This window comes from Erythrolamprus reginae, chromosome 1, assembly GCF_031021105.1.
Source record: "Erythrolamprus reginae isolate rEryReg1 chromosome 1, rEryReg1.hap1, whole genome shotgun sequence".
NCBI classification, from domain to species: Eukaryota; Metazoa; Chordata; class Lepidosauria; order Squamata; family Dipsadidae; genus Erythrolamprus; species Erythrolamprus reginae.
Genome location: NC_091950.1, coordinates 145,036,136 through 145,174,019, shown reverse-complemented (window position 1 = coordinate 145,174,019; position 137,884 = coordinate 145,036,136). Strand labels below are relative to the sequence as shown.

General features: G+C 42.7%; 4 protein-coding genes and 1 long non-coding RNA gene across 10 annotated transcripts; 3 read left to right on the top strand and 2 right to left on the bottom strand.

Annotated features, from left to right (window-relative positions):
• Window positions 1-5,388: 5,388 nt before the first annotated feature.
• On the top strand, window positions 5,389-26,909 carry CORO1B (coronin 1B). Its single transcript, XM_070727996.1, has 11 exons — window positions 5,389-5,562; window positions 9,699-9,901; window positions 10,754-10,876; window positions 11,945-12,074; window positions 12,190-12,371; window positions 15,164-15,283; window positions 17,020-17,124; window positions 18,619-18,764; window positions 19,601-19,658; window positions 21,680-21,961; window positions 26,020-26,909. The coding sequence occupies exons 2-11, from the start codon at window positions 9,701-9,703 to the stop codon at window positions 26,146-26,148; spliced, it is 1,476 nt and encodes a 491-aa protein (XP_070584097.1). The 5' UTR covers window positions 5,389-5,562; window positions 9,699-9,700; the 3' UTR covers window positions 26,149-26,909.
• Window positions 26,910-27,930: 1,021 nt separating this feature from the next.
• Window positions 27,931-31,507, top strand: LOC139153859 (uncharacterized). The gene is made up of 3 exons (XR_011556890.1): window positions 27,931-28,196; window positions 29,427-29,539; window positions 31,469-31,507. It is a non-coding gene; the product is annotated as an uncharacterized lncRNA (long non-coding RNA).
• A 6,275-nt stretch (window positions 31,508-37,782) lies between these two features.
• On the top strand, window positions 37,783-52,177 carry PTPRCAP (protein tyrosine phosphatase receptor type C associated protein). Its single transcript, XM_070728231.1, has 2 exons — window positions 37,783-37,875; window positions 51,302-52,177. Exons 1-2 carry the CDS (start codon window positions 37,834-37,836, stop codon window positions 51,866-51,868), a joined length of 609 nt encoding a protein of 202 aa, XP_070584332.1. The 5' UTR covers window positions 37,783-37,833; the 3' UTR covers window positions 51,869-52,177.
• On the bottom strand, window positions 48,926-75,811 carry RPS6KB2 (ribosomal protein S6 kinase B2). 2 transcript variants are annotated; one of them, XM_070728012.1, is made up of 15 exons: window positions 75,411-75,803; window positions 75,131-75,165; window positions 73,004-73,127; window positions 71,608-71,676; window positions 71,377-71,524; window positions 71,165-71,222; window positions 67,916-68,016; window positions 67,714-67,804; window positions 67,510-67,600; window positions 66,426-66,533; window positions 63,453-63,515; window positions 61,799-61,876; window positions 57,084-57,191; window positions 55,282-55,394; window positions 48,926-53,244 (listed from the first exon to the last, which is right to left on the bottom strand). In XM_070728012.1, exons 1-15 carry the CDS (start codon window positions 75,483-75,485, stop codon window positions 53,079-53,081), a joined length of 1,428 nt encoding a protein of 475 aa, XP_070584113.1. In that variant the 5' UTR covers window positions 75,486-75,803; the 3' UTR covers window positions 48,926-53,078. The 2 variants fall into 2 exon arrangements, with proteins under 2 accessions (XP_070584113.1, XP_070584121.1); XM_070728020.1 differs by lacking the exons at window positions 48,926-53,244; window positions 55,282-55,394; window positions 57,084-57,191 and adding an exon at window positions 59,545-59,609 and having other exon boundaries at window positions 75,411-75,811.
• Window positions 75,812-80,304: 4,493 nt separating this feature from the next.
• CARNS1 (carnosine synthase 1) lies at window positions 80,305-113,123 on the bottom strand. 5 transcript variants are annotated; one of them, XM_070727932.1, is made up of 12 exons: window positions 112,958-113,123; window positions 109,882-110,014; window positions 105,686-105,756; window positions 101,881-101,900; window positions 101,232-101,484; window positions 98,513-98,602; window positions 93,380-93,867; window positions 92,069-92,270; window positions 90,194-90,285; window positions 89,382-89,613; window positions 86,012-86,283; window positions 80,305-84,200 (listed from the first exon to the last, which is right to left on the bottom strand). In XM_070727932.1, the coding sequence occupies exons 4-12, from the start codon at window positions 101,881-101,883 to the stop codon at window positions 82,968-82,970; spliced, it is 2,865 nt and encodes a 954-aa protein (XP_070584033.1). In that variant the 5' UTR covers window positions 101,884-101,900; window positions 105,686-105,756; window positions 109,882-110,014; window positions 112,958-113,123; the 3' UTR covers window positions 80,305-82,967. The 5 variants fall into 5 exon arrangements, with proteins under 5 accessions (XP_070584033.1, XP_070584049.1, XP_070584041.1 ...); XM_070727948.1 differs by lacking the exon at window positions 105,686-105,756; XM_070727940.1 differs by lacking the exon at window positions 109,882-110,014.
• Between the last annotated feature and the right edge of the window lie 24,761 nt (window positions 113,124-137,884).

Below are 137,884 nucleotides of genomic sequence, written 5' to 3'. Positions count from 1 at the left end.
CCAGTGTGTTTACCAGAGGAATTGGAAAGTGAGAGTGAGGGAGTGTTAGGGCCTGGGGGACCTCCAGAGACTGCAGAACTCCCAGCTGTGGTAATATTTAAGTCAGATGAGGAGGGGGATATTGTGGATCCAATATTAGACGCGAGGGTAAGAAGAATGCAAGGGAGACAAGAATATCTCCAGCAACAAAGAGCTAGGCATTGAATACTTCTATGCACAGCTTGTCATCACTGATTGTATAAAAGGGAGGATTATGGGAAACCTTGGTACAGAAGGTCAATGTCTCTATAACTAGTAGCCAAAGAGGCTCTCTAATATCTTTCTGCAGTCCTGAAATCCTGGTTTTTGAAGGCATTTGTGAGTACCTGTCAATGCCGAAAACGAATGAATTTATTACCTTATGTGGACGCTGATTATTAACTGTGCTGATAACAGTGGACTTTTGGCAGTTGGACTGGCATTCTTATGATTTAATTGCTGTTTCTTTATAAATAGACAAATATGGATTGTGACTTTGCTTTCCAGTCTCTATTGGGGATTAATTACTGATAATTAACCGGACCTGACAGAACACCTCCCCCTCCAGGGGAACCACCATTCCTACCTTACTCTGGGTCCAGCTAGATATTGTATTTGCCAATTCTCTCAGCTACTCAAAAGTTCTGCTACCGGTTCTCTGAACTACTCAAAATTTCTACTGCCAGTTCTCCAGAATCTTTCAGAGCTTGCTGGATTTCACCTCTGCATCCAGTGTATAATTGTGGTTTGTAAAGACTTCTTTCCTCCTTTCTAGTCACTTTGGCATCAAAAGGATTTATCATAACGCGTACAAAATTTACTCAGAGGTAAACATAGATAAGTTCTGGGAAGCTATTCCTGGTACATAACAACTTGCATGAACACATGCATTTTTGCATGCTAGGGAAGATTTTTAAAGAATGTTTTGTATTTTTATGATTAACCAAGATAGCCTTCATATTGTTTATCTTAACATAGGAAACACTTTTTAGCTAAAGCCTGGAAAATCTCTGTTCTTCTTAATGATTTCAAAGGCTGAAGTTTAAGGGAATTGTATGTTAATAAAACAACTTCAAGGGAAGGAGGATAGGTATTTATAGTTGTATGTGTCAATTAATTTCCATCAAGATGTCTATGTAATTAATAGCAACTGTTTCATGAGTGCCGTTATAGATATTACTATTCTTACTTTATTTTTTAGTTTTCTCACCAGCTTACATCATCTCTCTCCTACAACCACTGATCCACTTACATGTGGAGTTGCAACATACAATTAATCACACTTCACGCCAAATAACATTATATGCAATGATAAACTGGTATAGTCTTTAAAAGTTGCAAAACTATGCCTGCGGCAGATTTTGACTGCTTTATGAACTCAGACACTTGTTTATAAATAATAGTTAGCAACATACAATATTGTATCAATTCAGCTACTTGTTACTTAGTCAATAAAGTATGGTTAAACAAACCATCAATTAATTACAAGTGTAGCAGATTACTAGGTGGATAGTGGAACTCAATTGAGTTAAGTGGCTTTGCTTCTGTGTTGTGCAGTTTTGTTCTTCCCACCACCCACCCTCCTATCCCCCATCTCTTTAAAGAAACTTAGTGATTGCTGAATGCTAGTCTAAGAGGACTAAAATAATTATCAGGTAAAAGCAATAATGAATCTATGTTTGCCTGGATGATGACATTCAAGTAAAGCCAAATGCATCATTGCTGTGTGCTGAAGATCATGATGCATTTAAAGCAAGAAATATACATTTTTAATTACTGTCCTTTAGATGGTGAGGACCGGTAACTCTTCAGATTTGCCGTAATAACATTCTTGGCAGATGTAATCCACAATATTAATGTCAAAGGCATCAAGAGTTTGCTAATAATTATCACTTTCCAAATTTCTTTCCATTGAGGATAGCTCTTAATCACATGGCAAGATTTTTTACAAATATTATATTGATTTCTACATTCATTAAAGCAAGTTCGTGCCACCGTTTTTTTAAATGCACACTTCTGATCCATTTGTACAATTTGACATAATGCTGTTTACTCCAATTTAGGAGATTATGGATTAAAGATTTAAGGGATTACAGTTTGTATATACTTGTGGATTGGCCTATGCAAGGATGCAGTTTAATGGAACAGTCAAAATATTTAAGATGGAAGTTACATAGTTTTTACTTTAAGGATCTTATAGGTATACATATGTCCATTTAATTTTATGCTACAATTATGTAGAATAAATTTATTGTGAGCTGCCTAAATTCCAGCCAGGAAACATCATATAACGTAGTGCATGGTTGTTAAGTGAATCTGGCTTCCCCATTGACTTTGCTTGTTGGAAGGTTGCAAAAGGTGATCATGTGATCCTGCAACTGTCATAAGTATGAGTCAGTTGCCAAGCCCCTGAATTCTAATCAGGTGACCAGGGGGATACTGTAAGGGTCATAGCCAGCGGTGGGCTATGAGCTGAAACGCTAAATTGTGCTCACCTCCGCGGCTCATAAGTTCTTGCGAGACCAGAGCAATTTTGCTGCTGCATCTGTGGAGGTAGCAAAATTGCGCCCGTATTTCAGTGAGGGTTTACCTGCGGCTCCATGAGTGATTTTCCTACCTTCACAGATGAAGCAACAAAACCGTGCTGGTCCCGCAAGAACTTACGAGCCATGGTGGCGAGCGCAATTTAGCGTTCTGGCTCATAGCCCATCGCTGGTCATAGCTGTGAAAAAAGGTCGTAAATCACTTTTTTCAGTGCCATTGTAATTTTGAATGATCACTAAATAAACTGTTGTAAGTTGAGGATTACCTGTACATTGAAACTATGTTTAGATACTTTTATTTTTTACTTGTTTGTCAAACATGTACAAGATAGCAGGTATAAGTATATACATAAACATAAGCAAAGTAAGTACAGAAAAATGAGGACAATAGGACAGTAAAACAGGGATGGTAGACACAATGGTGTGCTTATACATGCCTTTTACAGACCTCTTAAGAATGGGGTGAGGTCGACAATAGACAGTCTAAGATTAAAGATTTTGGCGTTTGGAGAAGAAACCATGGAGTTGGGTAGTGAATTCCAGGCATTGATCACTCTGTTGCTGAAGTCGTATTTTCTGCAGTCGAGTTTGCAGTGGTTTACATTAAGTTTGTATCTATTGTGTGGTCATGTAATATTGTGGTTGAAGCTGAAGTAGTCATTGACAGTTAGGACATTGTGGCAGATGATTTTATGAACTACATTTAGATCAGTTTGAAGGTCACGTAGTTCTAAGTTATCTAAGCCCAAGATTTCAAGTCTGGTGGCATAAGGTATTCTGCTGCGAGCGGAGGATTCTTCTCATGAAATATCTCTGGAGTCTCTCAGTTAATGTCCGATATACAGTGCAGGTTCCAGACAGGTGAGCTGTATTCGAGAATTGGTCTAGTGAATGTTTTGCATGTTCTAGTGTAATATTGCCAGAGAAGAAGCTACACAAGATTACATTAACAACTCTTAGTGTCTTTTTGGCAATGTTGTTAAAGTGGGCTTTGGCACTTAGATCATGAGTACTCCCAGATTTCTAACAAGTTTTTTAAGGAAAAACTTTTGTACAACAGTGGAACAATTTATCTGTTGCCAACATCACTGGGTAGGGCTGATTAGAAAATTGACTGTTCCCACAGGACTAAAAGTACTTTTATTGAACTTGGCTATATATAGAGAACCTTGCAAGTCTGATTGTACAGTACTTCTCTATTATTATTTGGTGAATCAGGGAGGCATCTGAGCTGTTTATGAATGTACAGTACTCTAATCTTGTTGCTCTGGACTTTAAAATATATCTCAGCCTTTTTGCCTAGGTAATTGTTGCATATCTTTGACAAGGTCATTTTCCCTATTTTCTATGCCTGTGAAGGTTTTGAGGTTTTTTTACCTCTGGAAATTAAGAACATGGACGACCACCTGTCATGGTTGGTTTAGCTGATTTACTTCTAGCCCCTTCCAACTCTTCTTACTATTCTAATTATTCACTATCTCGACCCCTCCCTGCTTGACAATCGATTGTCATAAGAGCCAGTGTGGCGCAGTTGTTAGAGTGTAGCACTGCAGGATACTTCAGCTAACTGCTAGCTGTAGTTCAGCAGTTAAATCTCCCCACCGGCTCCAGGTTGACTCAGCCTGCCATCCTTCCTAGGTGGGTAAAATGAGGACCTAGTTTGTTGGGGGCAATATGCTGACTCTGTAAACCGCTTAGAGAGGGCTGTAAAAGCACTATGAAGGTATGTAAGTCTAAATGCTATTGCTATTCATTCACACCAGCCTTTTTCAAAATCGGCAGCTTTGAAATCGTGGTGGACTTCAACTCCCAAGAATTCCCTAGCCCTGCAGGGAAATCCCAGCAGTTGGATTCCACCCATCTTTAAAAAGTTGCCAAATTTGAAAGGCATTGATTTATACCCCCTAAGAGCAGTTGTCTGTAAATCCCAGCCCAGCGGAAGCAATCCACTTGAAAGAGCTGAAAGCCAGACTCTAGACTTGCACTTGCAGACCCCAAATGAGAGAAGCGCACCGCCCAGGATGCTGTTTAATAATAAGGCTGCAGATGCACGCCTGCCTGCCTGCCTCCCAGTGAAAGAGGGAAAGCTGCCCTCCTCCTCTTCTTCCTCCTCCTACTCCCACCCACATTCCAAGCTTTTATTTCTTTCCTAATGGGTCTGCACGCATTATTTGCTTTTACATTGATTCCTATGGGAAAAATTGCTTCTTAAGAACGTTTCTACTGTCTGTCTGTCTATCTATCTCATCCACCGACCCATCTATCTGATTGCTTGATTGATAAGCCGCCCAACTCCTTTCGGACTCTGGGCGGCGTACAACAACTTAAAACAATATTTAAAAAAAAACAATTTAAAACCCCTAAAAAAGACCACCCATATCCTCTTATTTGCTGGGGTTGCAAGAACTAAGTGCTGCTTAGGGGCAAACGGGAAGGAGGAAAGGAGGCGCTTCCTCTTCTTCGAAAGGGAGTTCCCACGACCGCCTTTGAATCCCGGCTGCCAGCTTGAACGTACCCTGGGTACGCCAAGGATGGCCCGGCATTCCCAGCCGCGGTCTTCGAATCGTCAGGTCGAGACAAGCGGGGCCGATCCCTTCCCCGAGCGAGATTGCGGCGGGTGTTCCAAGCAAGGAGCGGTCGCTCGGTTGCTTACTCTTCTCGTCGGGCAGGGCGTCTGTTGTATCCTCGACGTGCGATCACCCCAAGTCCTTCACTTACGACCGCGCCTGACTACTAAATTAGCATACTTTGGCCGCCACAGCTCCCCCCACTCACCCCCACCCGTTTTCGTGCTTTTTAGGCCGCTCCTCCTGCCGCAAAGCAGGTATAAAAATAAATAAAAAACCCCGGTGCTTCCTCCGCCTCCAAGCCGCCTGGGTCATTTCCTGTAAGGCAACCGAGAGGCCGGCCCACTCCGGGCCTTTGCGTCCCTCCCTTTGCTTGCACCGCCCTGGGCTGTGCGCAAGGGAGAGACTTGCTCCGGTTCCGTTCCTCCGAGCCGGTGAGTGGAGGTGGGCGACCGCTGACGGAGATGGTGGGTGGGGGTGTTTGTAGACGGGAGGCGGGAGCGGAGGACGAGCTTCCCCCCCCTCAAGGCCGGAATACAAGCTGCCCCAAATCACTCCCTCCGTGTCCCCCCCTCCCGCCTCCGGACTGGGGCAGCGACACCGCCTCAGTTTTTCCCGCCCCCCCCCTCCATCCCCCCGCCTCCGGTGCTCGGGAACCGAAGGTGGCGGCGGCCATCCTGGGGAATTCAACCGCTTCCAGATTGAACTTAGCTTGAAACGTCGAGGGGCGGTGGCCGCCGCGCTTGGAAAAAGCGCGGCTTCCCCCTCAGCTTGGTCGCGCCGGTTGCCAGGAAATGGGAAAAAGCGGGCGGAGGACCCCCCTCCCCCTTTGCTGTTTGCGAGGCTGGGTCTCTGAGGCGTTGAGGATGGAAACCTCCCTCCGGGTTGCTCTCTTTCTACCTCTGCCCCCCCTCCGCCCACCCCGCTAAATTTTGCTGGGGTTGCAAGAAAAGTTTTTGCTTTGCTTAGATTCCCCCCCTTCCTCCTTTGGTCCAACTGGAGTCTTCCTTTTGGGTCATTCTTTGTCAAGTGGACCAGGTGTCCCCACTCCACCACCTTCAATTTCAAGGAAACTTTGCACATAATATTCCTTTCGGTATAAAACTGAGGTGTGCAATATTTTAGGTCCATATCTGGAACCTTCCTAGGAAAGGAGGGAAAGGTGGAGAATCCTAAAGGGAAAGTGAGGGAAGGAAGGGTACAGAGAGAAAAAGAGAGAGGAAGACCCATCTCTGCCGATAGGCTTGGGGCCACTAAGTCTAATATCTAGCCCAGGCCAATGAATGAATTTATATGTATTATTGGGTGAATGTGAGCGATTGGTGTGCAAAATTTTAGGTCCATATCATAAAATTTTGCATGCCTCAGTATTATACCATAAGGCAGTGTTTCCCAACCTTGGCAACCTGAAGATATCTGGACTTCAACTCCCAGAATTCCCCAGCCAGCATTTGCTGGCTGGGGAATTCTGGGAGTTGAAGTCCAGATATCTTCAAGTTGCCAAGGTTGGGAAACACTGCCATAAGGAATATATGTACAAAGTTTCATTGAAATTGATGGTGGTCGAGTAGGGACACCTGGTCCACTTGACAAAGAATGACCCTTTTGCATTTTTCGCCTCTTGTGCATCCAGTTGTTCCATTGGAGTTACTACCACAGAGTCCCAGTTGACTCTGATTTGCAGGAAAACACTTTATTTATATTATTTTATTAATTAGGCTTCTATGCTGCCCTTTTCCTCAGACTCAGGGCAGCTCACAACAAGAATAGATACAAAACATACAGACATCTAAGTCTAAAATCATTCTGAAACTCCAATTTCTTAAAACCAGTCGTTCACATTCACCCAGTTATATATATAAATTCATTCATCGGCCTGGGCTAGATATTAGAGGCCCCAAGCCTGTTGGCAAAGATGGGTCTTCCTCTCTCTTTTTCTCTCTGTACCCCTCCTTCCCCCACCTACCCTTTAGGATTCTCCATCTTTCCCCCCTTTACTAGGAAGGTTGCAGATTCTACGTTGCCTGCTAATGTGGGTTTGGTTTTGTGTGTCTGTATGCATGCCTGCTCCTGGTGACTGCCTGGACAAGTCTCTGCAGTATTGCTTATCAACATTTTCAGGTGTGGCTTGTCTTGCCTTCTCTTTAGGGCTGAGAATCACCTGGATGGCTTCAGGACTGTGGCAAGACTTAGAATTTAACATCTCCCAGTTAGCTTCTAGCCTGGTGTCTTTAGCAGCATCACAAAAGTGCCTCTCATACTGTTATTAGATGGGGTGAATTTTATATCCCCTCAAAATTCTCCAGGTTGTGCACGAGAATTTATGAGATTCTCTTTAATCCACCTGATCTGTTAGGCATTTCTAAACGACTTCGGTTCTGCCTCTTGGTTGCCATGAAAATAAGGGGTGGGGGGATTCCTCTTGATGAACAGAATGAAAAGCGGGTGCATCCCACTGAGTAATGCTAGCTCACCTCCCCAGAAATCGTTCGGTGCATGCTGAAATTAGACTGAATAATTGAATGGATTGTATTGCTGTTGTTGTTGGAACTTCATTTACTCCCCTCTATTCTGAAAGAGTTCTGTTTGAAGTTTGGCTTGATTTTATTTTTATGTACACTGAGAGCATATGCACCAAAGAAATCCCTTTGTGCCCAATCCCACTTGGCCAATAAAGAATTATATTCTATCCTATCCTATTCCATTCTATTCTACCCTATTCTGTTCTATTCTATTCTATTCTACCCCACCCTATCCTATCCCATCCCATCCCATTCTACCCTATTCTGTTCTGTTCTACTCTACCCTATCCTATTCCATTCCATTCTACCCTACCCTACCCTACCCTATTCTGTTCTATTCTATTCTATTCTACTCTACCCTACCCTATCCCATCCCATCCCATTCTCCCCTATTCTGTTCTGTTCTATTCTACCCTACCCTATCCTATTCCATTCCATTCTACCCTACCCTATTCTGTTCTATTCTATTCTACCCCACCCTACCCTAGCCTATCCTATCACATCCCATCCCATTCTACCCTATTCTGTTCTATTCTATTCTATTCTACTCTACTCTACCCTATCCTATCCAATTCCATTCCATTCTACCCTATTCTGTTCTGTTCTGTTCTATTCTACTCTACTCTACTCTACCCTACCCCATCCTATCCTATTCCATTCTACCCTATTCTGTTCTATTCTACTCTACCCTACCCTATCCAATTCCATTCCATTCCATTCTACCCTACTCTGTTCTGTTCTACTCTACACTACCCTACCCTACCCTATCCTATCCTACCCTATTTCTGACTTTGATCAGATCTGGTGTTAGGGGCAACCTCCCAGTTTGCTTTCTGTATTTTATCGATTTAAAGATTAGGGCTTCATACTGGTGCAAGTTAATCCACTCCTGTCTTTCATCTCTAGTTGTTAGTCGTGTCCGACCCATCACGACCCCATGGACAGGATTCCTCCAGGCCTTCCTGCCCTCTACCATCCAGCCACCTCACTCTCTGTCGTCCCCTTCTTCTTCTTTTGCGTCTCTAGTTAGAAGGCACCAGATGGGCTTTTCTGGTGAGCTTTCCCCACATTAGATCTTACTCTGCCTTAATGCCATCTGATTATTCTAGTTCTGCTTTACAGGTAGTCCTTGACTTACAATCATTTGCGAAGTGACCATTTGAAATCACAATGGCACTGAAAAAGCGACTTAGAACAGGTCCTTGCTCTTAACAACCGTTGCAACAGGCCCGTAGTCACCGGATCAAAATTTGGATGCTTGGCAACTGGCATGTATTTATGATGTTTGCATGGTCCCAGATTCATGTAATTACCATTTGCAATGTTTCCATCTGGCTTCTGACAAGCAAAATCAATGGTGGGGGAGAGCCAGATTTGCTCATTGACAGCACGATTCACTTAATAACTGCAGTGATTCACTTAATAATTACAGTACAGCAAAAAGAAAAAGTCTTAAAATCAGGCATAGCTCACTTAAAGAATTGATTTGCTTAACAACAGAAGTTCAGAAGTCTGATCTGAATTGTGGTAATAAGTCAAGAACTACCTGTATTTAGTTTCTGATGTTTTATCATGCCTCTCTTTTAAAGATGGGGACAATGTGGAACTACTTTCTATTTTAGTTTTGTCAAACGAACAGGATAATTAAGTCTGGTGTAATTTTAAGGAGATGCTTATGCTCTGGATCAGAGGTGTCAAACTATCGGCCCACGGGCCGGATGCGTTACACACAAGCCACGCCCAGCTCTGCGAGTGGGAAGACATCGAAAAACAGGACAGCGGATTTGATACCCATGCTCTGGATGAAACTGAGAATGAAACCAGTGGCTCCTTCTTCCTTCTTCTGCAGTTCTCCTCTTCATTAGGAGCACCGTTGGCCTGGCCCAGGCTCCTTAAGAGTCAGATATTGGCTGATAACCTAACGACTGGTTTTATTGGCAGAGATGCTCTTGAAGCTGAAAGACATCCAACTAGGCAGCAGTGATAAGTCAATGCCTGGTGTTCTACCTGCGCCCTTTCTCTGACTTTTTTGCTCTGTCTTTTTCCAGTCATGTCCTTTCGTAAGGTGGTGCGTCAGAGCAAATTCCGCCACGTCTTTGGGCAGCCTGTCAAGAATGACCAGTGCTATGATGACATCCGGGTTTCGCGAGTCACCTGGGACAGCACCTTTTGTGCTGTCAACCAAAAGTTCGTGGCTGTGATTGTCGAGGCCAGTGGAGGCGGGGCCTTTATGGTGCTCCCGCTGCAAAAGGTGAAGGATGGGCTCAAGGTGGAAAAAGGAAGGGGTGGGGGGAGGAGGGGAAGCAGAAAACTGTTATTAAAATGACTGTTGTCTCTATGTTTCTCGCATCTTTGCATTAATGGAGCCACCTTTTATAAAACAACTGGGGGTGGAAGAGATGGATTATTATTATTATTATTATTATTATTATTATTATTATTATTATTATTATTATTTAGATTTGTAGGCCGCCCCTCTCCTCAGACTCGGGGCGGCTCACAGCAATAATAAAAACAATGTATAACAAATCTAATAATTAAAAGTCACTAAAAATCCCTTATTAAAAAGCAAAACATACACACAAACATACTATGCATAGGCCTGGGGGGAAAGGAATATCTCACTTCCCCCATGCCTGACGACAGAGGTGGGTTTTAAGGAGTTTACGAAAGGCAAGGAGGATGGGGGCAATTCTGATCTCTGGGGGGATCTGGTTCCAGAGGGTCGGGGCCGCCACAGAGAAGGCTCTTCCCCTGGGTCCCACCAAAAGACATTGTTTCGTCGACGGGACCCGGAGAAGGCCAACTCTGTGGGACCTAACCGGTCGCTGGGATTCGTGCGGCAGAAGGCGGTCCTGGAGATATTCTGGCCCGATGCCATGAAGAGCTTTATAGGTCATAACCAACACTTCGAATTGTGACCCGAAACTGATCGGCAACCAATGCAGACTGCGGAGTGTTGGCGTGACATGGGCATATCTGGGGAAGCCCATTATAGGAGAGACTTGATATGAGAGACAGAGAATGGGACTCCAGCTTGCAGCAAGATTGTGAGAGACCTGAACTGTATGTCAACTCTTATCTCCTTTATTTCTCCCCCCAGACAGGGCGCATTGATAAGTCTTACCCTACCGTGTGTGGGCACACTGGACCGGTTTTGGACATTGACTGGTGTCCACATAATGATGAGATCATTGCCAGTGGCTCTGAGGATTGCACTGTTATGGTGAGAGGGAAATGGGGAAAGTGTGTATATGGGTGTGTGAGTGCAAAGTGGTCTCTTCAGTGGCCGTGCCTCCGCATGTATTGTAAAACTGAGGCAATTGCAATCAATCTTGTATGTGAGAAGTTTTCCTCACAGCTGGGGAGCTATGGGCGATGTGAAGGAATCGAAGAACAGGATTTCTAGCAGTGGGGAAGAAGGCAGAACCCAGTGTTCCATACCCTTCTTATTTCTGCAGAGGCAGAATAAATTATGCAAAGTTAAGCATACTGGAATATTTCCCTCAGATAAAACAGGCCTGGCAGTCTTTTGCTGGCAGAGCTACAGTTCTTTATTTGACGGAGGTTGAAAGCGGCAGTGTGGGTGGAGCCATATTATATCTAGAGCAGGGTGTAATTTAGGGGAGGTTTTTTTCCTTTGCTTTTACAATGTGAGGTGCTGTTCTTAAGCTTTATGTAATAGGAGGTGGATAATACTATGCAGGGCATGATGGTGAGGACAGGGTTTTCCAAGATGAATTCCCACTGATGTTGGATGCTGTTAGGGAGAAGGGAAGGTTATGCTTGAGGGGTAATATTGATGGCATAGAATAGTGGTGGTGAACCTATGGCACGGGTGCCACAGGTGGCATGTGGGGCCATATTTGCTGGCACGTGAGCTGTTGCCTTAGCTCAGTTCCAACGTGCATGTGTGTGCTGGTCAGCAGATTTTTGTTTCGAACAGAACACTCTGGGAGGGCATTTTTGGCTTCCAGAGAGCCTCCAGGGGGCTGGGGGAGGGTGTTTTTACCCTCCCCCGGGTCCAGGGAAACCTTTGGAGCTTGGGGAGGGCGAAACACGAGTCTACTGGGCCCACCAGAAGTTGGGAAACAGGTTGCTTCCAGCCTCCAGAGGGCCTCCAGGTGGTGTGGGAAGCTGTTTTTGCCTTCCCCAGGCACACTTGCATATGTGTGATAGCGCATACCCATGCCTTTTCAGCACCTGAGGAAAAAAAAGTTTGCCACCACTGGCATAGAGTGAAGCACCTGTGAGCACTGTGCCATTGTATTGCACCATTTGTTGTTCTCTTCAGGTATGGCAGATCCCAGAGAGTGGCCTCACGGTGCCTCTGACCGAACCAGTGGTGGTTCTGGAAGGACACTCAAAACGTGTGGGCATCATCACATGGCATCCGACCGCTCGCAATATCCTTCTGAGTGCAGGTACTGCCAGCCAAGGGGGCAGCAAAGTTTCTGCTGCAAGCAGCATGATATTGAAAAAATGTAGCTGTCTGAAAAAGCACACAATAAACCATCTAGTTGTTCCTTTCTATTCCAGGCTGCGATAACGTGGTTATTGTGTGGAATGTGGGCACCGCAGAAGAGCTTTACTACCTTGACAATCTGCATCCTGACATCATTTATAACGTCAGCTGGAACCGGGATGGCAGTCTGTTCTGTTCAGCTTGTAAGGACAAAAGTGTGCGCATCATTGATCCACGCCGCAGGCAGGTTATAGCTGTAAGTCTCTTTGAGTTCTTGGATACATCGTCCCGTTCATGAAGGTAGCGCATGATTATGAGAGTTCCATCAGTGTCACGGTCAGTTTTGTGGCATTGTGACCAGCCATTCTGATCTTGGCAATTCGAAGGGAATATTTTTAATATTTTTTGAGTGTTAAGATAGATTCCTCATTTTTTTGATCTGCACCACCTTTTTATCTGTCTGTCTGTCTGTCTGTCTGTCTATCTATCTATCTATTATTTCAATTTCTTGGCCACCCTTCTCCGAAAACTCAGGGCGACTTACAACATAGGAATAAATACAAAAACACCACATAGTACAAATTGAAATTAAAATGGAACAATTAAAAATCTAAAATCCACTAGACATACTAAAATAACAACCCTAAAAACCCATGTGTAAGAACCATTCACTCCCATTCATACATATCACAGTCATAATGTGGGCTGGAGCAGAGTGTTCAACAGCCCCAAGCCTGCCGTTGTTGAAACTGTGTCTTCAACAACTTCAACGTTCTATGTTGTAGCTTGGTTATTCAACCATATCTGAACTAATTTGTACTGTCCTTGGTTTGCAGTAAGGTGACTGCAGATCCGCAGAATTATGAAACTATTTATTATGTTTATTGGTATAAAATGACACATTGGTGGGTATTCGGAGCAGTATACTGCCATGTTCATTTTGATGCATGACAGGATTTACCTTGTTTTTAGTTTTCCTTAGAGGTCTGTGTTTGCAGAACTATAATCCTACCACGGGAGCTGAAAAAATGCAATGTGGAATGTGCTTGAGGCAGAGGTGCTCTCTTAAGGCAAATGGAAATTTTGCAACTGCTACAGTCCAATTTTGTAACTTTGTTTTCAGCAGACTAAATGATGCCTGGGTGCAAAAAAAAAAAAAAATTAAATGAAACTGTCAGTAAGAAATCTGGACAGTGTCACCAGTCCTAGGCTGAATACATGTTACAACAGTACAGTGTTCCCTTGGGATGCGTTCCAAGACCGCCCGCGAAAGTTGAATATCTGCGAAGTAGAGATTCGGAAGTAAATACACTATTTTTGGCTATGAACAGTATCCCAAGCCTTCGCTTAACACTTTAAACCCATTCCCTTAGCAACCATTTAGATTATTACTCACCATGTTTATTTATTAAAGTTTATTAAAAAAATGTTTTTTAAAGGCAGATGAAAGTTTGGCAATGACATGACGTCATCGGGCGGGAAAAACCATGGTATAGGGGGGGAAACCGCGAAGTATTTTTTAATTAATATTTTTGAAAAACTGTGGTATAGACGTTCCGCGACGTTCAAACCCGCGAAAATCGAGGGAACACTGTATTAGCAAAACACATAGGTGGCAGAAAGGTACAAGGACTGTACACTGAATTAAGCTGGAGAACAATAATGGAGCCCTCCAGGGATTTAGGATCAAGGCCAAGAGCTGGATGACTGCAGTGCCTCTCACACCAGTTAGTTGAGGGGATGGGAAGTGCAGAAATATCCTCCAGTCTGGGAAAGCAGCTTTTTCTTCATGCCAAGAGGTCTTTAAATGGTCCATTCCCTAGGAATTGATGGCCTCTACCAAGGTGTGCCTTTTAAGATGACCATTTTTAGCCAGTCTTGCCTACCTGTCTTTTGGAAAAGTTTCATTGGTGATGGTGGTGATGTTTGAGAGCCAAGTCAAAATTGCTTTTGCTCAATTTCTCTTGAAGTATCGATGTGCAACTCCTGTTACTATTAATAAGCAAATACAAACTTTGGGGAAGAGGAAGGGCCTTTGTTTACACCCCCCATCCCATCCAATATGAGTCAAAGAAGAAATAGATTGAAGGTCCCACTTTCACTATAATGAACTCAGTCTACCTTCTTATGAACATTTACTTATGTTTTAGTTTTCCTGATGCTTGTTAGAGATTATGTATCTTCTTCTCTGTAAGGTTATGGAAGGATACATCAATGTCAAAAATAATCTTTTATTTGAAAAACAAATTTAATATAGAATTCAACATGGAAAAGATTCCTGGATTATAATACCACATACGGTCTTGTAACATGTCTGGAATTTGAATTTCTTCTATCAAGGTTTCAACATATAAGGATGGTCCTTTTGTAGATTAGGGACAAATTATTGTGCAGTAATCTCTCATCCTGATCTATAATAATTGTCAATAATTGCATATTATTTAGGTTGTCCTAAACTGATATATTTTAATATTTTGAACTAAATATTACCTTGAAATTGTGATTTAATTTTATGCTTGTAACTCTACTATCTTTTGCTTGTCTTTCTGTTTTTCTTCTGGATTGTGTTTCTAAATATTTAGAGAGCAAGAAAGAGATGTTAAAAATATTGATTGAGTCAAATTATATTTTTTAGATGTCAGCAAGGGGGTTTAGTAATTGCTGGCTTGATTAATTTTGAAGCGAGAAGAGTGGCAGAAGAAGCTTCCTTTTCCCACAGAGTGCCAAGGTTTTAACATCCTGGGTCCTTTGCTCAGAAGCAAATTAAAAATGAGGCCTTTGCTGTTCTTCTCGTCACAAAACCTTACTGGCCTCCCAGCTTAATCTAGCCTGTTTCTAGGGACAAAATGTAAAGCTGGGGCAGAACTGAAGAAATTATGCTTAAATACCTGCAACTACCTGTGTCTTTGGATTGAGTTTAAATCTTGAGCTTAGTCTGGATTCAGTTTGAGAGATATCTGAGCAGAGCTGGCAAAGGGAGAATTTATATTGTCTATGGTGGAAGGTGCCTGCTTTCTCTAACCTGACCCTTTCCCTATTACTCACCAGGAAAGGGAGAAAGCCCATGAAGGAGCACGGCCAATGAGAGCCATTTTCCTGGCTGATGGGAAGATCTTTACCACCGGCTTCAGCCGTATGAGCGAAAGACAGCTGGCTCTTTGGGACCCAGTGAGTGGGAAGGCAGATGGATCGGGGAGCATTTGGGTGGGGAGGAAGACTCCGATAAACGAGATACCCTTATCAGTTCCAAGAGCCTGAGCAACAGGCTCCTCTCCCCTTCCCATTCTGAGCATTGCTTTTAAGTTTTGTTCTGCAAGAGAAACCCCCCTCCTCCCCCTGATTATATCTTGAAAAAGGAAATAAACAGAATCCTGCCCCATCTTCTACAATCATATCACTGCCCCGCACCATCCCCACAATGTGAAGGTAGCATCCAAGGAAGGATAAAGATTCTACTACAACTTAAAACCCTGGATGAAAAGATTCTCCCTCTCAAGCAATTCCCAACAGAATTCAGCAGTGATGGCGAACCTATGACACGCGTGGCACAGAGGGCACACAGAGCCACTTCTGAGGGAACACGAGGCGTTGCCCTATGTCAGCTCCAGTGCGCATGACCGTGCTGGCCAACTGATTTTCGGATTCATTTTTGGCTGTTTTCGCTCTCCCCATAGCAAAAATAGCTCAGTGGGCCAAGCGGAAGTTCACTTGTGTGCCCATCCGAGTCCTCAGAGAGGGATGGCATACAAATCTAAATAATAATAATAATAATAATAATAATAATAATAATAATAATAAGTGCTTGGGAAGCGCCCAACTGGTGATGAAATACGAAATCCAGCATAGTGATCTCATTTGCTGTGTTGTATTGACATAATAATAATAGTTGTTGTTGTTTTTATTATTATTATTATTATTAATGTCAATACAACTCAGCAAACGATATCACTATGCTGGATTTCGTATTTCATCACCAGTCGGGCGCTTCCCAAGCACCTAAGACTGCGTGATGTAGCGGCGAATTATGTTTGCCGATCCCAGTAAAGCGGCCTTTTGCGATTGACAGATGGAGATTTTGTCAATTCCGATGGTTTTCAAATGTCCGCTGAGATCCTTTGGCACTGCGCCCAGTGTGCCAAGCACCACTGGGACCACTTTCATTGGCTCATGCCAGAGTCGTTGCAGCTCGATTTTTAGATCTTCGTATTTCACTAATTTCTTACCTCTTCAGCTTTGAATAGTTGCAGCAGGCCTCCCACACCTCGGCCCATTTCTTCTGCAGTTGGGAAGGCTTTCCTGAAGGCCTCTGCAGCCAATAACAGAGCTCCAGATCGATCCAAAGCTCTGTTATTGGCTAGAGAGGTCTTCAGGAAAGCCTTCCCAACTGCAGAAGAAATGGGCTAAAGTTTGCGAGGAGGCCTAGTTACAATTATCTGAAGGTAAATAGTAGGGCATTTCTGAACTTCTAGTTGGCTCATTGGCCCATTTTTTGCCATTCCACAGGCTTCAGGAGGCTTTCTTGAACCGCAGGGAAAGCGAAAAACAGCCCAATGGGCCTACTGGAAGTCCAGAAGCTCCAGTGAGGCCTGTGCCCGTGTGTGGCGGAGGGGGGGGACTTGGGGTGGTATGTGTGCACACGCAGGGCATTGCATTATCGATGTGGGCATGCAGACGTGTTATCACACACGTGCACTCTTCTGGCACCTGAGCCGAAAAAGGTTCGCCATCACTGGGTATACAGTAGTCATCCCAAACCAGCCTGGAGTTCACCTCTCTTATTCCCAACCAGTAAGGCAGTAGGCAGCAACTAAATCAAACTTCACACAAAAGGGGCTGTCATGGAAGTAGCCATCTGAAAGAGGTTATAATATGCCTTTGTGCTTTCTTGTTTCTGTCGATTTCAGGAAAATCTTGAAGAACCTATGGCATTGCAGGAACTGGATTCAAGCAATGGGACCCTTCTACCCTTCTACGATCCTGACACCAGCGTTATCTACGTCTGTGGCAAAGTAGGCTTTCTTACATTGTTTGTATATAAATGTGTATGCATGATGGTGCCTGGTTGAGATAGCATATCCCTTCCATTAATAATAATAATAATAATAATAATAATAATAATAATAATAATAATAATAATAATAATAATAATATATTAGATTTGTATGCAGCCCCTCTCTGAAGACTCGGGGTGGCTCATTATATTTTATGTGTTATCTTCACAGATAGCACAATTCTTAAATTAATTGGTATAGACCAGTGGTTCTCAGCCTGGGGATCGGGACCCCTTTGTGGGATCAAACGACCATTTCACAGAGGTCGCCTAAGACCATAGGAAAAGACAAATTTCCCATGGTGTTAGGAACTAAAGCTTCTATTCTGGCGCCTTGGAACATAATTTTATAATCCGACCAATCAGGCGTTTACAGTGGGGGCGTCTCTCTGACCTTCCTGCCAATCAGCTTAAAGCTCTGTTGGGAGAATTGGCGTTAGACTTATGGTTGGGGGTCACCACAACATGAGGAACTGTATTAAGGGGTCGCGGCATTAGAAAGGTTGAGAACTACTGGTATAGACTTTCCTAACATAGTAAATGGGATCCTGCTGAGGAGTTAATACAGGGATGTCAACTGGCAGCCCGCAGGCTGGATGCATCATGTGCATGCCACATCCACCCCAGCTCTGCAAAGGGAAAAAATGTCACGAAATGTCACGTTGAGGGCAAAATGACACTGCAAGTTTGACACCCATGATCTAATAGTTTCCCTTCCTATTGTAGCTTGTCTTATAATTCAGTATTGATATTGCAAAGTAATAAGACTCTCCAGCTATTACTAAATAAAATTACCCCAGTATTTTTGTGTTCTACATCTCTGACACCTGGGGATTCTGGGTGTAACTCTTCTCAGTTGAATTACATCAGCAATTGACCACATTGTCTAGGAATGAAAGGAAGTGACTCTTTTGACTGGAGGGCAACCCTTATGTTGAAGACATCCAGTCAAAGCCCACAGGCAAAACCAGGCCACATTTTGGTGTTTTCAAATAATCAGAAGTCAGGTCTACCTCTTTTCCCTTAGGGCAGGGGTAGGCAAAGTTGGCTCTTTTATGATATGTGGACTTCAACTCCCAGAATTCCTGAGTTAGAATGATTGACTCAGGAATTTTGGGAGTTGAAGTCCACAGGGCATAGAAGAGCCAACTTTGCCTACCCCTGCCATAAGGGATAGTATCAGTGAGTAGATGATCAAACTCTTTCATATTTTGCTAGGCAGAGTACACCCACGTAACTGCAGATTATTAAACAGTGTAATAGGGTGGAATATATGGATGTAATAGGCTGTGATAGTCTCACATATATGGGACTTCACCTCAGATATTTTATGGGTCAGGGGTAACTTTCTCTCTGATAATTTAGAATTCTGGTTTTCTAATGTATTTTTCTGCCATCCAAAGAGTGACAATTCTGTCGTGGTATATTTTGCTATTTTTTCTTGCCCTCTCAGGGAGATTCTAGCATCCGGTATTTTGAGATCACAGCAGAGGCACCGTACATCCACTTCCTGAACACATTTACTAGCAAAGAACCACAACGGGGCATGGGCTGGATGCCCAAGCGAGGTCTGGATGTCAACAAGTGTGAGATTGCCAGGTAATCAGATTAAGTTTATTTATTACTTGCATTTATATGCCGCTCACTCTGAAAAGGACTCAGAGCGGCTAACAACAAATACAATAACAATAAAAATATAGCATTAAGATCCATAGTACAATTAAAAAAACAATAATATCCTAAAAAACATACATACTTGCAGTCAATCCTAATTCCAGGCCTGCTGGAAAAGCCAGGTTTTAACGGCTTTCTGGAAGACCGGTAGGGTGGAGATAGTGTGGATCTCTGGGGGCAGTTGATTCCAAAGGGTCGGAGCCACCACAGAGAAGGCTCTTCCCACCGACATTGTTTGGCAGACGGGACCTGGAGAAGGTCGACTTTGTAGTCCCTTATGAGGGAGGAGGCGGTTAATAGGCAGGTATAGAGGTGAATGGCAAGAAAGCAGATAGGTAACAATGAAAAGACACTGAAGAAACTGATGGAACGATGGGATATGGTGAGAGGTTATATGACAAGTAGAATTTGTGATCTAGCCATAAAGAATAAATTAGAATCACTCTTTGATATGTAAATAAAATGCAGATCCTAGCTTAGAAGAATGTTAAAGATGTTTGTACAGACCCTCCAATTGGTGGTGGGGTATGTATGTTGTTAGGTGGTGGGTGCACCTTCACAGGGCACTGTTTTATGTTGTATGATGTGTAGTCTGTGTGTGTAACATTTAAAAAAACCAATAAAAATATATTTTAATGGGGAAAAAAATAATATAAAAAAAAGAAAGCAGATAGGTAGTTGAAGTGTGGCATGTCTTGTTCTCATAGTTTTTAAAGCTCCAGGCTGATTAACTCTATTGCCCCTTCCTTCTGTTTATATAGATTTTACAAACTCCATGAGCGCAAGTGTGAACCCATTATTATGACAGTGCCAAGGAAGGTGGGTATTTCATAAGGAGACATTAGCCTGCTTTTCATTACGAGGGATACCTGGTTCATCTTCCTTCCCTGCTTTTCATCAGCAGGCAGGCAAGGAGTCGCAGTTTAGCATTCGACCTAACGTTAGAATTAAAATCCAATGCTAAAATCCTAATGTGAAAGAAAGAAGATTCTGCCACTGAAGTGCTCTGTTAGCATCTTGTTGGGAAGTGCGCTAGTACTGTGTCTCCGCGTAAGACAAAGCAGCCTACAAATTCTTAGATTCTGGCAGCAGTGCTTTTCTTAAGGCAAATTGGACAACTTATAAAATGTCAAGAATCATTTGGCTGCCTTTTTTTCGCTCAGATCTTGACTTCTGTCACTCTGCATTGATTTGTAATTGTGTTGATTTAATAATACTAGCCAGTGATATAGTATGTTAATGAATGTGGTTCGGTTCCCATTATATCTGCAAGAGCCCTGGTGGCGCAGTGGTTAGAATGCAGTACTGCAGGCTACTTCTGCTGACTGCCGGCTGACTGCAATTTGGCAGTTCAAATCTCAGTAGGCTCAAGGTTGACTCAGCCTTCCATCCTTCCAAAGTCAGTAAAATGAGGACCCAGATTGTTGGGAGCAGTATGCCGTCTCTGTCACCGCTTAGAGAGAGCTGTAAAGCACTATATAAGTCTAAGTGCTATTGCTACTGCTATATCTCATTTTTACAAAGCTCAACAAGGTAGGCCAGTTCCAATCTTATTTAAACCACAAGTCTCTTAGACATCTTGCAAATTAAAAGTTACAACTGTGCTAAGATTTAAACTGGGGTCTTTTAACTCACAGTTTAGAACAACTATATAGTATCCTACTACTTGACAAGATTTATCTCAATTGCTATTTCATACTCTCTGTTTAAAACATTCCTGGAAGTTGAGAGCGAGGGTATTTTTTCCAAAACACACATCTGTTTTCATTCATATTTTTCATCTCTGGAGTGATACGATTCTGAGAAACATGTCTAAAGTTACCTGGCCACCTTTGACCTGAGTGTGACAATGTCTTTTCCTTTCAATCACACACCTCCTTTACCATGAAGTGCAACATTCTGCTCTGAATGTGATTTCAAAATGTTCCAGTAGAATTTATCTTTATTCTGAAATGTAAAGAAAAATGTTAAAACAGAATCAGAATGGATCCGTTCAAAGCTTATTTTCCTTGACTGCCTATGGTGAAGGGATTGATTCTAGAGACCGTTCCCTCTACTATTATGTAGGCTGTGCAACAATACAACGTGTGTGGGTTTATATGAAATGGTTTTCATTTAGAAGCAGATCCATAAACTCGGTGAAATTAAGACGCTCAATTGTGTGCCAGCAGTGTCTCAGATTGGCTTTTTGTGATTTCTCAGGTAGAATGAGCATTCTTAATACCACAATATGAAACAGTATTCACATTTTGAGCTCCATATATGTGTGAAACATTTAGTACAGTGATGGCGAACCTATGGCATGGGTGCCACAGGTGGCACGCGGAGCCATATCTGTTGGCACCCAAGCCATTGCCCTAGCTCAGCTCCAACGTGCATGTGTGTGCCGGCCAGCTGATTTTTGGCTTGTTCTGGGAGGGCATTTTTGGCTTCCAGAGAGCCTCCGGGGGATGGGAGAGCGTGTTTTTACCTTCCCCTGGCTCCAGGGAAGTCTTTGGAGCCTGGGGAGGGCAAAACATGAGCCTACTGAACCCACCAGAAGTTGGGAAACAGGCCATTTCTGGCCTCCAGAGGTCTTCAGGGGGACGGAGGAAGCTGTTTTCGCCCTTCTTAGACATTGAATTATGGATGGGGGCACTCGCACATGCGCGCTAGCACCCACCCACACTCTTTTGGCACCCGGGGAAAAAAAGGTTCGCCATCACTGGTTTAGTATGTCTCAGCCACAGTCTCCTCCTCTGTGTTCATTCTCAGCTAAATATACCCTGGAAACTCAACTTGGGACTGTTCCAGTGCGCTCTGCCAATGTCATGAAAGCTAACGCTGGCCTCTCTTTGCAGTCAGATCTGTTCCAAGATGACTTATACCCAGACACAGCTGGGCCAGAAGCTGCCATGGAAGCAGAGGACTGGATGGCAGGGAAGACAGCGCCCCCCATCCTAATCTCGCTGCGTGAAGCCTATGTGCCCACCAAACAGCGGGATCTCAAGGTTAACCGAAGAAGCTTGATGCCTGAGAGTCGCCCCACGGCTCCCTCCAACACTGGGCTGAGTGCCACACCCTCTAGTGCCATGTCTCCAGCTGCTCTTACATCTGGTCTTAGTGTTACTGCTGCTAGTGGGGTAGGTATTGTGCTGTTGCTTGTGGCAGGTGGGGATTCCAGACAGGACCGCATCCTGCCACATATCTCAGTTAAGTCCCATAAGGTTGGCCTTCTCGGTGTTCCTTCAGCCAGACAGTGTTGTCTGGCGGGACTGTGTGGGAGGGCCTTCTCTGTGGTGGCTCCAGCTCTGTGGAACCAACTTCCCTCTGAGATCCACATGATCCCCAACTTCTTGGCTTTCCAGAAGGCTGTAAAAACATGGCTTTTCCAGCAGGCCTGTAGCTGGTGAATGGTTCCATCTTATCCCGGCCACATGAATGAACGTTTATTGTTTTTAATTGTTCTTTTTATATTGTTGAATGGATGTATGTTTGTCAATTAAGGGTTTTATCATTGTTTTTATAGTTTTATACTGCTGTTTTTATTGTTTATGTTGCTGTTAGCCGCTCAGAGTCCGTATGGAGTTGGGCGGCATACAAGTCACAGTAATACATAATAAATAAATAAATAATAAATTCCGAGGAAGAGGGGCTGGATGGGGTGGATTGGAATTTCCCACACAGGATTGCATGGAATTGAGTTGAGGAGAGCAGAAGTTGTTGAAGGAAGAACCAAACAATGGATGGATTGATGGATGGATGATAATAGCAGGGTGTCCAGCAAACCTGGAAAACAGGGAAATCAGGAAATTATCAGGGAATTTGTGAAAAACATGGAATAAATCAAAAGAAAAAACCCAAACTGTATTAAAATGTTTAAAAGTCAGGGAAAAATCATGTAAAATAAAATGAATTGCGCTGCCTGACAGAGTCAAGCAAAAATGAGCATAACTCTGGCAACAACTTGCTTCCTCAGCTACTGATATAGCATTGCTTCCAACTGTACGGATTCAGCTCCAGTGATCTTAGAAGCCGATGTCTTAGAAGAACTTGAACGATTAAAGATAAATAAGGCAATGGGTCCAGATGGCATCCACCCCAGAGTTCTTAAAGAACTCAGATCTGTCATTACTACCCCCCTGACTGATTTGTTTAACCAATCCTTGTTAACAGGAGAAGTTCCTGAGGATTGGAGAATCGCCAGTGTTGTGCCTATTCACAAGAAGGGCAGTAGAGAAGAAGCTGGTAACTACAGGCCAGTTAGCTTGACATCAGTTGTAGTTAAAATGATGGAGACTCTACTGAAAAAGAGGATAAATCAGCACCTAAAAAACAATAACTTATTGGACCCAAATCAGCATGGCTTTACTGAAGGCAAATCATGTCAGACTAATCTCATTGATTTCTTTGACTATGTCACAAAGGTGTTGGATGAAGGTGGTGCCGTGGATATTGCCTACCTGGACTTCAGCAAAGCCTTTGATACGGTTCCACATAAAGAGCTGATAGATAAATTAGTGAAGATTGGACTTAATCCCTGGATAGTTCAATGGATTTGCAGCTGGCTGAAGCGTAGACATCAGAGAGTTATTGTTAATGGCGAGTATTCTGAGCAGAGTCAGGTTACAAGCGGTGTGCCACAAGGGTCTGTTTTGGGTCCTATTCTTTTTAATATATTTGTGAGTGACATAGGGGAAGGTTTGGTAGGGAAGGTTTGCCTATTTGCCGATGACTCTAAAGTGTGCAATAGGGTTGATATTCCTGGAGGCGTCTGTAATATGGTAAATGATTTAGCTTTACTAGATAAATGGTCTAAGCAATGGAAACTGCAGTTTAATGTTTCCAAATGTAAAATAATGCACTTGGGGAAAAGGAATCCTCAATCTGAGTATTGTATTGGCAGTTCTGTGTTGGCAAATACTTCAAAAGAAAAGGATTTAGGGGTAGTGATTTCTGACAGTCTCAAAATGGGTGAACAGTGCAGTCAGGCGGTAGGGAAAGCAAGTAGAATGCTTGGCTGCATAGCTAGAGGTATAACAAGCAGGAAGAGGGAGATTATGATCCCACTATATAGAATGCTGGTGAGACCACATTTGGAATACTGTGTTCAGTTCTGGAGACCTCACCTACAAAAAGATATTGACAAAATTGAACGGGTCCAAAGACGGGCTACAAGAATGGTGGAAGGTCTTAAGCATAAAACGTATCAGGAAAGACTGAATGAACTCAATCTGTATAGTCTGGAGGACAGAAGGAAAAGGGGGGACATGATCGAAACATTTAAATATATTAAAGGGTTAAATAAGGTCCAGGAGGGAAGTGTTTTTAATAGGAAAGTGAACACAAGAACAAGGGGACACAATCTGAAGTTAGTTGGGGGAAAGATCAAAAGCAACATGAGAAAATATTATTTTACTGAAAGAGTAGTAGATCCTTGGAACAAACTTCCAGCAGACGTGGTAGATAAATCCACAGTAACTGAATTTAAACATGCCTGGGATAAACATATATCCATCCTAAGATAAAATACAGAAAATAGTATAAGGGCAGACTAGATGGACCATGAGGTCTTTTTCTGCCGTCAGACTTCTATGTTTCTATGTTTCTCCATGGCTTAGCCATTTGGTATGACGTCATCTAAAACTGCGCTTTAACTAGATCGCAAGTTACAGGGAGATGTCAGGGAAATATCAGGGAATTTCAAAATGCCTTCCCCCTGGACACCTTGTGATGGATGGATGGATGGATGGATGGATGGATGGATGGATGGATAGATAGATAGATAGATAGATAGATAGATAGATAGATAGATAGATAGATAGATAGATAGAGATAGTAGAGACTGACAGACAGATGAGGCTTTGTTATAATCATAGACCAAAACCAACCATAAGGATGCAAGAATAGACTTGTAAGTTGTTATACAGTAGCACTGACTGCTTTATCTTGGAACTTTCTGCCCTCCCTACATGCAGAAAAGCAAACTTCTGGCTCTTCACAGCTTTGAGAAGTATCAGCAGTTTAAGAAAAGCTAACAGGGTTCTTGAGTTAAAACAGTGCTTCCCAATTATTTTATGTTACGCCTCCCAGGAAGACGTAAACATTTTGTGCATCCCCAACTCTCCAATCTGGGCGCTAATGGAATTTTAGTGTTAATATTTATTATTTTACTTATTATGAGCTGCAAGCAAACTATTGGCTGGAGAAGGCTGTTCTACCCACTTACCTGGGAGTAACTCATACTGAACTCAGTGGACCCTGTTTTAAGTTAGGCAGGCATAGGCTACCATGCTTAGGGCCCTTTTTTGACATAGGGCCAGGCCAGCTTAACCAGCCGATATTTTAGGGTTGCCAGCCTGGCCCATAAGTACTGCCTCTGCCACTATCATACTATCACAGCGAATAGTGTGGAAGGAGGCTTTAGGGTGCCGTTCAAAGCTTTCACCCAGCTGCAGAGTATGCTCCTCCTTATGTAGCAGCAGGTTCACCACGCTGTTCATGGCTACTGCGGCACCTGCCAAGAACAAGAATCCATGCAGCTGCCCCGTCCTTCCTGGCCTTCTCTTCCGGGCTCAAAGCAGTGTACAATTGGGAAAACACTCCCTGTCCGGGGAAATCAATCAAGAGGGACCATGCAGGTTCCCCAGGGATCAAACGCGCACCCGTGGCATCACTCCACGCCCCCCCCCCCACGGGTCCCCGCCCCACTATTTGAGAAGCACCGGGTTAGAATCTGAGCCTGCACAGATCTCCTTGCTGCTCAAAATAATGACACTTTAATTTTTTGTAACCAACCTTGCAAAAACCAGGCTCTTGGAAACATTGATGTAGCCAAGTATATTGAGCCTGCTGGCTGGACAATTCTAGGAGTTAAAGTCCTTACATCTTAAAAACCACCAAAGTTGAGAAACCCTGCTGTAGAAGATTTCTTTATTTGGAGCCATAACAGTGATCGTCTTCCTTATTGTGACTCCCATATGATCAGGATAGGGTTGTGCGAATGTGATGATCAGGCTTGGAAATGTGGGTCAGATTTGCTTTTCCTTCACCAGATAAGATTGCATCCTATATTTGCTGTCTGTTCCAGAAATGAGTGAGTGGCTGGTTTGAGCTTGAGCCATTAGAATTCTCGGGATCTTAATGGGCAAAAAGATGGAGATGTAATAATGAATGGACAACTTTTTCCCCCCATTTGCAGGAAGGGAGGCAGCTCACCGAAGAGGTGTTGCGCGAAGTGGCGTCCCTGCGGGCGCTTGTGGCTGCACAGGGAGAACGCATCGCACGGCTAGAGTTGCAGCTGAGCCGCATTGAGAATGGTGATGTCTAGTGGGCCTTGCCTTCCCCCACCCCCACCCAAGAGAGCCTGACCAACATGGAGGATCTCACTCCCTTTTCCCTCCCATTGATCTGCCAGTAACCCCTTCACATTGCCGCCTCCTGCCCTGTGGGGCGAGACAGGGGCTTGCCCTCTCTTGCTGCTACTGGGGATGTTTCTTGGGCTTTGTCTCGGACCAAATCTCCTCTTCCTCTCATTTCTGCACCCCGTATTATCCAAGGGGCCACATGCCTAGTGCCCTAACCATTGCTCCTTTGCCTTATTCTGGTCAGGGGCCTATTTCCTTTCCCATTCCCACGGATGGGGCCAGCCTAGATATCACCCAGGGAGATTGGGGCTGTCTGACAGCTTGGCCTGGCCTGCCAGTACCCTCCCACTGAGAATAAAGCTGAGGTTCCCTTATGAGTCTCTCATGGCAAGCATGTATGTGCAGCGGGGCGGGGAAGCTTATTGTGGAAGCCTTGGCCACCTGTGAGTCAGTGCCGGTGTGGGATGCCTTTTCTCAGATAGGACCACTGAAATCCCATTGAGGAGTTTTCTGTTTCCTTGTCTGAACTTTTTGCAATGAGAACATGGAGAGATGCCCAGTAGGGCCAGGCTGTGAAAGGAGCCTGCCTTCTGGTCACAGTCCTCAGCCTACTGTCTCCTCTTTCTGTCTTCCAAAACACAGTGAGGATGGAACAGGGGAAATGAAACTGTTCGGGGTTGATATCTATATTTTCATTCCAAATAAAATTCTTTATAGAACCAGAGCTCTGTGCAGCTTATTATTGTGGGCGTCTCTGATTTGGAAGTGACTTCAAGGTGAGTGCAGAATCTTTTCCAGAATGTCAGCTGGCATTCTTCAGACTACTGATGGAAATTTCCTCCAGGCTCCAATAACCTGGGAGGGGGACGGACATAATTGTATCATGCTGTAATCCCCGTTATAAGCGTGGCTAGAAATTCCTAAAGAAACCAAGTGCCTTCCACCACCTCCCATAAAGAGGTGGGCCTGCTTTCTTCAGTCATAGAATATTCTGCTTGGAATCTATACGGGCCATCTATGTGCCCCATGTTGAATGCACAATGAATTCAAAATAGGAGAATGCAATAAACACCTACGTTTTTAAACCTTCGTTTTGCACACACCAAAATTATTTAGTCATCTTTTGAAACTGCATTTTCAGAACATCCGAAAACATTTAAGCCTTTTCCATTGGCTGCATTTTTGGGGGCGGGGAGTGATAATGTAGGCTTTTATTCTTGTTTATTCAAAGTGGCTTAATAAATGTTCAGCTCCTTTTCAATGAAATTTGAGAACACTTCATGTGGGTGTATTCCAGGCAAAAGGACAAAAAATCTCTAATCTGTTAAAATAACAGAGTCAATACTAACATCCACCCCATTTTCAAGTAATTTCCAGTGCACATGAATGCCGCTGTGGGCTCTAATTATTACTATCTCTTTATTTGCATTTTAAAGCATTTAGGGCTTCTCTCTAGGGCTGGCCAAGAACCAGCTTTTCATGTAGAATGATTTGTTCCCTAGCTCCCTTTTGCAGCTTGTATCCCATGATTGTCAGAGGTGTATGGTAACTACTTTGGAGATAAATGTTTAGTAGGACGTTCTGTTCCCTTTTAAGGGAAAGCTAGCTTCCAAAAGATCAAGGTAGATGGTTATGTATTGAGGAAGACTTGATTAAAGTACAGGTAGTCCTCAACTTATATCAGTTCATTTAGTGACCTGCCTTGAAAAATGACCATTTTTCACATGAACATTACAGCATTCTCATGGTCACATGATCAAAATTCAGACACTTGGCAACTGACTCAATAGTTGCCGTGTGGTCATGTGATCACCTCTTGCAACCTTCTGACAAGCAGAGTAGATGGGAAAGCCAGATACACTTAACAGCTGTGTTACTAATTAACAACTGTGGCAAGACATGTCATAAAAGGGCAAAACCCACTTAACAACTGTCTGGCTTAGCAGTAGAAAGTTTGAGCTCGTGGTTGTAAATTGAGGGCTACCAGTAGAAGACCCAGGAGGGACCTTGGGTAAATTGAGAATTTTTTTCCAAATATTATTATTTATCTTTTTCTCTAATCAAGCTAGTCAATATGGCCATATCAGCAAGTTCTATCAACTTAATTGCAAGTATTGCCAGATACTTTTCCAGCTTTATGCATACAGTGATATTGCTATGGTTTTCTATACAAAACCGGTTCTATAACTTTTCCACTGCTACAAAATTTGATCTCTTGTCTTCTTTCCGACAAAGTGTTCCAGGACATCTCATGGAACATTTCAATACTTGCCTCTATATCCTCATCCCGTTTGAAGAAAAAAAAATGATAAGGCTTTAATAATCCTTTCTCTACTGTAATACCTTCACCAGAATCCTCTGGAATTGCTCTGAATAGAATCTCAATTCCAGTAATACCAGATTATTTAATTCTCTTTCTGTCTCTCTTTTTATAACTTCAGTTCTAATCTCCAGAATTTCCACTTTCTCATTAATTTGTTTTATATCTCCAGTGATTTCTCCATCTTAACTTTTTCTTTCATCTCTTCTTTCACTTTTTCACCTTTTATACATTCTTTTTTCAAAAGATGTCCATTTAATATTGATTTGGATTTATTGTCTAATTTTGTAAACATTTTCTGAAGCAAGTCTGGTGTAATTCCTCTCGGCATGTTGCTCTAGCACTTTTCTGGTGGGTCTTATTGTTATGTTATAATGTAAAAGTGTTTCAAATACAAGGGAATGAATAAAAGGCAAGTTTCCCTCTTCTTTTTTTCTGTTTTGTCTTTCTGTGCCCTTAATACTTTGTCTCATATGGCACGCGGCAGTCAGTCACCATCACATTGTGGCTCCTATTATCTTTATATTTTGTTTTATAAAATACATTGTCTGAACTCTTTAATAGTTAATAACTATTATATAACTAGGAGAAGGAGAGAGGGAAATGGAGGGGAGAAGGGAAGGGAGGGAAGGAGAAGGAAAGAAACAAAGAAATGGACCGTCGTCATAAACTCGTAAAATTGGGTCAGGACAGGAGTGGATCGCCTGAACCAATAGTGATTTACTGGTGACATCATAATGGTGTCACAGATCCAGTTTGATTGGTGCTGGTCCGTGGGTACCGGTACCGGCATCTTTTTTTCAGAATTTTTTTCAGAATTTTTTACTATTTGGAAGTTTTTCCTCTGCTGCTGCTTGAAAAAGTGCCCTCCGATCTGCCTCCGGGCTTATACTCCCCTTTATTCCTTTGCCCAAAGCACAGCTGATCAGCTCCACAGCTGTGTTTCGGGCTGATTATAACTACTGAGCATGCATGGAAACAGAATTGCATGAGGGGACAGGTGTGAAACGTCACGATGCAAACCGGTGCCAAAGGTAAGTGGAACCCACCCCCTGAATTAGTTGAAATATGCTGTATATGAGAAAGAAAAGCAAATGGGTAATTTTTTTTGACAGTTATATAATTCATGCCAACATAGAAGATAATATATTTGTTTATATGTTACTGCATATTTGTTTATATGTGTATGTGTGTGATTATAATGATTATTATGATGATGTTCATATGTTAACACCTGGGGACACTTAGAGAGCACGCTGCTCAATATAGAAAAGAAATATATGATATAAAACAATAAAAATAGTTTAAAAATAATTTACAAATAACATTCTTGCAAACGTCTATTCTGTTTTGTATTAAATTCCAAATTGTTCTAAAGCACTTTTACCAAAAATCCATTTTTTAAAAAAATACTGTCCCCTTTATCACCTTTAAACTTTGTTGTATTCAATCCTTGTTAAGCCTTTTGTTAAAAGTTCAAATCCTTTGAAGCTTTCCCTCCTCCTTTCCTCCCCCTTTTCTAATCCAGAAAGAATGTTGATTTACCAAGTCGATTTCAATTATCCTACTGCTCGGAAAATCTCTCCTTAGCTGTAAATAAATTGCATCTTAAAGTGGTTAAGAAAGTACAGCTTTTGTGAACTTTGTGCCCAAATAGGCTGCATTATGGCTGTGAGCTTGATTGAAGTTTCTCAACTCATAGCTACTGGATTCATGAGTTAATTGCAAAAATTTCAGTTTCTACGGTCTTCTTGTCCAGAGCAGTTGTCCTGGTTGCAATGGGCAATCTCATATCCTCTTTTTTTCTAGAGGAACTATGCTCTATGACCAGAATTTACCATCTAGCCACTGATCACTGATGCAATACCACAGTGATGGCTAACCCAGTGTTTCCCAACCTTGGCAACTTGAAGATATCTGGACTTCAACTCCCAGAATTCCCCAGCCAGCATTCGCTGGCTGGGGAATTCTGGGAGTTGAAGTCCAAATATCTTCAAGTTGCCAAGGTTGGGAAACACTGGGCTAACCAATGGCACGTGTGTCACAGGTGGCACACAGAACAGTATCTGCCGGCACGCAATCTGTTGCCCTAGTTTAGCTCCAGCATGCTTGTGCATGCTGGCCAGCTGATTTTTGGCTCCCGCAGAGGTTCTGGGAGGGTATTTTAGGTATGCAGAGGGCCTCCGGGGGGGGGGGGGGGGGCGGAAAGCCTCGAGCCTCATGAGGGTGAAAAATAGGCCTATCTGGCCCACCAGAAGTCAGGAAATGGCACATTTCCAGCTTCCAGAGAGCCTCTTTGGGGTTGGAGGAGGCCGTCCAAGAGAAAAAAGATTCACTATCACTGCAATACCACCGCCAGTCTTTCAGGGACATCTAGTCCGCCATAGATTCTCCCCCAGAAACAGAGAGAGTAATGAATTAAAGTGGCTGTTTTGCAAATCTTGTGCCTGCCAATAGAGCTTTCCTAAGTGATGTCAAAGGGACTATACAAATAATTTTAGGTGACTGCACTGAGTCATACATTGTGCCCACATTATTCAAAGAAATGGGTGGTGGCTCAGCAGCGATTATACTGACATAAAGCAAAACTTGATTTTGGCACCTTTTTAATTTCCAAAACAATGTCTTAAAAAAATTCCTAACTACCCTCCCTTCTGAAAAATGACAAGCCCGCCTATCCCATGTTACTGTCCTGAACAGGTATGCAGCCTCTAGTCACCAAAACATGGCACTATATATTCTATTCTATAGGATGATACTTTAAAAATGTCTACTTTAGGTTCTTATCTTTTGCCAGAAAATGACCAGATTATTTTTTATTTCCATAAGCAATACCAGGTGATGCTGGTAGGTATAACAACATGGGCTAGGGATATAAGAAAAACTTATTAGCATTCCTGTATATCACACATATGTTCTGTGTCTCTTTTCTCTTAACATCTACGTGAAACAACTGAGAGTAGACATCTGACAATGTGATGACATCACTACCTGACTGATGGCAGCCCTTAAAAGGCAATCTGGCTCCTGAGAGACAGCAGAAGTCTTGATGATTCAACATCATAGTCAATGAGTTAGTAGGCATGTGCTAGCAAGCAGTTTTGATCAGGAAGTTGAACAAGAAGAATTGGTGACATGGACAGTTGTGCTATACCATAGTCCCCACACTGATGGTCTGAATTCACAGCCTGAGATGTACAGTGGAACCATTGTTATTCTTTAATGACCTGCTAGTAGCTGCAATTTATGGATCTTGCAGACATCTGTGGTCTTTCTGGAGAAGTGAATCTGGTCCCCACAGGCCCTGTGAAAGAGAGTTGCTCACAAATGCTTTCTTGGCATATGTGTCCTTCACATTAAAAGGAAAAGGTTGCTGGAGTAATATTAGAGCATTAGAGACTGAGAGCAGGGCGAGGGTAGCAATCTAACTTTGCTTTCTGCTAAATCAATGCTTTGTGCTAAGCAGCATAATCCACAGCAATCGTTTTGCAAATAGTACAGATCTGCAAAATAGCATGGCTTGCTTCCAGAATTTGTTTTCTTCCTGGAATGTGCTGACCTGAGCATTCCAAAAGCAGCTCATCCATTTTAAAAAGTAAATTTAGCAGAACAAGGAATGTTTATGGTGGCCCAGAGATAGAAAGTCCACCTATGAAACAGGCCCGCTTTATATTTCTGATTTGCTTTAGGTCAAGCTACCCTCGGAACTAGCTGCTTAGCGTAAGGAAGCCCTAGCTGATGAAACATCAATGCCACCATAACAAAACAATTGTATTTGCTGTATTTTAGAAGGTGATAAGTTACTAAAATTGTTTATACTAGTTGTGACAGTGGTGGAAATTACACACACACACACACACACACACACACACACACACACACACACCAGAGGTGAAAAACTGGTAACAGAAATTTTAAGTAGTTCAGAGAACAGTAAATACAACCACTGACTAGCCACACCCCCATCTATTCTCTGCCTCACCAGTCCCAGCTGATTGGGAGGAAATGGGGATTTTGCAGTAACCTTTCCCTAGAGGGGGGAGGGAATGGAGATTTTACAGTATCCTTCCCTTGCCATGCCCACCAAACCACCCACACCCACCAAGCCATGCCCCCAGAACTGATAATAGTTTTTTTTAATTCCACCACTGATATATATAATATATATACATATATATATTATTTTACTGCACTTTCTAATTTTTCTTTTTAATTTTTAAGCTTTCTATTAGTTTATGTCTTTTTAAATTTTAAAAACTAAATATATTATAAAATAAGAAAAACAAAATAGAACACCCTTCCAAAAAATAGAACCGTAATGGTGAAAAGAATGTTGAAAAGAAAGCTCAAAGTGGTTCAATTACCTGCACAATGCTTAGACATTATTCAAAATTACAATAATCTCACTTCAAATATATACTGGCAAGATATGCAAAGAATGCCATCTTGGCTCCTATGTAGAGTCAGAATTTCTACTGAAGTCAAGAAGGATTCATTTGAAAAATGAAATCCATCCACAAATGAAAAGAACACAAACACCACGAAAATAATAAAGGCAGCAGTCAGTGAAATGTGTTTCTCCTTAAAGGACTGAAGAATGCATGGCAAACAATAATAACAAAACTTTCAACTAGGGAACTTGGGCCATGGAATGGTGGAAGTCATTAAGGTGTGATCCAGCAGGACTCATCCTCTGTCCTTCATTCATTTTACCAAACAACAATAAACCTGTTCTAGAAAAAAAGTGAAACATTCCATGAATAAACTGTGTTATTTTTCTTTATGAAAAGAGCCAGCTCTTCCTACGGCAATAGTTTGTGTGAATGAGGAAATGTAGCAAAATATTGTTTCAAAGGTTATAAAAAAATGACAGTCTCAAAATGGGTGAACAGTGCAGTCAGGCGGTAGGGAAAGCAAGTAGGATGCTTGGCTGCATAGCTAGAGGTATAACAAGCAGGAAGAGGGAGATTGTGATCCCACTATATAGAGCGCTGGTGAGACCACATTTGGAATACTGTGTTCAGTTCTGGAGACCTCACCTACAAAAAGATACTGACAAAATTGAACGGGTCCAAAGACGGGCTACAAGAATGGTGGAAGGTCTTAAGCATAAAACTTATCAGGAAAGACTTAATGAACTCAATTTGTATAGTCTGGAGGACAGAAGGGAAAAGGGGGACATGATCAAAACATTTAAATATGTCAAAGGGTTAAATAAGGTTCAGGAGGGAAGTGTTTTTAATAGGAAAGTGAACACAAGAAGAAGGGGACACAATCTGAGGTTAGTTGGGGGAAAGATCAAAAGCAACATGAGAAAATATTATTTTACTGAAAGAGTAGTAGATCCTTGGAACAATCTTTCAGCAGACATGGTAGATAAATCCACAGTAACTGAATTTAAACATGCCTGGGATAAACATAGATCCATCCTAAGATAAAATACAGGAAATAGTATAAGGGCAGACTAGATGGACCATGAGGTCTTTTTCTGCCGTCAGACTTCTATGTTTCTATTTCTATGAATGATGTAAAAGGACGGTGTCATAGCCACTCCTCATGATAAATCCCTTTCTCATGAAGGAACATCTCTACCATCCTGGTGAAAGTGCGGAGAGAATTTGTTGGTCATCTGTGACATTCAACGCCTAACAACATCCTGTTGTGGTTTGCAGACAAAGGGCATAGCAGCTACTTTAATGCACTTGCATTCTGCAGGCATCGTCTGAGTGTTATTTTTTTGAAAGACATCTGCACGGGTGGGTGGCAGGTGCATTGCTCTTCCTGTCCTAGCTCAAGCGATTATGGGGGGAAGCAGGAAGCTTGCGGCTGATGCTACTGAGCAGAAATACCTGCGGAAATAGCCTGAACCTGCAGAAATAGCAGAGTGGAGCAAATGCAAAGAGGCATGCAATCTGCTTGCTCGTGTCCTATAGATTTCCACCATTTTGTGATCATCCTCTGAATATACAACTGGGAACAATAATCTTTTTCTGCCTGAGAAGCTGGGAACGTATTAAGGGAAAATACTTTCAGAGTTTACAGGTCATCTTTTATCCTTCACACACATAAGCCCGAGTCTCTCCCATCCTGAATGGAAAATTTGATAATTTTCCATTCAGCACTTCAATGTCTGACATTTTGAGCTGCATTTCTTCTATTCCACCTTCTAGGTCAGTGATGGTGAACCTATGGCACGGGTGCCCCAAGTGGCACGCGGAGCCTTATCTGCTGGCACGCTAGCCATTGCCCCTAGCTCAGCTCCAATGTGGATGTGTGTGCCAGCCAGGTGATTTTTGGCTCACAGAGGCTCTGGGAGGGCATTTTTGGCTTCCAGAGAGCTTCCAGGGGGAGGGGAGGACATTTTTATCACTACATGAAACATTATTCACATTTTGAGCTCCATATGTGTGAAACAGTGGTGGCAAACCTATGGTGCGGGTGCCACAGCTGGCACGTGGAGCCCTATCTGCTGGCACACGAGCCGTTGCCCTAGCTCAACTCCAATGTCCGTGTGTGTGCCAGCCAGGTGATTTTTGGCTCCCATAGAGGCTCTGGGAGGGCATTTTTGGCTTCCTGAGAGCTTCCAGGGGGAGGGGGAGGACGTTTTTACCCTCCCCCAGCTCCAGGGAAGCATTTGGAGCCTGGGGAGAGTGAAACATGAGGATACTGGGCCCACCAGAAGTTGGGAAAACAGGCCATATTCAGCCTCCAGAGGGCCTCCAGGAGCGGGGAAGCTGTTTTTGCCCTCTCCAGGCATTGAATTATGGGTGTGAGCGAGCACTCGCGCTTGTGTGATAGCACGCATGCATGCTTTTTCAGCACCCGAGGAAAAAAAGGTTCGCCATCACTGTTCTAGGTCATGTTTAATGTGTTGAGCAGCATAGAGCTGAGGAGGGAGCCCTGAAGTACTCTCACTTAGTACTTAACTCCCAGCGGATGCAGAATCGTCTGTGAACATAGGATGTTCAACAGGTTGGAAATCGACAGATTGAGATAATTGTCATGAAAAAGCCTCTCATTGTTTTACAAAGATCAAGGTATGCTCCGTCCACAACCCACAATAGCCCTGCAATCATTCTCTCATAAAAAGAGATGCAGTGGTAACTCTACCTAAGAACGCCTGTACTTACGAACATTTCTAGATCAGAACCGGGTGTTCAAGATTTTTTGCCTCTTCTCAAGAACCATTTTCCACTTATAAACCCGAGCCTCTGAAGCTGTAACCAGAAAAGGCAGGGAGAAGAGAGAAAAGAGGAAGGGAGAGAGAAACAAAAAGAAAGAAAGAAAAAAGAAAGAAAGGAAGGAAGGGAGAGAGAGAGAAAGAGAGGGGGAGGGAAGGAGGGAGAGAGAAAGACAGAAGGAGGAAGGGAGAGAAAAAGCACAAAAAAAGAGGAAGGAAGAGAGAAAGAAAGGAATGGAGAGAGTGAGAAAGAAAGAGGAAGGAAGGAAGAGAGAAAGAAAAAGAAGGAAGGAAGAGAGAGAAAGAGGGAGGAAGAGAGAGAAAAATTTGCTAATTTTTTTTGGCTAAATTTTTTTAGCCCCCCCTTCTCCCCCCAACCCCATCCCTCTTTCCCAATCTTAAAATCTGGTCACTTTATTTTACATTGATTCCTTTGGGGAAAATTTCTTCTTCTTACAAACCTTTCTACTTAAGAACCTGGTCAAGGAATGAATTAAGTTTGTAAGTAGAGGTACCACTGTACTGTAAAAACTAGCACAATTTATTCTTAACATGCTCATTCTGTTTCCTTGCAATAGTGGCATTTATTTTCTAAGTGCTTTCAAACTTGCTGCTTAACAACCTGTTCTAGTACTTTGCCCAGTGCAGGGATAAATTGACTCTAGATTTCCTAGAACTTGCTCCTTCTTCAGTTGGAATATTTGGGTGAAATTTGTTCTTCTGGCACCTCAATAATTCTTCCCTGTCCAGATCCTCATATATGTTACTCAGTTCCAGCAACACAGATCATCTAATATTGTTAGATAGGTGAGTCTTTATACTGACAAAACTTAGCAGAGGCTTGACTTTTTAAACAGGCAACTTCTATTCTGGCATTTTCAGCATCGCTCCAGCTCAATTTAAATAGAACAGCGAACAGACTTCTGAAAGCTCCTTTCATAGTGTGCCTGTCAGACAGCCAACCAATCACAATGCTTTAGCTTCCCGCTCGAAAGGCCTCTGGTGCTTATCCAATCAGACTTTAGCATCAGCCTTCCTGGACGGTCATAAGTCGAGGACTTTGCGTTTCTGGTGGGGTTGTAAGTCAAGGACTTTAAAAATATATTGATACTTTTCTTTCAAGATGCCTACAAGAACTAGCAATGTTTACTGAGATGATTTCTTATATCTTCTCTGTTCCTGGACAATTTTCAGAGCTCTATCCTGCTCTGAGGTTATTTCTGTTAGTCTTTGGGGGGGGAAATCCTCTTTGTCCTCATCCCTTTTAAATGTGACCTTCAGTCGACCTTCATTCTTTCATTCTCTTTTCCAAGGGAAAATGTATATATAAGTACCATCTCCCCTCTTGCACTGTGCAAGAACATTTGTAGCCATAATGTGAACTTCAGCACATCTGAAAGGTATCAGGTTGGGATAAATCTTCTCTCTTTCTCCTCCCCAATTAAGGCACGTCTGAATTTTGTTTATTTCATTTTGGAAGACTTCATGGAGGAAAATAGGATGTTCTTCTGCTCCCCCAATAGTTTTGGATAATTAAGCAATGGGTGGAAACTAAACAAGGAGCGAAGTAACTTAGAACTAAGGAGAAATTTCCTGACAGTTAGAACAGTTAATCAGGAGGTGGCATTGGTTTAATCTGTGTACAGTATACCGAAATTGTAAAGATGTTATATTGTAAATTAATTTGAAATTAATGGTAGCTTTTTTTCTGTACACGTGATTGGAGAAGAAAAATTTTAAAAAATCCCCCCCCCCCAAAAAAAGAACAGTTAATCAGTGGAACAGCTTGCCTCCAGAAGTTGTGAATGCTCCAACACTGGAAGTTTTTAAGATGTTGGATAACCATTTGTCTGAAGTGGATTAGGGTCTCCTGCCTGATGAAAGGACATTTGCTTTGCAGCACCTCACCTGCCCAAGCAGGGGGTTGGACTAGAAGACCTCCAAGGTCCCTTCCAACTCTGTTGTTATTATTATTATTAGTTTCATAATTTATTCAAGATAGACAAGCTAGGTAAAATCAGTCTGCATAGGGTGCTGAGCAAAAATATGCAGCAAAACCCCATTTCAGGGTGAGGAACACAAGCAGGAAGCCCTCCCTACTCTCTGAGCTTTGAAGAGTTTCATTTTTTCTCCACTCTTCAAGGCGCGATGCAGCTCGGCAGAATGAGAACTACATCACTTTGGATGATGGTAAGGGGACCAACGATCCAACGGGGCAGAAAAAGAGAATGAGTATGGAAGCGGTGCATAGCTTAGTCTGGCACAGGGATGTATTCATAGCATAGATCTTTAAAAATGAAACTATAATCTAAAACTACAATGTAATTGGAATCAGTTACTCCATTTGGGCCAGAAATGGTGGCGCGTTAAGGTTCAGGTTCGTTGTACTTTCCCAGAATAATCTGTTTCCAACTTAGTTCATTTGCTTACCAATAGAAGTCAAATAAATAAATAGCAAATCCCAGATGTCTTTGGTTAACGAAAGCCACGGTGTGGAACATAGAAGAGTGGCTTTTTGCCCAAGTTAGTTTTTAAAATCTTTCATGGGTGGGGTGGCGAGAGGAAATGCTTGTTCTTCTTTAGCACGATGAAAAAAGAAAAGCCATAAACACCACATTTTCTACATTCCTGCTTTTGAAACATACAGAAGCCATCTACGTTCCATCGCTTTTCCTTTTCCTTTGGTTAACCCAGAGGTTGTTGCTTTGGAAGGGCTCCTGTCCTACTGCTTAAAGAAGTCAATTGCAGATCATTTGTAAACCACTGAAAATAGATGTTTTGTTCTTCAGAGTTAAAGATGATTTTGTTTCTGCACCAACTAACTATGACCGTATGTACTAAGAAGATGGGTTAAATTTTCTTGTTACATGGCTCTTTGTGAATTATGTTGTGTAGCTAGAAGGTTTTTCTGGGTAACCCATGACTACTTACTAAAAAAACTAAGATAACTGGTTTTTTACAACCATGATTTTCACCCTACTCTTTGCTTTGTCCACTATCTATAACAAGCAGGAAGAGGGAGATTATGATCCCGCTATATAGAATGCTGGTGAGACCACATTTGGAATACTGTGTTCAGTTCTGGAGACCTCACCTACAAAAAGATATTGACAAAATTGAATGGGTCCAAAGACGGGCTACAAGAATGGTGGAAAGTCATAAGCATAAAACGTATCAGGAAAGACTTAATGAATCAATCTGTATAGTCTGGAGGACAGAAGGAAAAGGGGGGACATGATCGAAACATTTAAATATATTAAAGGGTTAAATAAGGTCCAGGAGGGAAGTGTTTTTAATAGGAAAGTGAACACAAGAACAAGGGGACACAATCTGAAGTTAGTTGGGGGAAAGATCAAAAGCAACATGAGAAAATACTATTATTTTACTGAAAGAGTAGTAGATCCTTGGAACAAACTTCCAGCAGACATGGTAGATAAATCCACAGTAACTGAATTTAAACTGCCTGGGATAAACATATATCCATTCTAAGATAAAATACAGAAAATAGTATAAGGGCAGACTAGATGGACCATGAGGTCTTTTTCTGCCGTCAGACTTCTATGTTTCTATATTTCTATGTAGAAATGCACAGGACTAGGTAATTTTGGAGTGCGTGTGTTTTGTGATTTTCAACTCCAATCAATGTAACTACCATGTGAAGTTGAAGTTCATCTAGAAGTCAAGAGGTGCCATTTGCTTTTTGCTGTAATAGTTCCTTCTGTTGACTTACTAGGTTTTATAAAAGTGAGAAAGGAGCAATTTAACTATGCGGGAAACTGATTACAAATACGAGTTGTCTTCTCTGCTCCTTGAATTTCAAGACATTTCTTTCAAATAGGAGTTTTAAGATTGCCTTCTAAAAGATCAGCTGGTATAGGTAGTCCTTATGGTGTGAAGTGAGAAATTTGTTAAGTGATCTTTATCCCACTTATAACTTTTAAGTGAATCACTTCCGTTGTTAAACTAGTAACACAGTTGTTAAGTGAATCTGGCTTCCCATTGACTTTGTTGTCAGCAGGTCAGAAAAGAGGATCGCATGATCCCAGGATACTGTCACCATCCTAAATATGAACCACTTGTTAGGTGCCCAAATGTAGAGCATCTGACCATGGGGATGCCACCCCAGTCAGGTAAAACGTGGTCTTTCATACGTCACCTTTTTTCAGGGCCATTGTAACTTCAACAGTCATTAAATGAACTGTTGTAGATCAAAGGGGCGGAGAGGGGCATCATAAAAGTCCAATTAATAAATAATAAATAATAAATACTTTCTGTACTGGCAGTCATGCTCTATGCCACACAACAACTTTACTAGAAGAGCCCTCCACTCCTCCACTCGCAACAGAATACCCTACACAACTAGAGTTACAATCCTAGGTTTAGAAAGCTTGGAGCTTCGCCGCCTTAAACACGACCTAAGCATAGCCCATAAAATCATCTGCTACAACGTTCTTCCTGTCAATGACTACTTCAGCTTCAACCACAACAACACACCAGCACACAACAGATACAGACTTAAAGTAAACTGCTCTAAGCTCGAATGCAGGAAATACGACTTTAGTAACCAAGTAGTTGATGCATGGAACTCACTACCTGACTCTGTAGTATCATCACCTAATCCCCAAAACTTTACCCTTAGACTATCCACTGTTAACTTCTCCCGATTCCTAAGAGGTCAGTAAGGGGCGTGCATAAGTGCACCAGAGTGCCTTCTGTCCCCTGTCCTAATGTTTTTCTTTTACTAGTACCATGTATATAAATATTGTTATATCTTTGTATACCACCAATACATACTTGACAAAACAAATAGATAAAATAAAATGAATAAATAAACACTCTCTGCCCAGATAATAATTATTCTAAATACTCAGGGGTGGGCAGCAGGCAGGACGGGGTGGAACACAGTCCCACCAGCGGAAATGAAGCTGTGTGCCCAGCTCCAGCTGACCATCCCCCTCCTCCTCCTTGGAAAGTGGCAGGGAGACCAGCACCGGCAGGAGTTGCAGGGGGGCATTTCCTCCCCCCTCTTTTCTCAACAGCTGATTGGCACCCATTCGCCTAGCTACCCAGCCTGAGGAAGGGGGTGACCCAGGAAGGAAAGCACGGGAAACACGAAGCAAATTGTCACCCTAGAGAGCGACACTGGTGAGGTTGTAAGTTGAGGACTTAACAGTTCACTTGCACGATGATGATCGTTCAAGCCACTCCCACCTGGTCACATGGCCATCAAGCCACTCCTACCCAGTCACATGACCATTAAGCCACACCCATAAAATAAGCCACACCCACAGTGTGGCAGTAAAAGTTTTGCCTGCCCATTACTTCATTGTTAGGGTGAAGAGTGATATTAAAGACTGACTTTTAATACTATACATGCAGTAGTAGGGTTGTTACTGGTGTGGTAACGGACTGTGCACCAGGAGCGACCACCTGATTGTGCAATTTGTATGTGACCACTCCGGTGGCAGTCTTTTTTTCATTTTTTTGTTGTTCTGCTCATGCGCATGCACAGAAGCTAAATCTCGCAAGGGGATGCTGCAGACGCGAGATTCCAGCTATTTTTTGTTTCTGCGCATGCGCGGAGGCAAAAAAAATCACCAAAATCTCACATGCATGTGTCCCCTCATAAGATTTCAGCGGATTTTTGCTTCCTGTGCATGCACAGGAGCAAAAACATGCTGGGGACCCACGCACACACAAGACAATGGCAGTAACGGCTGTAATGGCAATCTGCCCCTGTATACATGCAAATATCCCTCAAATATTTTAATTGCTTAAGTGTGTTAAGGTAGAACAGTGATGGTGAACCTTTTTTTCCTCAAGTGCCGAAAAAGTGAGGGGAATGGGCTGTCGCGTATGTGCGAGTGCCCACACCCATAATTTAATGCCCTGGGAGGTGAAATCAGCTTCCCTCTGAGGCCCTCTGGAGGCTGGAAAGGGCCTGTTTCCCAACTTCTGGTGGGCCCAGTAAGCTCATGTTTCACCCTCCCCAGGCTGCAAAGGCTTCCCTGGAGCCGGGGGAGGGGTCCCCCTGGAGGCTCTCTGGGAGCCAAAAATGTACTCCCAGAGCTTCTGTGTGAGCCAAAAAGCAGTTGACCGGCACACACATGCATGTTGGAGCTGAGCTAGGGCAACGGCTCATGTGCCAGCAGATATGGCTCCGTGTGCCCCTGGGGGCACCCATGCCATAGGTTCACCATCACTGAGGTAGACGTTTTGCAACCTGAATTTTTGTGCAAATTGGAAAATTACTAAAACAGCTACACAAGGTGTAGGATTTCCCAACCCCCCTTTTTACCTTTCCTCTCATTATCTTCCTTTCATCAATGAACTGCCATCATCACCATAGAATTATTGGGAAAATTTCTTAAGGATGTTGGGAAATATGGCCACAAAAACATGCCGACATTCCTGGGGACTAATTAAGATCAGATCTTTGTTGCTAAGTTTGAATATCCAGCATTTTCCCAAGGCCAAAAAATTAATTATGAGTGGGAGATTTAAGTCTGTCTTCTTATGATAGATAGATAGATAGATAGATAGATAGATAGATAGATAGGGAGAGAGAGAGAGAGAGAGAGAGGAGAGAGAGAGAGAGAGAGAGAAAGATGATAGAAAGATAGATAGGTAGGTAGGTAGGTAGATAGATAGAGAGAGAGAGAGAGAAAGATGATAGAAAGATAGGTAGGTAGGTAGGTAGGTAGGTAGATAGATAGATAGATAGATAGATAGATAGAAAGATAGATAGATAGATAGATAGATAGATAGATAGATAGATAGATAGATAGATAGATAGATAGATAGATAGATAAATGTTGCTTCCATAATCAGTTCTTGAAACAATACTGTTTAAAGGACAGAAGCACTTTTGCTGAACCAAGACTACTGAGATACTAAATACATAGCAACACACTGGATTCTAATAACTAGAAAATCAAGAGGTCAGCTTACTTTCCCAACTTCCATCATCAATCAAAGTATTAGATTGCCCTAAGGCCCAGCAGCCAAGGTGATAAGCCTTTATAAGAACTAGATTCTAGCATATTTGGAAAGCATCTGGATGGGTTAAAAGGAGCAAGAGAGGGATTAATTGTACCCATCCATCATTATACTACTGCAACCCAAACTAGATGCAAAGGAAACTGGACCTGCAAACTGATTTCTGCTGCAGAGAGACTGCCCAAGGCAGAGACAAGGTCTCTGGACAAGTACAATGGCTTTAGTGTCATAGGTGAAGGCTCACCTATCCAAAGTATCCTTGTTTTTTGAACTGATTACATTACTTTATACTAATCTACATAAAATATCCCAAAGTTATTTCGGTAATTTAGGTTTCCCCATTTACTACAGTTGCTGGGCCATTGGCTAAAAACATTAAATTAATATAAGTTTCAAAGGAAAAAAAGAGTGAGCATGGGTGGGGTAGTAAAATGAATGTATCATCTAACGGATTAAGAATGGTCTTGGTCTTATGTCAGAACTAAAGGTGGAGAGAGAATTGAGTTAAAGAGCAAACTTGAATTGCTAATACAGAGACTGAGCTGCAATAGAATAGAATAGAATAGAATAGAATAGAATAGAATAGAATAGAATTTTATTGGCCACGTGTGATTGGACACACAAGGAATTTGTCTTGGTGCATATGCTCTCAATGTACATACAAGAAAAAGATACATTTGTCAAGAATCATGTGGTGCAACACTTAATGATTGTCATAGGGGTCAAATAAGCAATGAAGAAACAATATTAATAAAAATCTTAGGATACAAGCAACAAGTTACAGTCATACAGTCCTAAGTGGGAGGAAAAGGATGATAGGAATGATGAGAAAAACTAGTAGAAATAGAAATGCAGACTTAGTAAAAAGTCTGACAGTGTTGAGGGAATTATTTGTTTAGCAGAGTGATGGCGTTCGGGGAAAAACTGTTCTTGTGTCTAGTTGTCTTGATGTGCAATGCTCTGTAGCGACGTTTTGAGGGTAGGAGTTGAAACAGTTTGTGTCCAGGATGCGAGGGGTCAGTAAATATTTTCCTCGCCCTCTTTTTGACTGGTGCAGTATACAGGTCCTCAATGGAAGGCAGGTTGGCAGCAATTGTTTTTTCTGCAGTTCTGATTATCCTCTGAAGTCTGTGTCTTTCTTGTTGGGTTGCAGAACTGAACCAGACAGTTATAGAGGTGCAGATGACAGATTCAATGATTCCTCTGTAGAACTGTATCAGCAATTTGCCCTGATGGTCCACAGTGGACCATCTGTATGTATGGTCCTAATTAGAGAGCTAGTTTGGTGTAGTGATTAAGGCATCAGGCTAGAAACTGGAAGATTGGGAGTTCTAGTCCCACTTTAGGCATAAAGCCGGCTGGCTGGCCTTGGGCCAGCCATTCGCCCTCAGACTTAGAAAGCAGGCAACGCAAAAGTCACCTTTGCCAAGGTGGGTTAATTTTGTGTCAAAGGCTGAGGAACTTAGAACATTTGGAATTGGTCTCTTTCATTTTATCTTCAGTCAATGTTTTGTTCCAGTGGGATCATGCCCAAATACAATTCAGAGAAGTTGAAGACTGAGGAAGACCCACTCACTTGTTATCCACATAGGTGAAGAACCTGTGGGCTTCCAGCTATTGTTGATAAATGCCAATAGGCCAGACAGCCTAATCTGTGATGAACGACTGTTGTATTTTTTGAAGGCTCATAAATTCTATTGTACAACATTATAGCTGATATACAGTGTATACCAGTGTTCGCAAACCTTTTTGGCACCGAATGACAAAATGTGTGTGTGTGTGAAATGTGTGCGCACACACACTTGTGTGCATACCGGAAACATACATGCACTGGAAATATGATCTTCCAGTTTCCTGCGGATATATGCACACTGTCTACCTGGCCATCCAGTTTCAGGCATGTATACATGCACAAAAACTGGCTGGCATGCATATATGTACTGGAAACTGGAAGAACATTTTGGGTGCCCAGTGAAATGGCTCTATGTGCCACTTCTGGCATGTGTGCCCTAGGTTCACCATTACAGGTATATACTGTAGCAGCCAAACTTACATGAATAATCTGAGAAGCTGTAACACAGCAAATTGTTCAAATTATATTGTGATTTGATAAAAGTATGTTGAGCAGCGGCTTGTTGGATCATGGTTTATTGATTCCTTAGGTTTGTCAGGTTTGTGCCCTTTTGAAATTTTGAGTGTGAGAAACGAGTGCTGCATACAATCGAAGCATCAAACTAGTGAGGCTAAAAGGATTACAAAAGGAGAAGGGACTACTTACAGTATTTACGAAGGGATTAAAATCCAGCCTGCTTTCCAATGCAGGAATCAAATTACTAGCATCTCTTATGGCTTAGCCAGCATTTCTCAATCTTAGCAATGCTAAGATGTCTGGACCTCAACATGTCTTAACGTTGCCAGGGTTGAGAAACACTTCCAGGTGTGATATATCCTTGGATGGACCAAGGGGGAGTTCACTCCTTCTGTGGTTGTTTGGTTCCTTTTATCATTGCTCTAAGTAGTTTTTATAAGTCTTTCTTAACATTTCACTAAACTCTGCCCTCCTGCAAAAGATCAACCATTTGCTTTTGGAAAGCATTGAGCATGACTTCACTTCAGGGGTGGGAGGCAATTGTGGACATCAACAAACTTCCTTTATTCCTCTTGCTGCTTATTTCAATTCAGATTAATTCCAAGATAGCATCTTTGGTTTTCTGTGCATACATGGGCATTTTAAACTAAAATGCAAGTCGGTCTCAGTTTTTGTTCTTTTTGAATAAATTCTATCCTATAATTGCTAAAATCCAGTCCACAGATACCACTGCCCCTCAATTACATCTAGTAAATACATTTGCCTTCCTTTAATATGAATTAAACATTTTATTTTCAATACTCTGTGCATTGACACTCCCCAATCTATTCCCCAAAGCACCTGAAGGCAAGGACAAGTAGCAATGGATGGAAACTAATCAAGGAGAGAACCAACGTAGGATTAAGGAGAAATGTCTTGACGGAACAATTCATCAGTGGAATGAGTTGCATCCAGAAGTTGTGGGTGCTCCAACACTCGAGATTCTTAAAAACAGATTGGACAACCATTTGTCTGAAATGATACAGAAGTGGTTCTCAACCAGGGGTCAGGACTCTTTTGAGAGTTGAACGACTGTTTCACAGGGGTCGCCTAAGACCATGAGAAAAGACAAATTTCCCATGGTGTTAGGAACTAAAGCTTCTATTCTGGCGCCTTGGAACATATTTTTACAATCCGACCAATTAGGCGTTTACAGTGGGGGTGTCCCTCTGACCTTCCTGCCAATCAGCTTAAAGCTCTTGTGGGGGAATTGCTGCTAAACCTATGGTTGGGGGTCACCACAACATGAGGAACTGTATTAAGGGGTCACAGCATTAGAAAGGTCGAGAAGCACTGTGGTACAGGGTTTCCTGCCTGAGTAAGAGAGTGGACCAGAATATCTCCAAGGTCCCTTCTAACTCTATTATTTTGGTTCATTAGTATATAGACAATGAATGCTGTGCATTTTATAAATCAATTTCTAATTTTCACTAGTGGGTTAATACAGTGTTTTTCAACCAGTGTGCCGTGGCACACTAGTGTGCCGTGAGACATGGTCAGGTGTGCCGCGAAGCTCAGAGAAAGCAAACAAGAGAGAGAGAGAGAAAGAAAGAGAGAGAAAGCAAACAAGAGAGAAAGCAAGCAAGAGAGAGAAAGAAAGAGAGAGAGAAAGAGAACAAGAGAGAAAGAAAGCAAGCAAGAGAGAGAGCAAGAGAAAGAAAGAAAGCAAGAGAGAGAGAGAGAGAGAGGGAGGGAAGGTGGGAGAGAGAAAGACATAGAGCGCGGGAGGGAAGGAGAAAGAGAGCAAAAAAGAGGAAAGAAGGGAGAAAGAAAGAGGGATGGAGAGAGACAAAAAAAGAGGAAGGGAGAGAAAGAGGGAGAGAGAAATAGAGCGAAAGGGAGGAAGAGAGAGAATTTTTTTGTCCAATATTTTTTAGTCGAACCCCCCCCCCCCTCTCAATGTGCCCCATGGTTTTGTAAATGTAAAAAATGTGCCGCGGCTCAAAAAAGGTTGAAAATCACTGGGTTAATAGGCCCTTAAAGGTACTCTCTCAGTTAATCTTATTCTTGGTTTCCTCCATCTTCCAGACTAAGTTTTGACATTCTTTGCTCAAACACACTTTCCCCAGTATTTCTGCCAACAATTTATTGTCTGCATTACATAAACCATATTCTCAGAAATCACGTTTTTCTGTTACCATTTACATTTTTGCTAATTCAGATAGCAGTGTATTTTCACTTTCTACTTGTATGAATAAGGGAGGAAGCATGACACAACAGCAGTGCTCACAATTTTTTCACTTTTCTTCCATCACTTCGAAGTCCAAGATAAGTGAACTATTCTTGATGGCATCAAGAGAGATTGCCTGAATGGCTATGATAAGCCAGTGGCTTTGTCACTTCTATCAACTACACATCTGAAAGAAATAGTAGTTCATCACTATCTAAACCAGTGATTTTCAACCTTTTTTGAGCCGCGGCACATTTTTTACATTTACAAAATCCTGGGCCACACCACCAACCAAAATGATACCCTAAGACACTCCTCTCTTTTTCCATCCCTGTCTCCTCCCCACCCTTGTGTGTGTATGTGTGTGTGTGTATACACACTCTTGAACCATTTCCAAAAACAGGTGAGGGCTGGGGGGTTTTCTCTCTCTTGTTCTTTGGGTGCTTTTTATCATATGCTTTAAAGTAACTTCTCTCTCTCTTTTGTTTCTCTCTCTTTCCTCTCATTCTCTGTCTCAGTCATTTTCTCATTTCTCTTTTTTTTTTTTTTCCTCCCCTTTTGGCTCATTTCTCTCTTTCCCTTCCTCTCCTTATCTCTCTCTCTCTCTCTTTCTTTCTCTTTTCTCTCTCTCTCTTTCTTTCTCTTTTCTCTCTCTCTTTCTTTCTCTTTTCTCTCTCTCTCTTTCTTTCTCTCTCTCTCTCACTCTCTTTCTCTCTCACACTCTCTCTCTCAGCAAAAAGTTGCGAGACCGGAACCCGAGCTTCCTTCTTCGCGGCACACCTGACCATGTCTCATGGCACACTGGTTGAAAAACACTGATCTAAACCACCAGATCTGATATGTATAATTGTGTATCCCTTTTAGCAGGGAGCCACAATTTATTACAATTGTACAATTGGCCCTAGGGGTAGCAGTTGGTATCCTTTCTTCTTCACATCTCCACTTTTTCATCTTAAACATTTGCCGCCTTCCTACAATCCCAAAGCTTTTTTTTTTTTTTAAAGAAAACCTGAAAATTATTTTTAAGGATGGAATTTTTTTTTCAGATGGTCCTTTCTGGCAATCTCTCTTACCCATTGGGCTTTGTTGCTTATCTCTCTTCCTTGTTGAGCATTGCTAGGAGTGTATCCACACTTAAGTGGGTTTCCTATTTGGCTCAAGAAACCTCCATTATTTCAATCAGCTGATAAAAGCTCTTGCTCTGATCTCTTTTTTCCCCACTCTCAAGTAAGGCTAGGGAGTCTGCGTTTGCATCATACATTTACTTTGTGGTTTTCAGGTAGAACATAAATATGCCAGATATTGCAGATAAGGAAGGACTGCACAATCAACGCCATCCAATAGCTCTTCCATTCTTTGCATGATGGATTTGTTAATGATTTCCCACACTTCAACTTTATTGCAAACCCCTTGCTAACCATGTTATTTACTCGCTCATTAAGCTCACATTGTGTACATTTCTATTTTTCTTCTCCTAGCGCAGTGTTTCCCAACCTTGGGCACTTGAAGATATTTGGACTTCAACTCCCAGAATTCCCCAGCCAGCATTCGCTGGCTGGGGAATTCTGCGAGTTGAAGTCCAAATATCTTCAAGTGCCCAAGGTTGGGAAACACTGTCCTAGCTCATCTTCCTCCAGAACCAATTATTCTAGCACCCACAATAAACAGTGCTTCTCTCTACCCCATCTCCCTACGAAGCAGTTTTTTGGGGGGCAGCCAGGGGTGGGCTGCTGCCGGGACGGGGGGAATGCAGTAGGGTAGCAAAAATGGAGCTCCACCCCAGAGTACTCAATTTGCATGGAAAGATATTGAAAGAAAATTCAGGGCGTCCTGCATAAGCCACACCCACAGTGTGGTAGTAAAAAATTTGGTAGCCCTTCACTGGGGACAGGGGTTGGTCAGATGGGTATATTTCAAAATAAAATTCAAGGCCACAATTACTCAACATTTTAGTTATTTATTTTTTTTAAACTACCAAATAATTCTCCTTAGAAATAAAAGCCATGCAGGGGTCCACATGATTGTGACCTTCCTATTTAAAAGGCAGATTCTTTAAAAGAAAAAAAAGGCTGACAGAAGCATTGGCAGAGATGAAGCCCAACATGGACAATTCCAGGTTTATTGAACACTACTCCAATTATCCTGCGTCCACACCACCACCATTAACCATATTTGCAGTAGCCCATGAAAATGTTAACAGCTTAATACATTAAATCAGTTTAAACGCCTTCCAGATTATCGGTCCTGGTTATGTAACAGGAAACCAGGTTGTTCAAGTTTATAACAGGACTGCAGACTGTCCTCGACTTGCAATTCATTTAGTGACCATTCAAAGTGACAACGGCAGTGGAAAAAAAGTGACTTAGGACCGTCCTTCACACAAGAGTTATATAGCATCCCCATGGTCATGTGAACAAATTTTAGGCACTTGGCAACTGGTTCATATTTATAATATGGTTCATGTGATCACTTTTCACAACACTCTGATCAGAAAAATTAATAGGGAAGCCACTTAACAACCATGTTACTAACTTAACAAGTGCAGTGATTCAATGTGGCAAGAAAGATCCTAAACTGGGGCAAAATTCACTTAACAAATAATTATCACTTAGCAATAGAAATTTTGGGCATGATTATGGTTTGCAGTCGAGGACTTCCTGCATTTGCAAAAAGCATCTTCCCCTTGTTTGAAGACATTCAAGTACTGAGAATCAGAACCAGCAATGCGGTGCCCTTTTTAGTGTCTCATGTGGATGCTACAACAGGCTCTTTCAACCCACTGCCCATAGGCTGCGTGCATCCTTCCACAGCTAGTAATGTGCCCCACAAGAAGTCCAAAATAAAGGAAGTTTGTTATTTATGTACATTAACTATATTATATATTTCATACATGGCTCTTCACTCGTTGCAGCCCAGGCAAGCCAAAAAGTTGGACACGCTTCTGCTACAACATAGTTCCTATCTTCTGAAACAAAGACAAATTCCTTCTGTGTCCAATCACATTTGGCCAGTAAAGTATTCTATTCTATTCTATTCTATTCCTATTCTATTCTATTCTGGTTGAGATTTCTGCTGATTTCTCATTTTGTCCAGGTAGAAAAATCCATTCACTTTGAGCACAAAATGCTGAGACTGTCAGCATTTATTTTTAAACACACTGTTAGCAGACATTTAGTCACAAGGGAGCTGGAAGAAATAAAGTATTTGGGCAATATTAGCAGAGTTTGCAAGAGCAAACCAGTAGCTGAAGACTGCCAGATGTGAGACTTCAGAGGTTCCCACTTCCTAGTTCTTTCAATTACACAATCTGTAATAAATTATCTAAAAATAGCAGAAAGGTGTGTAAAAAATAATATGCGTGTGCATTCCTGTCTAAAACCATTAAGGTTTCTCTGGGTACATAATCTCCTTTTTTTTTTTTTAAGTGCAGAGTATATTTAGCCCTGAGTATTATGTGGATGGGTCTTTATCTTCAGAAATAACCACAAAAGTAGAACTTGTGCAAGGACAAAATCTCAAATCATTCTCTCTCTCTCTCTCTCATGCTACTGGAAGCATGCATCTTATGAGTTAAGGGACTCCAGCAATGCTGCAAAGTGCCTAATGTCAGAACTACCCTACTACCTAACACAGACCGCACAAGAGCCGAAACTCTGTACTATTTATAAAATTCAACTCCTCGTAGGGCAGTAGCTAACTGGTTAACAGGTAAAAGTTTGAATAGCTCCTGAGCAAGATACAATCCGGTCCATCTTTGTCCATGCTTTCCCTTGACAAGTTGTAGCGGAGGCCGATTATTGTGCAACTTAAATTTTTTTAGGATAGGATTCCAAGATTCCATAGCTTCGGGGATTGAATACAGCAAGTGGTCCTTTCACACACAAGGGCTGGGCAGATCTTGAGATTTGTGCTAGTCCTTTTTGTCCCTACCCCGTAGGGTGGTGGTGGTGGTGGGAGGCTTATAGGCTCAGTAGGTGGCATGGAGGAAATGTTCCCAAGGCAGCTGCGTATCGTCTCTTCTGGGTTTACGGGACAGCCCGTTTCCCCTTGGTGGGATCTCCTGTCATATCCTGCCATTTCTTGGGATTTTCCCCCTTTCCCTCTACCCAACTGCCGTGCCATCTCACGCTTCCCAAGGAGAGGCACTGCTGCTCTTCACAAATAATGGCTGACTTGGGTTTCATGGCATGAGTAGGATCTTTAGGGTGACAGAGCGAAGCCCAGGGATGCTCCTGTTGAAGATTTAAGGAGGCTGCGTGGAAGTGTCCAAAGAAGCCAAAGATCGCGTGACTAATCCATTCTCTCTTCTTTTTTTACAGAATATTCTCTTCTTACATCCTGGGAGAACCCAGGCCGAGAGTCCAGAGAGTGGCAGGAGAAACAACGGGGAAATCATCGTGAACATCCTTCTCTGCCTCTTGTTCCTGCTGCTGCTGCTGCTGTTTTTGGCATGGCACTATTTGAACCGCGTAACCGAAGGGAGGTACCACCCGAGGCACCTGATGAGGAGCCTGGTGGCTTGGTGCCAACTGTTTGCGAGGGAGGTACTTTCTGAGTACCAAGCGGAGGACTTGCAGCAACAAAGCGACGGAGAGCCTGAGGAAGAGCCACAAGTGCATGTGGAGGATGGAGAAGAAGAAGAAGAGGAGGAGGAGGAAGAAGAAGAAGAAGAGGAGGAGGAGGAGGAGGAGGAGAAGCAGCAGCCGTTCTTCCAGTTGGAAGAAGAGAAGCTGACTAAAGAAGCCGAACAAGAGGTCTTGGAAGAAGATGAAGCGTCTAAGGCCGCCCAGGGCAGTGACGAGTTCGCATTGAGTCATCTTCATTCCTTCTCTGGAACAGCATCCTGGGAAGACGGCGGCAAATCCCCGAACGTCACTGCTCTCTAGAAATCCCAGGGAGGAGGGTAGGATGGACTTGTCACAAACAAGCTTCTCGGTACCAGATCCACGTATGGGAAACCCAAGACTGCTGTCACTTTGGCTTTTGTACACTGCTTCTGTTGGGGAGCAGCGCCGTTTGCATGGTTGTGTTTGCTTCTTCTCATCTGCTTCCAAAAAGCTTGTTGTCAAACAAACAACACCGCCCCCCGCCCCCCAAAAAAGGCATATTCCTTGTAATAATAAAACAGAAAAGTGGTGGCTGTATCTCAGTGGCTGATTTTGTAATTGGGCTGGCAAAAAAAAATTAATTAAACAAAAATACCCTAGCTCTCTTTGCTTGGTCTTTCTCAGTGTTTCCCAACCTTGGCAACTTGAAGATATTTGGACTTCAACTCCCAGAATTCCCCAGCCAGCAAATGCTGGCTGGGGAATTCTGGGAGTTGAAGTCCAGATATCTTCAAGTTGCCAAGGTTGGGAAACGCTGGTCTTTCTCACTGCAGGAATTCCTACAACCAGCACATTATTTTTTCTCTATGTAGCACAGGGCTCACTTTTGGAATATGAGCCAGGCACGACACCGTGCATTTGCGAAGATTCGTTTGTGGCTGAGGATGCCAGGGTTTCAGAGGAGATCAACAGCAGTCCTGGGTGAGCACTTCCCTCGCAGCAACCACCGCCACTGAGAGAGAAGGGGTCATTTTTGGCAAATGGGTGCATGGTGGACAGGTGAAGAAGCTTCGCCCAGAAGCAGCAGTCTGATCCTTCCTTCCACCTTTTCAGAGTGGCACTGTCTCCTCTTGCAGGTCCTGAGCTTTTCAACTAGAGCTGTCACGATGGAAGCCAGAGCATGTGCTTTTCCTCTGGCTATCCTCTCTGCAAAATTTCAAGTTGTGTTCAGACAAATGTTCCTAGGGGGATAGTAAGGCAGAATCCTGCAGCTCATGGCTCCTTTAGTGCATCCCAAATTATTATCTCCGGGATCCGTTGTAGACTGACCTAAAAGCACCATGGCCGAGTTAGTCCTGGCATCAAGGAAGCACCAACATCAGGCATCTCTTTTTTTCATTTGGGAGCGAAGGTGTGCTCACTGTGAAATGAGGAGAAATGAGACTTCCGGTGGGGCTTGAAGTCCCATAGACACAATCGAGTCCACCCGCTGCCCCGCTCCAGGGCTCCACCTGAGGATGCCTATCCATAGACGGTCTGGCTGACGCGGTTATCGTGCCCGTCCTCGGCTTTTCTTCTTTTTGGTGCCTGAAGGTGTTTTGATGGGCAGCGGAGCCGTGACTTCTAGTGCAGGACCAAGAGGAGTTGCCGACAGCTCCATAAACTCTACCGTTGTGCTTGGCTTGAAGGGCTCAAAAGGCGAGAACTTCAACGGGCTGCAAAAAGAAGCACAGGTTAAAAAGTTAAGTCATTTATAGAAACAGAAGATTGACGGCAGAAAAAGACCTCATGGTCCATCTAGTCTGCCCTTATACTATTTCCTGTATTTTATCTTAGGATGGATGTATGTTTATCCCAGGCAAGTTTAAATTCAGTTACTGTGGATTTAACCAACCATGTCTGCTGGAAGTTTGTTCCAAGGATCTACTACTCTTTCAGTAAAATAATATTTTCTCATGTTGCTTCTGATCTTTCCCCCAACTAACCTCAGATTGTGCCTCCTTGTTCTTGTGTTCACATTCCTATTAAAAACACTTCCCTCCTTTATAAAGGCTTGCTTGTGGCTCTGATACAGAGGCCTTCAAACTTGTCAACTTTAAGACTTGGGGACTTCAATTCCACAAGTCTTAAAAGTTCCCACATTTGGGGAGCCTTGCTCTAGTACAGTGATGGCAAACCTTATTTCCCTCGGGTGCCGGAAGAGCGTAAGCATACGCTATCGCGCATGTGTGAGTGCCCACACCCATAATTCAATGCCTGGGAAGGGCGAAAGTAGCTTCCCCTGCCCGCCTGGAGGCTGGAAATGGCCTGTTTCCCAACTTCTGGCGGGCCCAGTAGACTCGTATTTCACCCTCCCCAAGCTCCAAAGGCTTTCCTGGAGCCAGGGGAGGGTAAAAACGTCCTTCCCCATCCTCCCAGAGACTCTCTGGAAGCCAAAAACACCCTCCCAGAACCTTTGTGTTAGCCAAAAATCAGATGGCTGGCACACGCATGCACATTGGAGCTGAGCTAGGGCAACGGCTCATGTGCCAGCAGATATGGCTCCATGCGCCACCTGTGGCACCCGTGCCATAGGTTCACCATCACCCTCCGCGGAGAGGGGCGGCATACAAATCTAATAAATAAATAAATAAATAAATAAATAAATAAATAAATAAATAAATAAATAAATAAATAAATAAATAAATAAATAAAAAAATAAATAAATCACTGCTCTAGTATCTGGACAGAAGAGCAAAGAGTACCCTTAGAGACAGCATTCCCCTTGGGGAAGCGAAGGACTCAAAAGGCACCACACCCTCCCTGCAGCCAACCCCTTGAGGAACATGCCCAGAAGACCTAGACCAGCGATTCATTATTATTATTATTATTATTATTATTATTATTATTATTATTATTATTATTATTAATTGGATTTGTATGCCGCCCCTCTCTGCAGACTCGGGGCGGCTAACAACAGTGGTAAAAACAACATGCGACAATCCAATACTAAAACAGCTAAAACCCCTTATTATAAAAACCAATCATACATACAAACATACCATGCATAAATTGTAGCAGCCTAGGGGGAAAGAATATCTCAGTTCCCCCATGCCTGACGGCAGAGGTGGGTTTTAAGGAGCTTACGAAAGGCGAGGATTCATGTGCCAAAAGTGGGTGTATGGGGATGTGCTAGCATGCATGCATGCACCCAAACCCTTTTCCTCCCCCCCCATGCATGCGCACAGGCCTTTCTGAAGCCTGGTAGGTAGTGGTGGGTTCATATCAGTGTGGTCCTGAGAGCCGCACCGATATGAACCCATTGTTTTTTGGCTATTTTTTTTTCTGGGGTCTCCGTGTCAGAAGGCCCCCCCTCCCCACCCATCTTAATGCTGACCTTTATTCTTCATCCAAAGCACAGCTGAGGGCCTTTTTCACACAGAGACACAGGGGGGGGGGGGAATCACCAAAAATAAAGGGGCTCACAGCGATGTGGCTCTCCGGATCACACCAGTATGAATCCACCACTGAAAAAAATGCCTAAACTGGCAAACCGGAAGTGCGTTTTTCCGAACTTCCTGTTTGTTCATTGAGGGATTTTTTTGGGCCTCCAGTGCTTTTTCCAAAGGCCGAAAATCAACTGCCCAGCATACACACGCGCGCTGAAGCTGAAACACAGAAAAGTCTCGCGTCCCCTCTCATATGGCTCTGCGTGCCATAGGTTCTCCATCGCGGACCTAGACTTTCTCCCCACTCTCTGTCTCCAGATTTACCTGACAGGTGTGCGGGGGCTGCTGTTCAGACGCCGTGGAGATCGCAACTTGGGTTGGAAGAAAAACCCTTCTTTGATACTTTCCAACACAGATGGAGCTACATAGGTAAATCCCTAGGAGAGGAACACCTGGTCAGTATCGCTACGGTCATAATTTCATTTCAGGATCTGGGTTCAACGATATTTTCCTTCTTTCTTTTTGATTAAGAGTGAGGAATTTGCAAGCAACAGTTCTCTGCAGCTCCTGCCAATGTGGCCAATAATGGTTGCTGGAAGCTGTAGTTCAGTAACCTGGAATGCCTAATTTCCCCATTTTAATTTCTACATCAAAAGTTAGAAACACCTGCGGGATTCAGCCTAGGTTCCCTTCAACTCCCCTTGCATGACACATACGTTTTAAAATGCTTTTTATTTTTGATCTGCCTGTTTGCTAGGAGAGGATCCGCTTTAAGACTGCAGTTGGCAAGGGTGGTTAAGAGTTAACTCCCAAACCAGCATTCTATGGAGATTCTCAGTCATCCAGGTCATGGTTGTCCTTTCAAAAGGCAACTGGGCTTCCTTTGTTTTCCTTGAAGATGTTTCACTTCTCACCCAAGAAGCTTCTTCAGTTCTGAACTAGTTGCCTTTTGAAAAAACGCCTCTGGGATTTCAAGCCAGTTCTTAAGAAAGCTTTTTCCCAAGTAGCAAGTGTTGTGAGTGGTCCACGGCTAGGTCACTTAGTCACAGATTCTGAGGAGGATGAACTGGGTTGTCTTGGTACCCTAGGCCAGTGTTTCCCAACCTTGGCAACTTGAAGATATCTGGACTTCAGCTCCCAGAATTCCCCAGCCAGCATTTGCTGGCTGGGGAATTTTGGGAGTTGAAGTCCAGATATCTTCAAGTTGCCAAGGTTGGGAAACACTGCCCTAGGCCAGTGTTCTTGACAGCTGAGTCAGAGAATGACAGTGAGGGAGAATTGGAACCTGAGAAACCAGTAGAACCACCAGAGGTTGTAGAAATCCCAATGATGATAACATCTGACTCAGAGGAGGAGGGGGACATTGGGGACTGGGAGCCTCTACTAGATGCCAGGGTAAGAAGGTCATGAAATAGACAGGAATATCTTTATGGGAAAGGTTCTAGAAGGTGGAAGAAAGTCTAGACAGTGGCTATGGAAGAAAGTCTAGAAAGTGACTATCTCTAGGAAACAGTTGACCACACCCAGACAGTATATAAGTGAGGATTTATGGGAAAAGAGGTGCGGAGATTCAATGTTTGTAATGGTGGAGGTCCTAGATCCAAGGTTCTAGAAATGCTTTGCTGGCAAACTGTTATTATCGCTTTCAGTCCATCGTACAGAGCTGCAGCTGTCTGAGGAAAACCTGAGTGTGTGTTTGAAGGACATTAGAATACTGAAGAATGTCTAAATTGAATTTGGCTCCCGACCGCTCTTTATCTAGACTATTTGACCGGGAACTCTGCCAAATAAAAGCCTGACCTCATTTTGTACAAATTATTTTTAAATAGATGTGTTTGATTTGAATTTTCTGTGAGTGGGTGCTCCTTTGTTCTGATCCGATGAAGCCCAAGCAGAACAGCAAGTGGTTGCTAAGACCCCCCCCCCCAAAAAAAGTTGGAATCGCTATTGAATTTTGCACTGGTCTTATCCCCAGCTGGCATGTGGTCCCTAAAGGTTAGTCCTAGGGAAAGGAGCACCTGGGATGAAGAAGGCTCACCCCATTGCTTCATAACAGGAGTGTAAATAAACATGATTTTGCTACCTCCTCTTCCTACTCACTATAGTTCCATCTGGTTATTCCTTACCAGAAAAGCTTGATTGGCACTCTCGCTGAGAGCACTATCATCAGGACTATCCACAGGTGTCTGGCGAGTGAAGCGGGTATCAAATTGGCTGACATCATCTTCTGATTGCTGAGGATGGAAAAAGATGTTCCGGATATCTCATCATACAATCATTTATCCTTTTGATGATGGGGGAATTCCAGCCTAGTCCTCTGCACAAATGAAGGCATTTCTTTTTGCAGAAATTTCGTGGAGAAGTTTCGCGTTGTTAGCACATAATGTAAAGGAGCTATACCAGGAGACCCCAAACTTGGCAACTCAATTCCGAGAATTCTGGGAGTTGAAGTCCTCACGTCTTAAATTTGCCAAGTTTGAAGAACTCTGACCTATACTATATACAGTGATACCTCGTCTTACAAACGCCTCATCATACAAACTTTTTGAGATACAAACCCTGGGTTTAAGATTTTTTTGCCTCTTCTTACAAACTATTTTCGCCTTACAAAAGCACCCACTTTTGCGCTGCTGGGATTCCTCTGAGGCTCCCCTCCATGGGAAACCCCACCTCTGGACTTCCATGTTTTTGTGATGCTGCAGGGGGATCCCAGCAGGGGAATCCCAGCAGTGCAAAAACGGGTGCTTCGCTGGCAATGGAAGTTCAGAGGTGGGGTTTCCCAGCAAGGGGAGCCTCAGTGAAATCGCAGCATCGCAAAAACACAGAGGTCCGGAGGTGGGGTTTTGAGGACTTCGGTGTTTTTTGCAATGCTGCAATTTCACTGATGCTCCCTTCACTGGGAAACCCCACCTCCGGACTTCCGTTGCCAGCGAAGCGCTCATTTTTGCGATGCTGGAATTCCCCTGCAGCATCGCAAAAACACAAAAGTCCGGAGGTGGGGTTTCCCAGCGAGGGGAACCTCAGTGAAATCGCAGCATCGCAAAAATACAGAAGTCCGGAGATGGGGTTTCCCATGGAGGGGAGCCTCAGGAGAATCCCAGCAGCGCAAAAACGGGTGCTTCGGCTTGCAAAAGGGGTAAATTTTGGGCTTGCACGCATTAATTGCTTTTCCATTGATTCCTATGGAAAACATTGTTTCGTCTTACAAACTTTTCACCTTAAGAACCTCATCCTGGAACCAATTAAGTTTGTAAGACAAGGTATCACTGTAATAAGATTAGATGTCACACGGTTAAACTTACCAAAGGGAGATAAATAAATTCTACAATGAGGGTGGAATCAAACATATTTAAAGTGTAATAATAAATAGTAAATAATGAAAATCTGCATGATGGTGTAAAACAGTCAAAGGAGCATGTATTAGCTTGTTTGGCTTTTTCTCTGCACAATCAATCAATCAATCAATCAATCCAGCCACTGCAGTTTATTAGAAGGAAGCAATTCAAATTGACAAGCTACTCTACTCCATTTCTGCAACTTTGTTATGGCTTCATCCCAAGACTATACTTCAGAAATCTGGCAACAAAAAAGCAATATACAGTGGAACCCCCTCTTACGAACTTAATTGGTTCTGGGACAAGGTTCGTAAGGTGAAAAGTTCGTAAGATGAAACAATGTTTCCCACAGGAATCAATGAAAAAGCGAATAATGCGTGCAAGTCCAAAACTCGCCCCTTTTGCCTTATGACAACCGGCATTCTGATCCTTGTTTGGGGACAGGGGGAGGAGGGAAGGGGGACACAGCAGAGGCTGCGTATGGAGCTTTGTGGGTGATTAACACACGTGGGAAGCTGCCTCGCAGCTTGTCAGCCGGCAGGGCTTATACCCTCCTTGAAAGTGTTTTCGGAGGTGGCAGCAAAGGGGAATCCGGAGCTTCGGCTTCAGACAAGGCTCCCTGGCTCTCACTCTGCTGTGTGTGTATGGGTCCCTGAATGCCGGTAGAGAACAGGGGGAGGTTCTTTTCCTTCCCCTTTGCTCAGGGGGACCAAGCCTCTGAGCTCCGGTCCTCAGCGAAGCGCAGGCAATGGAGATGCGGTGTAGAGAGAGGTCAATCTGTCAACTAAAGAAGAGGAAAACTGGAGCGCTGGGGGCTCTGAGGATGGCAGGGGGGCACATTTCTTCCATCAGGTTTGGGGCTGCGTGGTTGTTTAGTGCCCTGAAAACTTCACGAGGAAGTTGAGATACGGGCACTCACAGCCTCCTAATCCCCCCGTTTCTTTAAGGCTGCCCCCCATCTCTGGCAAGGGAGGGCAAGGGGTGGCTGGCTCTCCTACCCTCCTCTCATCTCTGCTACAATACATTTTCCCTGCAGTTGATCCAAGCGCTGGCAGGGAAGGAACAAATTTCAGGCGTCCTGGAAACCTAGCAAAAAGGGGCTGGTAGAATAATCATTGGGAGTGGGCTGTCCTGTACAGGCTCTCACAGCCTCCTCATTTACACCCTCCCCCGTTTCTTTAAGCCTCCCCCTCTCTCGCAAGGGAGGGAAAGGGGTGGCCGGCTCTCCTACTCTCTCGGCTCTGCTACGTACATTTTCTCTGCAGTTGATCCAAGCGCTGGCAGGGAAGGAACGAAGTGAAATGCGAGTCAGGAGTCCTGGAAACGTAACAAAAAGGGGGCTGGTGGAATAATCATTGGGAATGGGGTGTCCTGGAAGTTGGGATACAGGATCTCCCAGCCTCATCATCCCCCCCCCCCCCGTTTCTTTAAGGCTTCCCCTCTCGTGTGCAAGGGAAAGCAAGGGGTGGGAAATGCGAGTCAGGAGTCCTGGAAACGTAACAAAAAGGGGGCTGGTGGAATAATCATTGGGAATGGGGTGTCCTGGAAGTTGGGATACAGGATCTCCCAGCCTCCTCATCCCCCCCCCCCCCCCCCCCGTTTCTTTAAGGCTTCCCCTCTCGTGTGCAAGGGAAAGGAAGGGGTGGGAAATGCGAGTCAGGAGTCCTGGAAACGTAACAAAAAGGGGGCTGGTGGAATAATCATTGGGAATGGGGTGTCCTGGAAGTTGGGATGCAGGCTCTCCCAGCCTCCTCATCTCCCTCCCCACCCCCCGTTTCTTTAAGGCTTCCCCTCTCGTGTGCAAGGGAAAGCAAGGGGTGGGAAATGTGAGTCAGGAGTCCTGGAAACGTAACAAAAAGGGGGCTGGTGGAATAATCATTGGGAATGGGGTGTCCTGGAAGTTGGGATGCAGGCTCTCCCAGCCTCCTCATCTCCCTCCCCCCCCCCCGTTTCTTTAAGGCTTCCCCTCTCGTGTGCAAGGGAAAGCAAGGGGTGGGAAATGCGAGTCAGGAGTCCTGGAAACGTAACAAAAAGGGGGCTGGTGGAATAATCATTGGGAATGGGGTGTCCTGGAAGTTGGGATGCAGGCTCTCCCAGCCTCCTCATCCCCCCCCCCCCCGTTTCTTTAAGGCTTCTCATCTCGTGTGCAAGGGAAAGCAAGGGGTGGGAAATGCGAGTCAGGAGTCCTGGAAACGTAACAAAAAGGGGGCTGGTGGAATAATCATTGGGAATGGGGTGTCCTGGAAGTTGGGATACAGGCTCTCCCAGCCTCCTCATTCCCCCCCTCCCTCGTTTCTTTAAGGAGTCTACGGAGAGGGGCGGCATACAAATCTAATAAAGAAAACTTAAAGAAACGGGGGGGGGATGAGGAGGCTGGGAGAGCCTGTATCCCAACTTCCAGGACACCCCATTCCCAATGATTATTCCACCAGCCCCCTTATTGTTACGTTTCCAGGAATCCTGACTCGCATTTCCCACCCTTTGCTTTCCCTTGCACACGAGAGGGGAAGCCTTGAAGAAACGGGGGCGGGGGGGGGGGGCGGATGAGGAGGCTGGGGGAGCCTGTATCCCAACTTCCAGGACACCCCATTCTCAATGATTATTCCACCAGCCCCCTTATTGTTACGTTTCCAGGACTCCTGACTCGCATTTCCCACCCCTTGCTTTCCCTTGCGCACGAGAGGGGAAGCCTTAAAGAAACGGGGGGGGGGGGGGGGGGGGAAATGAGGAGGCTGGGAGAGCCTGTATCCCAACTTCCAGGACACCCCATTCCCAATGATTATTCCACCAACCCCCTTATTGTTACGTTTCCAGGACTCCTGACTCGCATTTCAGTTCGTTCCTTCCCTTGCAGTGCTTGGATCAACTGCAGGGAAAATGTACGTAGCAGAGCCGAGTTAAAGACATGGCTTTCCAGGAGCCTCCCGAAGCCGAACGCCAAACCTGAACTTCCGCTTTCGGCGTTCGGAGGCTCCTGGGAAGCCGCCCGGCTATTTTAAAATGTGACCGCCGGGCTGGGGGGCTTCCAAGCACCCCGCCCGAACCCCGAACTTTTGCCAAACCTCCGGGTTCGGGGTTGGGGGGGTGCTGGGAAGCCCCCCAGCCCGGCAGTCACCTTTTAAAACAGCCGGGCGGCTTCCCAGGAGCCTCCGAACGCCGAACCCGGAAGTTTGGGTTTGGCGTTCGTAACTTGAAAAAAGATCGTAAGAAGAGGCAATTTTTTCCTGAACCCCGGGTTCGTATCACGAGTTGTTCGTAAGACGAGGGGTTCGTATCTTGAGGTACCACTGTAATCCCAATTTTCACCGAGAAAATGGTGAGAAAGAACTGAAAATTGTGAGACAAAACAATATTAGGTCGTGGTACATAAGGACTACCCTTAGCAATATATGAGAACTAGGCAAATTATACTTATTTATAGCAGAAAACCTCTTTATGTGAAATGACCATAAAGTAGAGAAAAGGCAGTAATAGGAAGAGTGAGGATTGAGATGTGGTAACTTTACCAAAGATGGCCGGAATGGTGGGTCAACTCTCCTGGCCAACAAGTCATCCCAGTTAATGTGTCGGAAGAATGGATGTTTCTAAAAGAGAAAATAAAGAATTTAATACTAAAACACACGAAGAATTCTTAAACACAGAATTCTCGTATTCCAAAATCTCAAATTTCTACAAAATTTTGAACCTTCTATACTTAAAGATGCACTGATATTCACTTCTAATATATATATAAAAAATCTTCCCCCTCATAGTTTGCAGCTGAATTGTTTTAAGCATTTAATTATGGGCTAGAGAAAGAAGAATGCAAGATGCTGATGCCCTGCCTTCTCTCAAAAAGCCTGCTGAGGCAATAGCCCAGGGGTCCTCAAACTACAGCCCACGGGCTACATACAGCCCACCGAAGCGGGACCACGATGCTGCCACCCCACATTGCCCCACCTACCGCTGGCCCCCACTTAATTTAATGAGCCCCACGGGCTGGAATTGGAAGGTAAAGCCAACATTTTTGGCTGGCAGAGTGCTACTAGAGGAGGTGAAAACCAGGCCCATTTTGGGTTGGTAAGTGTTTCTGGAGGCCCGGGAGGCCAAAAAACGGGGTATTCGGAGGCCCTGGCAAAATACTACTGGAGGTGGGGGGAGGCCAAAAAGGGAGCCATTTTTGGCAGGCAGAGTGCTGCTGGAGGCGGGGTGGTGGTGGTAAAAAACAAAGCACGCAGAGGCCTCAGGAGGCCTAAACAGGCCAGGTAGTGGCCAGCAGAGTGCTGCAGGAGGACTGGATTGGTGGAGGAGTGTCGCCCACTCACCCACCTGCCAGTCGGACTAGTCTTTAAGTTCCAAACAAAAGAGATGTGTTTCTTTTGTGGAGACCGCGGGATTGCCCTGCCTCCCCATTGGTTAGCTGTTCTTTGGCACAGTGCTTGTCAGCCTCCCAATATCAGATACCCACCAACCAGCACCAGTTCAGGGTTTCTTTCCCCCTCTTCCCCATGGGGACAGACGGGGGGGAAGACAAACAGAGAAAGAGAGAGAGATAGAGAGAGAGATGTTGATTGTAAGCTCCTTTGGCCTAAGAAAAATTATTACAAAACTGAGTTTCCTGAAGTGGACCACTAGACTAAACAACTTAAAAAATTATCTAGTAAAAAGAAAAGTGAACCAAAAGAGTTACAAGCAAAAAATAAAAATAAAAAATAAAATGCCCCCAAGAACAAAACAAATTAAAGTTTAATTTGTGTCTATTGTTTAATGCAGTGTTTCCCAACTTTGGCAGGTTGAAGATATCTGGACTTCAATTCCCAGAATTCCCCAGCCAGCATTCGCTGGCTGAGGAATTCTGGGAATTGAAGTCCAAATATCTTCAAGTTGCCAAGGTTGGGAAACACTGGTTTAATGGACTGCTAAATTGGCCACGCCCACCCAAAAAAAAATCACATGACAACTAGCCACACCCACCCAGCCGGTCCAGCCCCCCAACAGTTTGAGGGACCGTGAAATGGTCCCTTTTAAAAAGTTTGAGGACCTCTGCGCAGCCCCTTGCTTAGATCAACTTCTCCAAAATCACCTTCAGATTGAACGTGCTTCTCAAAAGGGAAGGTAACTCAGAATTCCAAATTCTTGGGTCCATTAAGAGAAACCCTGCTCCCACTCCATCCACTGTACCTGCACATCTCCAGCATCACCTGGCCCACCTCCGATTCGCTGATTGGGGTTCCTTTTGAGAAACTAGGGGAAGGAAAGAACTGTGTTTTAAGAAATACTGCTTCAGATAATGACAAAAGGAAAAAAAAAACACACAATATTTGAGAACTCAAAGTCCAAAACTTTCCATTGGGACAGCTTCGTAGTAACTTCCGTTTCATCCTGATTCAGGATGTTAGTCACCACAGAACTGGCTTGTCTGGATCTCTTGCCACACAGAGGTGTTCGCCCAGCCCTGCCCTTGCGGTAAAGGCCTCATTCCTATTTTGGCAAGAGATGCAGGCCATCGGCCCCACTGCATTCCACTGAGATGGGGCTCCCCATCCTTCTTTGCAGCCCACCTCTGAGCATCATTCAGTACAGGTAGTCCTCACTTACCAACTCGTAAACTACCGGTACTCAAGACTCACTTATACCACCAGGCATGGGGGAGTTGAGACACCTTTCCCCCAGGCTTTTTTTTTTATACTTTGTTTTATGTTTGGTATGAATGTGCTGTTTGGTTTTTTAAATAATGATAGGGTTTTATATGTTTTTTAATATTAGATTTGTTCTACTACTATATTGTTTTTATTACTGTTGTTAGCCGCCCTGAGTCTTCGGAGAGGGGCGCCATACAAATCTAATAAATAATAATAGTAATAATAGTAATAATAGTAATAATAGTAATAATAATAATAATAATAATAATAATAATAATAATAATAATAATAACAACTCTAGATGGGACGGGAAACTCCACACTAAGTGACACAGTCATAGAGTGAAATATCACATGATCATCGCACCTGACTTAAGACATCAGTTCCGGCTGCGGCCCTGAAGCAAATAAGCTGCAGATATTAAACACAGCACCACATGATTTCAACTTCTGAGTTCCCCATTGACTTTACTTGTGGGAAGCCGGCTGTGAAAGTTGCAAGGGGCTGCACCTGTTTTAAAAGTGTGTGCCAGTTGCCCAGTGCCTGGGACTACAGGGATGACTGCAACTTTGAGGACTGGTCATAATTTTCTTTTTCTCAGCTCCGTCAGAACTTCAAAGGGCCACTGAACAAGCAGTCAGTAAGCAAGGACTATTTGTAATCAAATGCGCTTTACCACCAGGCTGCTACCACGTTCTGTTCAGCCTGGGCCAAGTAGAGAACGTAAGTGAACATAAGCTGAGCAGGGCTACTCTGGTGCTGTAAATTTGTATTTGTATTTATTAGATTTGTATGCCGCCCCTCTCCGAAGACTCGGGGCAGCTAACAACAATATAAAAAGACAATGTAAACAAATCTAATATTAAAAAACAATCTAAACCCCCCCAATTTAAAGAACCACTCATACATACAAGCATACCATGTATAAATTTTATAAGCCTAAGGGGAAGGGAAATTTCAATTCTCCCAGGCCTGACGGCAGAGGTGGGTTTTAAGGAGCTTGCGAAAGGCGAGGAGGGTGGGGGCAACTCTGATATCTGGGGGGAGCTGGTTCCAGAGGGTCGGGGCCGCCACAGAGAAGGCTCTTCTCCCGGGTCCCGCCAAACGACATTGCTTAGTCGACGGGACCCAGAGAAGGCCAACTCTGTGGGACCTAACCGGTCACTGGGTTATAAATGGTTCATTCCTTCTGATCATTGGTGATGAGAGAGAATGGAGCTACCTCCTCATTCTCAGCTGGAGGAAATGAAACAAATACATCACTAAAAGGCCCCTAACTATGTTGGGAAAACATTGGATTGGAAAGAGTGCTTGACAACAACAGTAAAATGCCCGTGAGAAGTCAGATTAATTTTATAAGATTCCAAATTCTAATCCGTGTAGCCCAATCTGATGGGCTATGATTAGGGGACTAGAAACCAAGAGTTATGAAGAGAGATTGCTGGAACTGGGCATGGATTGCCTAGAGAAAAGAAGGGGCGGGGGGGACATGATAGCAGTCTACAGGTATTTGAGGGGTTGCCACTCCAGGGCATCAGAGGGCCAGACGAGGAACAGACTGCCCTTCTCCGGGTCCTGTCGACGAAACGTTGTCTGGTGGGACCCAGGGGAAGAGCCTTCTATGTGGCGGCCCCGACCCTCTGGAATCAACTCCCCCCAGGGATTAGGATTGCCCACAGCCTCCTTGCCTTTCGCAAACTCCTTAAAGCTCACCTGTGCCGTCAGGCATGGGGAAATTGATTGCCCTGGTCCGGTTCCGTTTTATGTATGCTTTGTCTGAGATGTATGATTGTTTTTTATATTAAGGGTTTTAAATTGTTTTTAACTATTGGATTTGTACTGTTTTGCTGTTGTGAGCCGCCCCGAGTCTTCGTAGAGAGGCGGCATACAAATCTAATTAATAATAATAATAATAACAACAACAACAACAACAACAACAACAACAACAAAAACGGTTGGAAGCTGACCAAGGAGAGATTCAACCTAGAAATAAGGAAGAACTGCCTGACAGTCAGAGCGATCAACCAGTGGAACGGCCTGCCAGTGGAGGTTGTGAGCTCCCCAATTTTGGACATTTTCAAGAGGAGATTGGACTGCCATTTAGTTGGGGTGCTGTAGGATTTCCTGCTTAAGCAGGGGGTTGGACTTGATGACCTGCAAGGTCCCTTTCAACTCTAATTAATTAATTAATTAATTAATTAATTAATTAATCTTTTTAAAAAAGTTTTTTTAAAATTTTCTCCAGTGTTTCCATATATACGCTAATGCATATACCATAAAACATATGTACATAATTATACATTTTTATCCAATCAATCATGAATCAACATCCTATTTTTTGCACCTATTTTATGCTGTTATTTACCAGTCTGTTTTTCTCCTTTTCTTTACACTCCCCTCCCTCGGCCTCCATCGCTTCCCTCTACCGTCTTACTCCTTTGTCTCTCCACTCCTTCTCTTCTCCCTTCCCTTCCTCGTGTAGCCCAATCTTAAGTAATATACACAGTTATACCTTCCTGAGCAGATCCCGAGCATCCGAAGTCAAGTAGGGTGGAAACATCAACTTGCCTTTCAGGATTTTGTCAATTGTCTTTTTGCGGTTTTCAGCGGTAAACGGAGGCTGCATTAACACAAAGGGCTTAAGATAAATGATCCTAAAAAACTCAAGGAACAGTAAGGTTGGGAGAAAACTAAGGGAAACAACAGACAGATGGAAGAATTTGGAAGCAAATTCAAATAGAAATGTAAGCACTGTCCCTTAAAAACTGAAACACCAGCCAGTGGGTCAAGTAAAAGAGATAACAAGACAGCCAAGTATCACTTCAGTAGCCCTGTTAATGGTTTAGTTGGTAGACCTAGCACTGCTTGTACTGGTCATATTGACTTTTTTTGTCAGAAACCGGGTAGTGTGTTGATTAGGACAATGAGGCATTCTTCCTACTATTCTTTGTCAACAGCCAGCTGGCCTCAATGTAACAATCCCTGCAATTCCGGCGGTCCCAGAATATCTCCAGGACCGCCTTCTGCCTCACGAATCTCAGCAACCAGTTAGGTCCCACAGAGTTGGGTCCTGTCGATAAAACAATGTCTGGCGGGACCCAGGGGAAGAGCCTTCTCTGTGGCGGCCCCGACCCTCTGGAATCAACTCCCCTGGGAGATTAGGATTGCCCCCACTCTCCTTGCCTTTCGCAAACTCCTTAAAACCCACCTCTGTTGCCAGGCATGGGGAAATTGTTTCCCCTGGGCTGTTTCCGCTTTACGTATGGTTTGCATGAGATGTATGATTGTTTTTTATATTAAGGGTTTTAAATTGTTTTAACCATTGAATTTATACTGTTTTGTTTTTGTTGTGAGCTGCTCCGAGTCTCCGGAGAGGGGCGGCATACAAATCTAATAAATAATAATAATAATAATAATAATAATAATAATAATAATAATGATAATAATAATAAATAATAATAATAATAATAAATAAAATAGTTTATCTATTATCCAGTGAGGACAACTGATCGGCGATTCTCCCTTCGCTCTCTCCCCACCACTACATCCTCTGTCACTTCCACCCTGCCTCCAAAAGCAGCACAAGCCAGACTTGCCGATCCTGTGAGCATGTCGTACATCAGGGTACCAAGGCTCCACCAGTCAACAGCCCGATTGTGGCCACTGCGCATCAATATTTCTGGGGCCCTGGAATTGAGGACAGACAAAGAGATCAGTGCATCATTATTAAACCAGCTAACCTCAAACTGAAACTCATCCAGAACGAGTCCTACAGGTGCTCATGAGCCTTCACCACCTACATGTATTCTATGGTGCCACAAAAAGTGTGGGTGACAGAACCATCATGGATCGATTCCTTGCAAAGCCCAAAATCCGTCAGTTTAATGTGCCCTGCAGAAGAAATTGGAAAATCAAGGTCCTGGTTGAGATCACAGAATAGTACATAGATGACATTATGAATCCTCCCACCCTTTCCTCTATAAACAAGGATGCTTTCCCTACCGTGGCTGTTTAGCATTATGTTCTCTGGCTTAAGATCCCGGTAAATGATGCCATTAAAATGGAGATGGCCAAGAGCCAGGGTGATCTCACTCAGATAGAAGCTGGCAGGACACAAAAAGGGATTTAATCAACAACATAACCACAAGCAATCCATACAACTCAGGGGATGCGTCCTTATTTCTCCGCGAGGGGTCCACAACTCATAATGAAAGCTAGTGATGAGTGTGATTTCACTGAAACGATTCTAGGAGGGAGGGACCACCTTCAACTTTAAGCCACTTATAAAATTGAGGAACTCGTCTCAAAGAAAAAGAACCTTGAGATGAAACTTTGCACTTTGGAGCTCAGATGAAAATGTCTATGGTACTTTCTGCTTGGGAAAGTACCGTAGAATCTGGACACCTCCCCCAGGCTTTTATATTTTTGTTTGGTATGTATGTGTTGCTTGGTTTTAAACGATGGGGTTTTATATGTTTTTTCTCTTTTATTATTAGATTTATTCCACTGTAACATTGTTTTTATTATCGTTGTGAGCCGCCCTGAGTTTTCGGAGGGGGGCGGCATACAAATCTAATAAATTATTATTATTATTATTATTATTATTATTATTACTTTTATCTAGTATTTTGAACAACAGAAACTCACAATCCTAAAATCTTCCCTGAACACATTCTGCATATTCAAGGATACGGTTTTGCAGGGATTCAATATTTTAAGCTTACTCTACTTAAATTTCCTCCTATCTTCCCACTTCTAGCTCCAACTAAAGGAAGGGGGCATTTACAGAAGAATCCATAGGACACAAACTGTCACATGCAATTAATTATGAGACTGGGCAATCTGAGAAGGGAGGTGGAAATTTATTTGCCCATATATTTAAATAGTGACCTTCTTTCATTAGTCAACTCTTCCCACCTTCCCCACTTGGCACTGCTTTGGTATGTGCTTTACATATCTGAAAGCAACAGTCTGCACATTTGAAAATGCAGCAGAAATTATCTACATACATTTATTTGAGATAACCTCCCCACCCATAGCCACTTGGAGCCAGGAATAGCAAAGTAGAACTGAGTCTCATCAGCATATCAAGGATACCTTTCAATCAGCTGACAGATGGCCTCTCCTTGTGGTTATGTATAAATGTTGACTAACAAGACCGACTTAGTTTTGCGGAACCTATATTGGAAGCAACATCCCACATGTTGACTGAAACCATCCATTAGGTAGCAGCAAATCCATCAAGCCCTTAGGGACAAGAGGTGTAATAAGACCAGGGTGTTGCCGTGAACATCATCCACTAAAGCACCAATGCTGTTTATATCCCATATCTGGACCTGAAGTCTGATTTCAAGGGATCCAGATAATCCACTTGCAGCTTACTTGTCAACACCACCCCACAACGTTTTCCAAATATGGAGACTGCATAGACATTGTCCAATACAGCTGGATCAAGAGATAGTCTCTTAAAAGCTGCATAATCACATTGCTATGGTAGATAGCACTGCACCCTCTTTTAGAAAAGCATAAACTATAGTGGTAGCTCTATTTACGAACTTAATTCTTTCCGTGACCAGGTTCTTAAGTAGAAAAGTTTGTAAGAAGAAGGAATTTTTCCCATAGGAATCAGTGTAAAAGTAAATAATGTGTGTGATTGGGGAAACCACAGGGAGGGTGGAGGCCCTGTTTCCTCCCGGGAGAGCCCTAGAGAGGCCCCATGGAGGCTTCTCCCCATCTTTTCCGGCCCTGTTTTCTCCCAGGAGATTCCTAGAGAGCCCCACAGAGGCTTCTCCTTGACTTTTCCAGTTATAGTTTCAGAGGCTCGGGTTTGTAGTAGAAAATGGTCCTTGAGAAGAGGCAAAAAAATCTTGAACACCCGGTTCTTATCTAGAAAAGTTTGTAAGTAGAGGTGTTCTTAGGTAGAGGTACCACTGTACTTCCCACATCCAGCCACATACACATCCCATTAGGCTACCTGAAAAAGGCCGGGTGGCTGAACTCTGCCTAAAAAGCACTAGAGCTGTTATTCACAGGGATTCAAAAAATTCACAGGAATTCAAAAAATATCACTAAATGTCACCATTGCTGTGTTTGGCTAGAGAAGCACCCAGATCTAGCCAAATAAAATTGACTTTATCAGTAAAGCATTCTGCAAAAAATGTATGAAATGGCCTATGCCTGTTTTCCCATCCTCAGCTAAGGGGAACTGAATCACTTTGAATAGGACCCCTTGATAGGACTCAGTGGATGTTTCAGAATGACTGCAAGGTACAGAGAGATTTAGTCTAATCTAAGATTTCCAGTTGCCTCTATTGTCACCTTATTTCTGGCCATGGTAAGAAAGAGGAGACAAGGGTTTCAGAAAAAAAATATCAAACTTTTATATTATGAAACTATTAATTTATGAAACCATCAACCCTGTCTTACTCTTGAATGTTCCAACCAAACTTAAATTAATTTAAAGACTTAACTCCAAAAACTAATCAATTTGCAATAAAACTTATATCATATCTCTTTTTATTCGTTTTTAAACTAATGCAATACATAACACATCACACACCACTATTAACACTTACTAACAATGACTATAATTACTATACTTTCCTTTTTTCTTATATACAAAATACATTTACTATACTATACATATACTCCTCCTACTATTTCCCCACAAAATGTCGTCCCTGAAAACGTCTGCGTCACACGCAGATTCTTCTCTTCCTCTCCATATTCTCTCTTTTCTTCTTTTCATTTTCTTCTTCTTTCCCCCTTTTTACCTCTCTCTCTTCCTGTCAATTTGGTATGTTTCTCTTTTTACTTTTTAAATTTAGAAAATATTCCCATCTATTTGTTATTACCTAATATATATTAATATGAGATGTAACATTTATTATTAAAATCTAAGAAAATTCCTGACAATACTAAGGATATTGCTTATCCACTGTTTATTTACAATGTTTAAGAAATATGACACTGTTATTAAGAATTACATGTATTATGATTTACAACTTACAATGTACAATCGTATCACTTACCTGAACCTCTTGATTTCATGTCTCCCTTCCCCATGCCCCCCACTCCTTTCTTTTCTGTACATTCCTTCCTACCCCTCACTACCCTTTCCCTTTTTCTTCTCTTTCTATATTTATAAATAAAGTATATTTAAAAAGAAAAAAGAAAGAGGAGACAAAACCCTATGGTGAACACCAATCTCTGTGGCTATTCCAGTTCAGCTTAGGTAGCATTTTCACTAACCAGGCTGTGTCCTCCAGGAAGATGCCTTCCCGTTCCAGCTGCATAAAGAGTTCTCCTCCTATGAAGCAAAGCACAAAGAGATACCATCAGTCTCATCCAGCAATGTCTGACCCAACCTCTAAAATCTACCACAGAACAAGAAGAATCAGGTCCCAGGCTTTTGGCCAAATCCACTGCAGTAGTTTCCTTTCCATGGAGCCTTGTTTCCATACCACTGAGACATTCCAGGATGAGATAGAGCTTGCCACCAGTCTGGAAAGCATAGATGAGGTCTACTATGAATGGGTGTTTGATGGCCTCCAGAATATTTCTCTCAGCCTTTGTGTGGGCTGTGTCCTTGGCATTACAGGCAATCTTGGCCTGCAGGAGATATTCAGAGAGAATTATGGTCTCACAGAGCTATTTAACAAGGCACACAGAGCTGTAGATAGATAGACACTTACTTTCCTTAACACTTTCATGGCAAAGATTTTCCCTGAATTTGTGCCTTGTACCTTCCGCACTTGAAACACCTAAAACACAAACGGAAGCGGTAAGCAAAATCTTCAAGTGAGCAACATACAACATGCAACATACTTGTAGCTATCCAGCAGAGGAAAAGAGTGAGGTAAGAAAACTGCCTTCTCTTTTATGAAAGTCAGATATCAATAACCCAAACACTGGGTTTCCATACTCCTTAACATTGTGCACTCAGCCTCTCGTTAAGAAAAAAAAAAAACCCTAAGAACAAGCAAGACCATTTAAGCAGTATGGGGTGAAGGCAATCCAGAATATTACTCTCACACTCCTGATTAGAGAGCTTTAATAACAGTGTGTTCTGATTAATTAAAAGCTTTTAAAGACTTCATCAGCTCTCCACTGATAGTCAACATGCTTTCTCACAATGCGGTAGCTTATTTCTCCCAAGGAGACAAACCAATCTAAACTGCACTATTTCAGACTTTGGATAGGCAAATCCAAGATGGATGCTCCTTCATACAGAAACAAATACACTTATTTCCTTAAGATTCTAGGCCAATGTAACTACAGTGATACCTCATCTTACAAACGCCTCATCATACAAACTTTTCGAGATACAAACCCGGGGTTTAAGATTTTTTTACAAACTATTTTCACCTTACAAACCCACCACCACCACTGGGATGCCCCGCCTCCGGACTTCCATTGCCAGCGAAGCACCCATTTTTGTGCTGCTGGGATTCTTCTGAGGCTCCCCTCCATGGGAAACCCCACCTCCGGACTTCCGTGTTTTTGTGATGCTGCAGGGCAATCCCAGCAGGCAACAGAAGTCCGGAGGTGGGGTTTCCCAGCGAGGGGAGCCTCAGTGAAATCGCAGCATCGCAAAAACACAGAGGTCCGGAGGTGGGGTTTCGAGGACTTCGGTGTTTTTGCAATGCGGCGATTTCATTGATGCTCCCTTTACTGGGAAACCCCACCTCCGGACTTCTGTTGCCAGCGAAGCGCTCGTTTTTGCGATGCTGGGATTCCCCTGCTGGGATTCCCCTGCAGCATTGCAAAAACACAGAAGTCTGGATGTGGGGTTTCCCATAGAGGGGAGCCTCAGGGGAATCCCAGCAGCGCAAAAACGGGCGCTTCGGCTGACAAAAGGGGTGAATTTTGGGCTTGCACGCATTAATCGCTTTTCCATTGATTCCTATGGGAAACATTGTTTCGTCTTACAAACTTTTCACCTTAAGAACCTCGTCCCGGAACCAATTAAGTTTGTAAGACAAGGTATCACTGTACTTTGCTCTTCTATTAGAAAGGGTTTCCTCTCCCTCCCAGTTGGGTTGAGGGTTGAACCCTCTGCCTCCCCACTCAGTCTTAGGAATTGCTCACCTTGCCATAACCACCTTTTCCCAAAACACGCAGTAGCTCAAAACAGTGGGGCCCAATGCGTTCTGGGCCATTGTTGACACTGCTTTCAGAGATTTCAATTTCCTCATAATAACCTGGCACAAAACTATGAAGAGAAGGAAAGAGATTAATCTTATATCACTCTGCCTCAACAACAACAACATATAAATGAAGGGCAGGACAAAAATGAGAGAAATGAGGAGTGTCCAATTTTTGAAAATCAAAAGTAGATGAAGAGATGGCAGCAAAACTGCACTGTGCTGTTTATGGAACTCTCAACCTCAGGATAAATTAAAACTCAAAGAAAGGAAAGTTATCTACATCTGCCTGTTCCTGTAGCTATTAGCAGAGAGCAAAAGACCCCATAATGTGATATGGAGTAATGCATACTACTGGGGAAGATACTGATATTAATTTAAATCAGGATCAAAGCCTAAAAGAAATAAAGGAAATTTATTATAGCAATGTAGATTGCTATATATAGAATATAGCTAAATATAGAATACTTCAGATACCATTGTGCTAAATGTGACACTCCCATGGGGAATTATAGTAATTAGTATGTATGCCAAAACCTTGATCTCTACCAGTCACAAAGTGGCAAGCAAATTCTGTTTGCTTTATTCAATGTACAGGGCTATAAATGAACAGATGAAATATTAGAATGTTTAATTGAAGAAAGTAATGGAGGAAAGCTGTACTAATTCAGGGGTCCACTACAATGATTACAGGCACATTTAAGTGATGACTTTCCTTTAACACACAGCGCTCTGTATATGTTAAAGAGCACTGGAATCTACTCTACCCATTTCAACCCTCTGCCAGAGTTTAGTCCAAGATGTTCAGAGAGAAGATTTTAATTTTATTACTTTCACTATTAGATTTATAGCCCACTGCCTGTACAAGTGAAGGCAGAATATTCCTGCTTCCTGATTTTTCCACTACAATTATCCTGTGAGGTGGTTTGGGCTGAAAGGGCAGTTGGCTGGAAACGATCTGATTGGTTTTCATGCCTAAAGGAGGAGTAGAACTCCACTGTACCAGTTTCTTTAATCACTACATAGAACTGGCTTTTTCGGTGCTTAAGTGGAAACTGGAACACTTTGCATCAGAATGTTTTTCATTAAGATTAAGCCACCTTTCATTCACCATTTTGTAACACTCCCTACACTCTTGGGCCACTGAATAGACTGACTTTCCAAAGATTGCTTTTAGCACAAACTTTGATGAACATTCAGTTCTCTATCCTACAATGGTGATTGGTTCAGATGTCGAAAGAACAAATGCACAATAAAGGCAGCCTCCAGGAATAGCATTTGTTGAAACAGGTAGAAACCCACTGTAAATGCAAAATATTTATGTCATCACCCTCATATTGTGATTGCATATCTTCCACAGGCTTAGAACTATCATAGATGGCAGTTTTAGGAACTCAGTGCTGAATTAGTGGGGTCTCAGTCTGCGAGTCAGCAAGGCAGGACACTTCAATTTGTTCTGATAATTTTCAATCAGAGAAGCAAAGGAATAGTCTTTATAATTTATCGTTATTATAAGTTATGATATAGTTATTATAACTATAAATCAGGAATCTAGGACAAATTCCTTGTGTGTCCAACAACACTTGGCCAATAAAATTCTATTCTATTCTAATTTGTAAGTGAAATAAGGGCATTTCATGTCCTCTTGAAATGTTTACATCTCCGGCTCTCAAAATGCTGACCTGTCACTTTGTTTATGCAGCACCTAGAAACCTCGTCAACATGTTTAGGTTGACACAATTTGCATTTTGCAGTTCTTTCCCCAGTGGATCTCTCTCCGATCAAGGACAGGTCCCATGGTCTCAGCCCTTACAGTATTCCGTATGGGGATGATGGGAATTGTTGCCCTGCCCACACGGTGAGCAAAGGGATAGAAGAAGCCATTTTTAAAAGAAAGGAGAAGTAGCTGCTGACACCAATACTGAACCAGGGAGGGGACTGGCTGTCAACCTATTTTGCATTAGTATGTGAGTGCATCTATCACCTAAGAACCCAGGAGAATTGCGCCCAAAGGCAGACTGGGGTGACGCCAAGGAGAAGCAAAACAACCTAGAGCTGGGAAGGTACTTACTCGGAGCTACTGCTACGAAAATCGGGGTCCACTTCCTAAAAGAGACAAGCAGGGTGGAAGGAGACACAGAGCAGATAATGATGATAATGATCATCATCAGTAGTAGTAGCAACACAAAGGATAACTTAAGTCTGCCCGCACCAACCCTGTCCCACTCGGGAGTGACCCCCACTTAGGAAGTCCTTAGGAACTCTGCGCTGGACTCTTGCGCCCTTTCCCCCTTCTCCTATGGCTGGACCCACCCCTTTCCCCCCCTCCATCATCTTCCATCCCGCCTCACCAAGGCCCCCAGTTCAGGCTCCTCCCCGTCGCTCCCTTCCTCCGTTTCTAGGTCGATGTCGAAGACGCCGGCCATATCGGGGGCTCCCCGAGTACCCCGTGGACTTCCGGGCCACGCCTCTTTGCCTTTCGTCACCACCTTCGCCCCGCCCAGCGATGCTACTGCTGTCGTCACGTGGGTCGGGCGCGACCGTCGGGTTTATTTTTACTTTTTTTTGCGCAGGGAGCGAGAGCCAGAAGGCGGTGTGTGGTTGAGCTCACGGGCGACCTCTAGCGGTCTTTGCCTGACGGGAGAGGAGGGGCCGGAAGCGAGGCTGACCTTGCGGGGAAAATGATGCTTAGGTGAAATCGAGTGTCTGGTGCAAACGGAGAGACAGGATTGTATATACAAGTCAGTTGGTTCAGCTGGGTGGCTACAGAAATGGAACTTCATATACAGTATTCATTTAGTCCAATACACAATGAAGGTTTTAATGGGTGTGTATATATATATATACTGTACATAGTAAAATACATGATGAAGGTTATAGAGGAGATACTCATAGTAAAATATATCTAAGAAATAATAGAAAAGAAGATATAGTAATAGAACATATCAATGAAAGACTAGAAGAAGAGATATAGGAATAGAAGGAAGGTATAGGAGATATAGGAGAGCAATAGGACAGGGGACGGAAGGCACTCTAGTGCAGTGTTTTTCAACCTTTTTTGAGCCACGGCACATTTTTTATATTTACGAAACCCTGGGGCACATTGAGCGGGGCGGGGGGCTAAAAAAAGTTTGGACAAAAAAATTCTCTCTCCCTTCCTTCCTCTTTCTTTCTCTCCATCCCTCTTTCTCTTCCTTCCTTCCTCTTTTTTTTGCTCTCTTTCTCTCCCTCCTTACCTCCCTCTATGTCTTTCTCTCTCTCTCCTTCCCTCCCTCTTTCTCTCTCTCTCTTGCTTTCTTTCTCTCTTGCTCTCTGTCTCTTGCTCTCTCTCTCTTGCTCTCTCTCTTGCTTTCTTTCTCTTGTTCTCTCTCTCTCTCTCTTGCTTTCTCTCTCTCTCTCTCTTTCTTTCTTTCTCTCTCTCTTTCTCTCTCTGAGCTTCGCGGCACACCTGACCATGTCTCGCGGCACACTAGTGTGCCACAGCACACTGGTTGAAAAACACTGCTCTAGTGCACTTGTACTCGCCCCTTACTGACCTCTTAGGAATCTGGATAGGTCAACCGTGGATAATCTAAGGGTAAAGTGTTGGGGGTTTGGGGATGACACTATGGAGTCCGGTAATATGCATATAATATGCATTAATTCATTGCATTTCTATGTGTGTGTGTGCGTGCGTACGTACTATGCCATGCAGTCAGCAACAATTAGCAAAGTAAAATCCACAGGACTCCTTTACCTTTTATATATGTGTGAAATATATGTAGGCGAGTTTCCATCCAGCGGTGACTTTCTCAGCCTTACCTTTCCTCTAGAGCTGTTTTTTTCCAAACAACTTTAAGATGTGTAGTGCCCACAATTCTCCAGCCACATTTTAGAAGTTGCCATGTTTGGAAAAGAAAAAACCTGCTTTAGCCCCAAGGTGGATAAAAATTGATTATTATTTTTTTAAAGAACATTGCTTTTTAATTTAAATCTGATTTTTTAAAAATTTAAATCTGATTTTTTTTTACTTTTATCAAATTTATTTTAAATACAACGCTTTTGGAGTAAAAAATCTAGATAGATATAATTTTCTATTTAAGCATGAAATGGAGGTTGGTTAGGTCCTTGAGGCTACATATTCTGCAATATTGAGACTCAACGGAGGAACTGCTGCAAGACAGAGATGGCTCTTTAAACATTATGATTTAAATCGAGTTGATTTAAATCAAGCTTTTTTTACCAGTGATTTAAACCATGATTTAAATTGACTTTATTTAAATAAAAATTGTCAGAAGTTGGCAGGAAGTCATGAGGTGGTCTGCAATCCTCACATAATGACAGCAATGGGAAGTGCTGACATTGCCCTCAGTAAGCAATATTGTCATGTGACATTGCGCTTTACAAACGCATTGCTTAGTGATGGAAATTCCAGTTCTGATTGCTGTAGTTAAGTGAGGAGTATCTGTAATCCTAATAGTGTCGCATAATGAACATTACAGATACTATAAGAATAATAAGAGATAGAAAGAATTCTTAAAATTGATGTTAAGAACAGAAGTATAGTTGATTGTCAAATTTACCTGAGCTGAAAATTAAAAATAAAAAAGTAAGAATAATTTGAAGCTCTGTTTCTGAATCATTTTCACCCCCCCTGCATCTCTGGCCTCATAGCTGTAATTTTGCCCTTTAATTCATCTCTTCCCTTTTGGTAACTACATTTAGAGTAACAAAATTCTGATGACTAAATTAATAAAAATCAGGGTGAAAAGCAATAGAATTTGGGAATGGAACACTAGGAAAAGCATAACAGTAATAATATTGACTGCCCTCGATTTTATTCTTTAAATAAATGCAAATGTTTGAGCAAATCAATGCAAATCCTGAACCAAATTGTTATTTCAATTGAAGGGGATGTTTTTAATTTGCAAGGTTATGCTACAGGTAGTGCTTGTTTAGCAACTGCTTTAGACAGTGATTGTCATTACAGTCAGTTAATATGGTATCACATATACCGGTAATCTACTCTTATTTTCACCTGTTTATTTACCCCACACCAAAATGTCTTCAAAGACCAAGAGAGTTTGTCTGAGCTAGGTTTGGTTGAAGTTTGGGCTTGTTGGGCAATTCCTATTGTGGCTGAGGGCTAATCCTATCTTTGTTGAGGCTCTGCTGCAGGCAATTTGCTTATGAATATCTATCTCTTAAGTGCTAATATAGTGAGCCTACTTCTTGCCTCTAAAAAAACATGTTTCTCCATTTCTCATACATGGAGATATAATATTCTGCCTTTTTAATATTTCCTAAAATATTTCATTCTTGTAGGAGAGGGGTGGGTGACAACTTTCTAGACAGAACTATAACAGATTGAATGGAAGAATTATCACAATGTGCAGTATTTTATTTTGACACAGGATCTTCGGAGAGGGGCGGCATACAAATCTAAGTAATAAATAAATAATAAATAAATAAATAAATCCTTAGTATCTTTTTTCAAAAAATCTCATCCAAAAGCACCACAAAGAATGTTCTTCCGGCATCAACTTAAAAGGTCAAACTAACCCTGGAAAGACCCAAGTCTTCTTGAATATAAAAGAACTTTCTCTTTAGTTAGTGGTGCCTTACAATCAACTATTTGGTAATATGGTCTTTTTTAGAGATGATCTGAATAGGAGTTGCAGTTTCCCCCTGAACCTTAAAGCCTGTTTGTTTCATCACAAGCAAACAAAAACTTCCATTCCAGAGTGTCTGATCGAGAGGTGTGAACCTTCTGAATGTCAATAGAGAAGCCCCACACTTTCTATTGCATTTTACAGAAACCTTTCTTCTTCTTCATTCACTACAGAGAAAGGAGTGGGATTGCCTTTAATCTAATCTAGTCTAATGAAGAGAAGGACTAGGGCAAGCATAGGCAAAGTTGGCTCTTCTATGACATGTGGACTCCAACTCCCAGAATTCTTGAGCTAGCATGATTGGCTCAGGAATTCTGGGAGTTGAAGTCCACAAGTTATAGAAGTGCCAACTTTGCCTACCCCTGGAAACATGGTAGCAGTCTTCTAGTATCTGAAGGGCTCTCATGGAGAAGGGGTTGACCAGTGGTGGGTTCCTCCCAGTTTGGACCGGTTTGGGAAGATACAGTATGTTAAATTTTGATATTCAGATTGCTAACAGTTTCTGTCTCCAATCTCAGCAATCAATGATTGACATTCTGGAAAGAGTGCTCTATGACCCCATGCATTTTAAATTTTCAAAGATTTCTGGAGGAAATTACTGAGGATGTAGAGTTCAGACATTTTCTATGAATAAATAGAAATTGCTTGGTTCTTACTTTTTTCCTCGTCTTTTTCCACTGCCAACATACTCCTTTCTGGCTTAAGGCTGCCATTCTATTGCCTTCCAACAATTCATTGCTCAAGTGCTTTTCTCATAGTACCTAGCAACCTCCATCACTGACAAAATGTTGCAAATCCCTGGCAGTGTGGAGTGAATCCTTGAACAAAACTTGATGCAAATTAAGAAAGCTCCCCCAATTTCTTTCAATCTGCCTTAGGTATTCTTGTCACATAACTGATTTACTTCATGATGCAATTTGTATCTTCAGAATTAATGAAAACCTTGGTGGAACCAATAAGAAGAAACGGGAAATATTTAGCCTAGATCCTGTGAATGAAGCTTGTTTCAGATGGTAAGTCCTGAAAATATTTCATATTTCATCCAAAGTTGAAGAGATTGAATCTTAAGGTTTATGCAGGTCAAAATTGAGAGTGGTGCTTGTAAATGAGTTTTTCTGTGTGCTTTCGCTTCTTACAGAATATCAGCTTTATCCTGCCTATAGTTCAGTCCTTCTGTTAAAAAGAATAGTTGAAACAGATGCATCTACCTGAATATGCAGAAGAGATAAGACAAAGATTCCAAAATGGAGAACTGTTCTCCCTTGAGAACAGATTGAGGGAAGGAGATAAAATCCAGTCCAGATCGAATTCCCTATGTAAGTCAGTGCTAAAGGCAGTGGAATTGGAAGAGAACAATTGATATGAAGCCTTGTGGGGTAAATGTTAGATGTTTGTAGGTGGTGGTTAATTCAAAATCTGGACTGTTCTGGATCACTTGGAAATCTTTTTGAAACTAACAAGACCATAAGAGCCATCTCTATATGATTGAAGTCTTCTCCCCACCCCCCATTAGTTTGTTGGTGACTCTTCACCAGCTTTTCTTGTGTCCACTACTAAGTGGTACAGGCTGTAAAGAACACTCCAGGAGTCTTGATATTTTTGCATGGCATTTTATTGGGGAGGAACTATTATACCTGCTTGATTACAGAAGCTATGGAAAATTAGACAGTTAGAGTCACCAACCAGTTAAGAAGACATGCTTAACTAATGCTCCCACTGATAGCCAACTCTGACTACCTTAAAACCTCCCAGTTCCCCATTCTTTGATCCAAATATGATCAAGGTGTTAGTCATTTTAAATCTCACGTTCTCAATATTTTCTCAGGCAAATCAGCTGCCAATTGAGTTTCCATTTATTGTGAAAGAGGTACAAAAAAAATCTATGAAGACATAAATGCTTTTTAGTTGCACAGATTTACACTTTTTTTCACATTGCTCTTTATGCTGGTTAGAAGTATGCTTAAGTGTATTATTAGTGTACTAAAGGAGCATTACATGTTTGGGGATGTTTGGATTATGCACAAAGCATAGTGTTCACAATTCAGATTGGTAGCAAAATTACGGCTTGTTACTGCAGAAACTCTGTAATGCTAGCATTCTGGCTCTCAGTATTGTAGGACCTTAAGGTCATTGGAGTTCAATTGGAAGGTTGATTATTTGAAGTTAAGGGTGCAATGGTCTACCAGGAAATGTTATAATTCTAATATTGTCATGTGCTTGTATATATTGTTATAGTAATATTCTTTTGTGGAATTATTGGCACATTACAGAGGTAAGGAGATGTTTATAGATGTTACTCTTACAAGCACAAATTATATATATATATATATATATACTGTACTGCAGTGTTTTTCAACCAGTGTGCCGTGGCACACTAGTGTGCCGCGAGACATGGTCAGGTGTGCCGCGAAGCTCAGAGAGATAGAAACCAAGAGAGAGAGAAAGCAAGAGAGAAAGAAAGCAAGAGAGAGAGAAAGAAAGCAAGAGAGAGAAAGAACAAGAGAAAGAACAAGAGAGAAAGAAAGCAAGAGAGAGAAAGAGAAAAAGAGAGAGAAAGAAAGAAAGCAAGAGAGAGAGAGAGGGAGGGAAGGAGGGAAGGAGAGAGAGAGAAAGACATAGAGGGACGTAGGGAGGGAGAGAGAAAGAGAGCAAAAAAGAGAGGAAGGAAGAGAAAGAAAGAGGGATGGAGAGAGAGAGAAAGAAAGAGGAAGGAAGGGAGAGAGGAAGGAAGGGAGAGAATGAGGGAGGGAGAAAGAAATAGAGTGAAGGGGAGGAAGAGAGAGAGATAATTTTTTTGTCCAAACTTTTTTTAGGCAACCCCCCACCCACCCCGCTCAATGTGCCCCAGGGTTTCGTAAATGTAAAAAATGTGCCGCGGCTCAAAAAAGGTTGAAAATTACTGCTGTACTGTATATATATAGTAACTTTTCCCAGCATTAGTTATGTGAAGACTCACCACTGGATGTTCTGTTGCCTTCATTATGATTGTTTGGTTAGAATAGAGTTGTCCTTGTTAGCTTCTAAAGGATCAGAAGGCACTAAACTATTATTTGCAAGGTTTACAAGTAGATCTTGTTGATTTTTACATACTATTGCTAAACATCTGTTATTGTATGTTTGCATCCTTTTTTTTAGTAGGTTGGTCTGGTGTTTAGATGCTCACCTGTATACGGATGGAGTTTGCATACAGTGGTTCCTTTCAGGAAAAAAACTGTGCTTTCAGAAATACTCTTGCTCACTTATTGTAGTATATTGCTGTTGAAATATTGGATCTAAAGCACAGGTGTCAAACTCGATCACGCCACGTGATGTGTCGTGACGGTTTTTGCCTTTGTGTAGCTGGGTGGCGGGGCCTGAGTGTGAAGTATCTGGCCTGCTCTAAAGAATTGACCCAAGCTTTCTCTTCCATTAATTCTGGAAATATGCAATAGGCTCTCACTGCAGGGCTGTCTAAAAGGAACTTTCCCCCTTTTCGGTGAAAGAAAGAGAAAGTGAAGAGCCTGGAATTTCACATTATCTATGGTATGGCGCATGAATAGTTTAAAAACCAAGGGCTGGGACCAGGAAGCACAAATAAAACAGAAGAAAATATCCTCACACAGAGGGTACAAGAAGGGGAGGATTTCATAGTTATTAGAATCCTTTCCTAAAAGAAGTGAGCCCTTTCAAGGTGTGAGTACTTCCCAAAGACGGCTCCAAAGACTACCGTATTTTCCCCAAAATAAGACCGTGTCTTATATTTTTTTGAACCCTGAAATAAGCGGTTGGCCTTAGAAACATAGAGGACTGATGGCAGAAAAAGACCTCATGGTCCATCTAGTCTGCCCCTATACTATTTCCTGCATTTTTTCTTAGGATGGATCTATGTTTATCCCAGGCATGTTTAAATTCAGTTACTGTGGATTTACCAACCATGTAGGTGGAAGTTTGTTCCTAGTACCTACTACTCTTTCAGTAAAATAATATTTTCTCACGTTGCTTCTGATCCCCCCCCCCAATCTTTCCCTCCTTGCATCGCCTTATTGCCATGCACTCAAAAGCTCGATTGCTCTTATTATCAGGGGATGCCTTATTTTGTGGGAAACTGGGTAGTAAGTAGGAAGTTTGTGCAATGCAAACTCCAGTGGTGAAAACATAGGAATAAAGAGGGGATAATTTAGAAGGAATAGACAAGTCTCTCTCTCTCACACGCACCCACACACTCATTCTCTTTCTCACACAGTTCAGCTCCAACTTGAGGGAGCTGAGTCTCCAAGGCTATTTGAAATGAGAGAGGAAGTAAGCCACAGGGTAATGCAGGGAGTCAATGCCCAGCACCTGACAGATGCTTAGTAGCTTGACACAGGCCTCGTGGCGACTGGAACCGGCACAAGACACGTTGCAATAAGGCTCCTCGTATTCTTTAGACACGATCTCATCTTCAAGCAGGTTGAGGCGGATGACTCCGCGCTCGTGCAGGGCCTGAAGTATCTCTAGGCTCGCCGTGGATTTGAGAGCCTGGAGATGCTGCGACACTAAGCACATCACTCCCACCAGGTTTGTACGGGCACGGGAGGGTGTGGGCAGGACTGGGGCCACTCCACAGGCAACCATGACAGACGCCAGCATGATGTCTACCCCGTAGATCTCCCGAATCCAATCGCGGAGGTAGAAGCCGCCCATGCGAGGGTTGATTTCGATAAGTTTGGGGCCTGCAGCTGTCAACTTGAGCTCCACATTGAAGACACCATCAGTGAGGCCACAACCTAGGCAGCACTGATAGGCAGCATGGATAAGTTGTGCTTCACTCTCAGGGGGCAGGCAGGTGGGCATGCAGGCTGCCGTCTCGGTAAAGTTGGGCACCCTGGTGGGCCCATTATCGGACACAAATGCCCCCATCATCCGTCCGTCGTATATCACCACATCCACGTCATGCTCAGTGCCTGAGACATACTCCATCAATAGCATGTTATTGCCCCAGCCCAACCCAATGCCGAAATAATCCGTGTCGTCCTTCAGGTCTTGTGTGATCTTGTCAAAGTGCAGGTGACATTGCTGGGCATCTTCTACCAGCTTTACCCCTACCGCTCCGGCCCCGTACTCGAGCTTCATGACACCTGGGAAATTAATGTGGCTGGCAGCTCGCTCCACGTCAGCGTGGCTCTCCAGGTGGCAGCATGGCACAGCGTAGAGCGCTGCCGAGGACCAGCGGGATCCCTCTTTGCATCGCCGCAGCAAGTGCTGGTGGGTGCGGCTTTTCTGCTTGGCCACTCGCATGGCGTTTGAGGAGCTGCAGCGCAGACCCAGCCCTTCGCATATCAGCGCTGTCAAGACCATACAGTCATCCCAGTAGGACAGGCAGCCGTCCAGGTGCAGCCCCCTCTCCTGAATAAGCCCCAGCAGTTCCCGGGCGTTCTCTTCATCCCTCGTGTGGTCTGTGGTGTCATAGTGGATGAAGGTCTGCACCAGTTGGGAGGCAAAATGGTTGGGGTCGGTCTCCACCAGGTGGATCTGGGGATGGGAAAGATGAGAGGGAGAAAAAGAGAAGGGGAGGGGAGCGGAAGAGGGGAAGGCAGAGATGCAGAGAAGGAGGGGGGGGGAAATCAGAGATGCATCACTAAAGACAATATCAGAGAAGGTCAACTCCTTGGGGTCAGGGACCGGACAGGAGTCCCTTAAGAAGAAGGCGCTACCAACAGACAGATGCTTCCCCCATCAACCGACCATTCCATTCCATCAAGCTGGTTGAGCTTTCTCTAGATCCCCGTTTCTGCAGCAGCAGGGCTTAGAAGGAAGAGCTCCATTTGTCCTCTAGGTTTGGGAGGAGGAATTAATGCTGAGGCAATACCCACGTTGGTAGGCAGGCTGGCTAAACAGCGTCCAGTCTTGAGAAATAATCAAAGATGACCCTGTTGCTTGCATGGGAAGGGCTGTGGGAACAAGGGAATCAACATTTTCATTTGTCCCACTCTTTAGCTAGACTCTCGTTAGATCGGGGAAGTGCCAGCGTTGGGTTTTGTGAGTTAAGAGCAAGGGTGTGGGGATGGGCAAACACTGTGGGGGTTTTTTTTAGCAGTGGACGGAGACTATCAAGCCTCTGCATAACTTCAGAGCCAAGCCATTTTTCCAGGAGGAACTTGGATAAAGCATAGGATACACACTGTCCCCACTTTGAGGCCTGCAGTTGCAGATATAAGACTGTGGCACATGTAGCCATTGGGCTCAATTCAGGGTCTGAACTGGAGAATGGATCAAGGCTCCAACAGGGGCAAATTCATCCTTCAGTCGCAGAGGAATAAACTGACATTAAAAGCACTTGAAACCTTCAGGGATAATGGGATGAGCTTTCGGAGGCTAAATCTGGCTCTGGCTGAGTTGTCTGCACCACTCTACCCTTGCTGCTAAGTTTTCGTTTCATTCCAGTCATCTTCCCACCCGACCTATTATATACATCCCCTCATCTAATTTCGATACAACATCCAACTTATTTGCAGGGACCTTCTTTTGGGTTCTAAACAGGCAGTTAGTTGCACGAGGGGCAAGTAGGTTCTCGGGAATAAGAGATTTGAGACTAGCAAACCCATTAGTTTGGATTTGTTTGTTTGGATTTCTATGCCACCCTTCTTGGCAGACTCGGGGCAGCTACTTCTTGGAGCAGTAACAGTACTGTACCGCATTTCTACCTCTTCTACCAGTGTCTGATAAGACTGTAGGGAACAGTACTTATATCCTGAATTCGGAAAAATCAGGGGAAAAGATATTTAGAAAGATGGGGGCAGGACTGCCTGTGATTCTGGGAATTCTTAGTGATGAAAGGAAGTTTCGGGATTTGCCTCTTATGCTGCTACCGAAGACTAGGAAATGTGCCAAAATAACAACGGGGAATGGACGGTCCTTGAGAAAAGTGGGAATCCACAAGCTAGCTCATCTGCCCTGCCCCATTATCTGCATCCTAACATTATTACATGGAGACAGGAAATGGTGGAAGGAGCTCTGAAGTCCGCAGAACTGGTTTCCATCCCTAGTGACTCTTCCAACAGGACCTTGCTTCTGGACTGGGCCCTCCAACGCCCCACTTGAAGTACTCCTGAGAGATGGCAAGGCTGGAAATGGGGCAGGCCAACTCCTCAGCTTTATGGGCAAAAGTGAAATGAGCAAGCCCTTCTGGTGGGCAACGTGGGTCAGTGGTTTACTCCCCTCTCTGTTTAGGTGATGCCCATGACATTGATGGGGTACGGACAGGGGCTGTGGGGCGGTGCTGCTCTAGCTAGTCCGTCCTGCAGCTTGGAAGGGCTGCACAGGTCTGTGTCTCCGCATCTTACTTTTAGCCCGTAGTCCCTGGCAGCCTCCCAGACGAACTTTTTGCTGAATCCGCCGGCCCCAATCACCAGCACATGTTTGCCCTCCATCAGGTGGCACTGGGCACGATGCAGCATGGTTTCCACCAAGGCACGTGCCGTCTCGCTTCCTGGGGCCCCCACCATCCGGCCCAGGGATTCAAGCGCTGAGCAAGTCTCCAGGCACAGCTGTGAGTTCATCTCCAGGGCTACCAATTGCAACACCTGGTCCTTTGAGCTCAGAATAAAATCCACCCCTGTGAAAAGAAGGTGCAAAAAGAAAAAAGGGGACATTTGTAACAAGCATTGCTGAATGCCCACAGAAAGGCCACAGAGGCTGCCTTGGATCCTAGATATAGTACCTGTATTGGGTTCCTATCGGTGCGCTTGACGCCACTGCATTGGTAGCAAAAATGGAGCCGCTCTGGGTGACTGGCGGGCAGGCGGGTGAACCCGCGCAAGATTTGGCTTCTGCGCATGTACAAGAAGCCAAATCTCATGTGGGGACATTTGTGTCTGTGAGATTTCACCGATTTTCGGTGTTTTTTTGCTGCACGGAAGCAAAAAAACACCGAAAATTCATTCTTATCAGGGTTAGTTTATCAGGCCAGTCATTCTTATCAGGGTTAGCTCCTGTTCCTCTCCACCCAGACCTCTGCTTCCTCCAGACACTGAGGCATCCCAGAATCAGCCAATTAGCTTGGGATTAGGATATAAGGGGGTATCATTAGCCATCTAACTACAAATTGGATCTCATCAAGCAGCCTCATATAATTATTTTTTTTTAAAAGGAGCGAGAGTATTGAGACCTGGAGCACTTAGCCTTTCAATGATCTTGAAATCGATCTCTTCCTCATCCTTTACTGCCAACTAGATTCAACCACAGAGAAAGGAGGATAACCATTTAGGAGTGAGAGAACCATTTTCTCCACTCCCCCAACTCCTCCCAGAAGGAGAACTTGATGTCACTAAAAGCTGCTGATGGATCAAGAAAAACTAGGGGCATTTGTCTTGGCCCTGTCAGAGATCACCAAGAAGTCATTCTAACTTTAATTTCCTTTCTTTTTTTTTAACATGGTGTATTTGTTACATTTTAACATTAAATATTAAAATACAAATTAGCAGAAAAGGGAATAATATAACAAATTAAAAGTGACAAAAATTATGTATCAAACTAATACACCGTGTGTCACAGAAGTGAGTACACCTCCTTACATTTTGTAAATATTTAAGTATATCTTTTCATGTGACAACGCACAGCCATTAATGCCTAAACTGCTGGCAACAAAAGTTGTAGCCAAGTGTCATTTTATCAGTGCTGTCACATGAAAATATATACTTAAATATTTACAAAATGTGAGGGGTATACTCATTTCTGTGACATACTGTAACAATAATGAACTCTGACTTTTTTTAGTACAGAGATAATAATACAACCACTTCAAATATCAAACAAATTAAACAAATAAAAAATTATATATAATTTATAACATATTAAACAAGTATCACCAATTTATAAAATATCTTGAAACACATAATCAACATAATGAAAAAAAAAACCCTCATTTTTTTACTTTCATTTCTTTCACGCCTATTCGCCTCCTACCCAATATCCAGCTTTAACACTATCCAAAAATGCCTGGGCTCACATTCCAAGCCTCTCCTCAATAATTCTCTTTCACCACAAACAGTCACACCAGTCATGCTATTGGGTGGGGGAAAAGAACAAGGAAAAGAATAGCAAACGAAGAGCGTGTTTCTGTTTCCCTATTTTTGATATAAAGTGGTGGTTGAGGTTGTGTGAGACAAAGAAGCTGTTGTCAACAGCTGGGAGAGGTTTGCTCAGTAGAACTTAGTAGTAACATGGAAAATAGATACTTTAGCAATGAAAAATCAGACTTGTGAATTTCAGATGAAGTGAGATGGTGGTATCAAGTTTAATTCACTGGTGGCAACCAAGTTTGATTGTTTTTCTTAGTTGTATTTAAGGGGAAAATTGCACAAGAACCTCAAGCAAAGCCATGAAACAGTCAGGTGCTATGCTCTGGTAGCGATTTTAGGGATGCTCACACAGCTGCGTATCCCAGCTGCACACATCCAGCTATGCATCCCAGATGCACTCATGTGCCCCCATGCAAGATTTGGCTTCTGCGCATGCACACCAAGCAAAATCTCATGTGAAGATGCTTGCGCGAGTGAGATTTTGGCAATTTTTGGCGATTTTTCACTTCTGCGCATGCGCAGAAGCAAAAAAAAAATCTCTGAAAATCAGTGAAATCTCACTCTCGCGCACATCTTCATGCAAGATTTTGCTTGCTGCACATGCACAGAATCCAAATCTTGCACCGACAGATGCGCGCGCACCCATTGGGCATGTGTGCACCCGCGACGGCCTCGGAGGACATACCGGTAGCACCAAGGACAGCAGTCCTTTACTGAGCTCAAGTATATTATTTATTTATTATTTATTATTTGGATTTGTATGCCGCCCCTCTCCGAAGACTCGGGGCGGCTCACACAAGTGAAACAAATCATAAATAATCCAATTAATTAAAATATTTAAAGATTTAAAAAACCCCATATACTAGCAGACACACACACAAGCATACCATGTATAAATTAAACGTGCCCAGGGGGAGATGTTTCAATTCCCCCATGCCTGACGGCAAAGGTGGGTTTTAAGGAGTTCACGGAAGGCAGGAAGAGTAGGGGCAGTTCTAATCTCCAGGGGGAGTTGGTTCCAGAGAGCCGGTGCCGCCACAGAGAAGGCTGGGGCCTTCTCTGGGGCCCGCCAACCTGGGGCCCGCCAACCGACATTGTTTAGTTGACGGGACCCGGAGAAGGCCCACTCTGTGGGACCTAATCGGTCGCTGGGTTTCGTGCGGCAGGAGGCGGTCTCGGAGATATCCTCAGAGGCTGGGATCAATTGACAAACGCCAAAAAATAAACCCATCCAGATCAATACTGTGTGGTTTGAAGACCCTAATTGGCCTCTATTCCAAGAAGGCAGGAGGCAGCAATGTTTAGGAAGGAAATATCATGCAGTTGTTGCTTTTTAATCAGAGACTATCATGCTTTCAATCTTACGGTTGAGGCAAGCAGCTGCTAACATAAACATTAAAAATGGACATCGTGCAAGCTTATTTCTAGAACAGAGAATCTGGAAAGGAATTTATCTAATGCTGTTTGGTCCCGTTACTATAATCAGTAAAGCCACTTCACACTGTTGCCCACGCACGCTTTTGCTAAAACAGTAGTTCAGCTGCTCTGAAGCCCCAGTTTCTTTGTGCAATCAAACTGCAGTACCCCACAATATCTTACAAACAAGATATAATGACTGATGCAAGAAGCTTACCAATAATGTCAGTTTGTGCTCGGCGACCACCTTTCTGCTCAACTGATAAGCTCGTCTCCATATCCATGAAGGCTTTCATGGCATCCTCTGCTTTTTTCTTAATTTGGGTGTGGATTGCAGCAATTTGGACCTCGTCTTTTAGTCCCCAGTGTTGTAGGCTGCTTTCCAGACTCTGGGGCACTGTGGTCTGGTGCTTCAGTGGCTTATTTGCTGGACCTACTCCACATACTACCTGGAAAGAACCACAAAAGTTTCAGATCTTTTTGAACTATTGTCAACAATTTGTCTTAACATCTCCATTCACACAGTTCTAGGGGTTCATTTTGTTGGGTTATGACTACAGCTATACAATACAGAAAGATCTCCATGTTTTCTTTCTTTCTTTCTCCCTTCCCTTTCTTTTTTTCTCCCTTCCTTCCCTTTCTTTCTTTCTTTCTTCCTCCCTCCCTCCCCCCCCCTCTCTCTCTCTTTCTTTCTTTCTTTCTTTCTTTCTTTCAGATTAGAGTACTTCCTGTCCAGCAGGAGGGTAAGAATTGTCAATCTGATGATTGATTATATAATCCTTATTTCTAAATGAGACATTATTTTGGCATGAAAGATTTACTGCATTTTTAAGCTCCAATAATTGTATGCTCATTTATTTTTATACCGTTCCATAGAAAAGTACAAAGTAGGACAACAAAATTGGTGTGAATATGCTAATCATGTCTTGCACTGCCTATGGTTCTTCTCTGGTTTGTATGCTTTTTAAAAAACTAGTGGTATGTTCCTGGTTTTCTTTTAATTTCAGATGGGCACAGAGTTCCCTTTACCTTGCTTAGCAGAGGCTGGTCTTTTCGGGACCTGCATACAATAGCACATATTCGGATTGCCAGGTTGCGCTGCAGAGATATGTTGCCTGAAACTGGAGATGTAGAACAGAAAAAAAAATAGTAAAAATAAATGGAAGATATCAGAAAGACAAATCAATAGGAGCTGAATATATGGAGGAAAATGAAAAGAACAAGGCAGGTCTGATGAAAAGCTTATATTACTCTGGAGTATTACTATAAGTCAAATAATTCTGGAAAATTGTGGATCTGAATATATTAACCTTACAATCACTATTAGTACTGTGAGCTACTACTACCACATCATAAATCATCATCACAATGCTTTTCTTCCAAAATGCTCAAGCCCTGGTACATGTAAGAGATGCAAACAAAAAGATTTTATTTATTTATTTATTTTATTATTTTATTTATTTATTTATTGGATTTGTATGCCGCTCCTCTCTGTAGACTCGGGGCGGCTAACAACAGTAATAAAACAGCATGTAACAATCCAATACTAAAACAACTAAAAAACCCTTATTGTAAAACCAAACATACATACAAACATACCATGCATAAATTGTAAAGGCCTAGGGGGAAAGAATATCTCAGTTCCCCCATGCCTGACGGCAGAGGTGGGTTTTAAGGAGCTTACGAAAGGCGAGGAGGGTGGGGGCAATTTTAATCTCCGGGGGGAGTTGGTTCAAGATGCAAAGCAAGTAGAAGAAACAATAGTTTATGGAATAACTGAGTCTTCATTGTGCTGGTACCTTTAGATGCAAACAGGATGGATAAAAATTGATGATTTTTAAAATAAAAATCACATTTTCAAAAATGTTAATTGGATTTAAAAAAATTTAATCGGATTTTAAAAATCAAATTTATTTTAAGAAAATGCTTTTGGAGTAAAACTCTGTCTAAAGATATTTTTCTATTTAAGATATATTAATGATTTCGTTTATTCAGCATGAAATATAGCACGAGGCTGTATATTCTGCAATATTTGCATTTTTGGTAAACTCATTCAATGAATCCAATCTCTGCAAGCTAAATAGAAAACCTTCATTTTGTTTTCAAATAATATTATTAAAGATGCTAACTTCCAGAAAAAATGAGTCCTTATATTTAAAGAGCACCTGTCATTTCAGATCCATCATTCCAGCGCCAGTTAATGGGCATCCCACTCACTTGCTACCTGCCATGTCACTCGCCTTGTGTCACTGCCACATCACCAGCCATCCCATTAAAGTGAATGGGACCGTCAGTGAGTCAATAGCGAGTTGATTTAAATCTAATCTACCATGGATACGAAGGACTTACAAATCCTAGAATTCCCAATTTTTGTAATAGGTAGTTCGGGAGTTGTATTCCAGCATATATGGGAGGTGGAAGAGTAAATTGCGGTATACAGTTAATCCTTAACTTACGACCACAATTGAACCCAAATCTTATGTCGCTAAATGAGGAGTTTGTTAAGTGAGTTTTGCCCCATTTTACGACTTTTCTTGCCACATTTATTAAATGAATCACCACAGTTGTTAACTTAGCAACATGGTTGTTAAGTGAATCTGGCTTTCCCATTGCCTTTCTTGTCAGAATGTAGCAAAAGACGGTCACGTGACCCCAGGACAATGCAACCATCATAAATGGGGCTCAGTTGTCAAGCAGTTGAATATAAATCCTGCGACCATGGGGACACTTCAGTGGTCGTAACTGTGAAAAATGGCCATGTCATTATTTTCAGTGCTGTCGCAACTTTGAGCAGCCACTAAGTGAACTTTTGTAAGTCAAGGACTACCTGTACGTTACAGGCACCGAGCTGGAGAATAATTAGCTTGGTGACATAGCGGGAAGCAATCAATAGCTATTCCTTACCTGAGGAGTTGTTTGTAACTAAAGGCACAGATTGGATGATGTGAGCAGTAGGGATGAAAGGCTCCAGCAAAATGCTCTCGTCTTCCTCTAGAGTCTCCAGTAAGGTAAGGACCACCTGCAGAACGCTTCCATGTTCTGACTTGTCATGAAATGATACAGCTTGGGCTCCACTGCAGCCCCAGCCTGAGGGCTTCACCACCACCTGTGCAAGTACAATGAGTAGGTCTTTCCCCAAACCTCTGTATTCTATTTCCAACACTCATCTTATCTTCTCCTCTGAATGTAAAGAACTGCGGTGCTCTTGCTCTATAATGCCCTTGTCTTCACCTTCTATCTATTTTGCTTTCTAATAACAGAACAACAGAGTTGGAAGGAACCTTGGAGGTCATCTAGTCCAACCCACTGTTCAGGTGGGAGATCCTATACCAGTGATGGCGAAACCTTTTTGGTTCGTGTGCCAAAAGGAATGTGTGTGGTGTGCTAGCATGCATGCACATGCCCATCCCTTCCCTTCCTCCCCCCATGCATGCACACACGTGCGCACTGCACCCACACATATGCACAGGCCTGGTGAGTAAAAAAAATGCACAAACAGGCAAAACAGAAGTTCATGAAAACGCACTTCCGGTTTGCTGTTGTGCTGTTTTTTTGCACTCCAGAGGGTTCAGGGAGTCCTGAAGCTCCAGAGTGTGAAAAACAGCACAACAGGCAAACCGGAAGATTGGAAAATGCACTTCCAGTTTGCCAATTGTGCTGTTTTTTGCACTCTCAGGCTTCAGGAAGCTTCCCTGAACCTTCCGGAGTGCGAAAAAACAGCACAATGGCAAACCAGAAGTGCATTTTTCTAAACTTCAGGTTTGTCCGTTGGGGGATTTTTTTGCCTCCGGGGCTTCAGGGAAGCTTTCCTGAAGCGCCTGGAGGACAAAATGACCTTTCCCAGGGCAGAAGATCAACTGTGCTGGAGCTGAAACAGGGCAAACTCTCGCATGCCCTCTGATAGAGCTCCGTGCCATAGGTTCGCCATCACGGTCCTATACCATACCATCATTTCAGAAAAATGACTGTCCAATTTCTTCTTTAAAACCTCCAGCGATGGAGCACCCACAACTTCTGGAGGCAAGCTGTTATGTTGATTAATTCTTCTAACGGTCATGAAATTTCTCTTTAGTTCTAGGTTGGTTCTTTCTTTGGTTAGTTTCTATCTCACTGCTTCTTGTTTTGCTTTCTTGGAAAATAGGTTGACACCCCCCCCTCCCGCCCACCTCTTCTTTGTGTAAGCCCCACAGTTCAGGTTAGTTCATGACCTCTTACCTGTTTGTAGGACTCCATTGCACCACCTTGCAAGAAGGCTGTAATTTCCTCCTGCAGAAGGTTGTCTTGTCCTTCCCGGCCACTCAGTTCGACCACGTGGATACGTTGCTCTTCGGTCACATTGCGCAGGAGTGTCGGGCGCTTGAAGGTAAAGGCCAGGGTGGGGGGCACAGCTACTTCTCCCTTCTGATCCATCAGCTGCCGGGTCAGCAACTTGTCCTCTAGCAGGCGAGTCAACTCTCCTGAACCTCCGGTGGGGCAATCAAGGTCACGGGCCAATTCTGCTGCTGACTGGCCCTGCAGCTTGCAGGGTCCAAAGCTCCCTGTGAAGTAGCTGACCCGACGTGGGGGAGAAAATTCCTCCAGCACTGTGCGGCCACCAAGCTGAAATGTCACAGCCTTCTGTACGTATAAAGATGACTCACCAGGATGAGTTTCCGAGGGAACCTTGGAGAGCCAGGCTGGTGATAAGCACAGCAGCATGTTGCCTAGGGAAAGAGAAGACAGGAAATGCAGCCTGTGAAAATATCTGGGAAAGCAAGGGTGTTGTTAAAAATTGTTGTGGTTAGCTCTGGTCCTACTCCTGCCCCAAGGACTGTGGATGTGGGGGAGACATCCACATGCTGCAGGCCTGTTTTGCCCCCGGTGGAATCTGATGATGAAGGCTCCTCTGACCAAGAAGACATGAGTGACAGGGAGGAGGAGAGTGTGGCAGACAGCTCAGAAGGAGATCAATTATCTAGTTCCTCCTTGGATTCGGAGCAAGAGTTAATGATACAGCCCCGCATGCAGAGAGCGATGCATAGGCAACAACAACTGAGAGATTATTATCAAAGAAAATGAGGCCACCTGTGGTTCGGTGGGGCTGTGGTAATTAGTGAGGCTGCTATAAATAGCAGCCTGTGGGTTTGGCCATTGTGGAGGATTATCTGATCCTTGTGTTTCGTGACTGCTTTACTGACTTTGACTTTTTGTGTGCTGATTTTTCCCCCGCTTTGAAACTAAACCAGAGCAAAGTGTGTTTCACTTTGTGAAAGAAGAAGGACTGTGAATTGCCTCATAGCTGCAAGCTAAGTATCACAGAACTGATAAGGGGACTTGTACAAATTACCAGTTTGTTTGGACACGAGTGCTCTTTGCAATACCAAAAGAACATTGTTTTGAATTTTCAAACGTGTGTGTGTCTGAAATTTGTACCTGTGCATTTTTGGGAGGCTTCTACCAGAGAGCCTGACAGAACAAAAATTAAATAAACCAACACATATAAAATTGACTATACCAGCCAAAATTCCTTCTGAAGAAGAAGTAATTAAGAAAATATTGGACTGTGCAGTGATAAATAGACTGCCAATGAAAATTAAAGATGAAGATACAGGGTGATAATAATAATAATAATTTATCAGATTTGTACGCCGCCCCTCTCTGAGGACTCAGAGCGGCTCACAACAACAATACAACAAGCACAAATCTAATGTTAAAAACAATTTAAAACCCTTATTATAAAAAAGAAAAACAATCATATAACCTAACAGACCATACATAAAACCATAGTAGCTAGGTGTATATTAATTTCCCCATGCCTGGCAACACAGGTGGGTCTTCAGGAGCTTTCGAAAGGCAAGGAGGGTTGGGGCAGTCCTAATCTCTGGGGAGAGTTGATTCCAGAGGGGCGGGGCCACCACAGAGAAGGCTCTTCCCCTGGGTCCCGCCAGATGGCATTGTTTAGTCGATGGGACCCAAAGAAGGCCAACTCTGTGGGACCTAATCGGTCACTGGGATTCGTGCGGAAGAAGGTGGTCCTGAAGATATTATAATATATGGGTGAAATGAATATATATAGAATGATTGGAAGAGAAGAAAATGGAGAATAAATGGACCCAGGTGACAAAATTAGATTTTGAAGAGCATTAGAGTTACATGTATATAAACTATATATAAAAATAATGATTTTAAAAGAGACACTGATAGTTTAAAGAAGTATGGGAATATGTTATCAGTTCTGTGAATTATAAAATGAATTAAGGTTCGAATTACTCAGGGAAAGGTTAAGAGAGAGAAAGAGAAATAAGAAAGGGAAGAGAAGGAGTTGGAGGGACCTAGGAAGGGGGGGAGTAAGAAGGTAGAGGGAGGAGCTGTAGACAAGGGGAAGGGAGTGTAAAGAAAAGAAGAAAAACAGACTGGCAAATAACAGCATAAAACAGGTGCAAAAATAGGATGTTGATTCATGATTGATTGGATAAAAATGTATAAATATGTACATTATTGATATGTTTTATGGTATATGCATTGATGTATATATGGAAACTGTGGAGAAAAAAAACTTTTGAAAAAAGAATTGACTATACTACATTTGCATCATAATAACCAGTAACAGAACAAAAACCAGCAAGGCAATTTGCCAGTTCCCAGGCCATTCAAAGCAGTGGAAAAATGTATTCTGTACCACCAGCACCCTGTTTACTGGCTCTGAAAATGGCTCTGGAACCAGCACATTGCCTTCCTGTTTCTGTAATGTGCTATCCTGACATATTTCCCACCTGACAGCACTGAACCTCATGAGATTGAACAAGGAAAGTAGAAAAATCTCTCAGGAGATCATTAGCACATCGTCATTATGTGCTTTTTTATATTATTATTATGCATTAGCCAGTCATTCTATTATAATGGTTTATTCACGGTTTCAGTGACAGCCTTTCAAGGTTTATGAAAGGAAAAATACATTATAGGAAAATGTCCTCCTACACTTTGGAGGAGAGTGCTACAAGTCCTGACTTAATAATGTTATATCTAACCCCTATTGCAGTATGCAGAAGGCACTGTGAAAGCTAAACGTGCAATTTTTTAAAAGATGCCAACATTAATTCCCCAAAGGTACAAGCAACACATTCATAATTAAAGGTGTATACATAGGTCTTTGTGTAGATAGCTTCCTACTTTGTGTCTGGTTGTTTCACTTTTGCATTTTATTTGTTGAAAAGGATGTGCTTGTTTGTTTTTGAAAGGATGTTGAGATAAGACAACAGAAAAAAACAAATAAGCAAAAAGTGGCTTGTGAGTTACCAGCTCATTTCTCTGTACCTGGAAAGCAGCTGAGTTCCCTTTTGGGAATGTTTAGTTTGCCTCCCAATTCAAAAAGTCTCTTTACTCAAACTAAGGGGAAGGTTGCCTGTTTGACAACACTGAGATAAAAGTTACTGCATGTTGTGATTCCGTCCGAGGCCCCTCAGGGAACAGCTGATCTTCTGTCGGTTTCCTGCTCAGAGGGGGAGGATGAGGAACAGGAGGTGCAGGCAGACGAGGAGGAGGAATCCCAGGCTGAGGAAGAGGGGGAACAGCCAGAGGCCCCCGAGAGGGAGCTCTCCCCAGCAAGCAGCCTGGATTCCTTAGAGGAAAATGCACAAGCAATAATCGATCTGCGACAGAGAAGAGCAACACAAAGAAGGGAGCAATTGGATAGGTACTTTCAGCACTAAAGAGGCAACAGCTGGGTTTGGGTGTGGTGCTCTCTGGAAAGGCTAAAAGGTAGACCCACCCTTCCTGGCTTGTGGAGTATTATCTTTGGGAGTCTTGGGACCTGGCTGTGATCTTTGGCGTCTTGGAATTCTGGTTTGTGACTTTGAATACTGAAACCTTGGGGGGGGGAAAGGTGGGGGTCTTATGCTCTACAGTGGTGGGTGTGCCAGCAAGAAGTTTGCTGTATTGTCTGGACATCAGGACTCTGCTGTAAAGTCTCCTAGCCTGCCTGGTTGGGAAGAACAGGTTTTTCTCTGTGTTTATTTTTCAAGCTATAAAGTACTTTTGCTTTTACCAGCATGTCTGGCTGTTTTTTCCAGTTGGTGTTGAGGTCTGGGGGAACCCAGACAGAACACTGCATAGGCAAAGAATGGAAAATTGTAGCTCTCTTTCCCTATTAGACTACAGCAATTATCAGAAATGATCATTAGTTATGTTTTTGATTCTTGGTGTTATCTGTGCAGCTGGGAATCACTCAGATGCCTTGGCCTTCCTAACAAAACAGATTTAACTCTCAAAATTGGAACATCAAAACCCATTCCAGTTAAGTGACAATGTACAACTTTGAATTCCTTAACCATTCAACATGGTAACTAACTCTGTTTTAGCCTCTTCTCTTCAAACAAAGAAACAATAAAATGATCTAGCCAGCAACAGATTAAGAGAAAGAAGATTCACAAATAGTATCTCCAAATATCTAGTTTAATTGTCACTGAGGTTCAAAAACTCCTCCACTTAATCCCTCTTAATCCAAGGATCTGACATGATTGAACAGAAAAAGAGAAAAAAACAACAATTAGCACCTTCAGCATTGGAATTATGGTAAAGAGGATGCTACTGTTTTTCACCTTAGATTAGAGGTCTCAAACCCTGGCCACTTTAAGACTTGTGGACTTCAACCCCCAGAATTCCTCAGCCAGCTTTCCTGAGGTGAGGTGCTGAACTTTGCTGGCGGAGGAATTCTGGGAGTTGAAGTCCACAAGTCTTAAAGTGGCCAGGGTTTGAGACCCTTGCCTTAGATGATTACAGCTGATTTTCAAAGGCATCCTTGGCAAGAAAGTGTCATATATCTTCTGGCACTTCTGGCATATGTGAAGGCACAAACTTGAAACATAGAAGACTGACAGCAGAAAAAGACCTTATGATCCATCTAGTCTGCCCTTATACTATTTTTTGTATTTTATCCTAGGATGGATCTATGTTTATCCCAGGCATGTTTAAATTCAGTTACTGTGGATTTACCAACTATGTCAGCTGGAAGTTCATTCCAAGGATCTACTACTCTTTCAGTAAAATAATATTTTCTCATGTTGCTTTTGATCTTTCCCCCAACTAACTTCAGATTGTGTCCCCTTGTTCTTGTGTTCACTTTCCTATTAAAAACACTTCCCTCCTGAACCTTATTTAACCCTTTGACATATTTAAAACACTGAACACAGCTCATTTCTGACAATACGCTTGGAGTGAAACAAAATTTTAAGAATGAATTGATGGTAGTGAGCTCTCACATTTATTATAATTTATCAAGTGGAAGAGCATACGGTCAGTTCAGTTCAGCACTTCTGAGCAAACCTTAAGAATAGGCTAAGGTCAAGCAAAATACCTAATCTAAGAACTTACCAGGACACTGGTTGCCACCTTCCAGAAGCACGGACAGATATGAAGCAGGGCAACCCAAGACACAGATGGTTATGTCTGAGGGTCCAAATCCTAAATAACACAAGAACAAAATCAGTGGTCCATTTACCTCGCAACCTCAAGGTTTTTTCCTTTCTTTGCATTCTGGTCATCTCCTAAGCTCTGAAGATAGAATCTCTGGAAATGCCTTTTTGCAGGTGTAGAGGCAGAGGAAGTGGAGTGATGTGGTGGCCTAGGGTTGGAGGTCTTGCCTCACAATCAGGAGGGTGTGTGCCTCTTAGGTAGAGGGAAATATTTCTCTCTTTGGGCATAATGAGGATATATCTGCTGAAAAAAACCTCTGCATTGGTGACAGGAAGGACATCCGCCCAGTAAATTTGTTTGTTTGTTTGTTTATTTTTATTTTATTTGTATACTGCCCCTCTCTGAGGACTCTGCTAGCTCCATTCAGATGCACAAACTCAAGCCCTCAAGGGATTATGGGGGTTGATAAAAGAAGATGATGTTAGAGGCAGATGAAGTGCTCAAATACAAGGATTACACCTGAAATAGGTACATCATTTTGGGAACTATCATCATTTTTAAAGCTCTTATTTTAGAGATTCTCCTTAGCTTTTTCTCTTTCCAGCTCCTCATCTGTTTCAACATTTTCCTCCATATTAATATATACAGTGATCTCTCGATTATCGCGAGGGTTACGTTCCAAGACCTCTCGCGATAATCGATTTTTCGCAATATAGTGGAAACACCATCTGCGCATGCGTGCCCTTTTTTCCCATGGCCGCGCATGCGCAGATGGTGGAGCCGGTGGCTGGGGAGGTGGATTCGCCGCCCCCACCAGCCCTTCCTGCTCTGGGTCAGAGCCGCGGAAACCTTCGGTTCGCCGAGGCTGCGTCTGACCCCCTTGAAGCAAGGCTCCAAGCTCGCCTGCCGCCGCCACGCCTCCGCCGCCTCAGCCACCCCCTCTGCTTCTCCTCGGCGGCGGCCAAGCGGCAGGTTTACAGTAATGGGAGACCAAAGGCGAAAAAAGAAAAGAAAAAAAAATCCCCAAAAGAGAGGGACAAGAGGCAGGCACAAAGCGAGGGCACAAGGGGAGCTGCCCGGCAGAGGTTGCTTTTTTTCTTCTCGTGGGCAAGTGGAGGGGGGGAGAGAGAAGGAAAGAGAGAGAGAGAACCGTGGACGTATTTTTAATTTATTATTTTTTTAAAAATCACGATATAGCGTTTCGCGAAGATCGAGATCGCGAAAATCGAGGGATCACTGTAATTTATCTCCTCAATTTTCGCTGGGTTTCTCAATAACCAAATTCCCAAATATTTAATTTTTTTAGTCCTAATTTCAACCCTGATTCTTTCCTAATTTCTATCTGCTCTCTCAGACCTGTATTTAAACACATAATCTCTGATTTTTCCATATTAACCGACAGTCCCGATTCCTGTTTCAACTCTTCCAAAATAATTCTTATACCTTTAATCATCTCCATCGGGGTCTGGGTCAATATAATTGCATCATCTGAAAATAAGTTTAATTTCATTTCTAATTCCCCTATTTTATATCCTACCCAAGTGTTATCTTGTCTTATCTTATTAGCTAAGATTATACTTAGAACCAGGTTACTTATGGGACTGCCTTCCGCCTCACAGTTCACAGTGGCTGGTCAGAGCCCACAGGGTTGGCCTTCTCAGGGTCGCATTGGCCAGACAGTGTTGGCTGGTGGAGCCACGAGGGAGGGCCTTCTCTGTGGCTGCTCCGGCCTTATGGAACCAACTATCCCCAGAGAGCTGCCCCACCCTCACCCTCCTGGAAGGCCTTAAAAACATGGTTTTATCAGTGGGCCTGGGGCCACTGAGTCATAGTATCCTGCTCTGGCCTAGAATGGAAGAATGTTTTATATGGGGTTTATCTCCGAGTCTGCGGAGAGGGGCGGCATACAAATCTAATAAATTACTATTATTATTGTTGTTGTTGTTTTATTCATGTACACCATGCTGAGTCCATCAGGAAAGGGCAACTTATAAATGTAAATAAATAAATAATAAACAAACAAACAAATAAATATTTCCTTTGATTTGATTTATTCCATCAGCTTTCAGGCACCAAAGCTCTGTATTTTTCTTCCAGTAGGTGGCAGCACCTAACCCATGAGAGTTGAACTTAAAACAATAAGCTAAATACGTTGGACCTGGTTACTAGTTGGTCAGAGGATTATCAGGCAATTTTATAGACTAGACTGGTTAATGATTTTCTTTTAACTCCCTATCATTGTCCAGAAAACTGCATGAATACCTTCGTGAGTTATCAGCTTCATTCAAGGGAGTCTTTTATCTTTTTCCGGTTTGCATTTTACATCCCGATTCCAAATATAAGGATAAGCCATTATGGTTTAAACATATAAGCAAATCAGGCAATAGGATATATAATTATAGCAATAGCATTTAGACTTATATACTGCTTCATAGTGCGGTTTACAGAATCAGCCTATTGCCCCCAACAATCTGGGTCCTCATTTTACCCACCTCGAAAGGATACAAAGCTGAGTCAACCTTGAGCCGGTGGTGAGATTTGAACTGCTGAACTACAGCTAGAAGCTAGTTGAAGTAGCCTGCAGTGCTGCACTCTAACCACTGCGCCACCTCGGCTCTTATTCAATCAATCATGCTTAAATGTATCTTACATGAGACCAATACAATGTGACACCCACCTGATCGAGGCTCCTTGGTGAGATCAATGGTTTCTGGGAGCCCTTGCTGCTGTAAACTGCACTGCAACAAGTCATAGTAATAGGCTGTCCATGCCCTGGCCTGTGCATCCTCAGGGCTAATTTTGCTATCCAGGAGTGTGTCACGGTGCCGGGCAGTGCGCAGTGGACTCAGCGGTGGAAGAAAGCTCTGTTCTGCCCAATCCAATTCCTTGTTTGTTTGGGGTGGTTCAGTGTGGATCTGGTCCAGAGACAACTGCAAGTCAAAGTATTGAGAAATGTGCCAAGGAAAAAAGCAAAGAGATACACTTTAGGTTCCATCCAAAAAACACAGAGAGAGAGAGACTTATTTTGAGAGCTGTGCCCTGTCTTAGCTGCTGGCCCACAGAAGACTCAAGATGAGAAAGATTTTCAGTGCAAAAAAAGGGGGGGAGGTGATAGCAGCCACCACCTACCAGTAATCAGTTTCTACTTGTTAACAGATCTTCATTTCACTTTTATATCCCCTCTAGAAATAAACTCAAATGGGATATTGGGAATTCTTAAAAATATGCACACACTCTATCTGTGTGCATGCATAAAATAGCAACACACCCACACATGCACACAAGCCAGGAAAGGCAGGAAAAGAAGAGATTCAATGAAAACTTACCATTGTTCAAGGTGAAGATGCTACAAAGGAAAAAAGAAATAAATTATGTTTTATACTTCCTGCAACCCAAATATTTAGCCTATCCCTACATCCAGACACAAATTTCTTTGAAATGATGAGGATGTTGTTCTATAACCTTACACAATTAAATTTAAGGGACATTGAAGCTGCTTAGGCAGAATAGTTGACCTCATCATATAAATACTGTATTTTTTGGAGTACAGTGGTACCTCGACATACGAGTTTAATTCGTTCCAGACACAAGCTCGTAAGTCGATCAACTCGCATCTTGAACGAATGCCTTTAGACTTTGTTTTTCGCGCCCTTGCGCCACCCAGTGGAAGCTCGGCTCGTATCCTGAATTTGAGCTCGGGTGTCGAACAGAAATTTTGCTCGCGTCGTGGCTTGTAACTTGGAATACTCGCATGTGGAGCAGCTCGTATCTAGAGGTACTACTGTATAAGAAGCACATTTTTACCTCCCAATAGAGGGTGAAAACTTGGATGCATCTTATACATCAAATGTAGCCCCATCCATCCACCCCCACTCTTTGGTCTCTGCCTGCCAGCAATTTATCTCCTGGCAGCAAACAGCAGCAGAGACTGATTAGAAGAAGCCAATGATTATCTGCCTCCAAACACTCAGCTGATTGATTGAAGTTGCCAGCAAGCCTGTGCCCTAAAATGAAAGTGAAACTAAAGCAGCACAGTGGCAAATTGCTGGAGGGATCAAACTGCTGAAACTGACTGTTTTTTGCTGCAAGGAAGTAAGTCAATAACTATAAATGACTATAGAATGTACAGATTATTAAACAGAATTTTTAAAGCCTGCTTTATTAACAAAATGAAGAAGCTTTTAAAAATTAATGCTTGATCTGAAGAGGCCCAGTGTTATTGTATCTTCTTTCAAATAGCAGAGAATACTTCCAGAAAGCCACATCAATTTTAAAGATCTGTAAAAATATTATCTGAAATGTAACAGTGTCCTGTTTTAGTATTAAGAAAAAGCAGCTGAGTTAAACCTTCACTAAGTTATGTTTGGAGTAGATCTATTTAAATAATTGGGAGGAGTTAGTGTGATTACATTTAAGAAAACCCTCTGGGATTACGGTAATATATTGCCAAAATTTACATTTCTCCAATTCTTTGCTATTTCTACGGGTCAGGCACACATGCACAGAAATATATAGCAAACAGCGTATATCATCTGTGTTGTTTGTTGTTTGGCAAATTGCTGGGAAACAGAGGCCTTTTTCCCTTGTTTTTCTCCTTCAAAACTAAGATGTGTCTTATATTCCGGTGCATCTTATACTCCGAAAAATACAGTAACCGATTTTTCTTCTGTTATCTTGAAATCATGCCCAATTATTTCATTTTGAAAACAATGACATGTTTGATCTTATGCTTCTTTGAAACAATTGTTATTCTGTCACATTCATTCTGTTGCTGGTTTTGCATTTGTCTCCAGATTCTACCAAGAATCTACAGGCTGAAATGGATCTGACAGGCTGAATAGATCTTGTGCAAAAGGGCTTGCCATGTGTATGAACATATTGGAGACAGCATTTTCAAGATCAATTGGTCCCATTTGAAATTGATTACATCCATATTATTGATTACATCCATTATTATTATTTATACTAACAATAGTATAATAAAATGTCAAGACTGAAGTACCTGGAACTCCAAAACATTTGAAAATAAGATAATGATAAAGTTATTGCTACCTACGATGTAAGCATAGAAACATAGAAACATAGAAGACTGACGGCAGAAAAAGACCTCATGGTCCATCTAGTCTGCCCTTATACTATTTCCTGTATTTTATCTTACAATGGATATATGTTTATCCCAGGCATGTTTAATGTGGATTTATCAACCACATCTGCTGGAAGTTTGTTCCAAGGATCTACTACTCTTTCAGTAAAATAATATTTTCTCATGTTGCCTTTGATCATTCCCCCAACTAACTTCAGGTTGTGTCCCCTTGTTCTTGTGTTCGCTTTCCTATTAAAAACACTTCCCTCCTGAACCTTATTTAACCCTTTAACATATTTAAATGTTTCGATCATGTCCCCACTTTTCCTTCTGTCCTCCAGACCAGCGTTTCCCAACCGGTGAGACATGGCCAGGTGTGCCGCCAAGCTTCAGCTGGGCGGGGCGCTGCCGGTACTCCCGCTCGCAGCTGTCTCCTGCTCGATGCCGCGGTTTTCGGCGCTCTCCTGCTGGGCCCCAAAGAAAGAAGGCAGGAAGAAGGAGAGCTCCATTCTTCGCACCTTTTTCCCGCCTTCTTTCTTTGGGGCCCAGCAGGAGAGCGCCGAAAACCGCGGCATCGAGCAGGAGGCGGGGGACAGCTGCGAGCGGGAGCCCCAGGACGGAAGTACCGGCAGCGCCCCGCCCAGCTGGAGCTCCTCTTTCGTCGACGGCAAGTGTCCGATGGGAGCGGGGGGGGGGTGGCCGCAGCGGCCGCAGGCAGTCGGGGGAGATGGTGGCGGCGAGAGGGATCGCTCGCTCTCTCTCTCTCAGCTGACTGCAAGTGGGAGCCCTGATGGTGGCGGTTGGACGTTCTGCTGGACGTCGTACATGCTGGCGCTGCGTGCCTGGCATATACGGTGTCCAGCACCACGTCCAGCTGCCGCCGTCAGGGCTCCCGCTTGCAGTCAGCTGAGAGAGAGAGAGAAAGAGAGACATATAAGAGGCAGAGAGAGAGAGAAAGAGAGACATAGCAAGAGAGGCAGAGAAAGAGAGACAGAGCAAGAAAGAGAGACAGCAAGAGAGGCAGAGAAAGAGAGATAGAGAAAGAGAGAGAGAAAGAGAGACATAGCAAGAGAGGCAGAGAGAGAGAAAAAGAAAGAGAGACATAGCAAGAGAAAAAGAGACTTAGCAAGAGAGGCACAGAGAGAGAGAGAAAGAGAAAGAAAGAGAGACATAGCAAGAGAGACAGAGAGAAAGAGAGATAGCAAGAGAGGCAAAGAGAAAGAAAGAGACATATAGCAAGACAGTGAAAGAGAGAGAGAGAGCAAGAGAGAGAGAAAAAAGCAAGAAAGAGATAGCAAGAGAGACAGAGAGAGAGAGCAAGGGAGAGAGAAAGACATAGAGGAAGGGAAGGAGGGAGAGAGAAAGAGAGCAAAAAAGAGAGGAAGAAAGAAAGAAAGAAAGAAAGAGGGATGGAGAGAGAGAATGAAGGGAAGGAAGGAAAAGAGAGAAAGAGGGAGAAATAGAGCGAAAGGGAGGAAGAGAGAGGGTTTTTTTGTCCAAACTTTTCTTTAGCCCGCCCCCCCCCCCCCCTTCAGTGTTCCCCAGGATTTTGAAAATACGAATAATGTGCCGCGGCTCAAAAAAGGTTGGGAAACACTGCTCCAGACTATACAGAGTGAGTTCATTATCAATGTATCTTTCCTGATACATTTTATGCTTAAGATCTTCCACCATTCTTGTAGCCCGGCTTTGGACCTGTTCAATTTTGTCAATATCTTTTTGTAGGTGAGGTCTTGTAGCATTTTGAATTCTTGTAGCCTTTTGGAAATCAAAATGCTTAGATGGCATTGATCATGTTTTCCCCCTTACAAACATCAAGAAATTGTATGTCTTTTGTCTGAAGATTTGTATCTACTTGTATCTTCTTGCATGCTTCCAAATAGAGAAGCTGGGAAATGCTGTGATTATGACCACTCCAAAGCACAGCCTTTGGTGCCACAAAGCTGTAGGGCTGAGAAGGTCCAAGTAGGACCCCCACTAATAAAGGAAATGTGCTTCTTTCTATAGCAAGAATCTGATGGCTCCCCAGAGCACGTATTTCTACATACCGTCGTGCATGAATGTTTTGTAAATTCCAACCAGTTCTCTTTAAGTGCTCCAAGCTTCCAACTGTGCATCCCTAATGAATTTCACAACATAAAATCTGTTTACAAAACACAATCCATTTATCCAAACAAAATTTGTAATTATTTACTATAAACAGGATTGCTGACTTCAACTCCATTTTCTCCAGGTTTAGCAATATGCCATTTGCAATATTAACGTCTCCAGAGCTTTCCATGGGACAAACAAAACCCTCTTACTCTTTTCAATTGGTAATGTATACCGTTTAGCACCTACACTGAGGTAATGCATCCAATGTATTTTAATCAATAATTGAATAGCAGCTTGAATATCCTACATTTTCTGGTTAGGAAACTAAGAAATAGAGTAGTTCAACTGCTAGAGATTAGATTCATTAGATACTTGAGCTTCCAAATGTCAGTTCACTTGAATTTATTTAAATAACCACTAGAAAGTTGACATCTTTCATTTTAATAATAGCTATTCCATCAATTCAAATTTGGTTACGGTATATTTTGTGTCCACAATTGGGACTGGCAGCTTCGTCATTAAGAAAACAGCCACTAAGTGAGAAGTTGTTTGACCGTGACTACGTTTTCCTTTTCCCCATTCCTCCAACCCTTTGAAATGCTCTCTTTGGTGCTGGGATAATTAGCAAGAAGGGAATTAATGTTTGTATCTACATTCATTGGAGAGGGAGAGATTTCAAGAGAATAAGCAGGCACATAATTAGGAATATACAGTACATTGAATGCCCTGCTCTGGCACTCAGGGCTGGGATTGTGAGCAAGCTATGGAAACAGCCCAATGTATTCTCCATTCTCTTATAATCTGTGCCTGTTTATTCTCTTGTAATCCCTTCCTCTCCAATTCCTCTGCTCTGCAAAGAGGAAGAAACAAGTGGTTTCTACTGACAATCTCTTCTGCGCTTGACCTGTTTCCTCCCTCATAGAGGTGGTGAGGTCTTCACTTAATGACCCCACATGGTCTAGGGTTACCATGGTAACTGAGAATGCTGGGATCTTTCTAAATAATGTGGTCGTTTGATGTCATGCTTTATGCCTGCATCACTTAGTAACACTGTCTTAGAGGTCCCAATTGCTGTCATAACACAAGGACTACCTGTAATAACCATATTGATAATTAATATTAAAGTAGCCACCTGTACATAATTTGGACACAAGGGCATCACAGTCATTTAAATAAAGCTTGGGTGTGTCTATCTGCGATATCAATTGTAGGAGTTGCTCTCACTTCTGGCCCAGAATAAAATATCTGAATCCCAGTCTAATCTGTTCTGATAGCCTTCTTTTCTTCTTTTTGAGGACAAAGGGCAGCTAAACAAGCATGCGAGGAAAAAGTGCTACCACCTTAAACCACTTTCTTTTAGCCTGGAATCCTTAACTTTATCTTTTCATCCATTTTTAAAAAAAATCTGTATATCTGGTTAGAACTAAATTAAATAGTTCCATTTTCCATAATTAAATATCTGGAAAAATTGATTTTGAAATAATGTCGCCAATCACCAAGAGCCTTTTTACTACTATAAAATCACCTCTGGTTAGGGTTAAGATAAGCGAAAGTATGGTGGAACAGCAAACACACTTTTTTTTACCTCCTTGGTTAGATTGAGGACAAATCTAGTCAGTTAATTGTAGCTCAAGAGCTCAGTATCTATCCACTGGCAGTTCTCTTGATTCTTTGATCCTTCCAGCTATACTATTATTTATACTAAGATGGAACCTAGAAAGGACATAGAAGTCAATTTAAAGTCCTTATTTTTTGACCTAATCAAGCAGTGATACCTCGTCTTACAAACCCCTCGTCATACAAACTTTTCGAGATACAAACCCGGGATTTAAGATTTTTTTGCCTCTTCTTCCAAACTATTTTCACCTTACAAACCCAAGCCGCCGCCGCCGCCACTGGGATGCCCCGCCTCTGGACTCCTGTTGCCGGCAAAGTGCCCGTTTTGCGCTGCTGGGATTCCTCTGAGGCTCCTCTCCATGGGAAACAGCACCTCCGGACTTCCGTGTTTTTGCGATGCTGCAGGGGAATCCCAGCAGCGCAAAAATGGGTGCCTCACTGGCAACGGAAGTCCAGAGGTGGGGTTTCCCAGCAAGGGGAGCCTCAGCGAAATCGCAGCATCACAAAAACACGGAAATCCAGAAGTGGGGTTTCGAGGACTTCCATGTTTTTGCGATGCTGCAGTTTCGCTGCTGAGATTCCCCTGCTGGGATTCCCCTGCAGCATCACAAAAACATGGAAGTCCAGAGATGGGGTTTCCCATGGAGGGGAGCCTCAGGAGAATCCCAGCAGTGCAAAAACGGACGCTTCGGCTGGCAAAAGGGGTGAGTTTTGGGCTTGCATGCATTAATCGCTTTTCCATTGATTCCTATGGGAAACTTTGTTTTGTCTTACAAACTTTTCACCTTACAAACCTCGTCCCGGAACCAATTAAGTTCGTAAGACGAGGTATCACTGTATTTCACACTTTAGTAGCACTTCTCACAAAGTGTTCCCCGCACTTGATAAAGATTTGGCACACATAACTTTCTAGCTTCTGTTCCTAGATTCCAGCTTCATGAAACCTCCAACCAGTGCTACTGTTTAAATCCTTAGCTTATATTGTCATAACTCTTTAAAAAAATATTATTTTCATAATGATTAGAGTTTATAAGCATGAAATCTGAGATGATTAAAGCGGGGATTTTGATGAGTAACCTAGCAACTTTTAATATTTATAATATACAGTGGTGCCTCTACTTACGAACTTAATTCGTTCCGTGACCAGGTTCATAAGTAGAAAAGTTTGTAAGAAGAAGCAATTTTTCCCATAGGAATCAATGTAAAAGCAAATAATGCGTGCAAACCCACCCCAAAAGTCAGCCCTTTTGCCTTGCGCTGCTGGAAATCCCCGCCTCTGGACTTCCATTGCTACCCAAAGCACCGGTTCTTTTGCTGCTGGGATTCCCCTGAGCCTTCCCTTGCTGGGAAACCCCACCTCCAAACTTCCTTTGCCAGCCAAACTCCCATTCTTATACTGCTGGGATTTCTGAGGCTCCCCGCGCCAGCAAAAACGAAGGGAATCCCAGTGAGGGGAGCCTCAGGGGAATCCCAGCAGCGCAGGAATGGGCGCTTTGGGTGACAACAGAAGTCCGGAGCCAGGGCATTGCAAGAGCGGCTGCTTGGGTTCGTAAGGTGAAAATGATTCGAAACTAGAGACAAAAAAATCTTAAAACACTGGGTTCGTATCTCGAAAAGTTCGTCAGTAGATGCGTTCATAAGTAGAGGTACCACTGTACTTTAATAGAAACATAGAAACATAGAAGATTGACGGCAGAAAAAGACCTCATGGTCCATTTAGTCTGCCCTTAGGCTATTTCCTGTATTTTATGTTAGGATGGATATACATTTATCCCAGGCATGTTTAAATTCAGTTACTGTGGATTTACCAACCACGTCTGATGGAAATTTGTTCCAAGGATCTACTACTCTTTCAGTGAAATAATATTTTCTCACGTTGCTTCTCATCTTTCCCCCAACTAACCTCAGATTGTGCCTCCTTGTTCTTGTGTTCACTTTCCTATTAAAAACACTTCCCTCCTGAAACTTATTTAACCCTTTAACATATTTAAATGTTTTGATCATGTCCTGCCTTTCCCTTCTGTCTTCCAGACTATACTATTTATATTAGTTAAGTGGTCACCTGCTCAACTCTTTTCTTTTTTGTCTTAGAGTTTTATTAGTTCTTATTTCTCTTATGGCACTGTTGCATTAAAGCAGGCTATCTGGCCAGCAGCCTCTCAACCTTTCTCTTTCCAGCCCTAGAGGCACATTCTTTCCAGCTGTTTTTTTTGAGTGCCAGGTGTGCACTTATTTCCCCAATGCCCGTTGACAAGAGCCTGCTTGTAAGGCCTATACAGAGATGAAGACATTTTAAACTCCTGTTTGTTCTACAGAAAGTCCTCAATTTGCAACCATAATTCAGCCCAGGATTACAACTTTAAATCATGGTGGTCATTAAGTAGGTATGACTGCGCCCAATCTTATGATCTTTTTTGCTGCAGCTGTTATGTGAATAGAGCAGTCATTAAGCCAGCCTGTTCTCACCAATGGGTATTTTTGTCGGAAACTAGAATAAATGCTGGAAATGGAGCAAAACAAAAGCACAACCCACAGAAAATTATGACCACGGGACCATGGGATGCTGTAAATGGCTCTAAATGACAGTCAGTTTCCAGATATGGTCTGCAGGAATGACAGTCAGTTTCCAGATATGGTCTGCAGGAATGTGAGTGAGACCATTGGAACTATGAAAATAGAGTAGAGTAGAATAGAACAGAATATTATTATTATTATTATTATTATTATTATTATTATTATTATTATTTATTAGATTTGTATGCCGCCCCTCTCCGTAGACTCAGGGCGGCTTACAGCAATGATAAAAACAATATATAATTACAAATCTAATAGTTAGAATCTAAAATAACAATAATACATTTAAAAAGTCTGAAAAACAAGAAACCCCAATACAGTATATAAAAACCTACATATTGGCCAAGTGTCATTGGACAGGCAAGGAATTTGTCTTGGTGCACATGCTCTCAGTGTACATAAAAGAAAAGATACATCAAAAATCATAAGGTACAACACTTAATCATAGCCCGGGTACAAATAAGCAATCCAATAAGCAAGTGTGTCACAAGTAGCTCTTGTAACTTTGAATTAAGCAAATTGGCAATTGTTAGGTAACACTCAGAACAGAAATAAATCCTTTCTCAAAATCACGCATTTGTAAACCATGGAGTAACTTCAACAAAGGTTCCTATCATAGATATGCCTGCTGTCCATATGTTCTGATACTCCAATTTGGGTTTGCTCTTAAATCCGGGTTCTCTTGAATGGGGTCTGTCAGGAACAATGGGGGTGGGGGGAGAAATACCCCGAATGACAGACTCAGCCCTCCACTCTCTGCTGACCACTCCTTCCCCAGTTCCGACTGTTGTCCCTTCACAAGCACACACCCAAAACTTGACATCCAGTCTGCCCTCCAATCTAGAAAAGCATTTCCCACAGCAGACCATGTTTTTTAAAGGGCAACTGAAACCAGAGTGAAGTTGGAAATCCATTGGGGGAATTCCTAACATAGACTTCAGCACAAGAGTGATAGCCGGTGAGTCCCTATAATGGTATATGGGAATGACCTTGGAAGGGTAGGAGGAAGAGACAGTCTAGGCCAGTGTTTCCCAACCTTGGCCACTTGAAGATATCTGGACTTAATATTATGTCTATTCTGGTTTTTCTTTTTGTCTAGCAAGTATTTATGTAATTTGAATATTTTTCCACATATGAATAGTTACTATAGTACAGTGCAGAAACTGGTGAAAACAGAAAAAGCCAAGCATATTCCAGTGTTGCAATTTAGGAATCTATTACTGTATTGTGAAATTTGGATATGTTTAGTATCTGCATTAATACATTGTAATAAGTCAGTGCTACTCAAATAGTGGAGTGGCCCCTCGAGGGGGCACTTGGCGATGCCAGGGTGCGTGTGTGACCCTGGGGAACGTGATTTTCTTGCCACAGGGATTGGGTGGGGGGGTTGCACCGAACAACAGCACAGAGCACAGAGCAGGAGATATGAAGTGCAGACCACAAACCCTTAAGAGACACCGTGGAAAAATATTTAACAGGGATGAAAAGAAAGGAGGAGAGAGACGGAGATAATGTGACAAACCTAAGTCTCCTGAAATCTAAAATGAGGAAATACGAGGAAGCATATGTAGCACTTGGCTTCACTGTGACTACGGTAGGAGGTGAGGAAAGACCGGCCGACAGCAGGAAGCCAAATAAATTAAGGCGTTGCTTAAACACATTACACTCTGATAAGCCACTTGAGTTTTTTCAGTGAAAACATGCTGAATACTGCAAACAATCGTCCTAGGAGAGAGTTCCCCCCCCCCGAAATGTCCTAGGGGTGCGTAACAGAAAATAATTGGGAAACACTGCAATAAGTGCACACTGCATTTCATTCCAAATTTTTCAGTACTACAGATAGGGATTTGCCTCTTAAATAGGGGCAACAGATGTCTTGGAATTTTGCTTTGGGTGGCTGAGAAATGCTCTGCTCTAATCCATTAGGGAAGCCTTGATATTTGAGGGTAGAGCCTTTGTGTGGGGCCACTCCCTTTGCCAAAGACCAAGCAAACTGCAACAATTATTTAGAATGCAGAATAACAGGGTCGAAAGGGACCCCGAAGGTCTTCTAGTCCAACCTCTTGTTTCATAGCAGGAGAGCCTGGCCATTTTGAACCTGCAGCGATGGAGCACCCACAACAATGCGAAAACCTGCTGCCAATTAAAGCTCTTTGTGCTGTTTTGCAAAGCGCTTTTCTTTTTTTAGTCAAGGAAGAAGGAGCCCGTGATTTCTAGGGATTCTCCCCATTCTTTCCAAGCCGGGCGGGGAAGGTGTGACCATCAAGTCCCAGTAAAGGCCAAAGAGGAGCAGATCCAGAAGCGTCCGGCGAGGCGAGCTTAGCTAATTTAAGGAGCCACGAAAATGGTGTCTTGTATGGGGATGCTTCTACGGCAAAGCAAGGATTCTAGTCAGACCAGGACCTTATCCATCCTTTCCCGGATGGGATTTGGCGCCTTTATTTCCCGGCGCGGCGGCTGGGGGGGGGGGCGTGCGGAGGGGGCGCAGAGCGGGAACTCGGTGAGGGGGGCGGAGTTGAAGGGAAACAGGATCCCCCTCAGGCATCTTGACCGATTTCCCCCCCCCCCATTTTCCCTCCGCCCGCCCCCCCTCAACAGCAGGCGCGGTCAGAGCTGCCCCCCACGTTTCAGAGGGGACCACGGAGCCCCCCCCCCGCCGCGACGACGGGAAGCGGCGAAGGCGAAAGCCGCCCGTTTCCCCCTCCCCCCCCCCTCCGGCCTCGCCTGAGACCCTCTGGGTCGCAATTCGCGGGCGCGCTTATCAGCAGGTCGCAAACGAGTCCGGCTCGAGTCGCCTCAGAAAGGAGAGCGCGCGTCGCTTGCAACCTTGGAGAACGAACGCGCGGCTCCCCCCCCGTCCCCCCTCCACAAAAAATACCACACGCGTTGATCGTTTTCCGAAGCGCGGGCGCCGTTTCCCACCACCTCCACCGTCACACCCCCTTTTCTTCGGTACTTCAAGCAAGCATTCGCACCCGTTCCCCGAAAACGCTGAAAAACCCGCCACTCCTCCCCTTTCCTCCAGCCCGGATTACCTGGAAAAAGAACGGAAGGATGCTAAGGCCAAAACCGCACGGTCGGGTCCGCTGGCAGAGGGCGGGTGGAAAAGAGCCCAGAGTGAACCGCGCGGATCCAGGCAGGCAGAGCGGGCTTTATAAGGGAGACGGGAGAGGCAGACCCAATGGAGAGGCGGCGGTTTAGCAAGCATCGGAGCAAAAGCGGGCGGGCGCTTGCCGGGACCAGAGACCGCCCTCCAACCATTGACCAGGGGAAATGCGATCCCCGGGGGGGGGGGAAACCCTAACAGTGAGAACAAGTGGAACGGCTTGTTTTCAGACGTTATCCCTGGAGGCTTTTAAAGAAGAGACCGGGTAGTAGTCTGAAATGGTATAGGCCGGGATCTCTTGCTTAAGCAAGGGTTTTTTCAGAAGTGAATGGAGGTTGCCTATTGTCCAGAGCAGGGATTGGCAAACTTGGCTCTTGTATGACTTGGGGACTTCAACTCCCAGAATTCCTGAGCCAATCATGCTAGCTCAGGAATTCTGGGAGTTGAAGTCCACAGGTCATACAAGAGCCAACTTCGCCTTCCCCTGGTCCAGAGTTACACCATCTATCTCACTTTCCAGACTAAGGCAGGAGTAGAACTTGAAGTTTCCCACTCATAGTGTAGTGCTATCACGGGTGGGTTTTCTCCTGGTGCACCTTGGTGAAGAAGGCACAGAAGATGCTGTACTTTCTGAGGATGCTCAGGAAGATAAATCTATCTCAGCATCTACTGCTGTCCCACTATTGCAGCGCCATTGAGAGTGTCCTGATTTATAGCATGGGAGCAGCTCTGCCGCAGACAAAAAAAGAGAATCATTAAAACTATCCAGTAGATCAATCCTGGACTATATCTTTGTATTTTACTGCCCAGTATATCAGCCCTAGACTAGGTATATCTTTGTAGCTTGCTGTTCTAGCAAATTGCACAACATTCTCAGAGACTCTTCTCATCCTGCTTACAATCTCTTTGGATTGTTGCCTTCTGGCGGAAGTTACAGAACAATTAAAACTCGCACCACACCTTTTCTGAATAGTTTTTATCCCCAAGCTATAATTGCACTTAACAGTGAGCTAAAGTCTCACCCTCAGTGGCTGCTGGACAGCATTATGTGGTCTGTTGTATGGATGTTTGGGTGGTCCAGGGTGGGAAATTCGTGGCGGGTGGGGCATGTTTTGGGGATTGTTATGTGTGTTGGTCCTGGTCCTTAGGTGTTAGGTGAATTTCGTTGTATAGGTATACTGTGTATATACGGTACATATAATGATAATAATAAAGTATATTCATAAAAGTTGAAAACACAATCTATAATACATGTACAGTGAACCCTCGAGTTTCGCGTCCTCAAGGATCGCGAAAGGGCTATTTCGCGAGTTTTCAACCCGGAAGTAAACTCCACCATCTACGCATGCGTGCCCTTCCACGCATGCGTAGATGGTGGAGTTTCCCCGCCGGGCAGAGGCTTCCCTGGGTCTTCCCCCTCTTGCCCCCGTAAGACCCCAGCGGCGGCGCGAGCAACGGCGTGGGCGGGCGGGCGGCACGCGCGGGGACACCCCAGCTCGGCTCCCCAGCTGGGAAGCGGCCCCAGCAACAGCGTGGGCGGGCGGGCGGTGCCCGCGCGCTTGGGGACATCGCAGCTCGCTCCCCAGCTGGGGAGCCGAGCTAGGGAGTCCGGACCGCGCGCGCGTTGCTGGGGAAAGCGTGCGCGCTTGGGGAATCCCTAGCTCGGCTCCCCAGCTGGGAAGCGGCCCCAGCAACAGCGTGAGCAATGGGGTGGGCGGGCGCGAGCAACGGGGTGGGCGGGCGAAGGGCGGGCGGCAGTGGAAGCAAAAACACCATCTGCGCAAGCGCAGATGGTGTTTTTACTTCCGCACCGCTACTTCGCTAAAAATCGATCATCGCGTGGGGTCCTGGAACGGAACCCTCGCGATGATCGAGGGTTCACTGTATTCCACATCTATATAGTTTGTCCCAGAAGTTGCTGTCAACCCTAACATGTAGATCAGACTAAGAAATCAAAATTATGAATGCTAGCATTACTTTGATTACAGTAACAGAATCTTGTCAAACTATTTACTAAGTCTGCACTACTATTACTACTAGTTTTTTCTCATCATTCCTATCACCCATTTCCTCCCACTTATGACTGTATGACTGTAACTTGTTGCTTTTATCCTTAAGATTTTCATTAATATTGATTGTTTCCTCATTGCTTATTTGACCCCTATGACAATCATTAATAGTAGAACTTCATGATTCTTGACAAATTTATATTTTCTTTTATGTACACTGAGAGCATATCCACCAAACACAAATTCGCTGTGTGTCCAATCACACTTGGCCAATACAAATTCTATTCTATTCTATTTTGCAAGTCTGAATGTGCCTCTTTGCCTCTCTCCCTTTATCATGAAGAGGATTATTGAGGATCAAGTCTGAGATACTTTCTCAAATTATAATTCTACCTCAGAGTCAAATGTCTTTTGTCTGACTGCTGTCTCCGTTGCAGCTCTTCTCCTTGTTTCTCAAGGTTACTTTTATGGGTCGTTATACTTGGACTGGGAACTCTTAAATGTTTGGGGGGTGTCAGAGTAAAGTTGGCATATATGCTCTAGCTGAAATAAAGGTCTTTATTGTCCAACTGCTGATATAGTTGAAAATGAGGATCAGAAGCAATAAAGATGTCCAACATAGAGTGTGTGAAGCATGAACTAAATAAAACTGGAAAGGACCAAGAATAAAACTGAATGCACCCAAGTTAACCTCTTGAACATTGTTGAACAGAAATGTATTGTCACTGGGCACCACAATTCTGATAATCAAATGTTCTTGATTAATTGATTGATTGATCATGTTCCATCAACTTGTTTTTGACTCCTGGTGACTACATAGATTTTTCTCCATTACAATCTATCTCTAACCTGTTCTTTCATGTCTCCCAATGGTTTATTTGACCACCACTAAATCTGAATGCATCCATCTTGCTGCTTATCATCTTACTCTCTTTCCTTTCACCTTTCCCAGTGTTGTGTCCAGAGGACAGTTGAGGAATGTGCCCGTCTCTTAGTCTTGGGGGGAAAACACAGACCTGGGATTGGCCAGATCAGCCTGGTAGCAGGAGGTATAAATAGCTGCCAGGCGTGGCCATCTTTTCTGTTATTGTTAACAGTTCCAGTTGCATGTTATCATTACCTTCGTTCAATAAGCCTTTGAATGTTACCTGGCCTTCCGGTGTCTTATTGGGCAAATTCTACACTGGTGATAAGGAAGTTACAGACCACGCTGAATTGTTTAAAAGAGCTAGGCCTTTGCATAATGTGTCCAAAGTAGGATAATAGGAGCCTGGTCATTTGTGCCTTGAATGAGAACTCTTGAGTTTATTTGTCAATGACTCATGAAAACTTTCGCCAGACCCATCCTCGAATACAGCTCATCTGTTTGGAACCCATATTGCATCTTAGACATTAACACCCTTGAAAATGTTCAAACATACTTCACAAGAAGAGCCCTTCATTCCTCCACTCGAAACAGAATACCCTACAAAACTAGACTTACAATCCTGGGTCTTGAAAGCTTAGAACTATGATGCCTTAAACATGATCTAAGTATTGCACACAAGATCATATGCTGCAATATCCTGCCTGTCAACGACTACTTCAGCTTCAACCACAACAACACAAGAGCACACAACAGATTCAAGCTTAATTTTTTTTTAATTTTTTTATTTTTTTATTATTAAAATAGAAACATGTACATCGTATAATACAACATATGGTACATTACAAAACATAAAACACACAATACGGAAAAAAAGAAAAACAAAGCAAACAAACAAAAACCAAACAGGTAAAAGTATCGGCGAATAAACAGGGGAGTTGTATTGAAAACGAAAATTAGATCCAATTATATTTGCTTATTACCATGTTTCGAATAGTTTATCAGAAATGTTAAATGCCAGAATTGAAATAAACATATTGCAGAGAAGTTAACAAATAATAATAAAATTTCATATTTAAATATATATAAAGTCTCGTATTATTCTATAAGATAATTGATTACTTTATACCAGATTTGTAACAGTTCAAGGTTATATTTAACGTTTCAATCTTATAGCCTATTGTTCTCGCTTTTGCTTCCTAGCCAATTATAGAAAGGGTCCCAACAATTATTGAACGTATCCAGCGATTCATTTCTAACTAGTAAAGTCAGTTTCGACATTTCTGCGCAGTATATTATTTTTTTAATTATTACTTCATTTGGGGGTAGCTCATCGTTTTTCCACCACTGCGCATAGGTTAGTCTTGCTGCCGTTGTTACATGAATGATTAAGTGTACTTGGGGTTTCAATAGATTTTGTCTGATTATACCCAATAAAAAACATTCAGGAGTTTTGTCTAGTGACAGATTTAATATTTTGTCGATCCAAATTCCAATCTTATTCCAATATAATTTAGCTTTAGTACATTGCCACCATAGGTGGAAATAGGTGCCCAATTCTTGTTGACATTTCCAACAATTTGGTGAGAGTTTATTATTCAATTTGGTTAGCTTAATTGGGGTAATATGCCATCGGTAAAACATTTTGACCAAATTTTCTTTATAAGAAGTGGCAATAGTCAATTTATAGTTCCTAGTCCAGAGTATTTGCCATTCCTCCTCTTTAATCTCATTTTTAAGGTCCAGATTCCATTTCTTGACATTAATTTTTGTGTTAAAGTTGTCCAATTCATTGTGATTTAAGTAGCAGTAAAAAAATTTAATTAGCTTATCTTGAGGGCCTATACAAAGCTTATCTAGCAGGGCATTTTTTCTTATCCCGGATTTTTTTTTGTCTTTGTTAAATTTAGTTTGAATGTGAAGGTATTCCCACCATTCCACTTTTTGACCCAGATTTTCGAGTTCTAGCCTTGTTTTGATTGCCCCGTTTGGGTTTAGAATGTCTTTGTATCTTATTATATTGTTTCTTTTGTGTAAATTAGGATGTACATAGGCTTCTAAGGGGGCGTACCACATGGGAATTCCTTTGTAAAGTTTAGTTTTGATTTTTTTCCAAGTATAGATAAGCGATTTCCTAATCAAGTGGTTAGAGAAGTATTTGTGGGTTGTCGGCTTTTCGTCCCAGAGATAATAGTGCCACCCTGAATGGAGGTCGTGGCCTTCTAAGTTAAGAAGTCTAGTATTTGTTAGGCTCATCCAGTCTCTCGTCCATGCTAAAGATGCAGCAATATAGTAATCCTTCCAAATTGGGAGAGCCAGTCCTCCTTCTTCTTTCTTTCCTTGTAAATATTTTAGTCGAATTCGGGGACGTTTGTTTTGCCAGATGAAATTGTTAGTTAATTTAGTCAAATTATTGAAAAATTCCTGTTTTAATTGTATAGGGATTGTTTGAAATAGAAACAAAATTTTGGGCAGAGTGTTTAATTTTATGGCTGCAATCCTCCCTAGTAAGGAAAGTTGTAAGTTCCTCCATTTTAACAAGTCTGCTTGTATTTTGTCTATTAAAGTATCATAGTTATTTGATTTTAAGCTGGACACTCTGTTTGTCAAATTGATGCCGAGGTATTTAATTTTTGTGACTATTTGAATATCCAATTTAGCTGATAAGATATCTTTCTGTGATTGTCGCATATTTTTGGTTAGAATTTGGGTTTTAGTTTTGTTTATTTTGAGGCCTGCCACTGTGCCGTAATCTTCCAGAACTTCTAATAATTTGGGACCTGAGTCTAAGGGGTCTTCTAAGATAAATACCAGGGTCATCTGCGAAAGCTTGAAGCTTATAGGTTTCTTTCTTACAATTTAATCCCCTTATATCTTCCTTGTCTCTAATAATTCTCGTTAATACTTCAAGGGTTAAGATAAATAATAAAGGGGACAGTGGACATCCTTGTCTTGTACCTTTGTAAAGAGAGATTTTTGTCGATGTGTCTCCATTAAGGATAATATAAGCTGATTGGACAGAGTAAATAGCTTTTATTGCATTTATAAATTTGGGGCCAAATTCCATATATTCAAGCTGTTTAATCATGAATTTCCAAGACACGTTGTCGAAAGCCTTCTGGGCATCAAGAAATATTAACGCCACTTGTTTTTCATTATGGGCTTCATAATACTCCAGCGTGTCTAACACGATTCTAATATTGTTCTTTAGCTGTCTCCCGGGAAGAAAGCCATTTTGATCCGAATGTATAAAATAATTTAGAAATCCTTTGATTCTACTCGCTAAAATGGAGGTGAAGATTTTATAATCGGCGTTTAAGAGAGAAATCGGGCGGTAATTAAATATATCTGTATGGTCTGTGTCTTTTTTTGGGATTAAGGCTAAGTTTGCTTCTGTCCATGAAGTTGGGATTTTACCTCTGTCTAGAGCCTCATTTAACGTTTCTAATAGGGCCTTTTCCATTTCTTTGGGAAGATCTTTATATAGTTCTATGGGGAGCCCATCCGGACCTGGTGCTTTATTATTTTTTTGACTTTTTATTGCTTCTTTCAGTTCTGTATCGGTGATCGGTTTATTAATTGTATTGACCATTTCTTGTGGTACTTTGGGTAGTTTAGCCTGTTCAAGAATTTCTTGAGTTTTTAGCTCATGAGTATTGTTTTGTGTAATATCAGAATACTCATAAAGGTTACTATAAAAATCGCCAGCAATCTTTTTTTTCCTTTCCAGATCATGGCATAGTTCTCCATTTTTGTTTTTTAGAAAACACAGACCTGGGATTGGCCAGATCAGCCTGATAGCAGGAGGTATAAATAGCTGCCAGGCGTGGCCATCTTTTCTGTTATTGTTAACAGTTCCAGTTGCACGTTATCATTACCTTCGTTCAATAAAACTTTGAATGTTACCTGGCCTACCGGTGTCTTATTGGGCAAATTCTACACTGGTGATAAGGAAGTTACAGACCACGCTGAATTGTTTAAAAGAGCTAGGCCTTTGCATAATGTGTCCAAAGTAGGATAATAGGAGCCTGGTCATTTGTGCCTTGAATGAGAACTCTTGAGTTTATTTGTCAATGACTCATGAAAACTTTCGCCAGACCCATCCTCGAATACAGCTCATCTGTTTGGAACCCATATTGCATCTTAGACATTAACACCCTTGAAAATGTTCAAACATACTTCACAAGAAGAGCCCTTCATTCCTCCACTCGAAACAGAATACCCTACAAAACTAGACTTACAATCCTGGGTCTTGAAAGCTTAGAACTATGATGCCTTAAACATGATCTAAGTATTGCACACAAGATCATATGCTGCAATATCCTGCCTGTCAACGACTACTTCAGCTTCAACCACAACAACACAAGAGCACACAACAGATTCAAGCTTAATATTAACCGCTCCAAACTTGACTGTAAAAAATATGACTTTAGTAATCGGGTTGTCGAAGCGTGGAATTCATTACCGGACTCTGTAGTATCATCCCCTAATCCCCAACATTTTACCCTTAGACTATCCATGGTTGACCTCTCCAGATTCCTAAGAGGTCAGTAAGGGGCATACATAAGCGCACTAGAGTGCCTTCCGTCCCCTGTCCTATAGTCTCTCCTATTTCTTGTATTTCTTCTCTACTATATCCTCTATAACCTTCATTGTGTATTATTGTGTATTGGACAAAATAAACAAATAAAAAATAAATAAAAATAAATGTGTGTTCTTCATTGTTCAGGGTTTTCCTAAGAATCTTTTCTAGCTGCATCCATAACCAAGGAGAAGCTTGAAAGAGCTGTAATGCAATGTAATGCAATCAATGAACACTTATCCATTTCTGCTGGGTTTTGAGAAATGCCCATTGCAATTGCTTTTATTCAGCTACTGGAATGTATGTCAACATCAGAGGCAGAAGAAGAAGAAGTTGATTCTATGAATAGTATAAACTGAAACCAAATGAACATGCAAATGCAAAATTGGGAATTAAAAAGAGCTTAAGAATAATAATAAAGTGGGAGTGGCAAGAAAAACCTCCATTTTTCTCTTCGGCAACGTTGAAACTTCACCCTTCTTCCCCACTTACACCCTGATGTGCCAAATACATCACTACAGTATTTAACCCATTCCTCTCCTTAATATCTTCTTCCAGACACCTGTTCTCTACGTTTTTGGGCCCTTCTGAATTTAGGGTTAACCCAGCGAGTGTCTGATTCTCCCTCACTAGATCCTGAACTCATAGCCCCATCCTGTGGCTGGCCTCCCACCTGTTCTACTACATGTAACCCCGGGCCCCCCACTAATTCATAAACACTATCTGAATCTGAGTCCTCAATATCTTCATCATCCTCCAACTGACCAGGAGAATGTACAACAGGTCTAAGATGGAGCCTTGTGGTACCCCACTGCTTACCTCTCTCCATATGGACCCATTAAGGATTACTCGAAGAGTACGGTTTGTCAGCCAGTTGTGGATCCCACTTTTCTCTAATTTACGAAGAAGTAAGTTATGGTCTCCTTTGTCGAATGCCTTGCTGATGTCTAGGTATATTAAGTCCACAGTATATGTTCTCATATAACATATAGAAGAATATATGTGACACCTGATTTGCTGTTTCTTGTTGAAGCAATGCCTGTGTGATCTGGAACTGATGGGCCTATCTTTGGTCCCCTTGTCATGGTCAACTCCTGCCTTGGTTATGAAGCTGTACCCCTCCAGAGGGAGGCAGGAGCTATTAGACTGGTCTGCCCCCAGTGACTGATGGGCAGAGATGGGTTTCAGAAGGAGCAGAGGTTATAACCAGCATTGGGTTGACATTGCCTCCTGGAAGCAAAAATGGAGCTGCACATAGCTCCGCATCTCTGGCACAAAATCTTTTGAGGAGACATGCACGTGTGAGAGATTTTGGCAATTTTTTGCTTCTGTGCATGCACATGTTCCCTGGTGAGATTTTTGCTTCCTGTGCCTGCGCAAAAGCAAAATCTCGCTGGGATGTGCCCGTGGGCATGCTGGTTACCCAGAGCTGCATGTGCATCACACCGATAGCAGTGGTAAGAAGCAACCCCCACCTGGTTATGTTTCCTGAAAATCTTTGAAAAGAATTAATCAGACAAAGAAGGCTTCGGGGTAAGGAGTCAAGGTTTATTTGGGCACAGTAATCACTCTACTGCCCCTAGCAGTTTGCAAAGCGCGGTGTCACCCCTTGTGGAGTACGTACCTTTACAGAAGCAAAAAGCAGGTTAGTTATGCCCTAACATGCTCCTCCCTGCCTGCGCCAGCTAGCCTGATGTAGTGGGTCACACACTAAGTTCATCTCCGGATGCATGCCTTTTTCTTCTCCCCTAATCCTTATCTAAAAGCTACATGCAAGTATGTTTAGCCCTTTTAAGATGAAACACAAATAATAACTCATCTAACCTAATCCTATGTAGCTTCTGCTCTGGCAATCTCACACTACTTACCAGAGCTTACAAAACTTTTGCCAGACCCATCCTCGAACACAGCTCATCTGTTTGGAACCCATATTGCATCTCAGACATCAACACCCTTGAAAATGTCCAAAGATACTTCACCAGAAGAGCCCTTCATTCCTCCACTCAAAATAGAATACCCTATGAGACTAGACTTTCAATCCTAAGCCTAGAAAGTTTAGAACTAAGATGCCTTAAACAAAATCTAAGTATTGCCCACAAGATCATATGCTGCAACGTCCTGCCTGTCAGCGACTACTTCAGCTTCAACCACAACACAAGAGCACACGACAGATTTAAACTTAATATTAACTGCTCCAAACTTGACTGAAAAAATATGACTTCAGTAACCGAGTTGTCGAAGCGTGGAACTCATTACCGGACTCCATAGTGTCATCCCCAAACCCCCAACAATTTACCCTTAGATTATCTACGGTTGACCTATCCAGATTCCTAAGAGGTCAGTAAGGGGCGAGTACAAGTGCACTAGAGTGCCTTCCGTCCCCTGTCCTATTGCTCTCCTATATCTCCTATACCTTTTTTCTATTCCTATATCTCTTCTTCTATTCTTTCATTGATATGTTCTATTACTATACCTTCTTTTCTATTGTTTCTTAGATATATTTTACTATGAGCATCTCCTCTATAACCTTCATCATGTATTTTACTATGTGTATATAGATATATACCCACTAAAACCCTCATTGTGTATTGGACAAAATAAATAAATAAATAAATAAATATTCTTGCTAGCCATCAAACGCAACTTTCCACAGAATTCATGACTATTTGTTCTAGTCTTCTGCATCTGTTACAACAGTCATTGGAAAACTACTAGCCAATCAACAAAGGAGGATTCATACAATGGCCACATATTTTTATGTACAAAACTTTAATTTTTAATATCTTCAGCTCTCAGTTATAACCAAAGATTTGCTGCATGGTTTGGCTAAGTCCCTAGTTACTGCCTGAAATAGGACAGTGGCTTAGCATAGGGTTGTGCAAATGCAGAATACATTGGAATTGAGAGGGATGAAATATCGAAAGCACCGCTGGTGGAAATGAATTTCACCAAATCTAGGTAAGAGATGTTATTGAACCCTACCTCTTGGCAATTCAGGTGCCAAATTGTAAATACAGTAATACCTCGTCTTACGAACCTAATTGGTTCCCGGGGGAGGTTCGTAAGACGAAAAGTTCATAAGACGAAACATTGTTTCCCATAGGAAACAATGTAAGATCAATTAATCCGTGCAATGAAAAAAAAATGCAAAAAAACACCGCCGCCCGGCTGTCACCTTTTGAAGCAGCCGGGGGGCTTCTCAGCGTCCTCCTGAACCCGAACGCCAAACCTGAACTTCCGGGTTCGGCGTTCGGGAGGCCGCCGAGAAGCCACCCGGCTGTTTTAAAAGGTGACAGCTGGGCGGCGGGGCTTCTCAGCGGTCTCCCGAACCCAAACTTTTGCCAAACTTCCGGGTTCAGCGTTCGGGAGGCCGCCGAGAAGCCCTGCTGTCCGGTTGTTGTCTTTTGAAACAGCTGGGGAGCTTCTCGGCGGCCTCCCGAATGCCGAACCCAGAAGTTCGGGTTTGACGTTCGGATTCAGGAGGACACTAGGAAGCCCCCCGGCTGTTTCAAAAAGTGACAGCCGGGCGGCGGGGCTTCTCGGTGGTGGCGGCGGCGGGTTCATAAGAAGGAAAAAGTTCGTAAGAAGAGGCAAAAAATTTCTGAACCCCAGGTTCGTATCTCGGGTTGTTCGTAAGACGAGGGGTTCGTATCATGAGGTACCACTGTACTTCTCCACACTAATTGTGTCTTCAAATAATTGCTCAGCAGCCTTCTTTGAGATGACCCACATACTTCTAGGGGAGGTAGATACAGAGGTCTGCCTACAGGAACATGCTGAGGCATTTGCTGATTTTTTGGGGGAAAATAAGGTTGCCCAGATTTGTTCCTAGTTAGATGTTGACATGGCTGCTGATCCATTGGAGGTATCTCGGGCAGGTGTTTGTCTAGTTATCCAGGAACAGTTTAACCCCATTGCTCTTGAGGAAGTGGACAGAATGCTAGGGAACGTGAGCACAACCACTTGTTTTAGATCTGTGTTGCCCCTGCAGAGAGTTCAGTACTTTCTCCGCTCCTATTTAACATCCACATGAAGTCATCTATACGGAAGTCATCTGTCACCATGAAGATATCTTCAGTATCGGATAGTACTCAGCTGTATATCTCAGCCCATGATGAGTTAAGCAATGTCATGACCTCCCTTTTGCCAAGCCTGCAGGCTGTTAAAAGGCTGGATGGGGAGCAATGGGCTGAACCTGAACCCTGGCGTGATGGAGCAGCTCTGGGTTTGAGGCGTTTGGTTCACAGAGACTTGCCACCGTTCGTCTTAGACAGGATTGCACTGCCTCAGACTGTGGGCTCAAGAGTCAGAGGAAGGGATTGACGATGAGCTGTCAGCTCCAGAAGTTCCGAAAGATGACAAGCAGCCAGCTCCAGTGCCACCAGAGACCGCCCTCTGAGCAGACAGAGGACATGGGGCAAACCAGCATCCAGCAAACACAGCTGCTGTTGCTCTTTGAAGATGAAGGCACGGAAATATTGCCAATCTTTCCAACACAAGAGCTTGGTGGGCTGCAAAGAGACTTGAGCAACTGCTTATATGGATGGAGTCCAGGTCCAACCCCATTAAATGAGCTTACAAAGGGGCTGTTTCTGTTGAAATGCAACAACAAACACAAACTCTCTGCTGTTGGTGAGAACCACCTATTACTCTGTGTGCTTTAACTTGTGAACTTCACAATCCTGACTTTGATTCTGGACCAAGTGACAAATCTACTACAAGATTTACGGGACCATCTTCTGCCATATACCTCCCAGTGACCGATTAGGACCCACAGGTTTGGCCTTCTCTGGGTCCCGTCGATTAGACAGTGTCAGTTGGCGGGCCCATGTGGGAGGGCCTTCTCTGTGGTGGCTTCAGTTCTCTGGAACCAGTTGCCCCTGGAGATCTGAGCCGCCCCCACCCTCCTAGCCTCCTGGAGAGCTGTGAAAATCTGGCTCTGCTGGCAGGCCTGGGGGCCATTGAGCAATATGATCTAGCTCCGGCCAAGTAGGAATAAATGAATGATTTTATTTTCTCGGGTTTTAATTGTTTTTATATTGTCTGGATTGTTCTATGCTGCCCAGAGTCCGGCAGGAGTTGAGTGCCATATAAATTCAACAAACAAACAAACAAACAAACAAACAAATAAATTTGATTGCTGGACTCTGCTTTAATATGCAATTCTTGTAAGCCAAACTTGTTGAACTTTGGGGGGGGCATACCTCTATATGGCAAATGTGCATACTTACAAGCCTTGTTTATTGAAGTAAAACCACCTCTTTGTATATTTAATAATAATAATAATAATAATAATAATAATAATAATAACAACAACAACAACAACCTGTGGGACTTCCGACTTCAAACTGACCGAATTCTGAAGCATAACACACCAGACATTGTGATCGTGGAGAAAAAGAAAGTATGGATCATCGACATCGCAATCCCAGGAGACAGCAGAATTGAGGAGAAGCAGCTAGAGAAATTAGTGAAATACGAAGATCTAAAAATCGAGCTGCAACGACTCTGGCATAAGCCAGTGAAAGTGGTCCCAGTGGTACTTGGCACGCTTGGTGCAGTAACAAAGGATCTCAGCAGACATTTGAAAACCATTGGAATTGACAAAATCTCCATCTGTCAATTGCAAAAGGCCACTTTACTGGGATGGGCAAACATAATTCGCCGCTACATCACGCAGTCCTAGGTGCTTGGGAAGCGCCCGACTGGTGATGAAATACGAAATCCTGCATAGTGATCTCGTTTGCTGTGTTGTACTGACATAATAATAATAATAACAACAACAGAGTTGGAAGGGACCTTGGAAGTCTTCTAGTCGAACCCTCTGCTTAGGCAGGAAACCTTACACTGCTTCAGATATATGGTTGTCCAACATCTGCTTAAAAATGTCCAGTGTCGGAGCATTCACAACTTCTGGAGGCAATCTGTTCCACTGATTAACTGTTCTGACTGTCAGGAAATGTCTCCTTGGTTCTAAGTTGCTTCTCCTTGTTTAGTTTCCACCAATTGCTTCTAGTTCTACCCTCAGGTGCTTTGGAGAATAGGTTGACTCCCTCTTCTTTGTGGCAGCCCCTGAGATATTGGAACACTGCTATCATGTCTCCTTCACCCAGACAGTGAAGTCTTTACGTTCGCAGAGTAAGTGGACGTTATCATGTTGCACTGCCTGGGAAGTGCCAGAAAAGAAAGGACATTGTCCCATTCACACAAAGGGAGGCAGCTGGAGTCTGATGGATTCCAACTCCAATCAGGAATTCCTCAATCCCTGAGATCATTATTATCCAATGGAGATAATGGCATGAGACTGAAAATAAAGAGAGAGGCATGCATAGCTGAAAGTATGATTAAAACCTAACTACAGTAACCAATGTTCTCTAGTTGAATAAACAAGCTGGCCTTCATTGAGCCATTCAAAATAATTGGCTCACAGATAGGGGAGACCTGGATCCAAATAGCTGCCTAGCTATAACTCAGCTCCCTGGGAAACGTCGTGCCACTTGCTTTCTCATATTGTAACAAAATGGTGGAAGTTCACAAAATGGGACCAGATTACTTACGGGACCGTCTTCTGCCTCATACATCCCAGCGGCCGGTCAGGGCCCACAGAGAGTCAGCCTTCTCCATGTCCCATCAGCCATCCGGCAGGGCCTGGGGGAAGAGCCTTCTCTGTGGCTGCCCCAGCCCTTTGGAACAAGCTCTCCCCCAGAGATTCGTACTGCTCCCACTCTCCTTGCCTTCCACAAAGTTTGAAGACCCACCTCTGCCGACAGGCTTGGGGCCATTGAAAATTGACATCTTGGCCCGGCCAATGAATGAATGTCGAATGGATGACATGCGGACTGTTTGTGTAGTTTTAACTGTGGGTTTTTTAGAACAGTGTTTCCCAACCTTGGCAACTTGAGGATATCTGGACTTCAATTCCCAGAATTCCCCAGCCAGCGAATGCTGGCTGGGGAATTCTGGGAGTTGAAGTCCAAATATATTTTCAAGTTGCCAAGGTTGGGAAACACTGCTCTGATCTTCCATCTCGGATATCTTCAAGTTGCCAGTGTTGGGAAACAATGTTTTAGAACACAGTTTTATGTAGATTACTAATATGCTGCAAATCCCAGGAGAAAGGTGGGATCGAAATAGAATTAATAAATAAATAATAAAATTAATAAAATGGAATATTATCCACGCAGGCCAGACTGAGCACATCAGATAAATGGCTTAGAAGGGTAAAGTAAGTGCCCTAACAAATCAGACATCTGTTGCTAGGCTGTAAAAGAAACAGAACTTTTGGCAGAAAGCACGTCAAGAAAAGGATGCCCAAATAGGATAGGAAACTGTGGGCTGCCTTTCTTGAGTGCATGGGCTCTACGGCACCATCGGCAGTGAACCATTATTTTTATCTCCCATTTTTATTAGAGTTATGCCCTTGATGTCTTACAGCGTGGAAAAATCAGAAGAAGGAATGTAGTGTCCCTTCAGGAATATAACATAGAATACGTAACATTCCCTGCTCTTATTTTTCCACACAGTAACATCTGTATGATGATAGACTAAAAGACTGGCTGGCCCCAATTTATCCAGTGAGTTTCTGTGGCCTTAAATTTATGTCTCCTTGGATCTAGTCTAACACCCTAGCTGAAACACTATACCAATGTGGGAATTGGACTTGGATTCTTTTTTGCACTCGTGAACCAAAAGGTTGTTTAACAGGTTGGCAGGCTTTCTGGAAAAATTGCCAACAGCCATAGAGGTCATCATCTTGGCAAGCTACGTTGTACCAGGTTTCCTGTTGGGCTTCAAAGTTTGGAATATTACTTTGCTGACTATCAGGTGGCAGCCCTGGGAGAAGAGTGGGGGGAAACCTGTGTTGCCACTAAGAAGTGCTGATTCATCCTGCCATAAATGTGAATATTCCAATACTGCCAGGTTCACAGATTTTGCTGGGAACTATATAATTATTGCTGGAAGAGGAGCGATGGTTGGAACTCCGCAAAGAAGAAGAACACAGGTTCATAATATGATATGCATTTCTAGGCAGTTTTCCTTTTATTTGTTTGTTTGTTTGTTTGTTTGTTTATTCATTCATTCATTCATTCATTCATTCATTCATTCATTCATTCATTCATTCATTCATTTATTTATTAGATTTGTATGCCACCCCTCTCTGTAGACTTTGTCCTGTCTTTGGAATAGTGGAATGGGGTTCTCTTACGGATAATGTGAGAGGCATTGGATCTCAATTTTGAGTTCTGACCCAAGATTATTATTTTTTAATTTCCATGTGCAACAAGTTGAAGGAATCCTTTGGTTTCTGCATAGTATATTCATCGTACTATATAAAGTAATTAATTATGATTCAGAGTAGAAAGAGTTACCGGTAATCTGGTTTCATAAAAGGCTTTTTCAGATCCAGAAAAAATGTAAGCATTATTTATTAAGTAAATTGAGGATCATGAAATATTATCTAGGCTAGGTTCTTTCATTTCAAAAGGAGGCGTGTCTTCTGATGCTTTTAAATACGGTAGATTCAAACAGAGTTTTTTATTTAAAGCCAAAAACAAACAAACAAACAAACAAACAAACAAACAAATAAATAAAAGCAATCCATTCACAAAAGGAAGAAAGAAAAGGAAGGGAAATATTTGTTTCCAAATGTTCTTTAAAACAATTGCCAAATCCTCATTTCCAGAGAAAAGAGTCAAGTAAGAGAAAATGAGGACTCAAAAACAGAAGTAATCCTTCTCTATTTAAGGCATCAAAAAGTGATTGGAGAGAAGGGATTAGAACAGAGAGTGCAGTGTTTTAAAGACAAGAAATTTTAACCGAGTGCTTCTTGCTTATGTTAAAGACCTACACTGCTTTCCCATTAAAAATTCCATCTTTCTGCTAAAATTTATTCTTTTCATACTAAAGTTTCTATTGTTCAGCTAAAATGCCTTTCAGGATGGCAACAGGTGAAAAATGGTGTTAGAAAATTAAATGCACAGAAAGGAAAATCCCCCAAAATTACCAAGGTTACATTCATTTAGCAAAGACAAAGAAATCTATATTTAAGCTTCACCTGCCATTGGCTTTTGAACCAAATTAACTACCTGGCTCTTCATAAACCACCTGCATAGGATGACCATTAGGGGCCAATATCAATGGGCTCTTTCTTTGCCCATACCGTGACCAAGATCCTCATTCTACCCGTATCCCCGGGTATTTCAAGCTCAACTGCTTGCTAAGTCTGCTTTTCTTCTGAGTCCTTGAGCCAATTTTGCCCAGGGACAGAGGGCATGTAAACAAGCAGTGGTGACTGTGTCAAGGAGATTGAGGTTTCCCAAAGACATTTCACCCAGAACTAGCATATTTATAAAGCAATATTCACTCAAAGGAGCAGAGTTTTTCAATCTCAACACCTTTCAGATATGTAACTCATGTTCTGGGCAGTGTTCCCTCTAATTTTTTTGGGGGGTGGGTGGAAAAGTATAGTGTCTGAGCAGCAGTCCCTTCTGGACTGGGCGGCACAGAAATAATAGATAGATAGATAGATAGATAGATAGATAGATAGATAGATAGATAGATAGATAGATAGATAGATAGATAAACAACAAACAAACAAAGAAACAAATAAATAAAAAACCCACCCTGTTTTGCCTCAGAGAATTTCAAAATAAAATACTGTACTGTACTGTGTGTCTATAACAGTGAGCTCATAATAGGGCAACTCTATCAATATCAAAATGCCACTTAAATAGTTGAGCTAGTTTCAAACTAGATTTTGATTTTCTTTCTCTCTTCCTTACTCCCATTCTTTTTCTTTCTCTTTTCCTTCCTCTCTTTTTTCTATCTGTTTCTCTCTCTTCCTCTCTTCCTCTCTCTCTCCTTCCCTCTCACTCTTTCCCTCTCGGCTTCTGGGCAGGTTTGGAAAACTCTGAGTTGATGATGATTTTTAAGTGAGCGATTGCTCACTGCTCAGCTTAGAGGGAACTATGGTTCTGGGAGTTGAAGTCCATATACCTTTAAGTCACCAAGGTTGAGAAACACTGCAGATACAGCTTAAGCAAAGAACTGTTTGGGTTCAAAACAAATCTGTGACTTGCAGCATCTTCTCACCCAGTCATTTACGAGGTGACAGATTATTCATGCAATGGGTAAATGACTCTGAAAGATGTTCTTAGTCACTTGAAGGAAAATGGCCTTTTGTCATTTAACCACAACATGGACTGAAAACATCAGGCATGTACTCAGAAAGAAAGTAAAACTATTTGGTCTGTGGGGAAAAAACACACAATTTTATCTGTAGCTTACAGAGAAAAGTTGTTGCTAGTACAGTGTTAACAATTCTCAATCTAGCTGTACCACTAAACAAGAATGGTTCATGGAGGTTATTTCTCCATGGGTTTAACTACAGGATTAGTTGCTTTTAAGAGATGGAATGGGAACATGAGGCTTCTAAAACCCATGAATAGACTTTCATATATTGAAGCAAGGGTGAAATAATAATAATAATAATAATAATAATAATAATAATATTATTATTATTATTATTATTATTATTATTATTATTATTATTAATTAAATTTGTATTATTATTTATTAGATTTGTATGCCACCTCTCTCCGGAGACTCGGAGCGGCTCACAACAACAAAACAATACAAATCCAATGGTTAAAACAATTTAAAACCCTTAATATAAAAACAATCATACATCTCATACAAACCATACGTAAAGCGGAAACTGCCCAGGGAAATCAATTTCCCCATGCCTGGCGACAGAGGTGGGTTTTAAGGAGTTTGCAAAAGGCAAGGAGGGTGGGGGAAATCCTAATCTCCGGGGGGAGTTGATTCCAGAGGGTCGGGGCCGCCACAGAGAAGGCTCTTCCCCTGGGTCTCGCCAGATGACATTGTTTTGTCGACGGGACCTGGAGAAGGCCAACTCTGTGGGATCTAACTGGTTGCTGGGATTCGTGCGGCAGAAGGTGGTCCTGGAGATATTCTGGTCCGATGCCATGAAGGTCTACCGGTTAGGCCTGGTTCGGATGTACTTGCAGTGGCGGCCGCCAGTTGTTCAGAGAACCAGTAGTGGCAGAAGCGCAAGGCTCTGCCCACCTGCCCAGACATTGCCATTTTCTTTTTTAAAAAATCCTCTGTGCATGCACAAAGCTCATGCTTCTGAGCCAGTGGGGAAGATAAATAGATTTCACCACTGTAATTAAAGCCTATACAGTGGTACCTCTATTTACGAACTTAATTCGTTCCATGACCAGGTTCTTAAGTAGAATGGTTTGTAAGAAGAAGCAATTTTTCCCATAGGAATCAATGTAAAAGCAAATAATGTGTGCGATTGGGGAAACCACAGGGAGGGTGGAGGCCCTGTTTCCTCCCAGGAGATTCCTAGAGAGGCCCCATGGAGGCTTCTCCCTGTCTTTTCTGGCCCTGTTTCCTCCCTAGAGGGGCCCCATGGCGTCTTCTCCCTGCCTTTTCCAGTTACAGTTTCGGAGGCTCGAGTTTGTAAGTGGAAAATGGCTCTTGAGAAGAGGCAAAAAAGTCTTGAACCACCCGGTTCTTATCTAGAAAAGTTTGTAAGTAGAGGCATTCTTAGGTAGAAGTACCACTGTAATTGTATCAATTTATCTACAATATGGCTGCAGTCATTCAAATTTCATGGTTAGAGAGCATCTTTGTATGTATGTTTGCTTGTGTGCATGTGGTTTTGTCAGGTGGAGAAAGGATTTTTAAAGGTAACAAAATAACTGCTGGGCTGTCTTGTTTTACGTGGGGAGAAATTATCATTAAGAACAATTAGCATGCCTCTATCTTTGATTAGCTGTGCACTAATGAGGCATGATAGATGCCCCTGGGATACAGAGGTTCTTCATTCTTATTTCTTTGAAAGAAAACTCTTGTCCACATGGTGAAGTGGCCTAGGACAGGGGTAGGCGAAGTTGGCTCTTCTATGACTTGTGGACTTCAACTCCCAGAATTCCTGAGCCAATCATGCTAACTGAGGAATTCTGGGAGTTGAAGTCCACATGTCGTAGAAGAGCCAACTTTACCTACCTCTGGCCTAGGATAACCTGTAACCTAAAATAGCTTTGGGAGGTACTTATTTACTTTGGGAGGTACTATCTCTTGCTGAAGGGAGAATGACTATGGTGCTCTTGTGTTTACTTATTCCTCACTTTATAGACATCAGTTTGAACTTCCAACAGCTTCATTGTAGAGATGCTCCATGACTTTATAAAAAGGGTTTCTCTGCACTCGTCCCCTGCCAGGGGATGAATATTTCAACAAGTGTCACAACCCTTCTATGGAAAGCTTGCCGAACCTTTGCTCATAAATCAGAGAGAACCACAAGTCTTGCCAGAAAAACACGGCAACCCTAGAGATGCTGCAACCATAGAAACAGTGGCGTAGCAAGCAAAGAGCGACCACTAGTAACCTCATTGCTATTAGTAGCCTTAGAGTATAATGAGCTCCCTTTGGCATTTGTGTGCTTGAGTAGCAAATGGATCCTTTTTTTTATTGGTTATTTGAGACAGTGCCCAAAAGCTTCAGCCTCTATATCCATTCTAGGCTTCCTTGTTCCAGTCAAGAGAACTTTACATGATGTTCTATCAGGTGTCCTTGGAAGAATTTTAGAGTTAACGTAACCCTATGCAGTGTTTTTCGATGATTTTCTGTTACGTCCTCTTCCCAGGAAGAAGTAAACATTTTGTGCCTCCCCTCCAACTCTTTGTCGGGACAATTTTTACATTATTCACCACATTTTCACTGAAAAAACTCAAGTGGCTTATCAGCATGATTGGGGTATAATGTAAACAAAAGTGACACCTTAATTTATATATATATAAATTGTATGCCGCCCCTCTCTGTAGACTCGGGGTAGCTCACAGCAACAATAGAAAACAATATACAATACAAATCTAATATTACAAAGTTAAAAACCCATAATTTAAAAAACATGCATACAACATACCATACATAAACTATATAGGCCTGGGGAAGATGTCTCAGTTCCCCCAGGCCTGACGGCAGAGGCGGGTTTTAAGAAGTTTACAAAAGGCAAGGAGGGTGGGGGCAATCCTAATCTCTGGGGGGAGCTGCTTCCAGAGGGTCGGGGCCACCACAGAGAAGGCTCTTCCCCTGGGTCCTGCCAGACGACATTGTTTAGTCGACGGGACCCGGAGAAGGCCAGCTATGTGGGACCTGACTGGTCACTGGTATTCGTGCGGCAGAAGGCGGTCCCAGAGATATTCTGGTCCATTGCCATTTGACTTCATGCTGTCCACTGCCAACATTTTTAGACACAGTAAACATACCGGTCTTTCCTCGCCTCCCACCGTAGTCACAGTGAAGCCAAACGCTACTTATGCTTCCTCATATTTCTTCATGTTAGCTTTCGGGAGTCTTACGTTTGTCTCATTATTGCTGTCTCTCTCCTCCTTTCTTTTCATCCCTGTGAAATATTTTTCTATGGTGTCAGTTAAGGGTTTGTGATCTGCACGTCATATCTCCTACTCTGGGTTGTGTATTGTTGTTTGGTGAAAAAAAAACCCCAACTCCTTGTGGCAAAAAAAGCATATTCCCTAGGATCATGTGTCCCCCCCCCGGACATCGCTCTGTGCCCCCTCTATTTGAGAAACACTGTTCCTAGTGTAAGAATTGATGTTCATATTCCTTTCAGTCTAAGGAATTAAACAGAGGAAATATATTTTCATCCAAAAACTACCGTAACAGTAATTTAATTCAGTTACTTGGACTCTCTTTAAAAAAGCAAATCTTCATGAGTGGGGGCTATTGACATCCCAGCCTGCCAATGGAATTCCCGGGATCTATTTTGAGAAAAAGAAAGTTGGGCGTAAGAGACCATTTATTAATTCTCTTCAATTTTTTTAATAGCTTGGCTATATTTCATTAGGCATGATCAGCAGTAAAATAGGACCACACGAGCTATGGGATGATGCTATTTGTTATGTTTGTACTTTAAATAAAGGTGACTGCTGATTGGCTTAAGTCGCGGCCAAGGGAAACCTTGGTGCAAAAGTTTTAAAAAGAGGAACTCACGGCTGTTTTCCCCATGCTAGCAAGGTATATAAGGTGCGGCTTTAGCCGGTAGCTCGCAGTCACTTCCTACCTGCGAGCTTGTCACTTCAACTGTTCCTGATTGCCAATAAAGAGCTGTTAACCTTCCTCGGCCTCCAGCTTCTGATTTAACACTATTGTTCAGCTTTATATAGTAACTCCGTAGATGAAGAATAATAGGAATTATGGCAACATAGAATATTTGCCATTAGGTAGCTCAAAAGGGCATTGTGAAGATATTTTTTTCCTCAACGTGTCTTTTTGTTTACCTAGAAGAAAAAGGTACAGCTGAGAAAGCAAAATGGATATGTTACAAATGGGGAATTTATTTGCTTGGCATTCTATAAAATTTGGAAGAAGTTAAAGTAATTGTACAGTACGTTTTGAATGGAACTATCCATAAACGGATGCATCGTCATCTTTTTTTAAAAAAACATTTTTTTTAAAAAAAATTCCTTCTGAGCATGCGCAGAAGCCAAGTTCCGGTACTATGTATGCGGCTGCCATCTTTTTTTTTTTTTGGTTCTTTTTCCCCAGAATTTTCATTACTGCACATGCCCATGAGTTAGAGCCTATCCCTGGTAATGTTGTATTGCTGCTGCCATGGGGGCAGGGGTGTTGGCAGGAATTTTTTTTTTTTAGTTTTTATGTTGTGGATTTTTAATGTAAGCGACCTGGAGTCCCTTCTGTGTCTCCTGGGTGAGGATATAAATTTGTACCTATTCTAAAAATGTAAAATATCTAAGCTTGCATATTACAACAGCTGCAAGGATTGTATTTGCACAGAACTGGAAAAATCCGCAACTACCTGAAGACAATGAGATCATCAAGAAAATATACGACTGTGCAGAGATGGACAGATTGACAATGGAACTTAATAATCGAAAAGAATCGGACTATTATGAAACCTGGACAAAATGGTACCAATGGACAAAAAAAAGAAACTTAAAAGAAGCATTGGAATAAAACATCAGGAAATCTAAAAGTAATTAGAAGACAATGTCGATAGGAATGTATATATGATGTAGATTCATCTGTAAATATGATTATGTACTTTTTTTAAAAAAAGGAAAAATTTAATAAATATATATTGAAAAATAACTAAATAAATTTGTTTAATTAATAAATTAGAAAGGATGGTGAATTGGAGCTGATTGCTGGGATGTGTCTGTATCTTTCTTTGACTGCTTCCCTCTTGTAATGCAGAAGTGACATATTTTGCATACCAAAGTCTCCAGAACAGGTAATTTCCAAAAGGATCACACCTATTTCTTTTTGTTCTGTTTTTCTAAAATCCTATAATGCTACCGTTTGCACTCTAGGCCGCCTGAGCCAGGCAGCCTTGTCCAATGCAAAGAAACTCCCGATAGACCTTGTTTATTGGAGTCCACAGCTTTCGTCACAGAGAGAGGACAAACTGCAATAGAGAATGACAGATGGGGAACAAGCCTTTTAACGAGATTCCCTTGAGTTGAGCTGTATTCTAAAGCATCGTCATAATCCACCATCTGCAGATAGGATTACCTTTGGGCACAGTGGAAAATCTAAAAGTGTAAAGTTAAGACACCCTCTTCTGCCTGTAGAACTTTGCCCTATATGACTAGTTGGATGGGAATGTGGGTGCCTCTCCAATGTAACGTTGTCTAGCTCAGTGTTTCCCAACCTTGGCAACTTGAAGATATTTGGACTTCAACTCCCAGAATTCCCCAGCCAGCGAATGCTGGCTGGGGAATTCTGGGAGTTGAAGTCTAAATATCTTCAAGTTGCCAAGGTTGGGAAACACTGGTCTAGCTCAAAAGTGGTTGCTGGGCTAGAATTGCATAGGCACAAAAATGGGATGTAAAAATTCCTTCTGAAGGTGAAGTCATTAAGAGAATCTTGGATTGTGCGGAGACGAATAGACTGGCAATGAAAATTAAAGACAAGGAAGATGCAGAATATTATAATGTATGGGTGAAATTTTATGACTGGATAGAAAATGAATATGGATAGAAATTAAGTTAAAATGACTAAAAAAGAAGGGAATGGGGAAGAAATGATGGTAGACCCAGATGACAATTTTTTTATCATCATTCCTATCACCCATTTCCTCCCATGTTGACTGTATGACTGTAACTTGTTGCTTATATCCTAAGATGTTTATTAATATTGCTTCTTCATTGCTTATTTGACCCCTATGACAATCATTAAGTGTTGTACCACATGATTCTTGACAAATGTATATTTTATTTTATGTTCGCTGAGAGCATATGCACCAAGACAAATTCCTTGTGTGTCCAATCACACTTGGCCAATAAAATTCTATTCTATTCTAGATGTTGGAGGAGGCAACATTAGATTAACAGCATATACCTAGAAAAAAGAGTTACGTGTATAGAAATGATACAAAAATGATAATAGAATAGAGTAGAATAGAATAGAATAGAATTCTTTATTGGTCAAGTGTGATTGGACACAAAAGAAATTTGTCCTTGGTACATAAACTCTCAGTGTACACAAAATATACATTTGTCAAGAATCATGATGTACAATACTTAATGATTGTCATAGCGTTTAGATAAGCAACCAGGAAAGCAAAGAGACACCATTAGTTTAAAGATCTATGTGAATGTGTTAAATATACGATGATTTAGGATTAGAATCACTCAGGGAAAGATTAAGAGGGAGAAAGAGGAAGTAGGAAGGGAAGGGAGAAGAGAAGGAGTGGAGGGAAGTAGGAAAGGGGATAGAAGGAGTAAGAAAGTAGTGGGAGGAGATGGAGACAGAGGGTGTAAAGAAATGAAGAAAAACAGACTGGTAAATAACAGCATAAAATAAGTGCAAAAATATGATATTGATTCACGATTGATTGGGTAAAAATGTATAGCTATGTATGGTATTGATATGTTTTAAGATGGTATATGCATTGATGTACAGTATATATGGAAACCGTGGAGAAAAAATACAGGTAGAGTGCTGTACTGCAGGCCACTGAAGCTGAGTGTAGATCTGAAAGTCAGCGGTTCAAATCTCATCACCGGCTCAAGGTTGACTAAGCCTGGGTAGAATGAGGACCCAGATTATGGGGGCAATATGCTGGCTCTGTTAAAAAGTGCTATTGCTAACATGTTGTAAGCCACCCTTAGTCTAAGGAGAAGGTCGGCATAAAAATTGAATAAATAAATAAATAAATAAATAAATAAATAAATAAATAAATAAATAAATAAATAAATAAATAAATAAATAAATAAATAAATAAATAAATAAATAAATAAATAAATAAATAAATAAATAAATAAATAAATAAATAAATAAATAAATAAATAAATAAATAAATAAATAAATAAACAAACAAAC

Coding starts and splice junctions, on each gene's coding strand:
- CORO1B (XM_070727996.1), top strand. CDS start 9,701: ATGTCCTTTCGTAAGGTGGTGCGTCAGAGCAAATTCCGCCACGTCTTT. Junction 12,372..15,163: donor GCCGCAGGCAGGTTATAGCT/GTAAGTCTCTTT, acceptor ATTACTCACCAG/GAAAGGGAGAAAGCCCATGA. Junction 15,284..17,019: donor AGCTGGCTCTTTGGGACCCA/GTGAGTGGGAAG, acceptor TGTCGATTTCAG/GAAAATCTTGAAGAACCTAT.
- PTPRCAP (XM_070728231.1), top strand. CDS start 37,834: ATGCAGCTCGGCAGAATGAGAACTACATCACTTTGGATGATG. Junction 37,876..51,301: donor CTACATCACTTTGGATGATG/GTAAGGGGACCA, acceptor CTTTTTTTACAG/AATATTCTCTTCTTACATCC.
- RPS6KB2 (XM_070728012.1), bottom strand. CDS start 75,485: ATGGCCGGCGTCTTCGACATCGACCTAGAAACGGAGGAAGGGAGCGAC. Junction 68,017..71,164: donor TTCCTGGAGGACACAGCCTG/GTTAGTGAAAAT, acceptor GTGTCCTGCCAG/CTTCTATCTGAGTGAGATCA. Junction 63,516..66,425: donor CTCGGGATCTGCTCAGGAAG/GTATAACTGTGT, acceptor TCCTTCCCCTAG/TTTCTCAAAAGGAACCCCAA.
- CARNS1 (XM_070727932.1), bottom strand. Junction 93,868..98,512: donor AGGTGGCAACCAGTGTCCTG/GTAAGTTCTTAG, acceptor CTCTTTCCCTAG/GCAACATGCTGCTGTGCTTA. Junction 89,614..90,193: donor ACCAGCCTCTGCTAAGCAAG/GTAAAGGGAACT, acceptor GGTTCTTTCCAG/GTAGTATGTGGAGTAGGTCC.